Genomic DNA, 144,179 nt, shown 5'->3' with positions numbered 1-144,179 from the left:
AACACAGACAACTGGGCAGGGGGAGGCTGGGAGAAGGGGAGAGAAAAAAAAAGATATCTAACTTTAAAGATAAAGAATAAAAGACTGAAGGGAGCAGATGCGGCTCAGGTGGTTGAGCAACAGCTTCCCACATGGGAGGTCTCAGGTTCAATCCCAGTGCCTCCTAAAAACAAACAAACAAACAAAACAAATGAGAAAACCAACTCAAGGGAGCCAATGTGACTCAGTGGTTGAGCACCAGCTACCCATACACAACTTCCCAGTTTCAATCCCCAGCCCCTAGTATTTCAAAAAATTTTTTGAAAAAATGTTTGGGGATACAGTAGGACAATATCAAGAGGCCTAAAATATGTAATATGAATCCCAGAATAAGGAGAAAGAGAATTTGCAGGAAAAAAATTTTTTTTTGAAAAAGTAATAGCCAAAAATTTCCTGAACTTAGTGAGAAGCAGATATTTAAAGATTCAAAAAGGTCATCAAACTGCGAGATGATAAGTGCAAACTATACTGAGACATATTATAGTCAAAATGCTGAAAACCAAAAGAAAAAAAAGAAATTTGGAAAGCAGTCAAAGGAAAACCACACATTATATGCAGGATAAGAATGATTCAAGTGACAAATGCCTTCTGGTCAGAAACAATAGAGGCCAGGACACAGTGCAATATCTTTAAAATGCTAAAAGAAATTGATGGACAATATAAAAATCTATATCAAGCAATCACACCCTTAAGAATAAAGTCCAAATAAAAACATTTGCAGGTAATAGAAAACTAAAAAAATGTGTTGTAAGCATACTTGTGCTACAAAAAAATTACTGAAAATATTCTTCAAATTGAAGGCAAGACAATAGCAGAAACTCAGATATTCAGAGAAGAAGAAAGAACCCCTAAAATCATAAAAATATGTAGGTAAATACAAAAGACTAGTTTCTTCTTAATTTCTTTAAAATACAAGGGATTTTAAGACAAAAATTATAACATTATACTGAAGTATTTAAAATGATTGTGGATGAAATAGATATGTAGCTATATAATAAAGGATGGATCATGGAATTGAGTTCATACAGAAATAAGATTACTGCATATTCTGTGAAGTAATACAATGTTGCAATAATGGATACAGGACATTATACATTTTGTCAAAACCTATAAAATTGTGCAATGCAAAATGTAAACTATAATATAAACTATAGACCATGGTTAGTATCAGTGCTTCAATATGTGTTCATCAATTTTGGCAAATATATTACACTAACGAAAGATATTGATGGGGAAAAGTGTGAAAGGGGAAGGGATTGGGGCATATTGAAATTTCTCTATATTTTTTATGTAACATTTACACAATCTAAAGCTTCTTTAAAATAAAACAGTTACTTTTTTAAGTAAAGAATGTATTTTTTAATTACTAGAGCAAACAATAAGTCATGCAGAAAGGTGTGGTTGCTAAATTGCCAAGATAGAAATAAAAATTTAAATTTTAAAAATACTAAATTAATCAAAAAATGGAAGGAAAAGAACACGGGAACAAAATTCAGCAATAACAAAGAGAAAACAAATAAATTTATAGACTAAGCCTATTTACAGTGATAATTACATTAAGTGGACTATACATGCCAATTAACAGAATAAAATTGTCAGACTAGATAAAAACTCAGCTGTATACTGTCTCTTTTAGAGATGTTCGTCAAAAGCACATGAATGGGGAGCAGATGTAGCTCAGTTGTTTGAGCACCTGCTTCCCATGTAGTAGGACCTGGGTTTAATCCCTGGTACCTCCTAAAAAATAAAAAAATTAAAAGTACAGGGATGGAAAGTAAATAAATGAAAAAATATAATATCATGCTAACAATGAGCATAAAAAAGATGGAACTGTTATATTAATATCTGATAAAATGGCATCAAGACAAAGTACATTACCACAGATAAAGAGAAACATAACCAGAGTAAGAATGAAAATATAGCATATCAAAATACGTGGAATGAGTAAAGCAGATGAGGCTCAAGCAGTTGAGCTCCCTCCTCCCACAATGGGAGGTGCTGGGTTCAGTTTCCAATGCCTCCTGAAAAATCAAACAAACAAAAATAACAACAAGAAAGCAAACAAAAAAAAACTACTCAGGGAAGCCAATGTGGCTCAGTGGTTGAGCTTCACCTGCCCACATACCATGTCCTGAGTTCATTCCCTCGTACCTAAAAAAAAAAAGTAGAATGCAAGTGAAACTGCCTATAGGGAAATGTATAGTATTAAACACTTATATTAGAAAATTAAAAAGGCTTAAAACCAATAGCCTAAGCTTCTACCTGAAAAAGCTAGAAAAAGAAAATAAAGTAAACCCAGAATAAATAGCAGGAAAGATATAATTCAAGTAAGAGCAGAAATCAAAGAAATAGAAAATTGACAACTGAAAAAAATGTTAAGACCAACAGTTGGTTTTTTTAAAGATCAACAAAATGATAAACTCATTATCAATCAGATGTACTATACTATATCGGTTCTACTGACAGAGAAATTTTAAAAACATGGATTGCCAATATCAATAATGAAAGAAACTTTGTTACTAAAGATCTTACAAATATTAAAAGGACAATTAGATAATAAACAAATGAATAAGTTCAATAAACATATACCAACAAATTTGACAAGTTATATAAAACAGGCAAATTCCTTGAAAAGGGCAACTATCAAAACTATTGCAACATAAAAGGTAGATACCAAGAAAGAAGATGACTTGGGAAATATAAAAACCAGCAAGCTCTGCCAGGATCGTAATGAAAGGAAGTCCCACAATGACTTCCTGGGTCAGGAATCTAACCCAGATTAGAGCAGGAAGTCAATGGGCTCCAAAAAGAATGTCCTCATAAAGAATTCCAGGAGAAACAACAAAAAAATTTAAATTATATGAGAAACTAATGTATCAAATATGAAGCAAATTACAATGTGGCATGATTTTGAGCAATTAACGAAGAGTAAAAGATAATCAATTTGACTGTAATTCTGGTGATGTATTCCTTCTAATAATAGTGACCATATTTTAAGAGTTTACTGGCAAGTGATTTAAATTGAATGATTATATTTTAATAAAACTAATTTTAAATGTCTTTGTGTGAATAAAATGTGTATGTGGGGAACAGATGTGGCTTAAGTGGTTGAGTGCCTGCTTCTCACATGAGAGGTCCTGGGTTCGGTTCCCAGTGCCTCCTGAAAACAAAAAAGCAAACAGCAAGCAAACAAATGAAAAAGCCAACATAGGGGAGCAGATGTAGCTCAGTGGTTGAGCACCAGCTTCCTACATACAAGTTCCTGGGTTCAATCCTGGCCCTGGTACCTCAAAAAAAAAAAAAAAAGTGTGAAAGAAAAGGAGAAATGATCTAAAAAACTCAATGGATCTAATTTTATATAAAGACCAATATAGAGATTTATATGGGAAATGGAGGAGAGGAGTCTTGACAGGAACACCATCTTCTAAGAAATTTTTGTTTTAAGTGTTGTGAATACATTTAAAAAGTAGATTTATGGATAGATGTATAGGTGGAAAGATAACCAACTCATTAGTTAGATAAATGATAGATAGATACATAGATAGAGATAGATGATAAATTTCTCAGCAATAAATATGGACTATAAAGCATGATACAAAAATACAGTAAAAAAGAATTAATTGAACTCAAAATTCTATCTAACATGATATATTTTCTGTCATTTCATCAACAAATTATTTGCCCAAGTTGCAAGGCAAAATATAACATTCACCATCTGTAAGAAATCTCATGTCTTGTCACCTTCATATGTAAAAACAACTCTAGTTCTCTTATTCTCTAAATTGGCTTATTTTTTCAAAAGTTTCCCTCTGATATGGCCATTTGACACAGAGTGATTACTGCACGTAATATAATAGGACAAGATTGTTCATTACTTGTTCTCTAAAACACCCTTAAGTAACTGACTTAATACAATATTTATTTTTTTTTTTTTTTTTTTTTTTTTTTTTTAAAGATTTATTATTTTTGTTTATTTAATTCCCCCCCCCCTCCCCTGGTTGTCTGTTTTCTGTGTCTTTTTGCTGCATCTTGTTTCTCTGTCCGCTTCTGTTGTCGTCAGCGGCACGGGAAGTGTGGGCGGCGCCATTCCTCGGCAGGCTGCTCCCTCCTTCGCGGTGGGCGGCTCTCATGGGGGCACTCCTTGCACGTGGGGCTCCCCTACGCGGGGGACACCCCTGTGTGGCACGGCACTCCTTGCGCGCATCAGCACTGCGCATGGGCCAGCTCCACACGGGTCAAGGAGGCCCGGGGCTTGAACCGCGGGCCTCCCATGTGGTAGACGGACGACCTAACCACTGGGCCAAAGTCCGTTTCCCAACTTAATACAATATTTAGAATGGTGCAATCAGGTGGGGAATCTTGCTCCTAAGTACAGTGACTGCTGAGCACAAAAATTATGGCAGTTTCCCTCCAGACTTTTATCTGTAAGCTTTCAGTAGCAATTTGTTCCTCCTGGAATCAAGTGTTCCAAATCAAATAAAAGGTTTTTTTTTTTAATGTTTTCTTCTTTAGAGAATAGATTTTAAAATATAATAGAGGATTATTCTGCTTGCTTTACTCTTTTCTTTCTTGTATCTACTAAAATGTTCATCACACTCAGTCACAATTATCTGCTCAACTATAAAGTTAATTTGGAACTTTAAAAATAATGCAATTGACAAGAGTTCTTTCATTCAGGAGAGAGTTCTTCTAAATGTTACTCCTCCGAACCTTTATTATTCATTATCTAGTCAAAGCCCAACTCTGCAATACACTGTTAAACTGCATTTCTATGGTCACAACCTAAGAAAAAATGTCTTCTAACAATTGAACATAAATTTTTGCATCTATCTAGACATTTACAACAGAATTTACTGGGAAGCATGTTAACAATGAAGATTTCTGAGCAGTTCTCCAAATTTACTGAATCAGAATCCTGGAAGCATGGCAAATAAACTACAATTAAACATGCCTCACAAAAGCTCTTTGGGCATATTAAAATTTGAGGGTGTTTGAATTAGAGTTCATGATTCTTCAACTAGAATCCTAGAGGTATTTACTGACATTTTATGAAGGTAAGAACAAAGAAATTCTTACTACATGTATGTAACAAATATGTTGCCAAAATATTATATTCAAACTTTAAACTTAGACTGGTTAGCTATAGATAATATATTTTGATTTTTAAATAAAGAGATAAGGCATGCTAAGTTAAGATTTAAGGGAAATTGGATTCCTATTTTTAATGAACTATGTGTATGAAAATATCAAGTTCAGACCAAAAGCCGGATCAATAAAGTCATCATTTATTCATTGTTCAACAAAGCTTGTGCCAATTCTTCTACTAAGTGCTTGAGATACAGAGATGAGTTAGGCAAATTCATTCTAGTAGGCAAAAAACAGACTCCAAAACTGACCTCTATTAAATAATGGCTTAATATAGCAATAGAGATATGAAAGGGTATTTGGGGTACACCAAAGAGTACAACTAAACCTGTTTGGGTAGAAGATAAAGAGAGAATATCAAGAAAGACATCTTGGAGGCGACTCGGGTTCAAATAAACTATAAATATGAGTTAAACTGCATGAAGGAGGGAGGTAAGAATATTCTAGGCAGACACACCAGCAAGAACAAAAATGTAGAGATGAAAAACAGCACTGCACATGTAAACTGTGAGTCATTCAGTGAAACTAGAGAGAAAAGTGACTTAGATTTGAAACTTGAAAAGTAGGCAAAATTCATATCATTAAATGTATAATGAAGACTTCCAGGAAGATGGCATCTGAATAGGTAGTCAGGGTTCAATTTTCACAAAAACAACAAAGGAAGGACAGAAAGCTAACCAGGTTGCTGCTTTGGGGCTTTGCAGACCAGGAAAGTGTTGTGCATCATCCAGGAGGGAGAGGGACAGAAAGAAAAAGAGGGCTTAATGGAAACCATGAGTTAATTACTCCAGTGGCTGGGAATGGTACAGATACCTCACCCCCAAGGCAAATAGTCTTGGTAAAATCCTTGGCTCACTGCTGACAACTGAGTGGGGGAAGAAGGGTCAGGCAGGGAGTGGAGAGTGGTTTCTCTTCAGTGAATTTGACCAGATGAATTCCCTCTGAATCTCAAAAAAGACCCCAGCCAGCACTGAAGTGGCTCAAGGAGAGGGGAGGGGGATCTGATCAAGTTAGGGTGTCACACCCAAACACCCTGGAAGAGAGAGGAAGGAACTAGGTCAATGAAGGTTAGGCAGAGACAGGCATGTAACAAGCCCAGGAGAGAAGGAAGCCAGGAGAGATAGCGAGCAAACCGTTGAAGTCCAACTTGCCTGAGGGAAAACAGGGCAGGAAGAGCTGGTTAACGTTTCGGAAGCTACCTAACCTGTGGAGTGGGTATAGCTTAATGTAGAAATGCCTGCTTTATTCAGACTAGGTCCCTGGTTCAATTCCCAGTACCTCCTAAGAGAAGAGATCCAGAGAGAGATCCACCGAGTTGTCAGGCACCCAGCTGGCACCTTGTGACAGGGAACTTACAGACTGAAATTTTTTTTTTTAGATTTTTAGATCTATTAATTTATATTTTTTATTACTTTGTTAATTTACTTTTATATTCTTTATTTTATGCACTAAAACCAGGTGCCTTACCTGTGGAGGGCAGGCTCCAGTGTGATAGATTGATGAGCACCAGCAGTCTGAGATGGTTCCTAGGGGCTAAGAGAGAAGCCTGTTTTACTTGGGTTGTTTTGGGGGTTTTGTTTGTTGTTTTTTCTCTTTCTTTGTTTCCTTTTTTTTTTTCTTGTCCTTATTTTTTCTCCTTATTTATTTCTTTTCTTTCTCTCTTTTTCCCACCTTATGTTGCTTTACTTTCATTCTACCTTCTCTTTTTTGGTCTTCATTTTTCCTTCTTCTCGTGTTTCATTTTTTCAGTCCACCTTTTTTATTCTTATTCCTTTGGATTTTTTATGATTTTTAACTCATATTGCTATTTTTTCCTGACTCTTTTAAGGTTCCTTTTTATATTGTTTTTTATTATTACTATTATTCTTTTTCTCTTCTTCTTTCTTTCCTTTTCTACAGTCTTAATATTTTTTCAAGAGAACAGAGACAACTATAAGGATATAGAAAAAGTGGAACCAAGTGTCAAAGAGGAACCTTAAAACAAAGCAAAACAAAAAATCCTAGAATAGAAAGAGAAGCCAATAATCTGAATAAGCCCAGCAAGAAAAAAAGATGCGTAGACATCAACAAAAAATTACAAGCCACACCTAGAAACAGAAAGACTTGGCCCAGTCTAATGAACAAACTAAAAACAGGAGGAGATGAAGAACATGGAACAACTACTCAAGGATGTCCAACAGATATGATGACTCAACTTAGTGAAGTGAAGGAAGAGATCAAATACATTAAGAAGACACTGTGGGAGCATACTGAAGAAATCATAAACATGCATACAAAGATGACAGATCTGATGGTGATGAAGGGCACAATGCAAGAAATAAAAAATGCACTAAACAAAAATTATTTAAAAACAAGCAAAAAATAAGCTGGGAGTATATAACAGCACACTTGAACAGACAGAGAAAAGAATTAATGATGTTGAATGTAGTACATCTGAAATCAGACAGATAGTAGAACAGACAGAAAAAAAAGTTAGGAAAAATTCAGCAGCATTTCAGGGAATTGAATGACAACATGAAACACACAAACATACCCATTATAGGCATCCTAGAGGGAGAAGAGAAGGGAAAGAGAACAGAAGGAGTGTTGGAGGAAAATATGGCTAAAAATTTCCCGACTTTTTGAGGGACATGTTCCAGGAAGCACAGTCCAAATAGTATAAATCCTAACAGACCTACCTGAGAAATAACTCCAAATTGTCATATATGTCAAATGAGAGAATACTGAAAACAGCAAAAGAAAAGAAATCCATCACGTACAAGCGAAGCACAGAAAGATTAAGCACTGATTTCTCATCTGAAATCATGGAGGCAAGAAGGCAGTGGTACGATATAGTTAGGGTATGAAAAGAACTGTCAGCCTGAATTTCGTATCCAGCAAAGCAGACATTCAGAACTGAGGGAGAGTTCAAAATATTCACAGAGAAACATAACGTAAGAGAGTTTGTCAACAAAGACCTGCCCTTCAAGAAATACTAAAGGGTTGAAATATTCTGAGGTTGAAAGAAAAAAAAACAGAAAGGAGATGGATGGAGGAGAGTGTAGAAAGAAAATTATTAGTAAGAATAATGAAAAATATGAAAAAAATAAAATAAAATATGGCACATGTAAACTTAAAGAAAATATGGCTAATGTACATAATGCCTAGAATAATAACAGTAAATATTAATGCATTAAACTCTCCAATCAAGAGACACAGATTGGCAGAATGGATAAGGAAATATGACCTATCTGTATGTTGTCTACAAGAAACTCACCTTAGACTCAGGGATGCAAGGATGTTGCAAGTGAATGGTTGGAAAATGATTTTACATGCAAACAATAAGCAAAAAGGTCAGGAATAGGGATTCTAAAATTGGACTAAATAGATTTAAATGCAAAACTACTGTTAGAGACAAGGAAGGACATTATAATAATAATAAAAGGAGTAATATATCAAGAATAAAGAACTATCACAAATACTTATGCACCTAACCAGGGTGCCCCAAAATACATGAGACAAACACTGGAAAAACTAAGTGGAGAAATAGATGCCTCTACAATTACTATGTGGGACTTTAATACACCATTATCAGAATTAGATTGAACATCTCTAAGGAGGGTCAGTAAAGAAACAGAGACTTTGAATAATACATTAGTGGATCTAGACCTAATAGATATGTAGAACAATACACCCAAATACAGCAGGTTATACATTCTTCTCAAGTGCACATTGATCATTTTCCAGGATAGACCACATGCAAGGAAACGAAACAACTCTCAATGAATTCACCAAATTGAACTTATACAAAGTAATTTCTCTGACCACAGTGGAATGAAGCGGAAATTAATAAGGGGCAGAAAACCAGAATAGGCACAAAAATATGGAAGTTAAACAATACACTCTTAGAAAACCAGTGAGTCAAGGAGGAAATTACAAAAAAAATCAGTAACTACCTTGAAATGAATGAAAATGAGAACACACATATCAAAACCAATAGGATGCAGCAAAAGCAGAGCTGAGAGGAAATTTATAGCCATATGTGCTGACATCAAAAAAGAAGAAAGGAAGTGGATGTAGCTCAAGTGATAAGGCCTCTGCCTACCATATGGTAGAACCTGAGTTCAATCCCTGGGGCCTCCAGGTGAAAAAGAAGAGAAAGTGTGCCTGCATGGCAAGCCAGTGCCCATGTGGCGAGTTGAGTGCCTGCACAGTGAACCAAGTACCCACATGGGTGCCTGCACAGCAAGCCAAGTGCCCGCATTGTAAGCCGAATGCCCATATGACCACCCACATGGAGAGCCAAATGCCCATGTGGTGAGCTGAGTGCCCACGTGACTGCCCACATGGTGAGCCAGTGCCTGTGCAGTGAGCCTGTGCCCACATGGTGAGCTGAGTGCCCATGCGACTGCCTGCGTGGCAAGCTGAGTGCCCACGTGGTGAGTCAGTGCCCACGTGGTAAGCCTGTGCCCACATGACAAGCCAAGTGCCCATGTGGTGAGTCAGTGCCAGTCACACAACAAGATAATGACACAACAAGAAAGACAAAGGGGAGAGTCAAGGTGAAGCACAAGAGAGCCAGGAACTGAGATGGCACAATTGACAGGGAACCTCTCTCCACATCAGAGACCCACAGGATCAAATCCTGGTAAATCAGAGAGGAGAAAGACAAGAAGAGAAGACAAAAAAAAAAAGAGAGAGAGAGAGAGAGATTTAGATACAAAAGATCACACAGCTAATGGACACAGTCAGCAAAAACAGTGGGGTGTGGAAAACGGAGGGGAAGAAGAAAAAAAAAAGAGCTAAAATCAAAGACCTCACTGCATAGTTGGAGAAACTAGAAAAAGAGCAACAAGCTAATCCCAAAAAAAGCAGAAAGAAGAAAATAACAAAGATTAGCACAGAGCTAAATGAAACTGAGAATCAAAGAAACACTAGAAAAAACAAAACCAAAAGCTGGTTCTTTAATAAGATAATAATATTGACAAACCCATAACTAGACTAACAAAGGAAAAAGAGAAAAGATGCAAATACATAAAATACAAAACAGGGGAAGGGTTTTCACCCCTGAACCCACAGAAATAAAGAGTATCATCAGAGGCAAAACCATATGCCAACAAAGATGGATAACTTAAATGAAACGAACAAATTTCTAGAAATACACACGTAGCCTATGTTAACCAAAGAAGAAATTGATGGACTCAACAAACCAATCACAAGTAACAAGATGGAATTAGTTATTAAAACCTCCCAACAAACAAGAGCCCAGGACCAAATGGCTTCACAGGTGAATTCTACCAATGATTCTGGTAAGAACTAACACCAATCCTGCTTAAACTCTTCCAAAAAGTAGGAGTGGAGGGAACATTTCCTAACTCATTCTATGATGCTAATGTCACCCTAATACCCAAGCAAAATAAAGACCAAGAAAGGAAAACTACAGACCAATCTCTCTAATGAACCTGGATGCTAAAATCCTCAACAAAATAATCACTCATCATATTTAACATCATATTTAACATTAAACGAATTATACACCATGACATGTGGGTTTCATTCTGGTATGCAAGAATGGTTCAACATAAGAAGATCAATAAATGTAATACACCACATTAACAGATCCAAACAAAAAAAAAAATCACATGATGAATTCTATTAATGCAGAAAAACAATTTGACAAAATACAGCATCTTTCTTGATTAAAAAAATTCAAAATACAGGAATAGAAAGAAACTTCCTCAACATAATAAATGGTATAATGATAAACCCACAGTTAATATCTTATCCAATGGTGAAATGCTAAAGGCTTTCTCGCTAAGATCTGAAACAAGACAAGGATGCCCACTGTTACAGCTCTTATTTAATATTGTGTTAGAAGGGCTTTCTCAAGCACTTAAGCAAGAAAAAGACATAAAAGTCTTCCAAACTGGAAAAGAAGCAGTAAAAATTTCATTATTTGCAGAAGACATGATGCTATACATAGAGAGTCCTGAAAATCTACAACAAAGCTTCTAGAGCTAATAAATAACCTCAGTAAAGTGGCAGGTTGTAAGATCAACCAAAAAACAGTAGCATTTCTGTACACCAATAATGAGCAATCTGAGGAGGAAATGAAGAAAAAAAATTTCATTTACAATAGCAACTAAAAGAATCAAATACCTAGGAATAAACTTAACTAAAGATACAAAGGACTTGTACACAGAAAGCTAAACAAAAGTGCTAATGGAAATCAAAGAAGACCTAATAAATGGAAGAATAATCCATGTTCATGGATTAGAAGACTAAACATCATTAAGATATCTGTCCTACCCAAATCGATTTATAAATTTAAAGCAATCCCAATAAAAATTACAACAACATTTTTTACTGAATTGGAAAAGCTAATTATGAAATTTATTTGAAAGTGCAAGAATCCCTGTATATCCAAAAACATATTGAAAAAGAAAAATGAAATTGGAGGAATGACGCAACCTGATTTTAAAGCTTACTACAAAGCTACAGTGGTCAAACTGCATGGTATTGGCACAAGGATAGACATACTGACCAATGGAACATAATTGAGAGTTCTGATATAAATCCTTGCATATCCAGTCCACTGATATTCCACAAGGTCACCAAGCCCACTTCTTGGACAGAATGGCCTCTTCAACAAATGGTGCTTGGAGAACTGGATATCTATAACCAAAATAATAAGAAAGACTCACCATCTCATGGCCTATACAAAAGACGGATCAGAGACATAACTGTAAGAGCCAAGACCATAAAGCTTCTAGAAGATAGAAGCACAGAAGCATCTATGAGATCTTGTAGAAGGAAATGGTTTTATAAAGTTTACAGCCAAAGTGTGAGTAACAAAAGAAAAACTAGATAAATGGGACCTCCTCAAAATTAAAAACTTTTGCATTTCAAAGGTCTTTGTCAAGAAAGTAAAAAGGCAGCCTACTCAATGGGAGAAAATATTTGGCAACAATGTATCCGATAAGAGCCTAATTATCAAGCATACATAAAGAAATCCTACATCTCAAAAATAAAAAGACAAACAACCCATTTACAAAATGGTCAAGAGATTTGAATAGACACTTCTCCAAAGAAGAGATACAATTGGGAAAAAGCACATAAAAAAATGCTCAACATCACTAGCTATCAGGAAAATGCAAATCAAAACTACAATGAGATATCATGTTACACGTATTAGACTGGTGGCTCCTAAACAGAACTACAAGTGATGGAGAAGGTGGAGAGGAAAGGGATCACTCATCCACTATTGGTAGGAATGCAGAATGGTGTAGCCATTGTGGAGGACAGCAATACCTCAGGAAGCTAACTACAGAACTGCCATATGATCCAACAACTGACTTCTGGGTATATGCACAGAATAATTGAAAGCAGGGACACAAACAGATATATGCACACCAATATTCATAGCAGCATTATCCACTATTGCCAAAAGTTGGAAGTAACCCAAGTGTCCATCAACAGATGAATAGACAAGCAAATTGTGATAAATATTTAAAAGAGCATATTACTCAGGTGTATGAAGGAATGCAATATTACCACATGAGTCAACATGTATGAATCTTGAAGATCTTATGTTGAGTGAAGTAAGCAGTCACTGAAGGACAAATATTACATGACCTCACTGATAAGATTCAAGCAAATTGAGTAAATACACAGGTAGAGTCTGCAAGATAGTTTATTAGGAGACAGAAAAGGAGTAGAGTGTGGTCAGCCTGCTCAATATGGACAAGAAGACCTATGATAAGGTGGAAGGGTGTGGTTGGGCAGGGGGGTGAGGGTGGTACAGTGATGTGATTCCAGCCAATGGTGCTGGGCTGTGAAACAGAGTAGGGTGGGGGTTTGAGATGGACTATCCATGGAACTGGGGAGAGCTGGAGGAAAGAACACATGAACTCTGGGGTCTGTGGTAGGTCTGTGGTTAAATCTACAATAGTGGGAAAGTTCTTTTGGCAAATATGGCAGGGGAGGGTTCCTGGTGCAGGGCATTGGAGGTGGGGTATATATGGGATAGGGCATACCTGGGACATGCTTCTGTGGAATATGTAAGTGCTCATCTTGTCACAGTATTTTATATCAGTGGGTGGAGACACACACAATAAACAAGAAAATATTAAAGTTTCATCCTGGGGAGTCCTGCTGTATTCTCAATTAGAGGGGCATGACTCTCTTGAGAACATAGGCAGTGCCTAATAAAAGAAAACAGACAAATATGTCAAGCCCCCAATATTATTGCATGTAACTATGAACCTTATTCTTCAATAACTGAAACTTAGTAGTTACCATAAGTTCTGAGGGGAGAGGGAGGAAGATTAGAATAGATGGAATTGGGCATTTTTAGGGCATCATAATTATTCTGCATAATGTTGCAATGACGGATGCTGGCCAATATACATTTTGCCAAAACCTATAAAAGTGAATGGTGTGAAATGAAAACCATAATGTAAACCATCGACCATGGTTAGAAGCAATGCTTCAATATTTGTACATCAGGGAACCGGACTTGGCCCAGTGGTTAGGATGTCCGTCTACCACATGGGAGGTCTGAGGTTCAAACCCCGGGCCTCCTTGAGCCGTGTGGAGCTGGCCCATGCGCAGTGCTGATGCGCGCAAAGAGTGCCGTGCCATGCAGGGGTGTCCCCCGCGTAGGGGAGCCACACGCGCAAGGAGTGCGCCCCGTAAGGAGAGCCGCCCAGCGCAAAAGAAAGTTCAGCCTGCCCAGAAATGGCGCTGCACACACAGAGAGCGGACCCAGCAAGATGACGCAACAAAGGGAAACAGATTCCCGTGCCGCTGACAACAACACAAACGGACAAAGAAGAACACACAGCAAATGGACACAGAGAACAGACAACTGGGGTGGGGTGGGGTGGGGTGGGGTGGGGAGGAAGGGGAGAGAAACAAACAAACAAATAAATAAATAAACCTTTAAAAAATATATTTGTACATCAATTTTCTCAAATGTACCATACTCATGTAAGGCATTTTTAATAGGGGAGAGTGGGAGAGGTGTAGGGGGTTGGGTATATGGGATTCCCCTATATTTTCTATGTGACTATTTTGTAACCTGAAGCTTCTTTGAAAATAGAGCAATAAAATAATTAGACACCAGGAGAACATATGGAAGAATAGTCACTGTACATAAAGATAACAGATCTTACAGTGATGAAAGCACAATGAAATTTTTTTTTATTTTTAATTATTGTATTTTACTTGTCTTTATCATTATTATTATCATTTTACTTTCTTATTATTTTATCTATTGATTTTCTGACTTTCTTTTGGAGGAGGTTTTGGACTGCAGAAGGGTCACAACTGTAGCAGGTGAGGAACACTGGTAGAGGGGTTGGTGGTTGGGGTGTGTGGGGAGGGGTCCACCTGAGCCATGCCTAAAGGCAGATGAATATGTTCATGTGACCATGGCGTTTTGTCTTGGTAGGCGGAAACCCACACAATAACAGAAAGAATATTGAATTCCCATCCTGGGATGTCCTGCCATATCCTCTAATAAAGCAGCAAGAATCCCCCAGGTACATGGGCAGTGCCTAGTGAAAGAGGACAGACCAATATGCCAGGCCCTAGATATTGATGGTTGTACTTATGAACCTTGTTCTTGTGAATTTGAAACTTTGCCTAGCATTAGATATTGTCTAAGAGTTTCCTCCTGAAAGCCTCCTTGTTTCGCAAATGTGGTCTCTCTCTAAGCCAAATTCAGCATATAAATGCACTATATTCCCCCAAAGGTGGGACATGCCTCTCAGACATATTTAGTACTATACTCTTTAAATATATGCCCCACGGACTTAAACCTTCGGTCTGTTCATATGCAGATTGAGCCCTGAATTTCAGCAGAGTCGCAACACCTATTCTCCAGCTCATTGGACTCACCCAGGACAACTAACAAAAGATGATGATGGACAACACCCATTCCAAAAAGAGAGAGTATCTACAGCTGAAAGCAAGACAGTTCCATCCATCTGGCCCATGGGATCTAAGCCACCTCTCAATCAGAGACAAAGTGGGCATCACCATCCCAAAATCTTCAAGAATGTGGAATGGACAAATATAAGGGGAAATGCAACTATGGACTAAAGTGGACTTATTATTATTATAGTAATGGAAGAACTTGTAACATTGATATAAAGGCAGTGGCCACCAGAAGTTCTGAAGGTGGGAGAGGGAAAAATTGGTGCAACATGGGACATTTTTGGGACATTGGAATTGTCCTGCATGACATTGCAATGACAGATACAGGCCATTATACATTCTGTCAAAACCTATAAAATTGTATGGTGCAAAGTGTAAACTATAATGTAAACTATAGACCATGGCTAGTACCATGCATGTTCATCAGTTGTTTCAATATGTGTTCATCAGTTGTTACAAATGTACCACACTAATGAAAGGTGTTGTTAATGAGGAAAAGTAAGAGAGGGGAGGGGGCGGGTTGTATGGGAATCCCCCTATATTTTTGATGTAACATCTAAGTAATCTAAAGCTTCTTTCAAAATAAAATTTGAAAAAATAAAAAATGAAACTGCAAAAAAATAAAAATTTAAAAATGCGTAATGAAACATGTCCATTGTCTTGGACTTTAAATAAGTTTTATTCTGTTCTTCTCTTCTCTTGGGATGCCAATTACCCTTTTGTTAGAGTGTCTGGTATGGTCCAAAAGGCCTCTGATACTCTGCACATTTGTTTTTTTAGTCTTTTTTTCTCTATAGCCTTCAGTTTCAATACTCTCTACTTTATTTAAGTTCAATAATCTCTTCTTTAGTGTCTTACCTGCTCTTAAATTTATCAATTGAATTTAATTTCACATATTGTATTTTTAATCTCTAGAAGTTCTACTTCATTTTATGTATTCCATTTTTCTCATGCTTATGCTTTTTTTAGATCCTTAAACATATTTAGAACATTTATAGTAGAAATTTAATGTCTTGTTTGTTAATTGCATCATATCTCTCATTTCTGTGCCTGTTTTTGTTGATTGATTTTTCTCTTGTTAATGGGTCACAGCATCCTTCTTTGTAAGTCAGATAAGTTATGACTGGGTACCACACATTGCATATTTTATGCTATTGAAAGCTTTTGAGGTTTGTTTACAAGCTTTTAAGACTGGGTCTAAAATAACTTTTCTCAATGGGGCTTCCACAAAGAATTAAACCCTAATGCCTAAGGCAGAAAGCCAGTATGACCATAGGCTCATCTTGTTTATTTCCCTTCTTTCAGTATGGTACCATCTGTTTGACCAAGGTCCAGAAATGTTTGCCTCATATATTTTATCCAGTTTTCTAATTGTTTATGGCAGGATGGCAAGTCCAGTCCCAGAGTGAAAGTGCCATCTTAGACTTTAAATTATAAGTGATGTGGAGCCAATAAAGTTTTAATTAAAGGTGTGAGAGGGATTCAAGTTTGGGTGTCTGAGTGTTAAACCTATTTACATGGTGAAGGAGAGATAATTTATGGCAATTTTAGGCTAGTTCATATTGCCCTTGGGCTATCTTTTTAACATCCAGATAGAGATATCCATTAAACAGTAGTACACAAAAACTTGAAACTTTGTAGGAAATGATTGTGGCTAGAGATATAAATTCAAGAGTAACCAGCATATAAAGATTAGTTGGAAGTCTAAAGGAAATAATACTATTCAGGAAGAATATATATAGAGCCCCTTGTCATCACTCTCAGCAATCCACTTGGGAAATTCTTATTTCTGGGCTCTGGTTTAGAAGTTCCCATACCCAAAAGGAATTATTCTACCAGGGGACACAGCAAGAGCCCCACTGATTGTTAATCTAGACACTTTGGACTTAACATGCCAAGGAACGAGGAGGCAAGAAGAGAAGTCACCATGCTGACACAGGTCATTGAAATTGATCATTAGGTGGAAGTAAAGCAGTTTGTTATGCAATGTGGGCAGGCAGGAATATGTTTGACACACAGGTGAGCTGCTTGCGCATCTCTTATTGCTCCCTTGCCTGATTTTGATAGTAAGTGGACAAGTACAGCAGCCATGAACTGAGAAGTGCGGAGTGACCAGGGGCGTGAGTACATTCCCTAGAATAACAGAACAAGATAGAAAGGGGCAAAAAGAGGACAGGAAAATGCTAGGGGAGAAGTCTTATATATGTTAGAACAAGGTTTCTCTAAGTTCAGAAATATAGTTGGTTTTCTTAACACCTTCTCCATTTTTTTTAAACAATCATCACCTGCCCAAGCAACAAAAATTACACTTCTGAAATCTCTTGATGTCAATTCCGCATGAAGAGCAAACGAGGCACCCTACATGTGCCATTCATGACAGAAGCCCCTTTTACTACCACCTTCTCCTGATTGCCCAAGAATTACAGCCTCTAGTTAGTGAAAAAGGATTAGATTACAGAAAAAGGAAAATTAGTGTTTACTGAGAACCTGTTACGTGTCACACAGTTTTCTTACATTATTTCTCTTTAACTCTCACAAAATCCCAATAACATTCAGTCTTGAGTGAAAAACTAGAACCTATAGGCTTCAGGCAAATTCAATAGGATCCAAGAGATTAAAAATAGAAATCAGATGGCCAGATATAAGTCCTCTAAAGAGGACTGAGAAACTGAATTTTTAATTTTATTTAATTTTAACTAATTTAAATTTGAGTTTAGGTAGCCACTTGTATTGGACAGCACAGCTTTAAAGGGTATCTGGAATTTCTCCTGGTCCTCTAATAAAATATACCCAAGACTAAGATAGTGGTCACAAGAAAGCAATGCAACTTCAAATTTCCAGAATAAGATTTTTAGTTCCTTGATCATACTCTTATTCTTCCTCAAATTTCTTACAAAATTGGACTAAGTACATGGCAAAGGCATACCTCTTATATGGAGCAAATGTACCGTACACATTGATTAGACTTTTAACAGTCACTGCTCAGTACAGAGAGACCCTATTATATGAAAGCACTGAAAGATACATTTTAATTTATTTTTTTAAGATTTATTTTTTATCTATTTCTCTGGTGGGCCAGCTCACCACACAGATCAGGAGGACCTGGGTTTGAACCCTGGACCCTCCATGTGGTAGGCGGATGCTCTATCAGTTGAGCCAGATCCGCTTCCCAGAGATACATTTTATTTGTCACAACACCTTGGCTATGTAAAGCCTAACTATATCTCTTAAAAAAAAAAAAAAGTAGTGATATATTAAGTTAACCAGACATTTTCTAATTTTTGTTTTTGTGTTTGTTGGGAGGGATAGGTTTGTTTTGTTTTTCACTGTCAAATTCATTTTAAAAACTGTCTCCAGTTTACTGCCTCTGCAACCTCCTTCTCAAGAGATTTAGTCTGAGTAATTTTTTTCCTGATTAGGTTGCTTATCATAATTTTCTGAGTTTCCAATTAAGTATCATCTGGCAATCTGGCAGATTCATAAAACATTAAGGTGTGCTGTATTTCAATTTTTGCCTTTTATCTTTAACTTTCATTAAAGGAAATCTATTTTGAAGCCACTGGTGAATTGAGACCTCCAAATACTTCACATTTTGACACCTTGCCAAATCCACAAAAAACTAAATTCTGTTTAAAGGGATTTTTTTAAATCAAATTGTATGGCAAACCATTTACCAATTTGAGTATGCTTAACACATTTTCTGTTCTCATTCTGTATAATGATTCAAGATATACTTAGGAATCTTTTTTTTAAAATAATTTTCCTCTCTTTGTTATACTCTATTTTATGAAACATATACTTTCTTTAGTTCTTACGATTTATTTATTTCTCCCTGCTCCCTCATTGTTTTTGAACTTGCTGCCTACTTTCTGTGTCCATTCACTGTGTGTTCTTCTGTGTCTGCTTGTCTTCTCCTTAGGCAGCACTGGAAACCAATCCCAGGACCTTCCAGAGTGGGAGAGAGACACTCAATCTCTTATGCCACCTCAGCTCCCTGGTCTGCTGCGTATCTTATTGTCTCTCCTCTGTGTCTCTCGTTGCGTCATCTTGCTGCATCAGCTCTCCACAAGGGTCGGCACACTGCATGGGCGGCACTCTGCATGGGCCAGCTCTTGACTCAGGCCAGCTCGCTGCTCAGGCCAGCTTGCCTTCACCAGGAGACCCCAGAAATCAAAATTTGGACCTCCCATATGGTAGATGGGAACCCAATGCTTGAGTCACATTCACTTCCCATATTTAGGACTCTTGATGATTGCAATGTTTAGAGTTTTAGTTTCATAGCTCTTAAAACAAATACCATACAATGGGTTGGATTAACAACAAGAATTTATTGGCTCATGGTTTCAGTGGCTAGAAGGCTTGTTTCCTCCTGGGTTTAGTCTGACTGAGTGGTTGGCAATCTTTGTAGTACCTTGACTTTGCTATCACATGGAAATGCACATAGCAGTGTCTTCTCCTCTCTCTTTTATATTCTTTTGACTTCCAGCTTCTGGCTGCCCCCCGTGACTTCTCTTTCTGGGTCTAAATTCCTCCACTGAAAAGTCATATTGGATTCAGGCCCATCCTCATTCAGTTTAGGTACACCTTAACTAATAACATCCTCAAAGGTCCTATTTACAAATAGGTTCATACCTATAGAACCAGGGATTGGGACCTTAATGTGCCTTAATGGGAGGACAAGATTCAATCCCCAATAGTAAGTCTCATCTGTCTACTTGGTGAGGCTATAGACTCTGTTATTCACTCAAATACTTATATCAAGTTGGCAGGGGGAGCGTTTCTGCCTCCAAATATGACAAAGTAACTGGTAATAGTCTACCTCTCTCGTGGCAAATACCTATGTAATTGGACAGAATATAAAGCAGCATTTCCAGACATTGGTCAACAGGCAGCACTGTACTCTGATCCCTGAGAGAGAGGAAATACACAATGTAAGCCCCATAATTGCCCAGAATTTCTGCCTAAGAAAATGTTCCTAACCATAGTGGGAGTCAAGCAGAACACAAAAGCATCACTGAACTGGGAAGGCAGAGTTCAAAGTTTGGAGCTGCTGAGGAAGCTGAAGTTTGTGGGACTGGGTATGGTAACCAAGGAAGGTGCACAGACCAAGAGTCTGGCAAATCTAGATAGGGGTGATCTTAACACTTTGCCTAAATCCTAAATATGTGCATGCACATGGTGAGACCCAGGAAGGCCTGGAAGAGACCAGCTGCTAGTGATTTGTGAAACAAATTCTTTCTGGACAAAGTGGAGGGAACTAACTGATCACCTCCAGGTACTCAGCTGACACTTCTTTAAAAGGCCATGTCTTAGGAGTAAGTCTACTCTAGACCTGGAATAAGGTCTACTAAAAACACATCTTCAAAGTTGTCCTAAATGATATTGCAGGGACAGATGCTGGACATTATATATCCTGCCATAACCCACTGAAAGTACTGGGGTAGAGTGTAAACTACACTGTAAACTATAATCCATGCAGTGCAGCAATGCTCCAAAATATATTCACCAAATGCAATGAATGTACCACAGTGATGAAAGAAGTTGTTGATGTGGGAGGAGTAGGGAGGTAGGGGGTGGGGTATATGGGAACCTCTTATACTTTTTAATGTAACTTTTTCTTGATCTATGTATCTTCAAAAGTACAATTAAAAATTTTTTAAAAAACACACACCTCCAAAGAATCAAGAGGATATATCAGTAAATTAAGCACAAAACACAACACTCTCCAAAGAAGAAGAACAAAAAAAAGTCAAACTTTGAACAACATATCTCACAACATCTAAATATAAAATTCCTAGGTGAGAATAAACAAGACCAGAGAAGCAGAGACCATTTATCAAATCTAATGAGTTTGGCCTCTCTGAGATATACCAAGAACTTAATCCAAACTCCAATGCTAAATAAAAATAACAATATTCCTAGATGAAGTTAAATAAATATATAACAATAGACATAAAAAGAAAGGAAAGAGAAATAACAAGCAGAATACCAAAACTGCAAGAAAAGATAGATAACAACTAATAACAACAATAATCATAATAGCACCTATAATTCAACTACATTTTTTACTAAAAAGTTAAATAGGTGAATTGACATAAAAAATGGTAATAATCGAGAAACAAGTTAGTCTCTGTATTAGTCAGTCAAAGGGGAACTGATGCAAAATATCGGAAATCTGTTGGCTTTTTATAAAAGAGTATTTTATTTATTTATTTATTTATTTATTTATTATTTGGGATAGAAGCATACAGTTACCAGACCATAAACCCTAAGTTATTGCCCTCACCAAAGTCTGTTGCCACATGTTGGAGCAAGATGGCTGCCAACATCTGCAAGAATTCAGCCTCCCTCTTCCTCTTTAGGCTCCATGGTACCAGCTTCTTCCAATATCATCTATAGGCTGGGACAAGTCTCATCTCTTTCCCAGGACTCATTCCTTTCCAGGTATAGCTGCTCTGTTCTCTACACAAGATCAGTTGTAGACTGTTAGGCTCTCTCTCTTCCTGGTGCCTCTGCCATATCTATGGAACTGTCTCTATTCCTCTGTGTTCTTCTCCTGTGTGTTTACTTCACACAGCTCCAGCACACAAAAACTCCACTCTCTCCTCTGCCATGTGGTTATCTCTATGATCCCCACCCACCAAGGGGGTGGGGACTCAACATCCTACTGATGTGGCCCAATTAAAGCCTTAATCATAATTTAATAATGGCAAGGAGGCAAGATGGCATCAGTTTAAGTGGGCACTCACCACCTCTCTTGCAAAAGAGAAGGGAACCCACAGAGCAGGAGGCTGCAGGGCATTGATCTGGAGGGAACAGGACAAAGAGATAAAAAGCCCAAGGAAGCACTTAATAAGGGTCCCCTGGGAGGAGGGGGAATTCTGGAAGAGGGTTGAGAGTCTTTTCTTTGCAGTGAGTTCTGATACTAAGATCCCATTTGAATTTCAGAAGGGAAAATTCAACCTGACCAGGAGAGGTGAGGGGGGATCTGATTACACAAGCTGTCAACATCCTGTTGCCCTGGGAGAGAAAGCATAAGAATAAAAAGGGATTAGGGACAGACAGGCTCCTAATCAGCAGTAATCTCCCCAACTGCAAAGAGTCAAACCTGCTCTAGGAAAAGTGACTGGATAGCCCTCTAGCTAACAGACACAGAAGAACACACAGCGAATGGACAAGGAGAGCAGACACCTGGGGGGGAGGGGAAGAAGGGGAGAGAAATAGATAAATTTTTTTTTAATCTAAAAAAAAAATACACTGGTAACACATAACAGCAGATTTAACAGGCAGAGGTAAGAATTAGTGATGTGGAAGACAGTATATCTGAAATCAAACAGCTAGTAGAACAGAAAGAAAAAAGATACAAAGAAATTCAGCAGGGACTTAGGGATCTGGATGACAACACAAAATGCACAAACATGTGCATTATAGGCATCTCAGAGGGAGAGGAGAAGGGAAAGGGGACAGAAGGTGTGTTGGAGGAAATAATAGCTGAAAACTTCCCAACCCTATTGAGGGAGATGGATGTACATGCCCAGGAAGTGCAATGCACCCCAAACAGTATAAATTCCAACAGATCAAGACATATACTTGTCAAATTTTCCAATGCTCAAGATAAAGAAAGAATACTGAAAGCAGCAAGAAAAAAGAGAACTGTTACATACAAGGGAAGCTTAATAAAATTAACTGCTGATCTCTCATCTGAAACCATAGGGGCAAGAAGGCAGTGGTATGACACAGTTAAGGTACTAAAAGAAAAAAATTCCATCTGCATGCCCTGGGATCTGGCAACACAGACCCCCACCTCTGTGACTTCCTGGACCATTTCCTAGATGAGGAGGTGAAACTCATCCAAAATTTAGGCGACCACCTGACCAACCTCCGCAGGCTTGCTGGCCCACAGGCCGGGCTGGGCAAGTATCTCTTTGAAAGGCTTACCCTCAAGCAAGACTAGGAGCCTCTGGAGCCCAGAGGCTGTGGGGGAGGGCTCTATTCCCGCAGCATCCAGGCTTCTGCCTGAGCCCCTCCAGCCAGGAGGCATCTTTCTAACTGCCATCTTGTAACCTTCTAACAAGCCCTGAACCAAGTGTAAACAATAAAGCCTTTTGCAGCAAAAAATTAAAAAAAAGAAAGAAAGAAATTCCAGCAAAGAATTCTCTATCCAGCAAAGATAGCATTCAAAAATGATGGAGAATTCAAAATACTCACAGATAAACAGAAATTAAGAGAGTGTGTCAACAAGAAACCTACCCTTCAATTAATACTAAAGTGAGTTCTGCTGGTTGAAAGGAAAAAGCAGTAGAAAGAGGGTCGGGAGAGAGGGTAAAAACAATTAAAACATTAAAAAGAGAAATAAAAACAACTTATGACATACATGAACCCAAAGAAAATATGGCTAATGTAATTAATTCCTTGACAATAATAACACTGAATGTTAATCAATTAAACTCATAAGTGACAAGACACAGATTGGCAGAATGGATAAGGAAATATGACTATCTATAGTATGTCTACAAAAAATCCACCGTAGACCCAGGAACTCAAGAAGGCTGGAAGTGAATGACAGGAAAACAATCTTACAAACAAACTATAACCAAAAAGGGGCAGAAGTAACTATACTAATATCATAAAAAATAAACTATAAATGCAAAGCTATTGTAAGAGACAAAGACAGACAGTATATGTTAGTCAAAGGGGTAATCTTTCAAGAAGAAAGAACAATCATAAACATTTATGCACCTAATCAAGGTGCCTCAAAATACATGAGGCAAACACTGGAAAAAACTAAGTGAAAAATAGATGCCTCTATAATTATAGTGGGGACTTTAATACACCATTATCACCATTAGTTAGAACATCTCAAAGGAGAATCAATAAAGAAACAAAGACTTTAAATAATACATTAGAAGATCTGGACCTAATAGAGATATACAGAACACTACACCCAGATGCAGTGGGATATACTTAATTTTCTAGTGTACATGGATCATTCTCCAAGATAGACCACACACAAGGCCACAGAAAAATTCTCAGTGAACTCAGAAAGATTGAAATTATACAAAGTAATTACTCTGACCACAATGGAATGAAGCTAGAAATCAGTAAGGGCCAGAGAACCAGATTAGGCATAAACATATGGAAGTTAAACAACACACTCTTAGACAAAAAGTGGCCAAGGGGGAATTTACAAAAGAAATCAGTAACTACCTTGAAATGCATGAAAATGACAACACAACATATCAAAACCTATGGGATGCAGCAAAAGCTGTACTCAGAGGGAAATTCATAGCCATATAATGCATATATCAAAAAAGAAGAAAGAGTTAAAATTGAAGGCCTAATAACACACCTGGAGGAATTAGGAAAACTAGAAAAACAACAACAAACTAACCACAAAGGAAGTAGAAAGAAGGAAATAACAATTAGAGCAGAACTAAATGACATAGAAAATAGGAAAGCACTAGAAAAAAATAAACAAAACCTGGTTCTTTGAGAAGATAAATACAATAGACAAAGAAAAAAAAAAGAGAGAGAAGATGCAAATACACAAAATAAGAAATGAAGAAGAGGATATCACCACTGACCCAACAGAAATAAAGAATATCTTAGGATGAAAAATTATATGCCAACAAGAAGGATAATTTAGAGAAAATGGACAAACTCCTAGAAACACACTAGCAGGCTACATTGACAAAAGAAGAAATTTATGAACTCAACAGACCAATCACAAGTAAAGAGAAAGAATCAGTCATCAAAAATCTCCCAAGTAAAAAGAGCCCAGGGAGAAGCAAACATGGCTCAACTGATAAAGCATCCACCTACCATATAGGAGGTCCAGGGTTCAATACCCAGGGCCTCTTGATCTGTGTGGTAAGCTGCCCATGCACAGTGCTGCCGCACACAAGGAGAGCCCTGTCATGCCAGAGCACCCCTAGAGAGGGATGCCCCACATGCAAGGAGTGCACCCCGCAAGGAGAGCCTCCCCATGTGAAAAAAAAAAGTGCAGCCCACTCAGGAGTGGCGCCGCACACACGGAGAGCTGACGCAACAAGATGATGCAATAGAAAAGAGATGCAGTTTCCCTGTGCCACCTGACAATGCAAGCAGACACAGAAGAACACACAGTGAATGGACACAGAGAGCAGACAATGGGGGGGTGGAGGGGGATAGTGGGAGAAGGGGATAGAAATGAATAAAATAAATCTTAAAAAATAAAGAGCCCAGGACTAGACAGCTTCACAGGTGAATTCTAGTACACATTACAAAAAAAAACTAACACCAATCCTGCTTAAACTCTTCTGAAAAATAGAAGTAGAATGAACATTACCTAACTCATTCTATGATGCCAACATTACCCTAATACCAAAGCCAAACAAAGATGCCACAAGAAAGGAAAATTACAGACAAATCTCTCTAATGAACACAGATGCTAAAATTCTCAACAAAATACTTGCTAAATGTGTTAACAACACATCAAAGGAATTATACACTATGACCAAGTGGGTTTCATGCTGGGTATGCAAGGATGGTTCAACATAAGAAAATCAATCAATTTAATACACCACATAAACAGATTGAAAAAATAATAATATGATCATCTCTATAAATGCAGAAAAAAGCATTAGACAAAATACAGCAATCTTTTCTGGTAAAATCACTGCAAAAGATAGGAATAGAAGGAAACTTTCTGAACATGATAAAAACCCACAGCTAACATCAAATACATTGAAATTCTAACCTTTCCCTTGAAGATCTGGAACAAGACAAGGATGCCCACTATCGCTGCTCCTATTTAACATTGTGTTAGAAGTATTTGCTTGAGCACTAACACAAGGAAAAGATATAAAAGGCATCCAAATTGGAAAAGAAGTAAAAATTTTTCTATCTGCAAATGACATGATCCACTACATAGAAAGCCCTAAGAAATCTACAATAAAGCTTCTAAAACTTAAAAATGAGTTCACTAAAGTCACAGGTAATTTCATGAATGTGCAAAAATCAGTAGTATTTCTGTACACCAATAATTAGCAATCTGAGGGGGAAATCAAGAAAAAAATCACATTTACAATAGCAATTAAAAGTATCAAGTACCTAGGAATAAATTTAACTAAAGATGTAAATGACTTGTGTGCAGAAAACTACACAGCACTGTTAAAGGAAATCAAAGGCCTAAATAAATGGAAGAATATTCCCTGCTCATGGATTGGAAGACTAAACATCATTAAGATGTCTATCCTATCCAAACTGATTTACCAAGTTAATACCATTCCAATAAAAATTACCACAGCATTTTTTACTGGATTGAAAAGCTAGCTATAAAATTTACTTGGAAGGGCACAGGGCCCCAAATAGCCAAAGACATAGTGAAAAAGAAAAATGAAACTGGAGGAATCACACTACCTGACATGAAACATACAACAAGGCTAAAGTGGTAAAAACTGCATGGTATTGGCTCTAGGATAGACTACTGACAAATGGAAAAGAATTGCAAATTCTGATATAGACTCACACATATATAGTCAACTGATATTTGACAAGGCCACCAAGCCCATTCAGCTGGGAGAGAATGGCCTTTTCAACAAATCATGGTTGAAGAACTGGATATCCATATCCAAAAGACTGAGGGAGGAACACCATCTCACATGTTATGGAAAAATTAACTCAAGATAGACCAAAGATTTAAATGTAAGAGCCAAGACCATAAAGATCTTGAAGATAATGTAGGGAAGCATCTACAATATCTTATATTAGGAAATGGTTTCATGAACTTTACACCCAAAGCATGAGCAACAAAAGAAAAAATAGATAAATGGGACCTCCTCAAAATTAAAAACTTTTGCACCTCAAAGGAGTTTGTCAGGAAAGTGAAAAGACAGCCTAACCAATGGGAGAAAATATTTGGTAACCACAGATAACCACAGGCTCCTAAAATGAGCCTAATATCTAGCATATATAAAGAAATCCTATATCTCAAAAACAAAGAGAAAAACAACCCTTTTTAAAAATGGGCAAGTGATTTGGACACTTCTCCAAAGAATAAATACAAATGGCTAAAAAGCACATGAAAGATGCTCAACGTCACTAGCTATTAGGGAAATGCAAATCAAAACTACAATGCAATACCATCTTACACCCATTAGACTGGTGGCCACTGAAAAAAAAAGAGGACTACAGTTGTTGGAGAGGATGTGGAGGAATGTGATCTCTCATTCACTGCTGGTGGGAATGTAGAATGGTCCACCCATTGTTGAGGACAGTTTGGTGGTTCCTGAAAAAACTAACTATAGATCTGCCATATGGCCCAGCAATTCCACTGCTGAACACGAACAGATATGTGCACAACAATGTTCATAGAAGCATTACTCACTATTGCCAAAAGTTGGAATCAACCCAATAGCCCTTCAACAGATGAGTGGATAAGCAAAATGTGGTTTATACATAAAATGAAATATTACTCAGCTATAAGAAGTACTACATGGGATAACATGGATGAAGCAAGCCAGGTCTTGAAGGACAAATATTACATAACCTCTCTGATATGAATTAAGCAAATGGAGCAGACTCAGAGAGCTAGAGTCTAGAAGATAGGGTTACAGGAAATAAAAAGGGAAAAGAAGGTTGTGAGCCAATATCCATTTGAGCAAAATCTATGATAAGGGAGAAGTAAGTAGTTGTGCAGTGAAGAGATATGACAGGGTATAGGGATACTATTGGGTTGGGTGGTGCAAGCTTGACATGGAGCTAGGGTGGGGAGGATGGGGTGGAAGCTCCATGGAACTGGGGCATGGGTTGGGGCAGGGAGTTGGTGAACACTGTGGATTGGCAGGTACGTGATTGAAATTACAATGTTGAGAAAGCCCTTTTGGCAATATGACCAGAAGGGTTACTAGTTTAGAATGTTGCTGGGGGTGCATTTGGGATAGCGTGCACCTGGGGCAGCCTTCTAGAGAATGTGCAAGTGATCATTTTGTCATAGTGTGGGCAGAGACCCACATAATGAGTGGGAAGGAGTTGGACTCTCATCCTGGGGAAGCCCAATATATTCTTAAACAGAGGGCAGGGTATCTCTCAAGAGCATGGGTGGATCTTAACAAGGGAGGAAAGACTAGCGTTTCAAGCCTCCAGTGTTGTTGCAAGTGTCTATGAATCTGGTCCTTCAAGGTTGAAGTCTGGTGTTTGCCATGGACCCTGAGGGGAGCGTGATCAAGGAATAGAATAGATAGAAAAAAGTTTAGTTAGGGGGCAATGGAAGTGTTCTGCATGATTTTGCAATAATGGAGACAGGCCATGTTAAATTGCATCAAAATTTATAAAAGTGTATAGTCTAAAATGTAAACCCTAATGTAAATCCTTGGCCATGGTTAGTAGCTATGGTTCAATATTTGTACACCAGTTGAAAAAATGTACCATCCACATGTAAAAAGGATATTAATAGGAAGGGGGAAAATGGGGAGGATATTTCATATATGGGAAACCCTTATATTCTGTATGTGACTTTACTGTGAACTAAAACTTCTTTGAAGACAAAAATGGGCGGCGGACTTGGCCCAGTGGTTAAAGTGTCCGTCTACCACATGGGAGGTCCACGGTTCAAACCCCGGGCCTCCTTGACCCGTGTGGAGCTGGCCCATGCACAGTGCTAATGCGCGCAAGGAGTGCCCTGCCACACAGGGGTGTCCCCCGCGTAGGGGAGCCCCGGGCACAAGGACTGCGCCCCATAAGGAGAGCCGCCCAGCGCAAAAGAAAGTGCAGCCTGCCCAGGAATGGTGTCACACACACGGAGAGCTGACACAACGAGATGAAGCAATGAAAAGAAACACAGATTCCCGTGCCACTGACGACAACAGAAGCGGACAAAGAAGACACAGCAAATAGACACAGAGAACAGACAACTGGGGTGGGGGGGGGGGGGAGAGAAATAAATAAATAAATAAATCTTTTTTAAAAAATCTTAATTAGGGGGAAACAAACATGACTCAACTGATAGAACATCTGTCTACTATACGGATTGTCCAGGGTTTGATCCCCAGGGCCTCCTGACCTGCGTGGTAAGCTGGCCCATGTGCAGTGCTGCCGCGCAGAAAGAGTGCCATTCCACACAGGGGTGTCCCCGTGTAGGGGTTCCCCATGTACAAGGAGTGCACCCCACAAGGAGAGCGACCCTGTGTGAAAAAAGCACATCCCACCCAGGAGTGGCGCTGCACGCATGGAGAGCTGTCACAGCAAGATGACACAATGAAAAGAGACACAGTTTCCCAGTGCCACCGGATAATGCGAGCACACACAGAAGAACACACAGAAATGGACACAGAGAGCAGATAATGGGGGAAATGGAGAGAGAAATTTAAAAAATAAATATTTTTTAAAAAATCTTAATTAGGGAAACAGATGTGACTCAAGCAATTGGGCTCCCATCTACAATATGGGAGGTCCAGTGTTCGATTTCCATGGCCTCCTGGTGAAGGCAAGCTGGCCCATTCAGTGAGCTGGCCTGTGCAGACAGCTGGCCCACGAGGAGTGCTAGCCCATGTGGCGAGCTGGCCCACAAGAAGTGCTGACCCATGCCGGGAACTGGCCCAAGTGGAGTGCAGGCCCACCCAGGAGTGCTGGCCCGCACAGCAAGCTGGCCCAAGTGGAGAGCTGGTATAGCAAGATGATACAATACAAAGAGACACAGAGGAGAGACAATAAGAGACACAGCAGACCAGGGAGCTGAGGTGGTGCAAGAGATTGAGCACCTCTCTCCCACTCTGGAAGTTCTCAGGATCAGTTCCCAGTGTTACCTAAAGAAAAGATGAACAGACACAGAAGAATGCACAGAGAATGGACACAAAGAGCAGACAACAAGGCGAGGGGATAAGTAAAAAAATATTTTTTAAAAAATTTTTAAAAATGAAAATAAATTAATAGCAGCTAATATTTTGAGTGCTTATTATATGTCAAACACTGTACTAAGTGCTTTAATGCCTAAATTTATGCAACGTTCACCATTAATATTATTCTTTTATAGATGAGAAAACTGAGGCACAGAGAAGGTCAGGAAATTGTCCAGGTTACTGGACAAGTAACTACTGCCACTAAGTGGTACTTCTAATCATTGATGCACTCTGCCACATCAGCTAACACAATAAGCTAAGGAAAAGTGGGGAAAAGAGAGAGAGAGAAGGAGGGAAGGAAAGGAGAAAGGGAGGAAGGAGAGAGAATAACTGAACATGTGCTTAGAGAATGAAACTTGACTATGCTTGGGACTAACAAATGGGAATAGGAATGTGCTGTTAACAGTAATGTAATCATGGCAGATTATTTCAGAAGAGTATTTTAATCAGAATTTTTAAGCCAAGTGACCATAAATTCACAGAACCACAAAAGAAGGTAATATTTCCTTTTAAAGTTTACATTTTCAAGCTTGTAGCATTTCAAACTAGTTCATTATAGATTTAAGATGTTAAATACAAAGGCCATGGTAACAACAAAGAAAACATTTAAAATATATACAGAAACAAATGAAAATGCATTGAATTGGTTCACTGCAAAAAGATAAACTATATACAAAATAAGCCTGCAATGGAAGAAAAAGGGATAAAAATGAAATAAGATGTATAAGAAATAAAGGACAGGGAAGCGGACTTGGCCCAGTGGTTAGGGCGTCCGTCTACCACATGGGAGGTCCGCGGTTCAAACCCCAGGCCTCCTTGACCCAGGTGGAGCTGGCCCATGCACAGTGCTGATGCTGACAACAACAGAAGCGGACAAAGAAGAACACACAGCAAATAGACACAGAGAGCAGACAACTGGGCTTGATTACCAAAATAACCCTCCAAAAAATGTCTAGTTAGTTTTGTACATTCCAAAGGATCCTCATGCTTGCCCAGAAACCAGTAACTACACTACAACATCTGCTCCTCAGTTTCTGGTTCTCACTCTTACTTATCCAGTTCTCCTGCCTGTGAAGCCACTTGGAGAAGCATCTCCACACCAGCACCAGCACCTTCCTGTCAGGCCCTCAACCACTATCCTCTATCAGAACCACTAAGGTCCAGCTAACACTGCTGTCTAGAGAGGAAGTCAAGCCAGAGAATTTCAGGAAACAAGGCTAAAAACCTTTTCTCTGATTCTGTGCCAACTGAGCACAGTATTTCTTAAAGTTTTGTTTGGATATTATAAGTTTGAGAATTGAGATCTAATTTTTTTTTAGTTGAGAAGATTTCAGCTTATGTTTGGTAATTTCTTCTGCACACATGTTTTCTGCCCTTGGTAAAATAGGAATCAAAACAATCTAGGGGAGCGGATGTGGCTCCAGCAGTTGAGCGCCTACTTCACAAGGGAGGTCCTGGGTTTGGTACCCAGTGCCTCCTGAAAAACATGCAAACAGATGGAAAAAACAACTCAGGGGAGCCCCTGTGGCTTAGTGGTTGAGCACTAGCTTCCCAAATACAAGGTCCCAGGTTCAATCCCCAGCCCTGGAACCTAAAAAAAAAAAAAAAAATCTAATGCTCAAGGTTCAGGGAATGGATTTAAAAGTTTTGTGAATCAAAAATAACTTTGTGGGAAGTGAATTTGGTTCAACTGATAGAGCATCTGCCTACCACATAGGAGGCCCAGGGTTCAAACCCAGGGCCCCCTGACCAATGTGGTGAGCTGCCCCACATACAGTGCTGATGTGCACAAGGAGTGCCATTCCATGCAGGGATGTCCCCCGCGTCAGGGAGCCCCACGTGCAAGGAGTGCACCCTCAAGAAGAGCTGCCCCAAGCAAAAAAAGTGCAGCCTGCCCAGGAGTGGCGCCGCACACACAGAGAGCTGATGCAACAAGATGACGCAACAAAAAGAGACACAGATTCCCTGTGCCACTGACAAGAATGCAAGTGGACAAAGAAAAATACACAGCAAATGGACACAGAGAGCAGACAATGGCAGGGGGCAGGGGAAGGGGAGAGAAATAAATAAAAATAAAGCTTTAAAAATAATTATAATACTAACTTTGTACTGGTCAACATGACCAAGCCTGAAAAATATTCTTAATTGTTCAACTTTCCCACTTACATAAAAGAAAGGCCTTTCCTCTCTGTCTGGGCACAGGAAACAATATTTATAAGCTAATGAGACATAAGCTCGTTGTGACACCTGGGGAGACAGGAACAAGTGAAAACCTATTCTAAGCTCACAGACGAGCTCTTGGGGAGACAGTAAGAAAAAATGTACCAAAGGTCTGAGCCCTTCACCAACTGGGCTGCTGCAATTGGTAAGAGCCGTCCATCATAATGGATCCTTCTCCAACTCTCCCAGGACTGGGAAGATGAAGATTCAAGTTTCTCAGCCATGGTCCAGGGAAAGCCATCTACACTGGAGCCAATCTATCCTCAGGGAAAGAATACCCAGACACCTGAGAGTCCTCTGTACTGGGGCCAGCAGAAGAAGAAAAAGGCCTGGAAAACTGCTCTTTCTTGGCTTTTTCTCTTTTGGGCATGCACTCACTAAATGGGTTTCTTTTTTGTTTGTTTTAAGCATTCCACTTCAAAGGGGTATTGATTTACTTGAACTAGGCAAGTAGACTTGAGTGAAGTGAAATAAGTTGATAGTTAATCAATAAAATCAGCTCTCAGAAGCTAGTCTGCAACATTCGAAAGTAACTCTGCATGTTGTTCACAGAGCCTCACTTGAGGGTTTTCTCAGCTTCTAACAATCACCTCTTGCCTGGCATCTCCCCAGATCTCTCTTAGGGAAATAATTCTGTTGGTCTGTTAAATATGGCCATTCAAACTCTGTCCCTGGCCTGATAGGAAACAGATACCAAACCACTGGCTTTGTTCCTTCCTACCTGCTTCTCCTGCAAATACCACACACACACACACACACATACACACCCAAGTATATCAAGGGGTGCAAATAAATACTGGAAGGAGGCATTTTCTGCATTGTCATTTTTGGAATTCAACTTACTGAACCAAAAATATATTGCAGGACAGGAAAATCGGAAATTAAAAGACAGAGAAGTATCATACCAACACATAATAACAACCACTTATAGTGTTTACTAGGTGCCACACATGAAGCATTTTACCTATATTAGCTCATTTATTCCTCACAACTCTATGAGGTAATAATTTTCATATTCTCACTTAAGGCATGGAGAAACTAAGGGACAGAAAAGTTGAGGAATTTACCCTACAATGCCATACTGCCTCTCAAACTAGTCTATAAAGCTCTTAAAGTGAGAGACTGTGTTTGGTTTCTCTCTATAAATGCCTAGCACAATGCCATTAGAACATTGGCTCACAAACAGAACGGTCAAATTGATATTTGCTCAGGGGCTTAGATAATTCCTAAAACATCAAGCTACCTAGAAGGTTTTCAAGGATTAGTGATGCCTGGTGTGATGTCATTACCAAAGGCAAGACTTTTGTGACAGTTAACTGGTAATTTTGTTCCCTTTCTAGGAAAACACAAACTAATCTGAGGGTGAACAGGCTTCTGTCTAGTTTCCCACTGGGATAATCCAAATCTGCCTCAAGGGCATGGGGGTTTTGGTTGAGAAATACACTTATGGTTTGTTGGGTTAAAAAAGGCAAAACTTTTCTGGATTAGCTGTCTTCAGGAATATGATGACAGAAGGGCAAGGTGAATCTGAGATTACATGCTGAGAGGAGATGGTACGGTGTTTATGATTAAGGGTGACAGAAAACTGGGGAAGATAGGAAAACTTGTAAACAATGATGATTAAGTCTGCTTTTGCTGTATCGAGCATGTCAACAAAGACATATGCTAGCCTGGTAGCTCGATGTCCTGCCAGTCAAAACGTATTTATCGACTGCTCCTCGGGAAGATGCTCAGCGGCAAACATTCTGCAAAGACAAACATGTTATATAAATGCCACCAAACATGTTGGAGAGATTTCCAGTCACTGCCAGCCTTGTCTGAGTAAATCTGAAGTTGATTAACATCCAGAGAAACCTCCAAATCTGAAACTGCAGTCATTTAAAATCTTTCAAAAGTAAGATTCAATGGAAATAAACCAAAATACAGCTTGTTTTCTACTATTTTGATAAATCTGTACTGCTATATTTTTCATAAACATCTAATTCTAGCCAGATGTAATATAAGCAATTTGAGCAAACTTGGGAGTGATAGTCTTTCTTTTTTTATTAAATTAATTTTTCCCTTCCCCTTCCCCTCTCCCTCTGCGGCATTCACGTGGGTGCTGGCTTGCTGCACACGCACTGCCTTACCACACGGGCACTCACGTGGGCATTCAGCTCACCACACGGGCACCCACATGGGCACTCGGCTCACCGTATGGGCACTCAGTTCACTGCGTGAGCACTTGCATGACCATGCAGGCACTCGGCTCGCCATGCGGGCATTGGCTCACCACGCGGTACTTGGACTGGCTCACCATGCCAGTACAGGTTCACCACACGAGCACTCACATGGGCACTTGGCTCACCACATGGGCACTTGGCTCACTGCATGGGCACTCAGCTCACCACATGGGCACTCAGCTCACCGTGCAGGCACTCAACTCCCCACGCAGGCACTGGCCCACCACACAGGCACGCTTTCTCTTCTTTTTCACCAGGAAGCCCCAGGGATCAAACCCGGGTCCTCCCATATGGTAGGCTGAGGCCTTATCAGTTGAGCTACATCCACTTCCTGGTAAATTTCTTTTTAAGTCTCTAGTTCTTCATCCATAAAATATGGACTATGACAGCAAACTCCCTAGATTTTTTAAAAGATAAATGAACTAACTACATGTATAAAATACTTGGTAAAATTCTTGGATCCAAGTAAATTATAATTAAATTACTTTTCTTTCCCTTCAAAAAACTTTATTTAAATACATTAGCTTAGTAACAAATGTTTCACAACAACGCAGGGTGTTGGTGGTAGGGTGATGTATAGAAGCCCTGTAGGATGATATGCAAGTTTGTTTTGTAAGTTCACAACTTTTACTATACACTCAGTGTTTATGTATGAATGATATACTTCAATAAATTTTATTTTAAAAATAAATACATTAGCTTAAAGTATAAAACCTGTTTTAACCCTATATCTCCTTAGAATAAAGTCCAATTTGATTACTAAATTTTCCATGAATTCTATTTCTTCTGAAAATACGTTTGAAATTCAAAAAATTATATATTTAAGAAAATGTATTTTACTTTGTTGATTTTTTTAAATTTACACACATTGGTGGTCATTTCTTAAAACTTCCTTTGAATTGCTCTCTTTGCCTGTTTAATAATTATGCTCCTTGTTATGTTACTTGATTTATTTGGGTTTTACAAAATATATTTTGATAGTGCTATATCAAACTAATCCTTGGGCAAAGGTATAGTTTTCCCATATTTTAATTTTATTAGCAGATGTACTGAATTAATGAAATTTTTTTTTAAATTTGGAGTTATGTTTCTGTTAATATAAAATGTTCCCCAGAACAAGATAAAGGACAACATTAAAAATTCACAATGTGCTGTAACCCTTGATTGTGTTTCCAGAAGTTGCTTGGACTGAATAAAATTATTTGATTTGTAATGAGTTTTAGAAGAAATGAAGAGAATGGAAGTATTGGAAATTGAAGTATGCCTTTTAATTGAAAAGAGACTATGATTGTTTCTTTCCAATCTAAATCAAATTACTATGACAGTGGTTCCAGGCAATTGGAAAGAGGAATTATTCTCTGACATTAATGGCCTCATTATATAACTTGAAAAATATAAGTTTAAAAAAATCTTTAGTTGCTTTTCTGCTGAAATAAATTATATAGAAATGAAAAATATTCATATTGTTGTTATCTGCAGAATTCTTTTTCTTCCCTCAAAATAATATACAGGGATGAGAAGATAGGTACCTGGTTCTTTACTGGAATCATCATCTGGGCCACCACAAGCTACTTATGCAAAGGAAGTGAAATAATGTTTTTATGGTGTAAATAAAATGTTCATGATTTTAATTGATTTAGTTTCATAGACGTTTCAAGAAATTCCTTTGTGTTTTTACTATTTGTGATTAATATAAGTGAGTGTTCTTCAATATAATCTATATTTTTATGTACTACACATTAACACACACAAAATCCCATAATTGTCTTAGGTTGTACCAAATGGTGATGCTTATAAAGAAAACATGATGAATTCCCTTTCCTCACTTGTCATGTGGGATAAGGAATATTTTTTAATGTTTCTTGTTTTTGCCTAAAAGGAAAATGATCTCCCCAAAACCTACAGTAGTCACTAGATGTTTAATAATGTGAAAGAGTATCCAATTTTAGTCTTAAGAACAAATGCTAATTGTGCAAATCCAGATGTTAGAAATAATTGCTAAAGCTTTCAATCATTTTCCCTCTTCCATTTGCCAGTACATGGACCATGCAAATCATTATTCAGACATAGCTTTTAAAATCTTGGAGACTTGTCTTGATGGTGATTTTCACAAGTTGGAGACAGGGAAATTTAGCAAAACAAAGTAATGATATTTATTGTCTGTCTAGCTCTCTAGTTATCCTGTTTAAATATCTATCTATCCATTATATCAGTCTGTCTATCCATCACTTACCATTCTACCAATGGAACATATACTGTGCACGTTACTCTTCCTTCCACTGAACACATACTATCTTCTACTGTATATATATTGTGTCAGTCATTCCTCTTCCAAATTTTTGTATGATATTCAACATATTATACTTTTAGAATAGAAGTGTAATCAAATGCTCATATAATCACAGGATTAAAAGAGATTTAGCCTAGCTACCCTTGATATCCTTGTCAGGAATAGTCAGTGTGTTTTTAATCTCCCCAGTGATATGGCTCTGACTCTCCACTCAGTTCACGCTTAGAGAGTTGTAATTGTTTGAAAACTTTTTTCTTGTGCTAAACCAAAACTTCTACCCATTGGGACCAGTTCTACTAATAAGGAGCAGGACTAATCAATCCTTAAAAACTGATCTCATTTGCTAGCACTCCTGTTCTTTTCTCTTTTCATCTTCAACCACATCCCTTCCTAGAGGTTTTCACACTCCGCTTTGTGTCATTGTTTTAGGTTCATATTTCTAAGTATGAAATGCTTTTAGGTGTAAATACACACATGTGCTTCCTCACCTTGGTTACTTTTTCTGTATTCTGACTTCAATCTTATTCCCCACAAGTCTTGGTTGCAACATTTCCTAAAGATGTCACATATGTTCACCCTGATGTGCAGGGTAGGGGTAACAAATAAGATGAATTTGAAATTATAAATTAGTGTGGTTAGGGAAACGGACTTTGGCCCAGTGGTTAGGGCGTCCGTCTACCATATGGGAGGTCCGCGGTTCAAACCCCGGGCCTCCTTGACCCGTGTGGAGCTGGCCATGCGCAGTGCTGATGCGCACAGGGAGTGCCGTGCCACGCAAGGGTGTCCCCCGCGTGGGGGAGCCCCACACGCAAGGAGTGCGCCCTGTAAGGAGAGCCGCCCAGCGCAAAAGAAAGTGCAGCCTGCCGAGGAATGGCGCCGCCCACACTTCCCGTGCCGCTGACGACAACAGAAGCGGACAAAGAAACAAGACGCAGCAAATAGACACAGAGAACAGACAACCAGGGGAGGGGGGGATTAAATAAATAATAAATAAATCTTTAAAAATAAATAAATAAATAACCTCATAGGATTCATTCTGATTCTTTCTGTACATTACTTTCAAAGATAAATCTTCCTAAAATAAGCCTTGTTCAAATCAATTTCTCCAAACCTTTCACTAACTCCAACATGTTTAAAGAATGAAGTAAAAATGCTGTATCTAAGCACTATGGACTCTTTAACCCATCTTGCCCATTTTATTACTATTCTCTCATCAAAAACTTTAACAAAATAAATCTGCTCATTATACCCCAACAGGCAGTGTATTGTAGAGGGTCCAGGCTGCCTGTGTTCAAACCCTGGTCTGCCATGAACCAAGCAGCTTGGAAAAATTAGTTAAGTGCTCCGTGCCACACTAAAAAAGGACTAATAATAAAATCTACCTCATAGGGTCTTATGAAGAGTAAGCATGTTAATACATATCAAAGAACAGAGACTCGTGCACGACACATATTAAGAACTTAGTATATATCAGCCAAACAATGACAGCCATGCCTTACTGATTTTATTTTCACATGCCATTCATTTTTCCTACAAAAGCATTACATTTTTCTCTCTTTGTTTGAGCCCTCCCTTTCTTCAAGACATATTGTAGACCTAATTTCCTGCATCCTTCAGTGATATCTCCCCTTATAAATCTGTATGTCTCTTTCTTGTGTCATTGATATAGAAGCAGTGCTTAGTTAGGGTTGCTAATGTTGCTAATGTTAGCAACATGACTTATTGGTCACACTGGGGTTTTTTTGAGATTAAAAGTGAGAGTGAAAGTGATAATTACACTGGGACAACTGGCATAAATTGGGACCGATGTGGGCAAAGGGACTGATGGTTACCCTGTGAATAGTGGAGCCTCAAGTTTTTTCCAAATCTCTTATTATCAAAACAAAACAACATTCATTTTTATACCCTAGTTATTATGAGAAAATTCCCATCAACTCCATTGTCAGGAATTAATTCTCAACACAATGAACGTGAGCTCTTTCTGGCCATTCCCAGAGTACTGCTTCTCTCATCTGCTCAGGCAAAACCCTTCAGTTTATTAAGTTCAGTGTTTCTCATGTAATCTGAGGGCTGCTGCCTTCCTGGCCAGTGTTCCTCAAAGGCCAGCCACTCCACGTGGGGCTGCTGTATTACCCAACCCCACTGTCTCCTCCCCACTAATCCCAACACTCACATCCTTCTCTAGGCTCTGGAGAGGTGGAACTGTTGTCACTTGTATCTTCCTTTCCAAAATGCATGCACCAGGCCTCTCTCAATTTTCCACAGGGCAACAGATACCATGATGCCCCTTGCATGGGCTTTACTGAAACTTCATAAGTAAAAGGAGAAAAGTTTAATTAGAGAATTCCTAACAACTACTAACGACGCCATGCCCACACCTATGGTCACTTATAGGCTTATTCCTTGCCTTTCTTTCAGGTTGTCTTCTCTGACCAGGGATACCTTAAATGCCACCATTTTAATCACTCCAGAAATCTCAGATATTCTCCTGTAGCAAAAGCTCCTGGTCCAGAAAGAGACAAAGTTTCCTCTATATCCAATTCTCCTCTTCCCTCCCTACCTCGGATTAACCTCGTTAGGGTGACTGACAAAAGAAAAATCTTCTTTCTGATGAAACTCCACCCAATGCTCAAAGATGTGTTCTAATTCTACAGCCTTGATAAGAGAATCATAATAATCTGTCCTAAATTTGTTGACCTAAATTTTGGATATTTAGTTTTATTCATCATTACTTTGTTACACTAGTTCTTACTACTTTGTTATATTATTTTTCTGTTCATGAGTATGTTCCATCACCTCAACTAGATTATATGTTCCTTGGGAGCAGAAACATCCATTTACCTAGCAAAATTCTGGACACAGAGACAGTACTCAAGGAAAGTCTGCAGGTGGTAAGTGTGAGATGGTAATTTAATACAAAACACTTCTAGGGAAACACATGTAGCAATTTGGGACTTGCTTCCCATGTACAAGGTCCTGGGTTCAATCCCTGGTAACTCCAAAAAAAACCACACTTCTGGTTTATGAAATACCTATTCTTTGCTCAAATACTGTTTCCTCCTTTTTAGACAATAGTTCATGTGTAGAACAACTTTCCATGAATCTCTGGGTTCTCTTGCAGAACCTTGCAGTCTACCAATCTACTCAATGCATTTTCTTTCTGGTACATGCTGCTTCCTTCCTGGCACAAGTTGGTCCTATATTCTTGGCAGCAAGCACAGATCAGCTCAAACATTTGTGAGATAAGGGTTTCTTTGGGAAGTAAAATCCATAAGAGCTATTTGCCACAAAATCACCAACACTAATGCTGGCACATCACAGTGGTTTTCTGGGAAGTTTCGCCACCAGCATTATCTTTTTCTTAACATATCTGTCAGTAGCACTTTAGTGACCCACTCTGGCAACTCTTCAATTATTTAACATAGAAATATTTCTCTTAAGTATAAATTTTCCTCTTTTCAGCTCTAATAGTTTTCACATAATAATATATCTTAGTCAACCAAGACTTTCTGTGTTTTTGGATATCAAACATGACACAAAACAAGGAAGGTCTTACTCTTTTATCAGTGCAATGTTTCTTTCTATCATTCATGCTGACCTGATGTCAGCAGCTATTTCATGAGACACCATCAGCAGCACTTACAGTTAACCACAGGGATGTACTGGATCTTGACCTTTGTTCTACAGGCTGAATGAGGACAAAAAAAAAAGATGGTGTATCATAACATAAAAGTGATGAAAGCAACAGGAAAGGTAGTCCTAAGTGAGAAATTCTATCATTTATTATAATTTTGTAGTTTGAAAGCAATTTTTTAAAAGTACATGCCCATTTTAGCTAAACATATCAAAATCTTGCAAACATAGCAGAGCTATTATTTTATGAGTTAATTTACTGCTTTATAATTTTAATGATTTGCATTTTGGATGGGCATTATAGCTTCTTCCTATTTTATGAAACAAGTAATTAAATTGCAACTTAACATTCGGTAGTAGGTCAATGGTATTATTTATCTTATACTTTATGCAGTGCTCAATAAACTCAATGAAATTATATGGGTAAGATAGGAAATTTGGTTTGAGAAACTTTACTTTTTTAAGGATCTCTGAGAGGACCGAAAAAATACTACCTTTCTTTTTCAAGGAACAGAGCAGACAGATAGAAATTTGGACTTCCAAATAGTATATTTTTGATAAAGCTAATATTACAGAATGTGACCTATATCTGTAGGCAAATATGTTTCTTAGTACTGGAAAACGGAATTAGTGCAAATTTTCTTACCAAGTTATAGCTGTAGGAAACAAGACAGCCCTCCCCCACCCCCACTCTACCTCAAACATACACACATCACCTACTGGAGCAGGACGCTGGGCTAGAGCTGGGCTGAGTGCACACTCCCTGTACACAGAACCTTGCTAGGAGAATGGAGGGAACACAGGACTTTGCATTCCCAGGGTTCCCTTCCAAGCTCACCGCTTACCTGAAGTTAGTCAAACTGTGAGGCTGAAGAGGCAGTCTGCTCAAGACTTCTGACCCCCAACTGCAAAAAGTAGGGTCCAACTATAAATTAGAGGAAATAGTCCACACAAGATCACCATTGCTTCTGACACTAACTGCAAGCTCATTGGTTTCCCAAAACCATTCTTAGTTTTGATAATTCTCTAGAAAGGCCAAACTCACTGAAATGTACTAAAATCACAGTTACAGTTTATTGCACAGAAAAGATACAATTAGAACTACCCAGAGGAAGAGACTTTGACTCTCAGAGTCTGGGAGAGTTCCAAATATGAGGGTTCCCTTGTCCTCAGGACATGTTACACTTTTGGTGTTAATGTATGACAATACTACAGAGTATTGCCAATCAGGGAAGCTCGCCCAAGCTTTGGGTCCAGAATTCTATTACGGCTTTATTGTACAGGCATGACTGACTGATTGATATATCATGTGGTCTGAGGGACCCACTTTGAGTAACTTGGAAAATGCCAAGAGTTTAGAGCTTACCTCCTAGGAGCCAGGGACAAAGGCCAGGCCTATCTTTGGGCAAGGGCAAATTATTCACTACACACCAATCGAAATCATTTAAGGAATCAGTAATGAGAGAGCAGAGAGAGGCCAGCAGTGCTTTACTAACGGAAGTTCCTCTGAATCAGAGGAAGCATCAGAAGTGGGCAACAAACATAAGTCACCTCTAAAATTTCTTAGGTTTTTGCTCTTTTAATCCATTGGGTTTAGCTATATACCTTTGGTCAATCAAATATGTGGCTTTACTGGTAGGAAAGGGGAGCATCAATCTCTCATGATGATCCTGTCCCCACTTCTATGAGGCTGCTCTGCAAAGGGTTATCACTGCCCCCTTTGAGTTCCTACTGGGATCACTGTAGGCAGTGTAGATTTTGTCCTCAGAATGTTTTGAAATGGATCAAATCAGACCAATTAATTTAACTCTTTCAAGGACACCCTGTATCCAAGGTTTAAGTTCACTTATATGCTCCTTTACATCCCAAATTATGTCCAAGCACAAACCTAAAATGAACTATCAGAGGTTCTTCAAAGAAAGCAATGACAAATCATAAAACACAATCCTTTTCCCATTATCAAACTTCCAGGGAGAAATTACATATCTAAATTTAAATATCCTTCTAGTTGTATCCATGAGGGTCCTAGCAGTAAGAAGATGGTAGTTTCAAACTGGGCAATTGAGAAGAATTTAATGAAAGGACTGTTTTTACTGATGTGGACAACGTATAGGAAACAAAAATAAATGGCTTATTCTGGGGTTATCAACAGAAAGTAGCTGTCATCCCCCACAGATATGAAAATGCTCAGAGAGGAAGAGATTTTCAGAATCTGGAGGAAGTGGTTTTATGGAGAAGACAGCCTTAAATAGAGGGAAGAAGCAAACTCACAGTGACCTAACCAGGAAGGAACCAAAGGAAGCAATAACTTGCATTAATTTTCCTCCTATTTCACTCATATTTTCCACTGGCTGAATCCAGTGGGAAGCTGTAGGGAAAGGAGCCTGTGCAGCCTTGAGGGACCGAACAGGATAGAATGGATTTGGAGGAGCAAGCAGTAGATAACAAGACTACAAATTCAAGTTTAAGATAAAATGTGAAGGAAATAAAGTCCAAAATCAAATTCTCTTGCCCTGGCGTTGTAAAATGCCAAAGAAATTTAAGTCCAAACTCCATCATTTTAACTTGTTATTCTGCTCAGTCTCAGCTAGAAGAGTTCTAATACCCGGTAGAGAGGGTTCCTTTTAGATGCCGCAGCCTGGTCTGTCTCTTATAAAAAGTGTGTAATCCTTCAGGGCTTCAGAAGTTGTATTAGCTTAATGCCTGACCCAAACATTTAGTCTAATCAAATATTGTTGCTAAAAACTACAGTATAGGCCCAATGGTCTCTGAGCGAAGGAACTCAGACAGAGAAAATGTTCTTGGGTTTAGCCTTGCTAAAATGCTCAACAGTCTATTCCAATTGTACTGGATTCATAGATTCCATTGGGAAAACTCTTTCAGCAAGAGGTTAATTTTGCCATTATTCATATATGAGAGAAACATCCACTTCTGTGACCTATTTCCTCTCCCAGAAAGTGGTATTTGAGACACTGCTGTTGTTTTTCAAAATGAAGGTAGGAGATTATGGTCGGCCCAAAATAGTTATTTGTTGAGTTTTCCAAGATTTCATAGAAAAAGAATCTAGGAATAATCAATATTAAAATGTTTTTCTTTAACTTACATAGTTCTGTTCAATAAATAGTAAACAAATAATAAATATACATAATAAATAATATAAATTAAAATGTAAGAGTCTTGCTATTGCCTAAATTCAATATGAAATTTAGTAGATTTTGGTCTTTATCCTAAGGGCTATAAGATGCAGAGAGTTACTTACATTTTATTATTTAAGTAATTAGTCCCAAAGAAAAGTTTTAACTTATGGTATTGTGCAGTTATACATCCAAAATTAACTGAATATTTCCTATGGGTTATTCTGTGTTGTTCCTCTTGTTTGTTTTTATTGACAACTCTCATTATCACATGCAAAAATAACCAATATAAGCTAACAGAGCCTCAAGTAGTTGAACATACTTGTCAGCTTTGGACTAAATTACTAGGGAAAATACTCAAAATGTATATGTATCTGATAAACCATAGACATATATAAGCACCATTAATGAAATATTCATAATGAATGCAGATTTATTTTAACAACTTCTTAGTTGTTTTCTTACTTGAAAAGAGGAAAGGATAGATGACCTCTCTTGGCCTCAATTTCCTCAGTTGTAAAATAAAAGGATTGGGCTAGGTTCATTTATTCATTTATTCAACAAATGTTTTTGTGCCAGATGCTAGTGCTGGAATTACAAAGATGTTTGAGATAGATTAGAGCTCCTGTCTTTCAATGACTTAAATGGCATAGGTGAATTTTAAATTCTTTTCTAACTCTAAGGTTTCATAAACAGGAGGTGAAAGTATAAATTAAATAAGATTGCCAATGAAGTGAATTGAATTTATTTCAGTAACATTTTTGATGATTAAAAATTCTCATTGGAAAAATAATGGTTGAATTGAAATAAAAATAAAGTCAGTATTTTGAGTAATAACTGACTGTTAACTTTAATCAACAATAAATTTGTCAGTGTATTGACACATATAGACCAGGTTAGTCAGACATACACTTTAATTTCCAGAGTACCTTTTAGAGATTTCACTTTGCACACTGTGATGTTTGAGATGTTGGATGATGAGAAAGGAGGATAAAGAACTAAGCAAATATTTACTGCTTTAGTAAATCTGCTCCACAGAGGTTTGGGGGGTAAACTAGAATTATATTTAGACAATCAGAGAAAGATACAGTAATGATTTCCAATCCATATTTAAATGATTATCATCTTTATTGCTAAGTATTTGTTAATACTATGAGAGATGTTTTCAATATCAGACCCTGATTGTATCCAATACCAGTTTTTAGAATCAGAAAACATGTCAGTGTTATCTTTTTCATGTAACGTTATTATATTTAAATATGTTATATGTTGCATATTGAATATGTTAATTTATTGTTATGGTCATATAGATTGCAGTCATATATTTCTGCTAAGTGAAGAAATGCATGCTAAATTGAAGAAATTTCTGCTAAGTGAAGAAATGTATGAAAAATGAAGCAATGGTAAACCAGCTACCTTTTGGATCACTTTTATATTTAAGGACTGGAAAATTGTAATATTCCTAAGTGTAACAGGAATGATATTTTCATGATTTTAAACCAATATGTATTTTCCCTAGTAATTTCATAGCTTTCATACGAAGAGCCATGTCTGATAGCTCCGATTATACTACTTATTCTTTGTTATAGAGAGGATAACTTCTTCTATTACTGAGGCTGATCCATGAGGTTTAATGTCCCCTTGGAAGGAGGAAGATATAATGCAGAAGTCTTTGCTAGAGAGAAAGCAGAAGTGGGATATCCTTCTTTTCTGACTCAGTGGAATTTGGGAAGGAGAAGGAGAAAGAAAAATGGCAAAGGCCCTGGGTTTACTACATGCTCCCATTCCTCCTCTTGGGGTAGAACCCAGAGTTGAGGGAAAAGTATGTAGTAGAAACATCCAAATGTGTGAAAGAAGCTGGCCAAGACACAGAGTGTAATGGAAGGAAGCTCGGGGGGGGGGGGCTGCAAAACTCAGGGAGAATCATGTTTTTGACAGTATGCTATACAGCGAGGGTGATAGCACAAGTGTGGTGAAGGGTGTTGGCTGGATAGATGACCCCAAGCAGTATTCTTGACTCCACAGGGCTTCACACTATGTGAAGAGATTAAGAAAGTTTTATATCCTCTGGTGAGGGGATGTAGTGGAGCTGAGAGTGTCAATAGATCACCAAAGGCCTGAGGTTGGGACAAAGCTTCCATGTGGGGAACTTCATGACCAGAATCAAATATCTAGGATCACAAACCTTAGTGGTGGCTGCTATCATGATGTTTCAATAGATTGATCACATAATAGTAGGTGCCAGTTCAACAATTAGACCAGAATAAGCACATTAAAACAGAAACTGGTAAGGATCCAGAGGATACTGAAGAGATGCAAGATCACTGTGGTGGCTAAGTTCATGGGTCAGTTTGGCCAGGTGATGGTGTCGTGTTGTTGGTCAAGCAAGCACTGGCTTGATTGTTACTGGGGGGATATTTTGTGGATTTAAATAATCAGTAAGTTGATTTCATCTATGGCTGATTTAATCTACAACTTGTTGAGGAGATTTCCTTCAAAAATGAGAGATGTCTCATCCAATCAGTTGAAGGCTTTCAAAGGAAAAGTGATTATTTCAGCAGTCAGAAAGGAGAATTTCCACCTCCACTTCAGCCAGCCAGCTCCTCCTGGGGAATTCACTGAAAACTTTCATTAGAGTTCCTAGCTTGCAGTCTGCCCTCCAGTATTTGGTCTTGTTCATCCCAACAGATGAGTGAGCCAATTCCTATAAAATAAATCTCAACAGGATTCTGTTGATCCTGTTTCACTGGAGAACCTTGATTAATGTAATCACCTTCTACCATAACACCATGAACCCCTAGGATACCACAATTTTATCCAAGGGAGGAATGAAGAGAAAAGAAATCCTTTAAGTACTATTGCTAAATAACAAACTACCCACACAACCTAGTGGAGTGTAATAATCGTTTCATTATGCTCATGGATTCTGTAAATCAAGAATGTAGACAGAGCACAATGTGGTTGATTTGTCTCTTCTACACGATGTCAGAAGACTTAGCTAGAAACACTACATGCTGGGGACTGGAATCATCTATGGGTATCTTCACTTCACTGGAAGTTGGTGTTGGCTATTGTTCAGACATCGGCTGGGCTGCCAACCAGAGCACCTACATATGACTCTACTTGTGCCCTGGCTTTCTCAAAACATGGCAGCCTCAGAGTTGGACTTCCTACATAGTGGTTCAGGATTTCAGAAGCAAGTGTGCCAGTGGGTGAAATGCAAGCTATATCATCTTTTCTGAACTAGCTTCAGTAGCCACATAGCATTACTTTGGCAGTACTCTGTTGATTGGAGCAATCATGAGCCCACCTATACTTGAGGGGAACGGACGTAGACCCCACCTCTTGATGGAAGTGTGGTAAGGTCACAAGAGCATGTTAGATGAGAGATAGTATTCTGGCAATCTTTGGAAAGTACAGAGAGACTTACAGAACATATTTACCTGTTATATGAACAGGTTGAACACTATAAGGAGACTAGTTAATATGACTGTGATAACATTAATTGGAAGGTTTAAATTTCCCTATTGCTCAGTGGAGAAAAGTTCATGGAAGAGAACAGATCTATTTCTTTTCCCATATTTTTAATAGTGTATATTTATTTTGTGATTCCTATGTTAACTTATTTGATTTGGGCTTTGTTTTAAAATTACTGTATTCTTCATGTATCAGGTCCCCGTTTCGATCCTTGGCACCTCCTTAAAAATTTTTTTTAAAATTTTAAAAAGGAGCTCAGTGGTTCAGTGCCTGCTTCTCATGTATGAGGTTCCAGGTTCAATCCCCAGGACTTCCTTAAAATAAAATAATAAAATAAAATAAAAATTACTATATTCTCTGTCAATGACTTAATAATAGCTACCCATGTATCTCCTTAATTTCCTCAATTTCAACTACCAATGAACAAACATTCTACTCTTGATCCATAGTCAAATAGAGTTTTGAGTATCTCAAGATGATGATTGCTTATATCTTGTGGTGCTCAAATGTTCTCCATCTTAAACATCAGTCTCTGATTTTGAGAACGCATGTCTCTTCTAAGTTTGATTAGACACTCCTCAGATTAAATATCACTTTTGTTTGCCATTAAAGCTTATGTTTTTCCTTATTGGTCCTCAGGTGATTATCCCTAGTGTTCCCCTTGCTCCCAGTGCCAGGTAAGTTTTAGACGTGCTATCTTGTCTATATACTAAACTAAACCTTCTAAACCCCCTTCCCAAGTTTTTGGGGGAAAAAAATCTCTTCATCTACGGCACAGGTTCATAATCTTTTTTGTTCCATGGACCCCTTTGCCAGTCAGGTGAAAACCACGGACCCCTTACGAAGGCCACACTGTACTGTGTATTATTTAAAAAACACATCACATCTGCACCAACATATCACAACAAAATAATGTTTGCTTTTTTATTTCAATTCAAGCTCACGAACCCCTTCTTAAGAACCCCTGACCTATGGCAACAGAGAACCACACAAGCCCATAAACACATTCATTTAGATTGGGAAAATATGTGGCTGTTACAGAATGACAAAAACAGTGTATCATGCAAAGAAAATTTCCCTGTATTTTTAAGGTTTTGGGATGGAATGGGGAGTCAGGTGCTCAAATGAGAATGAAGTAATGATGCAAATGCATGTTCTCTGTAAGTGAGAAATGATTCCTACAACTGAGGTCCTAGGAAAATTGAGGGAGTCAAGAGGGTCTTGGGGAAGGTGTAGCTCCTCCTCAGGCCAGTGGGGAAGAGAAGCCTTTTTGCCTGAGCTGATAGATATTCCAAAGATGGGAAATTTAAAATGGCATAAGCAACTTCAGTTATTATATGTCACTTACTGACTTAATGCTTGCTACTTTAAATTTAATGTTTTAAACTTTTTCTGCTTTTTTTTTTTAGAAGGTACCGGTGATCAAACCCAGGACCACCTCGTACTTGGAGAGCAGGCACTCAACCACTTGTGCTACATCCAATCCCCTGTTGTTATTGTTTTTCAGAGATTTATTTATTTATTCCACACACACACACATTGTCTGGTCTCTGTGTCCATTCACTGTGCATTCTTCTCTGTCTGCTTGTTTTCTCTTTAGGTGGCAACTGTAACTGATCCTGGACCTTCCAGAGTGGGAGAGAGGTGCTCAATCTCTTGCACCACCTCAGCAACCTGGTCTGCTGTGCCTCTTATTATCTCTCCTTTATGTCTCTTTTTGTTGCATCATCTTGCTGAGCCAGCTTTTGTGTGCAGGCCAATTCTCCTTGTGGGCCAGCACTCCATGTGGGCCAATTCTCCACTTGGGTCAGCTCAATGCATGGGACAGCTTGCCTTGGCCAGGAGGCTCTGGGAATTGAAACCTGGACCTCCTATATGGCAGATGGGAACCCAATCACTTGAGCCACATCTGTTTCCCCAACCCCCTGTTAATAAACTTTTATTCTTATAGTCTTATGGTAAATATATTTGAATAGAAAATGTCTATGTGTGTTTTAGCTATTGGTACAATTTCTTGGGGAGGCAATGCCTTCATGATAGGATGTCTTGACATGCTGTTACAATTTCATCATGATATTTATTATATCACTTACCATATTCCAAGATAATGTAGTTAAAAGGGTTTTATACAGACTTTGTTTTAGTCACAATTTTGTCATTAAATAGGATGTTAGTTCTCCTTTCTGAGTCTTAAATTTCCTGATGTAAAAAAATAAAGATGTGTTAAATAAAATACTTTTCAAAGTTTCCACCCAGTGTTATGAATCCAATAGTTTATATTAATTTAAGGAGGTGGTAAGAAATAATAAATAGTCTATAATTTAATATTACACAAAATGATTCTTACGTACAACTTCTTTCTACCCTTTGTCCCACACTTATATTTATGAAGGAATTGTTTAGGAGATTGTGATTCTATTTCTTATTTATAGAATTTTGAAACACATTTTGAGAATCCTGATTAACTATTGAAATTTTTCATTATAAAGGTGAAATTTTTTTCTGTACAATAACATAGCTCTTCAAATAAATTTAGGAATACCACAAATGAATAAATATAAAATTATCTTTCAACTTTATGCATATGACACAATTTAATTTTGTGTGATACAAATGCATCATTTCTACTTACGTGAAAGAATGGAAAAATAATCTAATGGAGATAATAGAATACATTGGAGAGAAAAATAGTCAATTTAAGTGCAAATAACTAAAACAATACTGATAGACATGAAAAAAGGCAAAAGAGCATACCTCTCCTTTACAATTATTGTGAAAGGTAATTTTTTTTTAGGAAGAATGTCTAAATATTTAGCTTTTTTTCAGATCAAGAGTGTGTTATTTTAAATTGTGACAAATACTTTGTGACATCTGGTTATTGTTGAGATTTTACTGACTACTAAATTACATAAAGCATTTGCTGAGAATAATTGAAGCACTTTATTTTGCAAACCACTAAGCATAGCAATCTCTTTTCAAAGGTGAAGACTAGAAATGGGTTTGTAATATTTTCCTTTTACGGAACAGAATCCCTTTAGTGATAATTATATATCACTATATTTCTTTCTATACCATGATAGTAAGAAAATAGTTTTCCAAAGAACATTGTACATGAAACTGTACTTTATGAATAGGTTTTAAAAATTGATTGGAATTAGTGGACCCCAAGCCCAATGCTCTTGGCTGCTCAGCTCTCTTCCAAGGTTCGTGATACACTCCAGAACCCTGGGCATTGGAAGAACAGTTTGAAAGTCAATTCTACATTAATAGCTAAGTGGCAACATTAACTTACTACAACATGACCAGTATTTGAGAAGCATTTTATTTATTGAAATTCCTTCATTCACATAGATAAAGTACAAATGATTGTTTCCTTATTAATGGATGCTAACTCTTTAAGTTTCAAGGAGAGTGACATATGGAAGGAAGGCACTCTAGTTTAAAATTATGCCACAAACAACTAGAAATAATTAAATGAACTAGGGAGCTTATACGTAGAAAATCAACGGGTATCCTCAAACAAAGAAAATAAGATTATCACTCCCGAGAAGCAGATGTGGTTTAAATGATAAAGTCTCCACCCACCATATAGGAGGGCCCAGGTTCCATCGCTGGGGCCTCCTGGTGATAAAGAAGAGAAAGCATGCTGGTGTGGCGAGCCAAGGGCCCGCACAGTGACCCACGTGCCCGCGTGGTCAGCCAAGTGCCCACATGGTGAACCAAGTGCCTGTGTGATGAGCTGAGTGCCCACATGGTGAGCCAAGTGCCCATGTGAGTGCCCATGTGGCAGACAAGTGCCCTTATGGCAAGCCAGGTGCCCACTCAGTGAGCCGAGCTCCTGCACAAGTGCCCTCATGGGGAGCCAAGTCCCCACGCAGTGAGCCAAGTGCCCTCATGAGTGTCAGCGTGATGAGCCAGTGCCTATGTGGTGAACCACATTCTCATACTAGTGCCCGTGTGGTGAGCCAGTGCCCGTATGGCGAGCTGACTGCCCAAAAAGCAAGCCGAGTGCCTGGGCAGTGAGCCAGTGCTTACGAAAGTGAATCACACAGCAAGATGATGACACAACAAAAGAGAGATGAAGGGGTGAGTCAAAGTGAAGTGAAGAAGAGACCAGGAACTGAGATGGCACAATTGAGAGGGAAACTCTCTCCACATCAGAGGTCCCCAGGATCAAATCCTGGTGAATCCTAGAGGAGAAAGATGAGAAGACAAAAAGAGAAATAGATACAGAAGATCATGCAGTGAATGGACACAGACAGCAAAAAAACAGCAGGGAGAGGGAGATGGAGGGAGAGAGAAAAAAAAGGTAATTTACCTAAGAGCACACAGCTAGTTTTATGGCAGAGTAAGAATTTTAAACCAGATGTCTGATTTAAAAATCCTTTCTTCATTGACATGGGGATTCTTAAACCTACCATGCTACAAATTCCCCTGGCCAATCACACTGCAGACAGCATTAACAAGATGTGGGGAATATTGGTGGGAGTACATTCACACAGGCATTGTGGAGAGTAATTTGCAAGTATCTATCAAAATTTTAAATAAGCATAACTTTTACCCAGTTATTCCCTTCTAGGAATCCATCCTACAGAAATTCTTGCTATTAGCAAGTATGCTTATTGCAAGATTATTTATAACTGCAACAAAAAAATAGGGACAGCCTATGTCAATGAATGGGGGAATATCTCAATAAAATACAGTAGGACTAACCATTAAATTGTAGATAGCTATATAAAAGTACATGGTAAATCTATATATACTAACATAGAAAGATCTCTAACATATTTTTAAGAATAAAAGCAAAATAAATATTAAATATAGCAAATCACATTTGTGTAATATTAAAATTATAGTGATAGATAGATAGATATAGACAGACAGACTGATGGAGAGGGAAAAAAAGAGAGACCAAACTGTTAAGAGCAATTACCTCTGAAAAAGAAAATTTTATGGAAGAAATAGGTGAAGAGGTACTTTAACTTTCCTGTATTTTCTATATATTTAATTTTTTTTTTTTCAGGAGACACCAGGGATTGAACTGGGGACCTCATACATGGGAAGCAGGCACTCAACCAACTGAGCTACTCCCACTCCCCTATGTATTTATTAATAATTTTATACTGTAAAATAGATTATAAAAAAATTTTAAGAAAAAAAGTTATTAAATCCCATTTGCTAATCTTCTTGTGCCTTTTACTAAAAGCAAAAAAAAAAAAAGGAATAGCAAGAAGGAAATATTTAGAAATAGAATAAATAACTCTTCCTACCATCAAATTCTATACTAATTTTGATAAACCAAACTATTCCCCAGATCAAAGACAAAGAATGAAATGTCAATTCTTTCTCTGGAGGTCAATTGAAGCTCCACTACATAATAATTACAAAGCACATTTATCACATTTATATATATTTTAATTAGAAAAATTGTGGGTTTACAGAAAAATCATGCATAAAATATAGGGGTCCCGAATACCACCTTATTTTTGACACCTTGTATTGGTGTGGTACTTTCATAAAAATTGATGAAGGCATATTTTTATAGTTGTGCTATTAACAATAATCCATGGTTTAACTTAGGTTTCACTGTTTATATTGTACAGGTCCATAGTTGTTGTTTTTTTTCATTTATTCTATAACATAAACACAAGTTTTCTATATATAGGATCATGTCATCTGCAAATAGGAGAAGTTTTACTTCTTCCTTTTGAATTTAGATGCCTTTTACTTCTTTCCCTTACCTAATTGCTCCAGTTAGAACTTGCAGTACAATGTTAAATAACATAACTTTTCTTACTCCTAAATTTAGAAGGAAAGTTTTCAGTCTTTCACCATTAAGCATGACATTAGCTGTGTTTTTGTCATATATGCCCTTAATCATGTTAAGGAAGTTTCCTTCTAGTAGTCTAAGTGTTTTCATGAAGAAGCCGTGCTTGTTTTTGTCAAATGCCTTTTCATCATTTGAGATGATCACGTGGTTCTGTTCCTTCAATTTGTTAATGTGGTATATCACATTGATTGATTTTCTTATGTTGAACCAGCCTTGCATACCTGGGATAAAGTCCACCAGATCATTGTGGCAGTTTGAGATTATTTTGTGAATCCCAAAAAGAAAGGTTATGTTTAAAATTAAACTGTTCCTCTGTGTGAGATACCTTTGATTGCATTAAATTCAGTTGAAAGACATTTGATTAGATTACTTGATAAGATTGCTATAGGGCTTTTGATTTGACTCAGGTTGAGTCCCCGCCCCATTGCTGAGTCTGCATAAATGGACTCACACAGATAGACAAACACAAAGAGAGAGCTCTGCTATTTTTTATCCTGCCATGTGATAGAAAGGAAAGGCTCAAACAGCTGAGGGCCCCAGGGAGAGATGAGCCATTTGCGGGATAGCTTACAGATGAACTTGGGAAGAGAGCAGACAGACGAGACTGATATAGGAGACCAGGTAAAGAAAAAAGCTCTATGCAAAGAGAGAAAGGACTACAGGATCATTTAAATATGAAGCCCCAAGATGTTGGACCCATGGAGCAGCTCAGGAGTAAAGGGTGAGCCCAGAGCGGAAGGCTGAAACCTGGGCAGAAATTGGCAGCCATTTTGCTTCACCATGTGGCAACATGCCAGGATCAACAGTAGCTGAATTTAATGAGAAAACATCTCTGATGGTACCTCGGTTTGGTCTTTTCATGGCCTTGGAACTGTAAGTTTTACCCAAAATAAAACTCCTTTATAAAAGCAAAAGATTTCTGGTACTTTGCATCAGCTGCCCTTTGGTAAACTAAAATAATCATGGTGTATAATTGTTTTAATGTGCTATTGAATTCAGGCTACTAGTATTTTGTTGAGGATTTCTGCATCTATATTCATAAAAGATATTAGTCTGTAATTTTCTTTCCTTGTAGAATCTTTATCTGGTTTTGGAATAAGGGTAATATGTCCTTATAGAATTAATTAGGAGTGTTCCCTCATCTTAATATTTTGGAAGAGTTTGAGCAGGATTGGTAGTAAAATTTCCCTTGTGAAGCCATATGGTCCTGGGCTTTTCTTTGTTGGAAGTTTTTGATTGCTGATTCAATCTCTTCATTAGTTATTGGTTTGTGAGATCTTCTCTTCTTGAGTCAGTGAAGGAAGTTTGTGTGCTCCTAGGAATTAGTCCAATTCATCTAGGTTACCTAATTTGTTGATGTACAATTGTTCCTACTATCCAATTATAATCCTTTTTCTTTCAGTGAGATTGGTAATATGACTCAATTTTCATTTCTGATTTTCATTATTTGTATCCTCTCTCTTTTTCTCTTTGACACCTAGCTCAAGGTTGGTTAATTTAAGTGATCTTTACCAAGAACCACTTACGTGTTTTTTATTCTCTCTTAGCTGTTCATTCTCTATTTCATTTACCTCTGCTCTAATCTTTGTTATTTCCTTCCTTCTGCTCTCTTTGAGTTTAGTTTGCTTTTCTTTTTCTAGTTCTTCCAGTTTCAAGTCTCTGGTCTTGCAATTTTTCTTCTTTTTTAATGTAAGCATTTAGAGCTATAACTTTCCCCCTCAGCACTGCCTTTGCTGCATCCCTTAAATTTTGGTATGTTGTATTTTCACTTTCATTTACCTCTGTGAAGAAATATCATATGATTTCAATAATTTAATTTATTGAGACTTGTTCTGTGACCTAACACATGATCTATCCTAGATGATAATCCATGTGCAGGATGCAGATCTAACTCTGTGATTGAGGACCTGCCTCCCATGTATAAGGTTCTGGGTTCAATCCCTAGTACCTCCTAAAAATTTTTTTAAAAATAAAAAATAATCCATAAGGGGGGCTTCTGGGAAAATGGCACCAAAGTAGGTAGGCAGAGTCTGACTCTCTCACAAAAAAGCAGAGAGAAAGTAAGGACCTATCTAAAGGAGCTGCTTTGGATGTATAGAGAATGGGAATGTCCTCTGAGTCTTCTAAGAGGGTACTAGAAAGATAAAGAAGCCAAAGAAAAACTGGGAGTTGCTCACCCCTGTGGCTGGAAATAACATATATACCCCACTCTGGGCAAGTCCCCTCTGTGGAGCCCCTGGCTCACTGCCAACAGACCAGGAGGGGGTATTCCCTGGGAGGAAGAGGGGTCTTACAGAAGGTGGAGAGTGGTTTCTTTGCAGTGAGTTTCACAAGCTGAGCTCCCTTTGAATCTCAGAATGGGGAGAGGGAAGGGGAATCTCCCAGACAGGCTGCCACACCCAGCTCGCAAGGAGACAGAGGAACTAGGTTAGAGAGGAGGCAGGACAGGCACCTAATCAGCACGACTCTAGCAAGCTGTAGAAGTCTAAAACGTCAGGGGAAAGGGGGACAGATAGCTTTTTGAGGCCTAGTTAACTTAAGGAGATAATTTAGCTCAGTTGAGGAATTCCTGCCTTACATAATGAGGCCCCTGGTTCAATTCCTGGGTCTCCTTAAAGAAGTATCAAGAGAGTAATCCACCCAGCTATCAAACATCCAGCTGATGCCTTAGGACAGGGAGCATACAGACCTTTTTGTTTTAGGCTTTCTTGGTTCTTTTTTTTTTTCTTTTCCTTATTTTGCTTGCAAAAATCCAGTACATCACCTGTAGAGGGCGAGCTGTAGGGTGATTGATTGATGAACACCTGCAGCCTGAGATGCTCTCCTTAGGGGCCTAAGAAGGAAGGTTGTTTTTCCTTGTTATTGTTATTGTTTTTTTCAGTTACTGCTGTTTTATTTCTTGTTTGTTCTTTTTTCCCTTTCTCTGTCCTCCCCACCCCCCTTTTTTCCTTTTACCTATTTTTTCTACCTATGTTATTTCTTTTCTTTCCTTCATTTTTATATCTTCTGTTTTCTGTTGTTTTCTTTCATTCCACCTTTTTTTGTTTGATCTTCAATTTTTTTGTTGCTTTTTGATTTCTCTTACTTTGTGTCTCTGTTTTCTTTCTCTTTTTTACCTTTTTTTCCTTTTTTCTTGTCCTCTATTTTCATCATTCTGGCCTTTTAATTCATTTTATATATTTTTCTCTATGTATTTTCTAATTTCATTTTTTCTATTGTACTTTTTTATTCTTATTCCTCTGCACTCATGATTTTTTTTAAGATTTATTTTATTTTATTTCTCTCCCTTCCTCCCTCTCCCATTGTCTGCCCTTTGTGCCCATTGCTGTATGTTCTTCTGTGTCTGCTTGCATTACTGTCATGCAGGACTGGGAAACTGTCACTCTTTTGTTGTTCTTGTGTCATTTAGCTACATCAGCTCTCCATGTACGCAGCACCACTCCTGGGCAGGCTGCGCTTTTTTCACATGGGGCAGCTCTCCTTGTGCATGGGGTCCCCTACACGGGGGACAACCCTGTGTGCCACTGCACTCCTTGCATGCGGCAGCATGCATGTGGGCCAGCTCACCACATGGGTCAGGAGGTCCTGGGTATAGAACCCTGGACCCTCCATATGGTAGACAAATACTCTATCAGCTAAGCCACAACCACTTTGCGCTTATGATTTTTTACTGTGTTAATTATTTACTTTCCTAGGTCTTGCACAGCTCCTCTTCTACCTTTTTTATTATTATAACTATTATTCTTTTTTTTATCTCTTTTCTTTTCTCTGGTCCTTTCTTTTTTCAAGGGAACATAGACAACAGCAAGGAAATAAAATAAGGGGAATGAAGTGTCAAAGTAAAACCTTACCACACACACAAAGACAACAACAAAATAAAACCCTAAAGTAGAAAGAGAAGCTAACCAACTGAATAAGCCCATCAAGATAAACAGATGCCTAGACACTAGTGAAAAATTACAGGCCATACTAAGAAACAAGAAGACATGGCCCAGTCTAATGAACAAACTGAAAAACAGGAGGAGATGCAGAACATGGAACAAATAATCAGAGATGTCCAAACAAATATCATTCATCAACTTAATGAAGTGAAGGAAAAGATTAAGGCTATTAAGAAGACCTTGGGGGAAACGGACTTGGCCCAGTGGTTAGGGCGTCCGTCTACCATATGGGAGGTCCGCAGTTCAAACCCCGGGCCTCCTTGACCCGTGTGCAGCTGGCCAATGCTCAGTGCTGATGCGCACAAGGAGTGCCACGCCACGCAGGGGTGTCCCCCGCGTGGGGGAGCCCCACGCACAAGGAGTGCGCCCCGTAAGAAGAGCCGCCCAGCGCGAAAGAAAAGTGCAGCCTGCCCAGGAATGGCACCGCACACACTTCCCGTGCCACTGGCGACAACAGAAGCGGACAAAGAAACAAGAAGCAACAAATAGACACAGAGAACAGACAACCGGGGGAGGGGGGGAAATTAAATAAATAAATAAATCTTTAAAAAAAAAAAGAAGACCTTGGGAGAACATACTGAAGAAATTGTAAACATACCTTAAAAGATAAGAAATATGATGGTGATGAATGGCACAATGCAAGAAATCAAAAATACATTGGAAGAACAGAACCACAGATTTGAACAGCCAGAGGAAAGAATTAGTAATGCCAAAGATAGTACATCTAAAATCAGACACATAGTAGAACAGATAGATAGAAAGATAGAAAAAATCCAGAAGGGACTTAGGCACTTAAACGACAATGTGAAACATACAAACATATGCATTATAGGCATTCCAGAGGGAGAAGAGAAGAGAAAGGGGACAGAAGGAGTGTTGAAGGAAGTAATGGCTGAAAATTTCCCAACTCTATTGAGGGACATGGACGTACATGTCCAGGAAACACAGCATACCCCAAACAGTGTAAATATTAACAGGCCTACCCCAAGACATATACTTGTCAAATTGTCCAATGCTCAAGACAAACAGAATACTGAAAGAAGCAAGACAAAAGAGCTCCATCACATTCAAGGGAAGCTTGATAAGATTAAGTGCTGATTTCTCATCAGAAGCCATGGAGGCAAGAAGGCACTGGTATGACATAGTTAAGGAGCTAAATGAAAAAAATTTCCACCCAAGAATTCTCTAGCCAGCAAAGCTGGCATTCAAAAATGAGGGGGAGTTCAAAATATTCACAGATAAACAGAAATTAGGAGAGGCTGCCAATAAGAAACCTGCCCTTAAAGAAATACTGAAGGGAGTTCTGCAGGTTGAAAGGAAAAAAGATTAGAGAGTTGGAGAAGAGTGTAAGAATAACTAAAAAGATAAAAAGAAATAGAAACAACACATGGCATACATAAACTTAAAGGAATATGGTTAATATAAGTAATGCCTTGATAGTAATAACATTGAATGTTAATAGATTAAACTCTCAAATCAAGAAAACAGATTGGCAGAATGGATAAGAAAATATAACCCATCTATTTGCTGTCTACAAGAAACTCACCTTAGACCCAAGAACAAAAGGAGACTGAAAGTAAATGGTTGAAAAATAATTTTACATGAGACAATAACCAAAAAAAGGGCAGGGGTAGCTAGCTATACTAATATTGGAAAAACAGATTTTAAGTGCAGAACTATTGAAAGAGACAGAGAAGGGCACTATATACTAATAAAAGCAGTAATATATCAAGAAGAAAGATCATAAATATTTATCCACCTAACTTGGGTGCCTCAAAATACATGAGACAAACATTGAAAAAACTAAGTGGAGAAATAGGTCTCTCTATAATTATAGTGGGAGACTATAATACACCATTATCACCCAAATACAGCAGAATATGCATTCTTCTCAAGTGCACATGGACCATTTGGATAGCCCACATGCTAGGCCCAGAGAAAGTCTCAATGAATTCAGAAAGATTGAAATTATACCAAGTAATTTCTCTGACTACAATGGAATGAAGCTGGAAATCACTAGGTGGCAGAGAAGCAGATTAGGTACAAAAATATGGAAATTAAACAACAAACTTTTAGACAATCTAGTGGGTCAAGAAGGAAATTCCAGGTAGCGGACTTGGCCCAGTGGTTAGGGTGTTCGTTTACCACATGGGAGGTCCGCAGTTCAAACCCTGGGCCTCCTTGACCCGTGTGCAGCTGGCCCATGCACAGTGCTGATGCGCGCAAGGAGTGCCCTGCCACGCAGGGGTGTCCCCGTGTAGGGGAGCCCCACGCGCAAGGAGTGCGCCCTGTAAGGAGAGCCCCCCAGCGCGAAACAAAGTGCAGCCTGCCCAGAAATTGTGCTGCACACATGGAGAGCTGACACAGCAAGATGATGCAACGAAAGGAAACACAGATTCCCGTGCCGCTGATGACAACAGAAGCAGACAAAGAAGATGCAGCAAATAGACACAGAGAACAGACAACCGGGGTGGGGGGGAAGGGGGAAGGGGAGAGAAATAAATAAATAAATCTTTTTTAAAAATAAAAATAAAAAATAACTTTAAAAAAAAAGAAGAAAATTGCAAAAGAAATCAGTAACTACCATGAAACAAATGAAAATGAAAACACAACATATCAAAATCTATGGAAAGCAGCAAAAGGTGTACTGAAAGGGAAATTTATAGCCATAGTGCCTATATTTAAAAAGAAAAAAGAGCTAAAATCAAAGACCTAACTGCACACCTGGAGGAATTAGAAAAAGAACAACAAACAAATCCCAAAGCAAGTAGAAAGAAAGAAAGATTAGAGGAGAGCTAAATGAAATTGAAAGTAAGAAAGCACTAGAAAATTTTAAAAAACCAAAAGCTGGTTTTTTGTGAAGATTAATAAAGTTGACAAACCCTTGGCTAGACTAACAAAGAAAAGAAAAGAAAAGACACAAATGCATAAAATAAGAATTGAGGCAGGGGATATCACCACGGACCCCATAGAAATAAAGAGTATCATAAGAGGATCCTTCAATGGAGAATTTAGAGGAAATGAACAAATTCCTAGAAACACACAAGCAGCCTATATTGGAAAAAGAAGAAATTGATTAACTCAACAGAGCAATCACAAGTAACAAGACTGAATTAGTCATCAAAAACCCCTCAATAAAGAAGAGCCCAGGACCAGATGGCCTCACAGGTTAATTCTATCAAATATTCAGGGAAGAACTAACACCAATCCTGCTTAATCTCTTCAAAAAAAAATAGAAGTGGAGGGAACATTGCCTAACTCATTCTATGATGCCAATATCATCCTAATACCAAAGTCAAACAAAGATGCATTGAGAAAGAAAACTATAAACCAATCTCTCTACTGAACCTGGATGCTAAAATCCTCAACAAAATGCTTGCTCATCATATTCAACAGCACATCAAACAATTATATATCATGACCAAGTGGGTTTCATCCCTGGTTTGCAAGGATGGTTCAACATAAGAAAATTAATCGTGGTAATTCAACATAAATCAAAAGAAAAAAAATCACATGATAATCTTGATAGATGCAGAAAAAGCATTAGACAAAATACAGCACCATTTCCTGATTTAAAAACTTCAAAAGATGGGAATAGAAGGAAACTTCCCTCAATGTATTAAAGGGGATATATGAAAAACCAACAGTTAACATTTTATTCAATGGTGAGATCCTAAAAGCTTTCCCTCTAAGATCTGGAACAAGATAAGGATGCCCACTGTCACTGCTCTTTTTTTTTAAGATTTATTTTAATTTATTCATTTATTTCTCCACACCCCCTCATTGTTTGCACTTGCTGTATGCTGTTTCTTTAGGAGGCACTGGGAACTGAACCTGGGACCACTGATATAGGAGGAAGGTGCCTAATTGCTTGAGCCACCTCTATTCCCTTCTTCTTTTTGTCTCTCATTATGTTTTTCTTTTTGTGTCTCCTTGTTGTGTCATCTTGTTGTATCATCTTGCCACTCCTGCCCATCATGCCAGCTCATTGTCTTCTTTAGGAGGAACCAGGAACTGAACCACAGGTCTCCCATATGGTAGGTAGGAGCTCAGTCACCTGAGTCACATCCACTTCCCAGTGCTCTTATTTAACATTGTGTTACAAGTACTAGTGTGAGAACTTAGGCAAGAAAAAGATAAAGAAGACATCCAAATTGGAAAGGAAGAAGTAAATATTTCACTATTTGCAGATGACATGATCCTATGCTTCAAAAGCTCTAAGAAGACTACAACAAATCTTCTGGAGCTTATAAATGAGTTCAGTAAAGTGACTGTTTATATAAGATTAATGTGCAAAAATCAGTAGCATTTCTGTACACCAATAATGAACAATCTGAGAAGGAAATCAAGAAAAAAATCCCATTTACAATAGCAACTAAAAGAATCAAGTAACTAGGAATAAACTTAACTAAAGATATAAATAACTTGTATGGAGAAAACTATACACACCATTAAGGGAAATTGAAGAAGACCTAAGTAAATGTAAGAATATTCCCTGTTAATGGATTGGAAGACTAGATATCATTAAGATGTCTATCCTACCCAAACTGATTTACCTATTCAACACAATTCCAATAAAAATTACCACAGCATTTTTTACTGAATTGGAAAAGCTGACTATGAAATTTACTTGGAAGGACAAGGGGGTCCTGACTAGCCAAAGACATAGTGAAAAAGAAAAATGAAATTGGAGGAATCACACTATTTGCCTTTAAAACATATGACAAGGCTAAGATGGTAAAAACTGTATGGTATTTGCACAAGGGTAGACATACTGAACAATGGAACAGGATTGTGCATTCTGATATAGATTCTCACATATACAGTCAGCTGATTTTTGACAAGGCCACCAAGCCCATTCAGCTGGGAGAGAATGACCTCTTCAACAAATCATGCTTGGAGAACTGGATACCCATATCCAAAAGATTGATGGAGGAACACCATCTCACATGTTATGTAAAACTTAACTCAAGATGGACCAAAGAGGGAAACGGACTTGGCCCAGTGGTTAGGGCATCCGTCTACCACATGGGAGGTCCACGGTTCAAACCCCGGGCCACCTTGACCTGTGTGGAGCTGGCCCATGCACAGTGCTAATGCGTGCAAGGAGTGCCCTGCCATGCAGGGGAGTCCCCTGCATAGGGGAGCCCCATGCGCAAGGAGTGCGCCCCATAAGGAGAGCCGCCCAGCGCAAAAGAAAGTGCAGCCTGCCCAGGAATGGCACCGCACACACTTCCCGTGCCACTGATGACAACAGAAGCGGACAAAGAAACAAGACGCAGCAAATAGACACAGAGAACAGACAACTGGGGGAAGGGGGGGGGGATTTAAATAAATAAATAAATCTTTAAAAAAAAAAAAAAGATGGACCAAAGATCTAAACATAAGAACCAAGACCATAAAGATCTTGAAGATAATGTAGGGAAGCATCTACAATATCTTATATTAGGAAGTGGTTTCATGAACTTTGCACCCAAAGCATGAGCAGCAAAAGAAAAAATAGATAAATGGGACCAACTTTTGCACCTCAAAGGAGTTTGTCAAGAAAGTGAAAAAGCAGCCTACTCAATGGAAGAAAATATTTGGTAACCAAATATCTGACAGGGACCTAATGTCCAGGATATATAAAGAAATTCTACACCTCGAAAATAAAAAGACAAACAACCCATTTTTAAAATGGGCAAGTGATTTGAACAAACGCTTCTCCAAAGACGAAATACAAATGACTACAAAGCACATGAAAAGGTGCTCAACATCACTAGCCAATAGGGAAAGACAACTCAAAACTCCAATAAGATATCATCTTACACTCATTAGACTGGAGGCTATTAAAAAAAAAAAAACAGAGGGCTACAAGTATTGGAGAGGATCTGGCTGAAAGAGAACACTTATTCATTGCTAGTGAGAATGGTGCCACATTGTGGAAGACAGTCTGGTGGTTCCTCAGGAAGCTAACTGCAGAACTGCCATGTGATCCAGCAATCCCACTACTGGATATATACCCTGAAGAATGAAAAGCAGGGACACAAACAGATATGTGCACACCAGGGCTCATATTGACATTATTCACTACTGCCAAAAGTTAGAAACAGCCCAAATGTCCATCAACAGATGAATGGTAAGCAAACTCTGGTATAGACATGCAATGGAATATTACTCAGTTGTAAGAAGGAATACAGTATTAACACAGGGGATAATATAGATGAACCTTGAACACCTTATGTTGAGTAAAGCAAGCCAGGCACTCAAGGACAAATATTATATGACCTCACTGATATGTATTAAGCAAATTGAGCAGACTCACAGAGCTAAAGTCTGGAAGATAGATTTACAGGAGACAGAAAGGGAGTAGAGGGTTGTGAGCCAATGCCCATATGGGCAAAATCTATGCTAAAGTGAAAATGTGTAGATGTGCAGTAGATGGGCATGACAGTGGTAAAGTGATGCTGTTGCATTGAGCAGTTCTGGCCTCTGAGGGAGGAAGGTTAGGGGTGTTGCACTGTCCATGGAACTGGGGGATGGTCAGGGGAGGGAGCAGATGAACTCCGGGGATTTGCAGGTATGTGGTTGAAACTACAACATGGGGATTTTTTTTTTTTGGCAAATATGGTTACTGGTTTATGGTGTTGGATGTGGTTTTTTTTTTTGGCAAATATGGTTACTGGTTTATGGTGTTGGATGTGGGGGGCATGAAGGACAGGTGCACCTGGGGTAGGCTTCCAGGGAGTATGTGAGTGTTCATCCCATCATAGTGTATTGTACCACTGTGTGGAGACTCATACAATGAATGGGAAGGTGTTGGACTCCCATCCTGGGGAGTTCTGCTATATTCTCAAATAAAGGAGCAGGTGACTTTCAAGAGCAAAGCCAGTGCTTAATAGGGAAGGACAGACCAATATGTCAAGCCCTCAATGTTGTTGCTAATAACTATGAATCTTGTTCTTCAGAAGTGAAGTTTGGTGGTTGCCATGTGTCCTAAGAAGAGGGGGAGGGAGGCATAGAATAGACAGAACATGGGGCATTTTGGGGGTGTTGGAATTGTTCTACATGATCTTGCAATGATGGATACAGACCATGTTAAATTTCATCAAATTTTATAAAAGAGTATAGTCCAAAATGTAAACCATAATGTAAATCACTGACCATGGTTTATAGTATTGCTTCAATATTTGTACATCAATGGTAACAAATGTACCACCCACATGTCAAATGTTATTAATAGGGGATAGAGGTAAAGGGGAGGATGTTGGGTATATGGGAAACCCCTATATTCTGTACGTGACTTTTCTGTAACCTAAAGCTTCTTTGAAGATAAAATGAAAAAAAGTAAGACACTGGGGGAATAAATGGGGAAAAAAAGTCACTGTATATACAAGACAACAAATCTTACAATGATGAAAAACATAATGTCAACTTTTTAATTATTATTTAAAACTTTTAATTTTTTCTATTTTATTTGTCATTTTTAAAACTATAATTATTTCACTTTCCTGTTCATTTTATTCAGTTATTTTGTTGGCCTCATTTTTTAGGAAGTTTTGGATCACAGATGGGTTACAACTGTGGCGGGGGGGATCATTTGTGTGAGGTTTCAGTGATGCGGGATGCATGGGAGGAGGTTCACCTGGGGCATACCTATAAGGCATATAAAGGAGTTCAAGTGTTCATGGGGCATTGTCACAGTGGGTAGAGACCCACACAATAACCTAAAGAATATCCAATTCCCAAAATGGGGAGTTCTGCCACATTCTCTACTGGGACAGCAAGAATCCCCCTAGTACAGGGGCAGTGACTAGTGAAGGAGGATGGACCATTGATGACAGACCCTGTATATTGGTGATGGTACTTATGAATCTTTTCTTCTGAAATTGAAACTTAGCCTAGTATTATAGTTTGCCTAAGAGTTACCTCCTGAGAGACTCCTTATTGCTCAAATGTGGCCTTTCTCTAAGCCAAACTCAGCATATAAACACATTACCTTCCCCCTGGCATGGGACATGACTCCCAGGGATGAGCCTCCCTGGCACTGAGGGATTACTACCAAGCAAGCACTAGCAATTAAACTGGAAAAAGACCTTGACCAGAAGGGGGAAAGGATAAAGACAAATGAGTTTATATGGCTAAGAGACTTCAAAGTGAGTCAGGAGGTCATTCCAGAGGTTATGCTTATGCACATCTCAGCAGGAGTTCTTTGACTGCCACAGTAAATATTGCCTCAAATAGCATGGCTCCTGAATGATCTGGAGACATTCAGACACTATAGGCAGGGCTGACAACTAAGGAGTTTGGTGCCCTGCCAGTGGGCCCTACTTTGGAATTTACGCTCCCCCATATGACAGAGTTGGACTCAGTTGTGATTTCCCTACACATGGATATTCTGCCCCTTCCATTTGAACCTATAGTTAGTACTAAAGTTGTAAGGTTTATTTCCAAAAGACTTAAATCTGGGGTTTCCATGTGCCAGTTGGGCCCTGAATCTCAACAGAGTTGTAACACCTACTCTCCAGTTCATTGGACTCACCCAGGACAACTAACAAGGAAATGATCATGGACAATGATCATCCTGAGGAACAGAGAGTGTCTGCAACTGCAAGCAAGATAGTCCCATCCATCTGCCCCATGGGATCTAAGCAGAATGGGCATCACCATCCCAGCATACTCAGGATTGGGGAATGAACAATGGACTACAATAAACTTACTGTTATTCTACTATAGATTTATTGTTATTCTTCCAATGGAAGAACTTTTATCATTGATGAGTAGGTAGTGGCCACAGGAGGTTCTGAGAGGAGGGAGAGGGAAAAATAGGTGTAATATGGGGCATTTTCAGGACATTGAAATTGTCTTGAATGATGCTGCAATGGCAGATACAGGCCATTATATATTTTGTCATAACTTAAAAAATTGTGCAAAAGAGAGTTTAAACTATAATGTAAACTATAATCCACACTTAGTGGCAATGCTCCAATATGTATTCATCAATTGTAACAAATGTAACACACTAATGTTGGATGTTGTTAATGGGGGAAAGGGTGAGAGGGGTAGGGAGTGGGGCATATGGGCATCCCCTACATTTTTTATGTATCATTTGTGTAATCTAAGTATCTTTAAAAATAAAAATTTTTAAATCCATTTGTAGTCAAGAAGAATGTGTGTTCTGTTACTAGAAATGTTCTATACATGTCTGTTAGCTTTAGTTGATTAGAGTATCTTTCAAGACTTTTATTTCCTTATTAATCTTCTCTCTAGATGGGCTATCCACTATTGAAAATGGTACCTTCCAAAAGCCTTCTGATAAACTTTAACTCTGAAGATAAAAATTAACAGAGATTAAAGGAATGGATGGAACTGCCCAGAGCAAACGAAGTGGACAAGAACTCCTTTGTAATGAACCTGCTTTCTAATTTTTTTTTCTTTTTCACTTACAGCAGTGTGTACATGGGTATTCACATACATCTACACCTGTAATTCACCATTTTAAGTGACATATGATGATCAGAAATCATGCTGGTAAGTATTTGGAGGTATCAGCTTGAGCCTTTCATTCTTTTGTTCATTCATTCATTCATTCAGTTGACAGAACTTTATTTAGCACCCTGTAGGTACCAGGTGCTGTGTAGGTGCTAGGAATTAAAAAACGTTCTCCATGGTCTCTACCATTAAATATTTAAAGGCTAAAGGTGGAGGATATATGTAAGTCCTTTTCTTTAATGAGGAGTTCTTTCTTCCCTCCTCACCTCCACCAAATAAAAGTTTAAATATTTTGCTTCCATAGAAAATTGTTTTAAAGTAGCCAAAATTTAAATCAAAGAAGTAGTGAATTAGTGCATCTCCAATTTATCTTGCTATCCCCCTCTAGTTATTTTCATTATCTTCTCTTTTCATCATTTTCTTCATTGACACACACATCAAGCCACAGAGTATTTTAAGTGTATCTGCTTAGACTTATCTCAGTCAATGAGCAAAGTTAAATAATCATGGTATTACCATCTGGGTACTGATATAGTGCACAGATTGCTGTGCACATGAACTTAATAAATACTTGCTAAACAAGGCAATGAAAGTGTGACACTGTTAAAAACAGATTTAGTGGAAATAAAAACAATCAGGAAGCTTTTTATAAGTTCCACCACTGCTGCCTGAGGAAGCCAAGCTGCTCCTCAGGGCCAAATCCCCTGAATGGTCTTGAATGAAAAACATCCCTATCAAATGTCATAGCTCATGCTACCAGAGGAAGCAGCTGCACTGATATCCCCTAAATGCTAAGTAAAATATTCAGTATTCATAGTCCAAGAACCACTGGACTCACCCAGCACAACTAACAAGGAGGTGATGTTGGATAACCAACATACCAAAGAACCAAGAGTGTCTATAACAGAAAAGAAGAGAATCCTACCCATCAGCTTTATGGGATCAAAGTTCCCCCCCCCCCCCTCAATTAAAGGTGGAGGGGGCATCACCATCCCAGAATCCTCAGGATTGGGGAGCAAACTATGGACTAAAATAGACTTACTAATATTCTGCTAAAGACTTATTGTGATTCTAGCAATGGAAGAAATATCACTGATGTGGAAGCAGTGGCCACTGGAGGTTCTGAGGGTAGAGAGAGGGAAAAACAGGTGTAATACGGGGGGGATTTTCAGGACTTGGGAATTGTCCTGAATGGCATTACAACGACAGATACAGGCTATTATATATCTTACCATAACCTACAGAATTGAGTAGGAGAGAATGTAAACTACAATGTAAACTATAACCCTTGCTTAGTGGCAATGCTCAAAAATGTGTTTATCAATTATAGTGAATGTACCACACTAATGAAAGATGTTGCTAATGTGAGAAAATGTGGGAGGTATGGGGAGTAGGGTATATGGAAATCCCCTATATACTCCCTGTAACATTAATGTAATCTAAGTATCTTTTTAAAAAGAAAAAAATGAGAAAATATTTTTAAAATTCAAGCATGATTTTTTATAGATGTATACACAATATTATTCTAAAATTTATATGAAAAGGCAAAGGAACTAAAATACCTAACACAATTTTTTAAAAGAATAAATTTGGAGAGATTGGTCTACTCAATTTCAATCTTTATTATTTAGCTACAGTAATCAAGACTGTGTGATATTAGTGCAGAGAGAGACACATAAGATGAATGGAACAGAGTAGAGAAACCAGAAAAAGATCCACACAAATACACCCAACTGATTTTTGACAAAGGTACAAAAGCAGTTCATAGAAGAAAAATAACCTTTTCAATACACGGTGCAGGGAAGCAGACTTGGCCCAATGGATAGGGCGTCCACCTACCACATGGGAGGTCCAAGGTTCAGACCCAGGGCCTCCTGACCCGTGTGATGAGCTGGCCCACGTGCAGTGCAGTGCTGATGTGCGTAAGAAGTGCTGTGCCATGCAGGGGTGTCCTCCGTGTAGGGGAGCTGCACACTCAAGGAGTGCACCCTGGTAGGGAGAGCCGCCCAGCGCAAAAAAAAAGTGCAACCTGTCCAGGAATGGCACCACCCACACTGAAAGCTGACGCAGCAAGATGACACAACAAAAAGAGACACAGATTCCCAGTGCTACTGACAAGAATACAAGTGGACACAGAAGAACACACAGCGAATGGACACAGAGAGCAGACAACTGGGGGTGGGGATTGCGGGAGGGTGGGGAAGAGGAGAGAAATAAAAAATAAATCTTTTAAAAAAACGAAAAACACAGGAGTAGGAGCTGCTAGGCAGAGGTGAATTGTTTCCCCCTTGCTGGTGTCAGATATTAAATTCTAGAGTCAAAGCAAGTTCTGCTCTGTTTCCCTCTAAGGCCCAATCCCATAGGTGTACTTCTCTGGCAGATTACTCCCTTTCTTTAAAGAGCAGTTCTAGATTTTAGCACATAGATAAAAACTGCTGTTCTAGCCAGGTATTTTTTTTTAATATGAGACAGAGGAAGTGGGGGAGCCACTCTGTTAGCAGTATATCTTTATATAAATTACCATGTGAATTGTGCACAATTGACAATTATATTTTCTGTTAACACCAAGTTTGAAATCATTTGTCAAATGAATGCTGGAGAGTAGAAGCTGTGATGCCTCCAGTGGCTATTCTGAAGCTGGGGGAAATGGTTTACAGAAAGCCAGGAATAGCGAATAGCATTCTGAGAGATGAGAACTTGATAAGGAATCTCTACAGCAGCAATATTCAAAATGTGGTCCACAGACCCACAGAGATCTTTAAGACCCTTTCAGGAGGTCCTGAGGACAAAGTAATTTTCATAATAATACTAAGATATTTTTTGCCTCATTAGTAGATGTAATAGCTTTTGCATGTGTTGCTATAGGTTTTTTGAACTCTCAATAAACATATTCGAATAATATTTGCTAAGGTTAAAGTTGACCCTATATATCCCAGAAACCATATTATGGGATTTATTTTGTACATATCAATGCATTTTATTTTGCTATCAAAAGATTTCTTTGAGAGCTGCTTATAATTTTTTCTTTAAAAGCATATAAATGCGAAATGCTAAATTTTGCCACAAGGTGGCTCTTCCTAGACTCTGATTTAACTATATCATGTAAGCAGCGCTACAAAAACAATCTTCATAGACAATATATTCTCTCTTAAATGACCTATTAAAGTGAATACTATTTAGATAAAGACAGTTTGGGGAAATGAGAGAAAAAAAAACTAAATATACTTGTAAAACTAGATGTTATTTCAGTGATTTTTCAGTGTGCATGTATGTGTGTGTGTACACACACTTGTGCATGGACAGAGTGGGAGGGAGAGTCTGTTATCATAACACATCAGTGTAGAAGAGAGCAGGCTCCTGACTAACTGTGAAATAATGTGGTACCAGGGCAACTCTGAAATGGAAGGCACCCTAATAGGTTCTTTCATCACTTTCATGGAAATACATAATTGCTTCTTTTTCATGTGTCTAGGAGTACATCTCCCATTCAATGTCCAATGCAGGGTGGCATATAAATCATTTACTTAAGGAATGGTTTTACTAGCATTTTAGGGAAGCCCAAATACAAAGCATTTCTTCAACAAATATGCTATTGACCCAGCCTATATTCTAGACACTGCCGTAGACAAGACAGCAGAGTAGTTAAAAATATCGGCCCTGGAGATAGATCACCTGGCTCCAGCAGTGCTCTCATCCCTTACTAAATGTATGATCTTGTGTAAAATACTTAATTTATTGTGCCTATATTTCCTTATATGTGAAACAGGCATAACAATATAAGTTGCCATGAGGATTAAATAAATCAATATAAGTAAGCTCATAGGAGTAAATAACTCAATATGAGTAATGGTTGTAGAAGAGAGTTGATAAGGCACTTTTGTGGATTTAAAACATGTCCTCAAACTCCTTGACAATTCTCCCATCAAAAAGTGGAATATAATTCCCTTTTTTAAAAATACGGGCTGGGCTTAGTGAGTCACTCCTAACAAATGGCATACAGTGACTTCCAACGCTAGTTAGAAAAAGTGGTACAGCCTCAGTGTGGTTGTCTTTTTCTCTTGGGTTGCTCAGCCTTGGAACCCAGCCACCATATTGTGAGAAAGCCCAGGACACAGGGAAAGGCCATGTGGAGGTGCTCCGGCCAACAGCCCCAGCTAAGCCTCCACCGAGGGTTAGCATCTGCTGCCATGCATGTGTGTGCCCACAGATGATTCCAGTTCCTAGCCTTCAAACTGTCACAGCTGTCACTGAGTAAAGCAGAGATGAGCTGTTTCTGCCAAGTCCTGGCCCCGTCTGCATTGTAGATTCAAGACCAAAATAAATATCACTATTGTTTTAAGTCACTAAGCTTTAGCATGGTTAGTCACACGTTAATAGATAACCGGAACAGACACTGCAAACAGATAAATGAAAAGGTATAATTTCTTTCTTCTAGAAGTAGTAACCCTAGTAGAGAGGGACAGTTTGGTCTACTAAGAGAAAATATGGACTTTGTATCCAAACAGTGTAGAGTTTCAATCCTTCCTGTTTATTGGCAGACACCTAAATCCTGCTTCTGCAGGTGTAAAATTAAGCTGATAATTTCAGTGTTCCAAGGATTGCTACATACCCTCCCAAAACATCTCCTTGCTGCCAGTCTTCATCCCTCTTATTTATTCTAGTCACCAGAGACAGAGTACTCTTTCTTTAATACATATCTGACCCTTGGTTCCTTTCCCTGAGTGCCCATTCCCAGCAGTTAATGTCTAAGTTCCTCCACCTTGCTTTCCAGGCCCCTTTATGATCTGGTCCTCATCCATCCTGAGTCTTCCCCACTCAGCCCTGTGTTACACCCTCTTTGAAGTTTCTCTGTTTCTCTTCTTATCATTCTTTCTGAAACCCAAATAATTCCCAGGGCCTCACAGAGTCCAGTCTCCTCATGCATGGTGTTCAGCCAAAGACACCTGAGCCTTGTTTCTGAAAGCTTGAAGGATAGGAGTTTTCAAAGGGGTAGCATGGGGGTTTTACAAGAATTTCACAGAAATCAACCTAAGCATCGCATTTCACAGATCTCCTTCCCGCGAAGCCTTCCCGCTCTGAGCAGCTGGTAAAAACCTTGCCTGTCTTGCTGTGACTGTCTTACATTCAGGTGGCTCCTCCCACCATTGTTCCCCAATCCTCTATGCACCATCCCTGGGTTGAAAGTGTCCCCAAGTTTCCACTCAGCCCAACAGCCAAGTTAACCCACTCTAGGATGGTCTAGGACAGCCAGAGAACCCAGAGGATTCAGGCCCCTAGATTCCCTCATTCCCTCAGAAGAAAGGCAAACCTAGAACTTCCTAGAAAAGTTAGCTTCAGTTCATTCTCTATTGCTTTCCTTATTTTTAAAAAACCAGCCCATTACTAGAGTATGCAAAAAACCCAGTAAGTATGATTAACCCCTCCACCTTAAAAGTCAAGGGTGTATGAAAAATATAAATATTCATTATTCACATTTTGCCTCCTCATGTACTTGATTCTACCTGTCAAGTATATTAGTGTATAAGCTCAAACCTTAGGAAATATTGTCCTTCTTTCTGGAACACTAAATCCCTTCTCTGTCCCTTTCCCCAGCCTAACTCAGACTCATCCTTCAACTCTGAACTCAGATGTTATTTCTTCCAGAAAGCCTTCACTGACTACTCCAGCTTGGGTTGGCATTCCTCCTTTGTTTGTGGGAGTACCCTCTACTTTACCCAATTATGGTACGAAATGCACTGAATAATAATAGCCTAGTTTGGTTTGTCTCCTCCCAATTATACAGTGAGCTTTATGAATATGAAAACAAATTTTGTTTGTCTATCACCATATCTACTGATACAAAGTTTTGCACACCATAGATGCTCAATAAATACCTCTTGTGATAAAAAGAAGAAATGAGATAATGTATGTAAAATGACTAACACAGAACCTAACATCTAACCCCCATCTCCAAGTAAAAATATCCTTCTTTTCTTTCTGCTGGTCAGGTCCATCTAGCATCTAAAACACTGTTGTATTTACTGATTTAAATGCTTATCTCTACTTAACTGCAGACTAAAGTCAGTAAGTATATTTATTTTTATATGCTCAGTGCCTGGAATTGTGCCTCATACACACAGGCACTCAAGAAATGTGGGCTGGCTGAATGAATGGGAGACAAATATGGAAACAATTTCAAAACAGTGTGAAAAAAATCCATAATAAAATTTGTACAAAGGACAAAAAGGAGCATAGAGGAAGACATGCTATGTAAGCTTGGGAAAGTTTCAAAAACCAATGGAGGGTTTAAATTTTGAGCTGTGGTTTGACTGGTACATGGAATTTTTCAAAGAAGGAACAGCGTGAACCATGGAGCTGGGGTATTTTGCATTTATGACAGTTGATCCATCCAGTACATCTGGAAAAAGGAGAGAGAAAAAAAAATTAGGAATGATAAAGCTAGAGCGGTAAGCAGGGGCCCAATCATAAAGGTCCTTTGGTGCTGGATTCCAGCTGAAGTTTCGCATTTTGTCTCCTAAGTGGTCATCATTAATAAAGGATTTTGAGCATGTAAATTATAATCCATGTAGACTTGTGCTGCAGAATGCTCACTACAGTAACAAAGTGGAGAATGGATATTTGGGAGAAAAGTCTGGTGTCAGGGGTCCAAGCTGGAGGCCAGTGTAATAGTCCATAGCAACGTATTAGCACTGAGGATGGAAGAGAAAACAGTTCTGAAAGATATTAGAAAAACAATTTACAGGGATTGCTTTTAGCAAGGTGTAGGGAATGAAAGAGTGGAAATCTGCCGCGATTTCCAAGGTTTTTACTTTGGGTAATCAAATAGATAAACTAAAACAGAGAGGAGAAGAAACACCTGGGGAGAGGGACATGACTTTAAAGTGTTAGAGGGACATTCAGGTAGAAATGGTGAACGAGCTTTGGGAAATAAACCTAAGTGGTCCCCTTCCTTTTCTGTTCCAAAGCAGCATCTCTTCACTTAGAGGGCAGTTCTGCAGCTGAAGTGTTAAGCTGTTCTTTATTGAAAAAGAATTTGTCTAAGCTATCCCTACCTTTCTCTACAAGCTATACAACTTTACCTTATTGGTCCGAAACCTTCCAAGTTCTGCCTCTTATCTAGGATTCTCATATATCCCCATTATTGATTCACTTCTCACTGTGTCACTAACTCTAGAGAGAACATTATTGTTTGCTTTTCATCATCCGTGCTCCATTCTCTCTTCCTAATAGCAAACAGATTCTTATTCAGCTACCTACCCTCTCCCCATGCAATCCATCTACTTTGGGTAAGGCTTACTCTAAGTCTCCAATGGTCAGCCTTTGTTAACTTAAGCCAGTAAACGTGTTCTATTCCCCTAGTCAGAGCTGGTGGTGTATTGTTGGGCATTTGACTTAAACAACCCAGTCAGAATGAATCTCAGGACTCTCTGTTTGTAATATTCAGGCAGAAGTTCTTTTCCCACTAGGAAAAAACAACAAGGAAATGCACACACTTGATTACTACTGGCAGCTGTCCTATATCTCTGTGGCTAATTAGTCTAACACCATAGAAAGTGGGACAGAATCATTAAGCCAGATCACCCAACTCTGAAATCTGCCCTACTTCTGGATTTTTCAGGTAATTGAGCTAATAAATATTTTTACCAATGTTTCTGCAAGTTTAAGTCATATTTTCTATTATGACTCAAAAGCATCCTACTAATTCAGAACCTGCTATTAAAATACAAAAGAGGCTGAGTGAGGAAGGTAGCGGAAAGGTAATACCCCAGGCAGAAGAGTTGACAATTCTGGTTATGAGGTTGCAAAATTGTTAGTTAAACTGTCACCTGTTGTAATGGAGAATAGCCTTACACACACACACTGCATTTTCCAAAAGAGCACACCATTCTCTCTCCTGTAATATTACCCAGATGATGCTGATGATTAGGTGAGGTCTCTGAAAGGGCAATCCTCATTAGGAATTTTGGAGACAATTGCTGTTCCAAACCACTAAGTATTAAGCACTTAGAATACAAGGCACTTAGCAACTTGTGTCCTCAGCATTGGACTTTAACTGCCATTTTACAATAAAAGAAAAGTCTCATTTATTGTCTAGTTGCATATCTCTATTCTAAGTTTATGTCTATATTTTTATCCATAGCCATATCCATATCTATATCTCTCTATATCCATTTCCATATTCATACACGTATCTATATCCATGCCTATGTCTGTATCCATATCTATATGCATATACATATCTATTTCTATGCCTATGTCTATGTGTACAAACATATGTCCAGCTGCATACACAGTCCTACGTTGCTGTGGCATTAGGGATTTTGTAATGACTAAATGAGTTAATTTATGTAGTGCCCAATAAATATTTGTTGAATGAATGAAAGTACCTGCAACACTGTAAGTCCCACTAAATGCTAAGCACTATTATTTTTATTTAGTTATATTTTTATTAAGGTAGTGACAAAAGCAAAAAAGACTTAAGCTTGCTTACCAATAAGGAAATTTATTATCTTTTGAAATGTCAAGTCCAGAAGTAGAGTGGACTCTAGGCACAGTAAAATCAGAGGCTCAGTGATATCACCAGAAAAAATATGTCCCTCTTCACTCTGCCACCCTCATTATTGGCTTTATCCCAGAGTGATACCCTTGCAGTTGCAAGACAGCCACTGGTGGCAGTCAGGACTCCAAGCTCTCTTGTTTGCACCCAATTGAAGAGAAAAGGTCACTTTCCCCCAAGTACAGGATACATAAATCCTTACATTCTTTTGACCTTTCTCTTCCCATGCCTATGTGGCAAGCAGTCAGATATTAAAAAGACAGTGATTAGCTCACAGAATCTGTGGGAAGCATGGGAATAATGCAGCCAGGAGCAATGCTTGACCACAAAGTGAGGGTGCAGCTGCCCCTGGGTATTGGGCCCTGCACCCTGGACTATTAACATGAAGGCCTGGGAAAAGGGCTCATCTGGTTAGCGAAATCCATGTATCTATACCCTAGCTTCAAGGGAGACTGCAAAAGCAGGTATATGGTAATTTAGGATTTTATGGTGGGAAGTGGACAAAACTCATAGGACAGGAACTTCTTAGACACAGAAAGAAGTTCAGATAGTTGGCAGCAAACAAAGTCTACTACAGAACTATTGCAGGAGTTTTGCCAACTCAGTCACCCAATGAATAAGGTGCTCCCTGGAGAAAAGACGACAGACAGTGTGAACAAAATAGAAAGGGCAGGGTCACGGAACTCTGTAACACTTCAGTATTCAAGCAAGAGGGATAGAACTTTCTCCACTTCAACTGGCAGACTGCTGCACTGTGAGTCTCTGGATGAGCAGACAAGAGTAGCACTACTGGAAGATCTCCAGCTTGTATCAGTGGTATCAGAGTTTGACTCTGGACATCTAATCTATGTTAGAGCAAAGGCTAGTTTAGAGCTGCCAAGGCTATCAGTGATTCAGCCAGAGGCAAAGACAGCGACAGCAGCTCATCCAAAACAGTGACAGGAAGCAAAATCCAGAAAGGATTCCCTGGAGCACTGAAAATACCCTCCTGGAGACTCTAAGGATACTTAGGAAAGGGAAATTTACAAGAGAATAGAATCCTTTAACAAGGAAGTGGATGCTTGAAACTAGCAAGATTTGGGTATTAATGTTAAAATCCAATGTCTCAGGGACATATGGATCACATATGTGATTAGAGAAACATCTGGCTTCTTATTTCCTAGAATTGCAGCTATTAGGGGAAAGAAAAGGAACACTTACTGCTAATTAGCTTTTGTTCCCTCCTATGGAACATGTTAGGCAGTTTTCCTGGAATGCTCTGCCACCAGATTTTTGCAAATTTGTTTTCTTCAAAGACATTCAAATCTCAGCATCAGGACACATTTGCAGAGAGGGCCTATTCGATGCTTCATTACAGAATTGTTCCACTCTCCCTTCACCAAGCCACTCTTATCATATTACGTGATTATTGTCTTCAAGGAATATAAAACTAGCTAAATTTTTTAAACTTACTTCTTCCCATGTTTATTGTCTGGGTACACACAAACATTCACCAGATTGTGAATGCCATAAGAACAGTGACCTTGTATATATTGTTACTGATAATTTCCTACTGACTTAGAATAACGACTGACACAAAGGCAAACACTCATTAAATACTTGTTCTATGAATGTTAAAAGCTGGCTTCTCATGAAGTTGAGGCCATTTGATAAAACCATATAAAAATGCAAGTTTAATTCTGTAAGTATTTCAATTCACTTTTGTCTCTCATTATTAAACAATTTCTATATAATTTTCAGGACTCTTTCTGCTGGGATACCTCTCTTCCCATCTACCCTGCTCCCCTCCCCTTCAGACACAAACAAGCTTCCCTTGGCCAAGTCCTTCCCAGTCCTTCCAGTTCTTCCAGTCTTTCAACAAGGAAGGTGGAAGAAGTGAGACAACAGAATCAATATCAGAGAGCAAAGCACTGTAACAATGGAAAGCTGGGGACAGGACACGGCACAGAATAACATCAGTTTTTTTAAGAAAGATACCTTTTGGGAGTCAAAGATAGGATGTATGAAATTATGCTACAGTTCGGTAATAGCCACAGGAAAAAAAGAAACAAAATCATTTGGGCTAGATACCTTGCTGTTAAATGAGGTGAAGAACCCAGGAGTTCCTTGCTTTCTACCAAGGTCTTGCCAAGTGTACCTTTTCAAAGGTCCAGGATCCACTCCCTACAGTGATAGGGAATATAGGATGGACTAGGGGTCCGAGCATGGACTTTGGAGACAGAAAGAATTGGGGTTGAGTCCCAACTTTGCCAAGGGAGGTAACCATTCAAAGGATAAACTTCCTAGTTAAGAAAAGAGACAAGCTAGTCAACCTCTCAGAGACTCAATCTATAAAATATCAAGTATAATAGTAGTACCTGCCTCATGGAACTGTTGTGAGGGTAAATAAATTAATGCACATGAAGTCTGTGGTTCCCTACCCATAGTAATTGCTATTCATTCATTCATTCAATAAATACTTATATAAGTCATTATTAATATTGTCTACATCTTCTTAAAGTAGCTGAACTGCCCAGTTGACTCAGGACAGAATAATAATAGCTAATTTTCATTTTGCCAGGCACTATACTAAACACTTAAAAGTATGATTGTTTTTACTTTTCACCAAAACCTTGTAAGGGGCTATGATTGTCCCCTATTAGAGATGAAAAAACTAAGACTTAAGGAAGCTGTGTGACCAGCTAGTACATTAGTAGCAAATTGTGATTCAGGATTTGAATTAGGTACTTGACAGTATCTATACCTTTGCTAATATTAAATCTCTTCAAGTATAAATCAGAAAACTATCAAAACTTTGAAAGTAAATCTAATAGTTTACTCTAAAAAGGTAGTTTTTAACCTTGGCTGGATCATGAAGACTTCCCCCTCCCCCCCAGAAAAGTGAATATGTTTATGAGATACAAAATATTAAAGAGCTCATAGACTCCTTGAAACACATAAGAAAGTAGAGAAAATATTTTTTAAAAGATTCTGAAAATGAATACACTATAGAAAGGTTTCAGCAGGAACAGTGGAGTAAAGCACTCAGAGAATCCACTTTTCCTTAAATAAAATGAGAATATAGGCAAAAGTTGTCAAAATCAACATTTTCAGAACTCTACAAATTAGCAAATAGCTTGCGAAATGCTTTGAGCATGGGAAGCAGATGTGGCTCAAGCAATCAGGCTCCCATCTACACATAGTAGATCCAGGGTTCAATACCCAGGGTCTCCTAATGAAGGCAAGCTGGCCCATGTGGTGAGCTGGCCCACAAGGAGTGCTGCCCCATGCAGGAGTGCTGGCCCACGTGGAGAGCTGACACAGCAAGATGACACAACAAAAAGAGACACAGAGGAGAGACAATAAGAGACGCAGCAGATCAGGGAGCTGAGGTGGCGCAAGAGAATGATCACCTCTCTCCCACTCCAGAAGGCTCCAGGATTGGCTCCCAGAGCTGCCTAATGAAGAATACAAGCAGACACAGAAGAACACAAAATGAATGGACACAGAGAGCAGACAATGGAGGAAGGAGGGAGAAATAAATAAATAAATCTTTTTTTTTAAATGCTGTGAGCATATACTCAAGATAAATAGCTGAATCTCAGTAGTAACAGTAAGATTTGTAGTGGGTTTTAGCTTGTTTTTGTTTTTTTTTTTAAGATTTATTTTTATTTATTTCTCTCCCCTTCTCCCCTGTTGTCTGCTTTGTGTCCATTTGCTGTATGTTCTTCTGTGCCTGCTTGCATTCTTTTCAGCAGCACTGGGAAATTGTGTCTCTTTTTTGTTGCGTCATCTTGCTGTGTCAGCTCTCCATGTATGTGGATGCCATTCCTGGGTGGATGACACTTTTTTTTGCACGGGGTGGCTCTCCTTGAGGGGCACACTCCTTGCATGTGGGGCACCCCTACACAGGTTTTAGCTTGTTGAATTCTTATCACCCTTTCCCCAGTTCCATGATAGCCTTCAAAACTAATAGCCTAGCAATCACAGTGAAAACGAGTGGCCTAGCATCTCCTGGAGGGGGCAAAATGAGGGTTGTAGTTGCCTAAAAGCCCCTTTTCCAGTGAATTGTCATTATTTGATCTGTCTGGCAATTTCCTGGAAACCCCACTAGAGGTCTAATCTAAGTTGGCTCAGAGTTTGCTTGCAGCAATCTCTTCCCAGGAGTATTTATTGAAAATAATAAGCAGCAACAGTTAAACAACCCAGCTGACTGAGATGGTGATACAATTACTGTAAGTAAGTAGCTGACTAAAAACCTTAAAAGTAAAGTGGAGGAGTGAGATGTCCAGACATAAACCCTTATATTTATAGTCAATTGATTTTTCATTGGGGAAAGAATAGGCTTTTCAACAAATGGTGCACAGACAACTGGATATCATATACAAAAGAATGAAGTTGGACTCCTGCATCATAGTATGTACAAAAGTTAACTCAAGATAGATCTCTGCCTAAAAGTAAGAACTAGGACAATAAAAGTTTTAGAAGAAAACATAACCATAAAACTTCATGACCTTATAGTAGGCAATGATTAGTATAATAGGCAATCATTATTTAGAAATTATGCATGAAACACAAGAGAGAAAACAGATAAACTGATAAATTCAACTACCTTAAAATTTAAAACTTTTGTGCTGAACATGATACCATCAATAAGTGAAAAGGCAATCACAGAAGATGAGGAATTAAGTGCAAACCATTTATCTGATAGATTTGTCTCTGGAATATATAAAGAACTCTCACAACTCAAAAATTAAAAGACAAATAATCCAATTTAAAAATGGACAAGGGATTTAAATAGGCATTTCTCCAAAGAAATATACAAATGGCCAAGATGCACATGAAAAGATATTCAACATCAATAGTCATTGGGGAAATGCAAATCAAAATCACAGTGAAATACCATATAATTAAAAAGACAGATAATAACCACTCCTAACATTGGTGAGGATGGAAAGAAATCAAAACCCTCATGAATTGCTGGTGAGAATGTAATATGGTACAGCTGCTTTGTAAAAAGTTTTGAAGTTCCTCAAAATGTTCATCATAGAGTTACTGAATGACCCAGTAATTCCACTTCTAAGTATATACCCAAAGGAACTGAAAAGATATGTTCCCAAAAAAACTTGTACAAGAACGTTCATAGTAGCATTATCATAAGGAGTGGAAACAGTGCAAAGGAGTGGAAAGGAGTGGAAACAGTGCAAATGCTCATTAATGGATGAATGGTCAAACAAAAATGGTTGTACCCCCACAATGCCATATTATTGACCATGAAAGAATGAAGTACTGATACATGCTTCAACATCATGAACACTGAAAATATGTTAACGATGTCAGACACAAAATGCCACTATCATATGATTACATTTATATGAAATATATGGAAGAGAAAAACCCATAGGGACAGAAAGCAGATTAGTGGTTGACAGAGCCTGGAAGGCAAATGGGAGATATGCAGTGGGTTGGAGAAATGGATTGGGAATGCCTGCTAATGGATACAAATGTGTCTTTGTGGAGTAATGAAAATAAACAATGGAAATGGGTGAACAACTTTATGAATAAACTGAGAACCACTGATTTGTACATTTTAAATTGCATATTTCATGGCATGCTAGTTATATCTCAATTAAATCAATAAATACACTATATAAAACAGTCACATGATTCAAAATAATGACTTGACTAAAGAAGCAAACATACCTTTGTGTCTTTGATTACAGACTGCTACGACAAATACCATAGAGTGGATTGGTTTAAATAATACGAATCTATTTGCTCATGGTTTTGAAGCTAGAGAAAACTAAAGCTGATGTGTCAGCAAGGTGGTATATTCTCCCCAAAGTCTGTAACATTTTGGTGCTCAGTGCTGGCAATCCTTGGGGTTCCTTGGCTTGTGTCCCAACTTCCCATCATGCTGAGATACCCTCTCCTTCTCTTCCTGGTTCTGTTTACTTCTGACTTCTGGCTCCTCCCAATGGTATAGCAGTTTGATTGTTTATTAATTCTGAAAATAGATACTGGATTATGTTTATAAACTGGTCTGATCCTCTGGGCAGATTAGATTGTATTAACTTCAGAGGTTTCACTTTTGCTTGATTAAATTATGATTAGGGCTTTGATTGGGCCACATCAGTAGGAGTTGAGTCACTGCCCAAGAGGACAAGGACTCACAGAGAAAATGACAAGGCAGATTTGATGCTGGAGTCCCAGGAAGTAAACACACAGAAAAGCAGATATGTGAGGAAAGAAAGAAGGCTTTCATTAGACATGGCAGAGGCCCCAGGAAGAGAGATGAGCGATTCACCTGATAATTTACAGGAGCCTTGTGGAGAAAGCAGAGCAGATGATCCCTGAGAGGAACGAGCCTGGGGAGAGAGAGACAAGCCTTATGCTACCTACAGCTAAAAAAGGATGGAGCTGGGACCACGAAGCCTTAGGAGGAAGAGGAAGGCTAACCCTCTCAGAGACCAGCAGCCATCTTGCTCCAACACATGGCAACAGACTTTGGTGAGGAAAGTAACTTACACATTATAGTCTTGTGACTGTAAGCTCCTACCCCAAATAAATATCCTTTTATAAAATCCAATGGATTTTAAGTATTTTGCATCAGCACCCCTTTGGCTGACTAATACACATGGCTTTTTTTTTTTTCTGTCTGAATTTCTTCCACTTTTAAGGACTCCTGTAAACCTGATTAACGTCAATCTCATTTGCTTGGGCCACACCTTAATTAAAAGTAACACCTTTGAAAGGTCCTATTTACAATGGGTTCAAACCTAAAGGAATGCTGAATAAAATTAAGAACATGTTTATTTCTGGGATAACTCAATAGACCATACTTTGCAATATAATCACTGGTGTTTAAAGTAGAAAGGATCCCATGAGAAATATTTATGGAATCAGGACATTTGATTTCCTGGGCTGAATGTTTTAGATATTAAATATATTAGTAGAAACTGAAGTTTCTAGAAAAATAGAATCTATATTGTAAATGAAGATTTATAATTGTCCTGAAATGGAAAATGAACAGAAATTACATCTGAATTACTTTTAAGGATACAAATATCAAGCTAATCATTACTGTAAAGACTGCAGATAAACTGTAACTCGTAAAAAGAAATTGCAAGATACTAAGGTCCTTAGGGACATAGATAAATCTTAAGGAAAAATTACAGGTTGAAAGATGACTCTCAATGACATAGCAGTCAACCAAAAAGTCAGAAGGAACCCAAACCAAAAAGCCAGAGATAACCCAGGCAATTCAAGCTCCCCCCAGAAGATAACAGAAAAACAAGGCTCTGTTTTCCCCTGGGAACATTTTTCTTTTTTGGACGGGTCTCTTACAAACTGAGATGTTGACACCAGGCAATAAATGGAACCTCAGAGAATGGATTTCCTTCTTCACACAAACACTTGGAGTTGAATTTATCTCAGAATTGATTAACACAAGGATTGGGGAGCAGATGTAGTTCAGTAGTTGAGTTCCTGCTTCCCATGTACAATACAAGGTCCTGCGTTCAATTCCTACTACTTCAAAAAAAAAAAAACGAGGACTATATACAATGATGACTGATTCACTGGCCTGCTTAATTTCAGGTTTCACTTTGTTTTTACTTTATTTTGGTTTTCTCTGCCTAATGACTTTTGTGGATCTTAGTGCTGCTAATCAGGTATGATATTTGTTTGGTTATCTACTTAAGATTTTGGGTACTTGACACAGAAAATGTTCCATCTGAGGTAAACCTTAGAATTCATCTAGCTAATCTAATGTTTTACAAACTCATCTGAGCAATTGAAGGAATCTCTTCTTTTGCCCAAAACTGTGTCACTTTCTTTTGTTTTATAGAATGAGCTTTCATTTATTGTTTCTTTAAAACAAAATTCCTCTGAGAATATGTGTATTTATTTATATTAAACCACCAAGCTAATCCAATAAGAAAATTTTATTCATTCATTTATTCATTCACTTTAGCCCTACTATGTGCCACATGTCTTGCCAGCCAGAGGAGAAGGAAAAGGCACTGTCTATGCACCCAGGAGCACATGTTCTAGTCAGGGAGGTAGACGTACAGAGATAACCACCATCAATGCAGGGGCTGCTGTGAGAGCACAGTGGAGGGGGAGTCAGACAAGTTTTAAGGAAGAGGTGACCTAGAGGTGAGGCTCCAGAATGGGATGAAGAGAATGGGAGAGTTTCAGGCAAAAGCAACAACAAATGCTACCAAAAGAAAAAATGGAGAGCTTAGTATTGGAAATAATTAATATGGCTAGACTTTGAGGTTCATTGCATTTGATAGGTACTTAATAAACAATTGATAAGTTGATTAACTGACCAATTGATCTAGAGTAAATAAGACTTTAAAAGTAAATGAGGGGGCTGGGGAGTGGAATATATGGGAACCTCTTATATTTTTTAATGTAAAATTGTATGTGATCTATGTATCTTTTTTTGAAAAATAATTTTTTTTTAAAGTAGATGAAAGTTAGTTTCTACCTACCCAAAGTTTTGGATTTTGTTCTCTAAACCAGAGGTTGTAAATGCAGATGTCTACAAGGATCTGGTGAGAAATGTAAACAAGTGGGCCAAGAACCAAAAATAGCAATTATGAGGACTATACCTGAAATATCTCTTATTTAGGCACCATACAAGGAATTGTCTGTCCCTAGATCTAATAGTTAATCATGACCCTTACTCTGCACACATAAATAAGAATTCAAAATATAATATGGTATTTGCTGTATTACTGATCAGATTATATTTGAGACGGACTTGAGATATAAGTAGGAGCACAGCTCTCTTTTTCCAACTATACCCCAGCATGCGTCATTCATGTCAATCAGATTGGTCTCCTCACTGTCTTGTAACACACCACACCCTGATATGTCTCCCCTCAAGTCTTGGGCTTTTTTGGCTGATGTGCTCCGCTGCTGTCCTTTACATCTCCAATATCTCCAAGTCCTTAAATGCCTAGTGCAAGACCATCTTCTTGCATAAAATCCCCAGAGACTTCCCAGATATCAAATGTTTATTGACAATATACCCGAGGTAAAACATTATTGGAAGGCTGAAAGGCAGTTAGGATAGACGTGTTCCGGAAGGGCTTCCTTTTGGACGAGTCTCTTATTTTGTGTGGTGAAAAGTTTACTCATTTGGGAGTCAGGGATTAATTAGCTCTGTCACTTCAGGCAGCTATTTTAGTTTCTGTTTTCCTCAGTATCCTATTTATAAAATGGGGACCTTTTCTTCATGGTTACTATGGTCTAAGATTATGCCCTGTGATTTTGAGAGGAATTTGAGCTCTTCATTATAAATCTAGTAAGATTTCCATACTTAGTGTTAAAGGAACCCTTTAAAAACTTTTCTTATGTAATATGATGAGTGGAAAATCACTAATCAGTGGTAGCACTATTAAAGAGTGCCTTTTCTGTGCCATTATAAATGTCATATAATTCTTACCCTTGGTATAGGAAATTGCATAGGTCACAGGTCCATGGCAATAAAGTCTGCTGTCCTGTTGCTCTGCTTCTATTTTGGTTGCCTACCATTGCTCTAAGAATAGATTACTTGTAGTTCTTTCTCTGCTCTTGTAATTTCATGGCAGAGAGAAAAGAGAAGGCTGATGGAATACAGATCCTAAATATTAAGATTAAGGAAATACTTCTTATGGAGAACAATGTACACAAATTGGAGAATTGACGGAATTATACCAAAAGAATCATTGAAAAAGAGATATTTATTTCATTTTTCTAAATTATTGAGTAGTAAATTCTTTATTTATAAACAGACAACACATTATGAAATACCATACTTTAAAAGCTTTAGGGTATGGATTGTTACAGCTATTCACAACTGGAAAAACACTTAATTAGCTTCTGCTATTAATTATCAGTATGCTTCACTCTAACCTGCTCTATCCATTTTTTCATTTGGTTATAAGCAAAAAAGCCACATCTGCCTAGACTGACATAAAAAGCTAATTTATTGAAAGGGCACTAGGTTAACTCATAGAGTCCAAGGAAGAGTCCAGAATGGGAGGGATCAGATCAATTCCAGGAACTTCAAGGACCCTCTCACCACAGAACTTCCATTTAGTCTGGCTTTAGCTTCTATGACTTCCAACCAGCATCTCTTTTTTCCAAACTTTAAATCCCTGACAGGGAGCTTCTAATGGACACAGTTTGGGTCAAACATTCTCCTTGGGCACAATCAACTCTGAAAAGAAACAATCTCATATTACAACGTGGTTATCAGGGACCCTAGCCTTGTTTTACAAGAGGGACTAATTCCAGAGAAGGTGGAAATGGTGGGGTCTAGAAAACCACATCAAGTGATGCCTGCCTGCCCCACATGCTTTTTTACTGCTGTGTATTTTCCCCCAGTTATAAATATCCATATATCATTGCATAATATTGCGTTATGGGTGGGTTCAAAATGCCCTTCTGGGGCTACATACATTGTATAAAATTAAGATAATGAAAGTGCAGAAAAAGTGGTTTTCTCTTGCTCTATAAGTTAAAATGTATACCCTTCAATTTGATTGTAGGCACTGTACAGAGGTATCCAAAAGCTTAACTAAAATATTCCATAAATAAGGACTAGCCATCAAAACTCATCGGTGATACTGTAACTTTACTCTGACCAGCCACAGGATATTCTTTTTTGATTCCCCAAAATTTTTAGTTCAATTCCTGAAAGTAAAATCTAGCCATTTATTTATCAATACCAGATATTTTGAAAGTTTAAAGAAACATGTAATATGTATATTAGCTATGTTCCTTTCAATACTTGGAGAAATAAGTTCTTAGACAATTCGAATGATTTTTCTAGATCTTTATTCTCCTCTTAACTGTCCTATCTGTTCACTCTTCTTGAAAGCCTAATTTCTCTTGGCTCCCTAGATATTAGTCCATCAAGGTTTTCTCATCACATGTCTCTTGCTATCATCTGCATCCCTGTCTCGAAGTTAGAGAAATATTCCAAGACTGATTTTTTGTCTGCTTTTCTCTTAATATCCTTATTCCCTTACAGAATTCATGAGTTGAATTGCCATCATAAGGCCAATGGATGCAAATCTACCCTGGTAATTACCTAAATTTTAGTCTACTGTTTCTACAGAATTCTATTTTTATGTCTCATTCTCACTGGAAGGGCAATATTTCTCAAGTAAAACCATAGAACCATCATTATGCCATGAACCATATTATATTCCTATGTTCTTTTTTTAAATTTATTTTTATTGAAGTATATCATTCATACATAACATGCATAAACAATGTGCACAGTAAAGATTGTGAACTTACAAAATAAACATACACAACATCACAAAGGGGTCTCATACATCACTTTCCACCAACATTTTGCAATGTTGTGAAACATTTGTTACAAACTGTGCAAGAGCATTGTCAAAATATTACTACTAACTATAGTCCCTATTTTACATTTGGTGTTTTTTCCCCCAACCCACCTTATTTCCTATGTTCATTTAAAAAATTACTACTATAATTTTTCTCAGCCTTAGAGACTATTCCAAAAGCCCGAAAAATCATGGAATGATGTTTAAATCAAATTCTTCATTTCTAGTGATAAACAGGCCTGTAGATTAGTGGAATCTTGGTATTTTATTATCCAAAAAAAAAAGGCGCGGGGGCGGTGGAAGGGGGGGGAAGGTAGGGGAGTTTCCTTCTCAGAGACGCAATGTAAAAAGCCTAGCAATGCATCATTTGGGGTAAAATTGCTTTCCAAATAGTCAGAAAAACACTAAAGAGTTCAGGGTTTCTCTATCAAGCACACTTCTGAGTAATGTTGGACGGATCAGCTATAGTGTAGTGTTCTATCTTCCCGGTCGTTTAATCGACTGTCATCCTTTAAAGTGATGGTAATTCTGGAAAGCGATCTATAATTTACTAGAAACAGCCCAAGCCGGTGATGACTACAAGCCCCATAATGCAATGCAGGAGCCCAGACAATTGCTTGCCCCAGAGCCTCATGGGAACTGTAGTCTTCTGATCACCTGTTAGGCAAGCTAAATAATTTAGCCAGTGTTTCTCAAACTTTCATGTCGAAAAACAAAGCGGGTGGAAAAGGTTGACTAGTTGACACAAAATTAGGCCTAACCACGTTGCCAGAGAGCCCTGGTCCGACAAGTCACCGGGCGGACGCCTTGGCGTGATGTCACTACCGGGAGAGGTGTCCCAGGCTCTGCTCCTCCCTCCCCCTCGCTGGGGTCTCGGGCTCCGCGGTCCCTGCGGAGCTGCTGTTTTCTGTGCGCAGGGTTACGTGAGCCCTTTCGTTGCTGTAGGAGGAGACCAACTACCGTGGTTAAGAAAGGTCTCGTTTAAACCGTCACCGGCGAGCGCGCAGGGACAGGATTGCGAAGTGGGCTGAGGTAGGGACGGGGCGGCGGGCGCTGCGGACACCTGCGCCCCGGGCAGCTGGCGGGCGGCAGGGACTCCGAGGGAGGAGGCGCAGCGCCTTGGGAGCCCGCAGGCCACCTCCAGCCCCCGCCGACTCCGCGGAGCTTCGGGAGGCGCTGGTAGCTTACCGGGCCGCGGAGGCGGGAGTCTCGGGGGCCCCTGGGAGCGGCGGGTCCCGCCGACCACCGAGTCCGAGACCCGTTTCCCGCACAGACCCCGGCCGGTGGCGCCTAGCGTAGAGCTCGACCAGGTTTCCTCCATCTTCTAGCTGCCCACTTCTCCTCCTCACCCGGTTGCTTCAGGTTGTACCACCTCACCTGACCAAGGTTTTTCAGAGTGGGTGGCACTAAGATGATGGTCCTCAGAGCATCTCCAAGCAGGGCGAAAATGAAGGCATACCTAATAGGCACGATACTTTTCATTAACGCTTAGGTAGAGTTCAGGTCTCTGGACGTGAGTTATTTGCACTGATGCGCCCCCCCTACCCCCAACCCGAAGGCGTCAGGTGTTTGAATGACAAAAAGGTAGGGCAATCCCCCAGGCCTTGAGAAGCTTGAGATTTCAGATTTATATTTACGTTTTTTTGGAGAGGCCATCAGGCGGAACTGAGCGGCAGTGAATCAGCAGCTCGAGTTTCTTAAATCTTTGATGACGGGCCCAGAGCCACGTGCTGGGTTAAAAATCTTATTTCAGCATCTTTCCAAATCCAGGCGGCTGATTAGTTTCCCTCTTTTGCCTCAAGGAGAGTTGTATAAATAGAATTGAGTAGGCAGACCTGTTTGTTATGTGTAGTGCTGTCATTTGATTGGCCTGCAGTTATTACAATTTCTTAATTTATTATTTAACAACTTGATGGTAAAACTTTTCTTTGTATTATGAAGTTCTTCTGATACAAGATATACTAGTTCCTTTGACAAGAAGGGTTATTGAATATGAGTTTGAAGATATAAATACCTTCAGTTTATGGCAAAGCAGCATTAGTGATCTTGAAGTTATGAAGAACACAAACTTCGAATGATTTAATCTTATTGGATATATAGGTTAATGTCCATCAGGTTTTATTTGATTAGATTAAATTCCATTAAGTTGTTTACTTTTCAATATATTTGATCCTGGGTTCTATAAAATGTTACTTAAAGAACAGTTGCTATTTACCATTAGTATTTAAACTGCTGATTGAGTAATATTCTGTATAATTCTTAAAGTTTCTCTAATTAAATCAAAAGGTAAGATGAATAAATTTCCTCCCTCCCTTCCTTTCATTCCTCTCCTTTTCTGTGCTGTATAGAACTGTATAGCCCATAAGCAGGAAATAAAGCTTCAGGAAGTTTTTTACCACTTTCCCTCCTTCCGACACTTTTATATAGATAACTTCAGGTTAAAATGAACATTGCAGAAATCCTTCACAAAGAAATGAAGTGGATAGAAATGATAAAATGTAACTTGAGAGTCAAGAAAAAGATTTGTAATAGTTCTATTGCTCTCTTTACTTTGGAGATCGGAGTCCTTAGAAATGTTATTTTGGAATTCAGAGGGAGGGACCTGGGGTGTGTCTCCATTCCAAAGAAATAATAGAGTGTCACAAAATTAAAAAGAAATGGATTTGAACATTTTGTTTTCTTTTGGCTCATGCTTCAGATTAAAGACTATAATCTTTAAATATGTTCCTTCTCTCTTTTAGATATTGAATTCCTAAAAAGAAAATATGGATTGACTATTAGTTGTTCTCTAAGTGGTTGGACTCAGCAGTAGGTCTGTTGGAAAGGCCAAAAGAAGATGGCAACTCCTTATGTCCCAGTTCCTATGCCCATAGGAAACTCTGCTTCCAATTTTACAACCAACAGAAACCAAAGAAGTTCTTCTTTTGGGAGTCTTTCAACTAGCTCAAACTCTTCCAAAGGCCAGTTGGAAGACTCAAATATGGATAATTATAAGCAGACAAGTGTGCCTGATCAAATGGACAGTACTTCATGTATTTGTAGTAGTCCTCTCATTAGGACTAAAATTACAGGTGCAGATACTTCCATTGAGTATTCATCTAGACCAAGAGAAAGTGAAGAACAAAATCCAGAAACAGTGAATTGGGAAGATAGACCATCTACACCTACTATACTGGGTTATGAAGTAATGGAAGAAAGAGCCAAATTTACTGTAAGTATTGACTTCACAGTAAAAAGTGAAGTATTGGCTAACCTATGTTTTAAACCTGTGTTAAATGGGATAATGTTAGACTGCACTTAAATTTCTTGAACATTAGATTTGGGTGGTTTTTATATTACTAAATTCTGTCCTGCTATCACAAACTTTTATCTTAATGATTTTCATCAACAGAACACAGCTATGTAACTAGCACCAAAGCTCAGGAAGCATCCTGACAGCCCTTCATGGTCTCTGCCAGTCAATACCCACTCACCTTCCCCCAAGGTTAAACACTTTCCTGAAAGCATAGATTAGTTTTGCCTATTTTTGTACTTTATACAAGTGAATTATTGAGTATATACTCTTTGGGGTCTGAACTTTTTGTTCACCATTATGTTTGTAAGATTCTTGCTTGATGTTGCATGTAATTATAGATAGTTTATTTTCATTGCTGATAGTATTCCTTTATGTGAGTGTACCACAGTTTATTAATCCATTCAACTATTGAAGGACATGTGAATAATTTCCATTCTGGGGCTCTTACAAATATTACTGCTGTGAGAATTTTAGAACTTGTTATTTGCTGAATACGTGTACGGATTTCTGTTTGATATTCAACTAGGAGAATTGCTGGATGAGAGGGAATTCAGCCACTTTAGAAAATACTACTGAACAATTTTCCAGAGTGGTTGTATTAATTTATACTCCTGTAAGCAATGTATGAGAGTTCTGGCTGTGCCACACCTTCCCCAATACTTAATATTTTCCATCTTTGTCATTTTTAGCTATTCTAGTGGGTATAGAGTGATATCACATTGGACATTAATTTACATTTCCCTAATTAGTAAATCAAATGACTGGGGTTTCTTGCTGGTTAGTTGGTTGATTGGCCATTTGGACATTTTCTTTTGTGAAATGCCCATTTAAGATTTTTGTTCAGTTTTATTTTGGGCTGCCTTTTCCATTTTGATTTGCAGTTTCTTTGCATTCTTGGTGCAAGTCCTTTTTCAGCTATGTATGTTGTAAATATCTTCTCTGGCTCTATGGTTTGTCTTTTCACTTTCTTAATGCATTTGATAAGTAAAAGTTCTTAATTTTAATATAATCTGACTTATTATTTCCTTTATGGCTAGCACTTTTTGAAATCTTTGCCTACTGCAAAGTCAAAAACATCTTGTTGTCTGATGTTTTATTCTAAAAGCTTTATTGTTTGACCTTCCTCAGTTATATCTATAAGCCATTCAGAAATTTTTTTTGCATCAGTTTTGTTGTTGTTGCTGCTGCTGCTTCTATTAGTTCGCCAAAGGGGTGCTGATGCAAAATACCAGAAATTGGTTGGTTTTTATAAAGGTTATTTATTTGGTGGAGGAGCTTACAGATACCAGGCCATAAAGCATAAGTTACTTCCCTCACCAAAGTCTGTTTTCACGTGTTGGAGCAAGATGGCTGCTGATGGCGACAAGGGTTCAGGCTTCCTGGGTTCCTCTCTTCCAGGGTCTTGCTTCTCTCTGGGTTCAAGGTTCCTCTTTTCCCAGGGCTTGCTTCTTCCTGGGCTCAGCATTCCTCTCTTCCTGGGGATTGCTTCTCTTTCCTCTATGAACTTACTTCCTTGGGCTCCAGCTTAAGGCTTCAGCCTTAACAGCCAAACTCAACGTCAAAAACCCTCTAACTCTTTGCCATGCCTTTTACCTGTGAATCCACACCCCTAATGACGTGGCCCAGTCAAAGCCCTGATCATAACTGAATCATGCTCCAGTTCAGATCAGTTTACAAACATAATCCAATATTTATTTTTGGAACTCATAACTATGTCAAACTGCTTTACTTTCAAGAATAATGATTTGGTTTTAAGCACCTTTTCCTCAGATATAGTGCAGTCTAGTTATGGTTTCCTTTTGGGTTTAGAAATACTGTACTTCAGAAACAGATTCCTGTCTGAGTAAGGATGGTGGTAATGTAGCTGGGTGAAAGTAGATGGATGAATGCACCTTTTCTTTTCTGTTTCTAAACCAAAGTAGGGTCTTCTGCTTCTCTCTTGGTATATGGACAGCTTAGGGACCTGTCTTCTCAAAGTGAGCATTCCAGGATACAAACAAAAGAAACCTAGTAAGCGAGAAGAATATCCTGCAGTGAGTTATCCCTCTTTAATTTCTACTAATTGTCCCACTTGCTCTAAGAGCATGCGCTATACTGTTTTCACAAAACTCAAAACCAACATAATTGCTTGGAAGGGACATGGATGGCTTATCTCACTCCTTATGAATTCCTGTCTCTCAGGAATGTTAAAGTAACCCAGTGCTGATGATAAATTCCATCTAAGTCTGTCTAGAAAAGATAGAAATGGTCTCATGAGCAGTTTTGCAGAAAGGAAAAGTACAGGTTTGTACAAATTGCTGGCTTAAACCTTGTGTGATATGATTACAAAATGAGAGCTTTGATTTTATTCTTATATATTTTACACCAAGTGAAATAAGGGAGTGAAAGTCATTTTGTGGAATCTGCACCAGGGAGCAGGAGTCTTGCCCCTGAGTCCCCTATTTCCAGGATGAGAGTAGGAAAATCCACCCATGCTTAATTTTAACATTAGTGTCGAGGCTCACTATTTCTCCCAGCTCAGATTTCATCTGTTTTTGTTGTTGTTGTTGTCTGACCATTATTCACTGTAACCCTCATGCTTTGAGCTCTTTTAAATAAAGACATTTAGTGTTCTATTTCTTGGAATGATCAGAAAAATTCTTTGTCTCAACTTTCAGCTGTTCTGTGGCAAAACTTTATTTATTTGCCCCTTTATTCCTGTTGGATTCTTTCTTTGTACAGGTAGCTCTAAATCCTATGCTGAACCCTTTTTGATTATTTCTCCTCTTGAAGAAATGATAGATTGTCCCAGATTAGGAAATTGTAGGTGTGTGTGTACATGTATATGTGTGTGCCTATGTGTGTTCGTTTTGTGCGCTAAGGGAGTTTCTCTGTTCCTGTATCTTGCCTGCACTGGAGTTAAGTATTTTTTCCCACACTTCAGCTGACCAAGATGGGCAGTGTGTGGTGCACACATACTCTCCCTCACCTGCAGCTTGGTTGGTTTTAAAGACAGAGGGACTGTGAAACATCTCATCAAGGCCTTTTTCTCATCCAGGTCCTATCCATAGTCCATCCATTGTCTAATGTAAATTGTACCGTTATTAAAAATTATCACGTTTTTGTATTATTAAGAATGATTTTTAAAATGTACTGATTATGAAATTTCCTTAGAACTGCACAAGATTAGAATGTTGAGGCTGTCTTATTTTGTGCAGGATTCTATGACAAAAATTAGGTTCCAAAATATTCTGTAGTATTCAAAGAGAATGTATTTACCTGAATAAAAATATCCGAATACAATAGAAGTCTGTTCTTTCAGAAATTAAAAGGGTCAGCAGCTTTTTTTCCTCTTTTCTTTTTTTAAAAAGTTTATTGAAGTATTTCACTCGTACATAAACATACATAAACAATAAGTGTACGGTAATAATTGTGAACTTACAAAACAAACATGTATGACATCATACAGGACTCTTGAATCTCACCCTACTACCAATACCTTGCATTGTTGTTGAACATGTTTAAGTAATGATTAAAGAGCATTATAAAAATATTACTACTAACCAAAGTATTTTCCCCATCCCACTCTATTATTATTATTATCATTACATCATTTGTATATGAACATACATAAACAATAAATGTACAGTAAAAATTGTACAAACCAAACATGCATAGCACGGTACAAGGGTTCCAACACCTTTACCACAATAGATGATTTAAAGTCTGGAGATGAGAGTTTGCTTTTCCTTTGTAAGATGTTTCTGGCTATTCAGGACCCCTTAGCCTTCCAAATAAATTTGATAATCTTGTTTTCAATTTATTTTTAAAATGCTGGTGGAATTTTTATTGGGATTGCATTAAATCTGTGTATCAATTTCAATAAAATTGACATCTTAATGATATTTAGTCTTCCAATCCATATGAGTGTGGAATGTTCTTCCAGTTATTTAGGCCTTTTTGATTTCTTTTAACACAGAGTTGCAGTTTTCTGAATACAAGTGCTTTACACCATTAAGTTAAGTTTATTCCTGACTATTTTAGTTTTATCTGTTATATTTTATTTTTACCACTCTTTTGATACTTTTAGTTACTTTAATTGATATAATCTTCATTTCTAGACTCTCTTCCAGGCCTCTCCTTCCTGTCTTTTCTTTTTAGGCTCTAGCACACCCTTTAGTATTTCCTGAAAATCTGGTCTCTTACTTTGAAATTCTCTCAGTTTCTGTTTATCTTGAATATCTAAACTCACCCTCATTTCTGAAAGATAGTCTTGCTGGATATAAGATTCTTGGCTGAAAGTTTTTCTCTTGTAGTATCTTAAATATATCATACCACTGTCCTCTTGCCTTCATGGTTTCTGGTGAGAAATCAGCACTTAATCTTATTGGGTATCCCTTATATGTTATGCATTGCTTTTCTCTTGCTGTTCTCAGAATTCTCTTTGTCTTTGGCATTTGACATTCTGATTAGTATGTGCCTCGGAGCTCGTCTATTCGGATTTTTTCGGATGGGAGTATGTTACATTTCTTGACATGGATATCTATGTCCTTCAATAGGGTTGGGAAATTTTCTACCATTATTTCTTCAACTATTCCTTCTTCCCCTTTTCCCTTCTCTTCTCCTTCTGGGACACCCATGATATGTATGTTTGCACGTCTCTTGCTGTTACTTAGTTCTCTGAGACCTCGTTCAATTTTTCCACTCTTCATCTGTTCTTTTGTATGTTCACTTTCAGAGGCCATTTCTTCAAGCTCACCAATCCTTTCTTCTGCCTCCTCAAATCTGCTATTATATGATTCCAGTGTATTTTTAATTTCATTTATTGTGCCTTTCATTGCCATAAGATATGCTATTTTTCCATGTATGCTTTCATATTCTTCTTTGTGCTCATTCAGTGTCTTCTTAATATCCTTAATCTCTTTTGCCATCTCATTGAATTTATCAAGGAGATTTGTTTGAACATCTGTGATTAGTTGTCTCAGCCTCTTTATATGTCATCTGGAGGCTTATCTTGTTCCTTTGACTGGGCCATATCTTCCTGTTTCTTAGTGTGTGGATTGTAATTTTTTGTTGGTGTGTTGGCATCTGGCTTACTGGAGTATTTATTCTGGATGTAGTTTTTCTCCTTAGTTAGGGCTTCCTGCCCTTTCTACCTTGCTGGTAGTGTAGTAGGAGCCAAGGATATAGTTGGTGCTATAAGCTGTGGGAGTTCAGGCTGCCCTCATTGCCCCAGGGACCGATGAAGCTTCTCCCAACTTTCTTCTTTGCCAGGGGTAGGGACAGAGTCACAGCTATGTGGAATAATCCAAGTCGTGCAGGCCTAGATTGCAGTTGCCCTGAAAGACTGATTAAGCTTCACACCCCTTTCTCCCCTGCCCGGGGCAGGGATGCAGCTGCAGGTGTAGGCAGCAGTCTTATCTAGTACGGGTCCAAGATGACTGTAGTTGCCCCAGTAGACTTCTGATTATTTAGTCTTTGCCAGCCAAATGTACCTGCAGTTACCTGGATAGGCTGGTGCAGGGCCCGCTAGCTTTCACCCTGCTAGATCAGCTGCAGGCCTGTCTGGGTGAAAGAAACTGGTCCCTCCCATCACTGATTTTCTGTCAGCCGGGCTTCCCCTCATGCTGAGTGCAGAGTCAAAGTGGGAGCTATCAGCATCTTTTTGACTTGGACAGGTTTCAAACTTTAGCTGTTCTTAGGGTTTTACTTTAGCCAGCCACATTTACTAATCAGTAGCCAAAATCATGGCCAACCTTCTCTTCCTCCCCTGTTTTTGGGAAACGGAGCTTCAAATTCCAGCCACAGAATAGCTCCTGGGACAGTTTGTGCTGTCAAAATAGAATGATCACCAGCCTCCACGGCATGACCTGTAATTTCCCAGAGAGGCTGGTGTAGATCCCCTCACCTTCCTCCCTGCCAGTGGTGAGTCTGATCTGGATGGAAAGAAGCCAGTCCCCAACAGCACTGGGATTCTTAGTCCACCCTGCTTTCTCTCATGCCAGTTGTAAAGTTAAAGATAGTGGCTACCAGCCTCTTTCTTACTTGGACAGTGTCAAATTTCTGCTGTTCTTAGGAGTGTTCTTTAGCCCACCAAACTTACAAATCAGTAGCTGAAGTTGTTCCTCAACCATCTCTTTCTCTCCCATTTTTGGTAAATGGACCTTCCAATTCCAGCTGCAGAATAGCTCCCAAGGCAGCTTGTACCTCCAGTGGAGGATGGGCACTGGCCTCTGTGACTTGGAGTGCTCTACTTATAAATCTTCTCTGCAAATGTGCAGTCTCCTCTTTCCATTCCTTCAGGGATGTTGCAGGATGCTCTTCTGGTCTCCTGGAACCCCCAAATAGGTGCTTCAGATAGCTCTGGGTGTTTGCTAACTGCCCTGTAGCAGGAGCTGACTCTAGGAGCCCCTTACTCCGCCTCCATCTTGCTGGTTGTCTAACTGCCCATCTATTTTAATTCTAGGTACCCCATGCTCTACTAGCCGAGTACTAGAGTAGACTAGTACATCTCTGCGAGTCACACTATTTTGATTGCTGCTTTGAGTTTCTGTCTATTAGGTAGCCAGGTCCACCTTGTCTTCGGCAATTAAGTGCTGCCACTTGGCTTCTGCCAGCATTGGATCTGATCATCTCCATTGTGTTTAATTATCCAGATTCAGTGACAGCAGTTCCCACAGTAATTTCTCACCTGCACAGACACGTGACCACAGAGCTCTTCAGGGGTGACAGAATTAGTCTCACAAATTTATTCCTCATAGTTCTGGTGAAAATTGTGTCCTATGGACATTCCTGGGTCAGGTGAGCAGGTCTTATATGATAAATCCAATCACTCTGAACATTTGGATCCCCTCATTTACATTATACCAGGGCAGTTCTTGGATTTCTAGTTCAGATAATGTAGACCACGTTTTGGCCCATGTTTTAGCCAACCACTTGAACAAACTGTTAGAACTGTTTCTACCCCTCTAGTTACAGCATTGAATGCAGAATATCTGCTTAGTGGGCCCATATCAATATATTCAACCCAATCCAACTTTATATTCCTTCCACCATTATCCCCAAAACCTTAACATCTGTTCCCACACATATTTCCCTTACTTCTGTCTATATAAATTGGAAAAATAATACAGTTATTTTGTAATGTAGCATACTTCCTCTGATCACACTTTGTACCTCATCTTTGGGGGCCTGTTAGGACTTTACTCTAACTATAGGTCTGGAAGAAAAGATGGGTGGGGGGTGGTTCGTGAGTAGAATTAGAAGTGTCTTGCAGTCATTACCTCATGGCATTCCATTGCAGTTTCATCTGGTGAAGCAAGATTAATCTCTTCAGATAGAGAAATGAAGGCTATTTGCTCAGGGGAGGTGGTTACAAGTTATTAGGCACAGCAGGGTAAATCTCTTCAGGTGGAGATTGGTTGGTAGAATCCTCAGGGCAGACCATAACAGGTTTAACTGCAAAAACTTGACAGAACCTAGGGTTTTGCTTTACCCACTGCCATCATATCAACCCTTATGTCCCATTCCAGTTTTCATGATCCCATTCCTTTCCACTTAAATACCCTCACTGTAACAGCAGACAGCCTGCAATGTTGGGAATTTAGTTTACATTGTAATTCAGCCACTTGCACTATGAGATGCTGGGTCTGGTTTTCAGCTCCATAAAATAAGATTTTCTTTAGGACACACATAGAAACTTTCATGTCCTTCTTATGGCTCTTAAGTTGCAAATATGAAGTCTTGAGCCCATTTATAACTATCCAGCACATTTCAGAACAACCATGCAATTTAATTATACTATTTATCTCCATAAAACTCTGTTAAGGTGTCAAAAACACTTTCACCCAGAGTGTTGCCTTTTATAAGTATTTCAGTAGCTACTATATTGTTCAGCACAGCTTTAGAACTACAAATGAAAGTAATTGAACAGCAGAATTTAAGAGGAAAAGTTACTCTTTTGAACAGTTTCATTTATTCATCAGAGATTTATTAAGTACCTCATATGTGCCATATATTTAGCTTAAACCAAAGCATTGCACCAAAAACTAATAGGAGATAGTTCTCTGGGAGTCTGTCATAAATAGAACTTCCTATATAAATTCTAAAAATTATTTTAAAAAGTACTTAGTCTGTCATATTATATGCTGTTTAAAATACTGACTTACTTCAACCCGGTTTTCTGTTCAGTAGCCTAGATAATTTTACATCATTACAGAAATGTAAAATCTTACCTAATATGGATATTTAGTTTATATTTCAGTCTTGAAATAATAACATTAAACTTATTTGAAAAGCTTGCTTGGTATTTATTGGATTTAAACATTATATTGTTCATATAGGACAAGAGTGGGCTATTTTTCAGTTTTGCAAGTATGAGTGATTCTATTATCAATTTTAGAATATGTTGATATAAAACATTTTGAAAGCTAATGAGTTCATTATTTGTGTGCATAAAAAAGCATTTTGTCTCATTTGTCATATTAATGTTTCTTAAAAAGTTCTTGCTTTTGGTACCTACTGTACATATAATTTCTGATATTTTTATATCATAATTTTTATAATACCGCTTGGTGATCATGTCTTAAAGACTAAATAATATTCATAGATGTTGACGTCAAACTTTAGAATTTGACTATTGAATGCATCCTTAATAGTGAAAGAATTCCTTAAAATCATCCTAACTTTAACCCTTACATAATAAGTTTAAAAGAAAAGATCGAAAAAAATATGCAATTGGGTTTTAAAATATCCTTATGTGTCTATATGTATACACACACACATATTTTTTTTAATTTTATTATGTTTTCCTCTCTTCTCTCTCTGCACAGGTATATAAAATACTAGTAAAGAAAACCCTGGAAGAAAGCTGGGTAGTTTTCAGAAGATATACTGACTTCTCTAGGCTTAATGACAAAGTAAGTAATAAATCCAACACTTTTCAATTTTTCTGTTCCTTACACTTTCTCTGTTAAACTTGTGGGGTTTTTTGCTTTTTAATATATGAGTCAAATCAAATTTGCTAGCTCATAAGAAAATTAAATGTTTTTATTTCACGTTAATAACTTATAGTCCCATTTCTATATATAGCTTCATTTTTCTGAAAAATATTATTAGTGTAAAAATGTGAACCTTAAAAGTGCTAAAAGAAAATATAAGTGATTATGTACATAATCATGTGGATTTGGAAAAGATGTAGTCAAATTGATTATAAGAAAATGACCACAAAATATTTTTAAATATTGTTCGTTTTATAGTGCTTCATAACAGATTAGTAGAAACTTAGTGGCATAAAGCCACACCCATTCATTGTCTCATGGGTAAGGTGGGCTCAGCTGGTTTTGCAGCTTAGGGTTTCATAAGGTCAAAATCAAACTATCATCCAGGCTGGGCACTTTTCCAGAGGCTCTGAGGAAGAATTCTTCCAAGTTCATTCAGGCTGTTTACAGAATTTAGTTCCTTACAGTTGTGTGGACCTTGGACCAAGGTCTCCAGTCCTTGCACCTAGCCCCTTCATCTTCAAAGCCAGCCATAACACATCAAATTACTCATGTACTTTGAATCTGACTTCCACTTCTGCCACCAGCCAGGGGAAACTATGTTTTTAAAGAGTTCCTGTGATAAGATTTGGCTCAACTGAATAATCTCCCTATTTTAAGGTCAAGGGATTATCAACTTTAATTATATCTGCAAAATCCCATCTGCTGTGAAACCTAGCAAAATCACAAAAGCAACATTGGGGCAAAAGTCATAGCCATCTATAATTTTGCCTGTTGTATGTATAAAGTAAACAGAAGCATTAATAATAAATCTCAATATATAAAGAGCTCTTAAAAATAAATAACATGGGAAGCAGATGTGGCTCAAGCAATTGGGCTCCTATCTACTATATAGGAGGTCCAGGGTTTGATATCCAGGGCCTCCTGGTGAAGGCGAGCTGGCCCATGCAGAGTACTGCCCTACACAGCGGTGCTGGCCCACAAGGACAGATGATGCAGCTAAAAGAGACACACAGGAGAGACAATAAGAGACGCAGCAGACTAGGGAGCTCAGGTGGCACATGAGAATGATAGCCTCTCTCCCACTCCAGAAGATCCCAGGATTGGTTCCCGGAGCCCCTAATGAGAATACAAGCAGACACAGAAGAACACACAGCGAATAGACACAGAGAGCAGACAATGGAGGGAGGGGGGAGAAATAAATAAATAAATGACAAAAAGAGTGAACACAAAAGTAGAAAATACAACAAATTATATAAACAGGGTAATTCATGTAAAAATATAAATTACTGAAAATTTTGAAAAATTTTAAGTGTCATAAGTACTCCCAGAAAAGAAAATTAAGAAACAACTTTACCTAACAAGTTGACAAGCATTTATGTTAGAATTTTGAAGCTCCCAAGAGGACACCCTAAAGTTTTGCATCATTTTGACTCACTAGTGTTTCTGGGATCTATCCTGTATAAGCAGCTGTAAATATGGGAAACTTTTAGTTCTAAGGATACTTATCATGGTTTTTATTTTATTGTTATACTGTTTGTTTGTATTTTACTTTTTTTTTTAACTTGTTTTGTTTTTTGGGGCTTTGTTTGTTTGTTTGTTTGAGGTACTGGGGGCTGGGGATTGAAGCCAGGACCCTGTATGTGGGAAGCCGGCACTCAACCACTGAGCCACATCAGCTCCCCTTTTTTTTACTTGTTTTTAGTTAAAAATTGGAACCAATGTATATTTCCAGTAATAACGGATTGAGTAAATGAATTGCATTTAGAGTATAGTGGAGAAAGAGCTATCCAGAGAGCAAAGGAAAATCAAATGGGGCAGAAGGAGGGTGGTTAGTATTTGAAAGCCAGAGAAAAACCATTTTTCCAAAAGAAGCCAGTGTTTAGTGTTGCTCCTGAGAAGCCAAATAAGATGACCTTACAACATCCAGAAATGACTCCCTAATTTTGACAGGTGTTTTAGTAGAGAAAACTTTACTGGACCTTTTCTCCCTTCTGTCATCTTCCTTCTCCTTTTTCCTTGAACCATCTAAAACTTCTAAAGTTAGCCTATTCTTAGCTAAACTATGTCCAAATATCAGGCATTTTCCCCCATTTCACAATAAAAAGATATAAGTAAAACATTGAGAGTCCCCTTGAATATATAAACTCTTTTTTAAATTTTTATTAATTTTTTTTTTAAGATTTTATTTATTCCTCCCCCCTGCCACCCCTACCCCCCATTCTTTGTTTGAATTCACGATTCGCTCTCAGTGTCCATTTGCTGCATGCTCTCCGTGTCTGCTCGTCTTCTCCAGGAGGCACCCAGAACCAAACCTGGGATCTCCCATGTGGTAGATAGGAGCTCAGTCACTTGAGCCACATCTGCTTCCAGAAACTCTTGATGATACAGTGATGCACAGCTTGCAGGAGTACAGCCATGAATAGTAGGTTATTCTGCATATTCTTCTTCAAAGCTCACAAGCTTCTGCTTGTGTAGATCACAGAAGTAGATCAAAGCAGAACATTTCTGTGAGGTGAAATATTGTTCTCAGCTAGTTTCAGGCAGCAGAGCATAGAGAGAGTGTGGGAATATTATCAGTTCATTGTCCTGACAAGCCTCTGAAAATCTGGGCCAGTTTCAACCAGGCATTCGTTCCTGACATTAAAAAGAATTTTCAGTGTAAGACCTCAAATGTCTGTCTCTTGAATCATACTTCTCTGTCCAGAACAGCCTTTAATAGGTAGTTCATAGCTGGCTTTTATCATAGATTGGCAGCATAAATTGCCTTTCCTCTTTCCAGGGATTTTTTTTTTTTTTTCATTTTACTCCTTCATTGGACCTTGTTTCCTATATCCCATGTTCCTTTTTCTTGACTTTGTCTTTATTTTTAGTATAACAAATTCTCCAGTACTTCTTGAGGAAGATTACATGTCAGATAGTGTTTTTCAGACTGTTGGTATCTAAAAATATCTTCATCTATACTCATACTTGAGTATGAGTATAGCCTAGGTATAGAAATTTAAGTTGGAAATAGTTTTTCTTCGGAATTTTGAAGGTATTAATCCATTGTATCTTGCTTTTAGTATTGCTATTGAGAAGTCCAAAGCCATTCTGATTCCTGAGCATTTGTATTTTTTTTTCCTTTGGAAGACTATAGAATCTTCTCTGTATGCCTGCTGTTCTGAAATTTACAATGCCTTATTGTAAGTTTGTTTTCTTCTTTTACTGTGTTCATTTAATCTGACAACTTGTGTCCTTCAGTTCAGACAACATCTTTAAATTACTTTATTAATGATATCTTCCCTCCTGTGTTCTCTATCCTGTCTTTCTGTAGCTTTTCATTCTTATAAATTAAACCTTTGTGACTGGTCTAATTTTCTTTCTCCCCTTTTATATTCTCTTTATCCTTTTTGTTATTTTGGTGGAGATTTTCATCTCTGTCTAAGAGAATCTTTTTTATTCTCTGAGTTTTCCTTTTTTTGTCATCCTATTCCTATTTCTGGAATATAATATCTTCGCTTTTTCAAGAGTTTTTATTTCTTTTGGGTTTTTTATGTTTTCCTTTTCTTGTGTAGTCTGTTTTTTCTGTATAATATTTTTTCTATTTGTCTTTATCTTCCATATTTGAGAACTACCTGTGTGTAGTAATTCTTGGTTGTCTGATTCTGATTAAAATTTGGGTACTGAAAGCCTGTTAGAATCTCATACTGCATGGGTGAGGCTTTTGTTGACTTTAAGCTTTACTGTGGGGAGGGGGGTTAAGTTATTTCAGTGTTTTTGGAGATCTTCCAAATTTTTGGATCTTCCTCTTGGATTGACCAAAATCTGTCCAGAGAAGTGCCTTCTAATCTGGCTGGTGCTGCCAGTTCCTAAGTAATTTGAGGACTTTGTAGTTTAGACTTAGTTGACAGAGATTTTCCTACATTTCCGCTTTTCTTTTTTTTTTTTTCTTTTAAAGATTTATTTATTTCTCCCCTGCACCCTTTTTGTTTATGCTAACTGTCTGCTTTCTGTGTCTCTTTGTTGTGCTCATATTTTTAGGAGGCACCGGGAACCGAACCCAGAACCTCCCATGTGGGAAGGAGGCACGCAATCACTTGAGCCACTTCTACTCCCTGCTTGTTGTGTCTCTCATTGTGTTTCATCATTGTGTCTCTTCATTATATCATCTTGTTTCATCATTTTGTTGCATCAACTTGTCACACCAGCCAGTTGTGCTCCTTGCTGTCTTGCTTGTCTTCTTTAGGAGGCACCGGAAACCAAACGCATGACCTCCTGTACAATAGGCAGGTGCCCAACTGCATGAGCCACATTGCTTCCCTATTTCAGCTTTTCTTGATTCTACTAAGTCAAGTCAGTTCTCACTTTTCTGTCTACATTTTCATTTCCAAAATATCTTTTATGTTTTTTTGTTCTCCACTCTAGTTTTAGTGAGGCTTCAAAAAGAAACAGAATTAGTAAGTGTACTCAGTTCTTCATCTTACCCTTAAAAACATGGGCAATACTCTTTTGAAGCCTTGTGTATTCCCCAAAATGTAATTTGTTATTCAAAATAAAGTAATTGAGTAAGCATACTGTAATATAAAGATTCTGTGAACACTCAGTTATAGGACATCTCCCTCTTTTCCAAACAAAAGACTTTATTTTTTCTTCATGACTTTTTTTTTCATTGAGGACACTTCAAGTAACAAAATCCAAGGCTAAAAATATCTAGTTTAATTTGGAAATCAAATTAGTTGTTCTAGTTACTGTCTACTCTTGCTTATTTTTTCTTCACATACTTACAGAAATAAGTGGAACTTTATATGTCACAATTTCACTTCACAATTTACCCTTTGCTAATCTTTGTCCTACCTTATAACATTTGGTTTTACATTTAAACGTAGAAATGTGAATGTACATGATTTCCTCTCATAAATTCAGTCATTGAATATATATTGTTGACTACTTGTCATAGAGTAGGCAATATGCTAGACTTTGGGGATGCAACTATGAACAAGGCACCATCATTCCAGTCTAGTAAAATGGTTTTTGATCTTAGTGTACAATGGCCTCCGGAAAGCTTTAAAAAATCCTAATGCCCAGGCCACACCCTTACTAATTAATTCCAAATTTGTCAAAAGTGGGACACAAGCATTAATATTTATTAAAATTCCCTAAGTGATTGCAATGTATGGCCAAGGTTTAGAATCACTGGCCTGATAGGAGAATCCAAAATTAAACATTATTTACATTTTGATAAATATCATTAAGTTAATGAATGGTTTGGGAATGTGAGTCAGATGGTCTTTTCCAAAAAAAAACCACAGCAGTATTTCAGTCCACATGCTGTTCCAGACTCTTGCCATTCCCCTTCAAGAGGTGAAGGCTGTTTCCCTTCCCCTTGAACCTGGGTGGCCTTGTGACTATGTAGACCAATAGAGGACATGTGATTTTCAAAGCTAGATCATGAAAAGTGTACAGTCCTCATAGCTTTCTCTCTCAGGGTACTCCCCTTTGAGCCCAGTCCGCATGCTGTGAGGAAGCCCAGGACATACAGACAGGCCATGTGAAGGCTTGTGGCTGATAGTGCCAGGTAAGGTCTCAGTCAGCAGCAACATCAACATGTGAGTGATTGAAACTTCAGGTGATTCTAGCTTCCAGCATTTGAGTCTTCCAGCTGAGGCCTTAAATTAATGTGGAGAAGAGTCATCCTCACTGAGACTTGTGTGAATTCTTAGCCCACACAATGCATGAAATTAATAAATGGTTGTTTTGCACCACTGAGTTTTACATGAATTTGTTATACCAGCCATAGTAACTTGAACAGAATTTTATTAGTTAGTTCTCTAGGGAAACAGAATATTATGTATATATGCAAATATTATGAAACTTTTCTATAGGAATAGGCTCATGCAACTATGGGGATGGGCAAGTCCAAATTCTATGGGCCAGCCCACAAGATGGGAACTCTGATGAAGGTTTTCAATGAATTCTCCAAGAGAAGCAGGCTGGTTGAAGTGGACTTGTAAATTCTCCCTTCTGACTCCTGAAATCTTTACTTTTCATTTTAAAGCCTTCACCTGATTGGATGAGACTTCTCACATTGTTGAAGACAGTTTTCTCAGTTGATTATAGATATAATCAGCCATGGAAGCAAACAATTTACTGATGACTTAAATCTGGAAATACTCTCCCAATAACAAACAAGCCAGTACTTGCTTGACCAAATAACTGGATACCATAACCTGGCCAAATAGACAAATGAACTTAACCATTGCAGTCTATTCGTTGTCAACTTGGCATACATACAACCTTAAACCATACCTAATCTCTAACTAAAAGTATTAACTCATATTTTCGCCTAACATTACTCAACTATCCTGCATACAACTGGAAATGCACTAACTTTCTCCAGAATAGGGTGCAAGTCCTTGGGTAATATTCACTCTTAAACTTGTTATCTTATAATGTAAATACTGTGACTTAAAGTTAATACAAATTATGTCATGATAGGGAGATAAGATGGAAGGAAAAATTATCTGCTTTATATATATATACAAACATAACAAAACAAGGAAGAAATATTCATAATGGTTACAGTCCTTGTTTCTGTAACTGATCATATGATTGTATCTCATTTTTATAGTTAACCGTCTTTCAGATGGCCATGGTTCTTTGCCTGGTGGGGTGACCCAAACCTTCATTCCTCAGGTTTCTGGGCCATTGGTAGCCCTGCCTGGATTGGGTTATTTCATTTTTCCACTAACTTTAATCAAAGCATGGTACTAAGAGGTGCCCTAGGACAGGTGTTCTAAACAAGGAGTCCTGAGCTTGAATTGAAATTCAAAAAACTTCATTCTTGTGGGGATGCGTTGGTGTGGGTGTGATATATTTATTAAATAATACATAGTATGCTGTGGACTTAGTAAGGAGTACATGGTTTTCACCTGACTGGCAAAGGAGTCTGTGTAACAAAAAAGGTTAAGAACCTCTGCCTAAGGGGATCTTCTGTATTCCAGGCAAACTCCCAAATATAGCTGCAGTCCTATTTACCCTGATAGTCAAGGTCAATCACCCCAGCCAGTAGAGTAATTCCCTTATTTGCCTGTTGATTCAGAGGCACAAGGAGCCCAAAGTGGTCAGGTGGCAGTCCCAACATTCATTTCAATGTAATTGTTGTGTCTTCTGCTGAAAGCACTCCTCCTTTTGGAACTAAGACCTTTGGAGCAGCAGAGCTTAAGTTTGCAAGGACAGGAAGCAGAAATTTTTCTAGTGAATCACTAGGGGTAATTTCTACTCCTCGATTCCTGAACCCATGAACACTGGATAAGGGAGAAACAGGACCACAGAGCAGATGCTGATTTAGAGCATATATAGCTTTCTAGAGAACAGTGCCTCAGCCCAGCAACGTATTGTCACCTTGTTGGCACTGTAATTGAGTCATCAAAAGAAATTCCACCACTCTATCAATCCAGTTGCTTCAGCATAATGGGGAATATGGTAAGATCAGTGATTTCTATGAGCATATGCCCATACCTGCATTTCATTTGTAGTGAAGTGGGATCCTTGTTCAGAAACAATGCTTGCAGAATACCATGACAGTAGATAAGGCATTCTGTAAGTCCACAGATGGTAGTTTTGGCAGAAGCATTGCATACAGGGAAAGCAAACCCCCACCTGGAATTTGTGTCTATTTCAATTAGAACAAAACACTACCCCAGCCACGATGGTAGTAGGCTGATCACCTTGGGGAGTAGTGCCATATCGGGGAATGAGTGTTGGTCTCTGCTGCTGGCAGATTATACTGAGCAGTGACTATAGAAGTGTCAGTCTTATTGGGTAGAATTCCATGTTGCTGAGCTCATAGATAACCTCCAGCCCTACCACCATTGCCATTTTCTTAATGAGCCCGTTGGGCAATGACAGGAGTGACTGGAAAAGGAGGCCAACTGGTATCCACAGAATGGGTCATCTTATCCAATTGATTATTAAAATCATACTTTGCCAAAGTCATCCTCTGGTGGGCATTCACATGGAACATGAGTATATTTTTTGCCCACTTAGAAAGCTCTTTCCACATACCTCTCCATAGACTCTTTTGTCATCACCAATTTTCTAATCATATCCCTTCCATGTCCCTGGCCATTCAGCCAACCATTGGCAGGTGTCTGAATCAATATACAAATGCATCTCCAGCCATTTGTGCTTCCAAGCAAAATGAACAGCCAAATGCATTTGCTCAAAGTTCCACCAACTGCAAGAATTTCCCTTCATCCCTGGTTTTCAAGGATGTCCCAAAAGAAGCTGTATGCTGCAGCAGTCCACTTGCAGTTGGTACCATGCACACCATCTGTAAACCAGAGTTTTTTCTTCCTCAGTCAATTGATACTAAAGAACTCCCCAAGAAGCCATAGCTCTGGACTGGGAAAGAGAAGATAATGTGGCAGGAATAGAAGCCATGGGCATTTGGGCCACTTCCTCATGTAACTTACTTGTGCCCTCAGGACTCACTGGAGCCTTAGCTTGTGTATACCATTTCCATTTCATGTTGGAGTGTTGCTGTGCATGCCCAACTTAATGGTTTGGTGAGTCATACAAATCCAGGTCATGATAGGCACTCAGGTCTCATGGTAACTTGGTGCCCCATGGTTAAATGTTGGGTCCCTCCTTAGGCCCATTAGCAGGTTGAAAGCTGTTTCCCAGAAGGAAAGTAGTTATCAGTAGAGGATGGAAAGTGTTTCCTCCAAAATCCTGAGGATCTGCATTGTGATTTTCCTATAGGGCGCTGCCAAAGCCTTCAGATAGCATCAGTTTGCCACTGACACTTCCAGCTTCATTGCATCTGCTGGATCACTGGGCTCAAGTTGCAGAGACCCTTATACAGCAACCTGAACCTGTTGCAGAGCCTCCTCTTATTCTGGTTCCCACTCAAAACTAGCATCTTTTAAGGTCAACTGGTAAATGAACCATGTAGAACAGCCAAAGAGAAAAATGCTGTCTCCAAAATTCAAAGAGGCCAACTTGGCATTGTGTATCTTTTTTGATTGAAGGTGGGGCCAGATACAGCAGTTTGTCTTTCAGCTTAAAACTGTTATCTCAGTATTCCCCGCATCACTGAACACCTAGAAATTTCACTGAAGTGGACAGACCCTATATTTTTGTTGGAATGATCTCCCATCCTCTGCCATGTATATGCCTTAGCAATAAGTTTACAGTAGTTACTACTTTTTGCTCACTATGTCTAATCAACATGATACCATCAAATCATTGGACCAGTGTGATGTCTTGTGGGAGGGAGAGACAATCAAGGTCACTGCAGACTAGTTATGACACAGGTCTGGAGTGTTGATATGCCCCTGAAGTAGTGAAGGTGTATTGCTAGTCTTGCCACCTGAAAGCAAACTGGTTTTGGTGATCTTTACTAAGAGCAATTGAGAAAAAAAAGCATTTGCCAGATCAATAACTGCATACCAGCTGTGTTGATTTGCTCAAGGAATGATACCACATCTGCAACAGCAGCTGCAATTAGAATCACCACCAGGTTAAGTTTTCGATAATCCGCTGTCATCCTCCAAGATCCACCTGTTTTCTGCATAGGCCAAATAGAGGAGAGTTAAATGGTGATGTGGAGGGAATCACCACCCTTGCCTCCACTCCTGGTACCAAAATCTATTTAGGATTCTCTGGAGAAACAGAACTGATAGGATGTGTGTGTGTGTGTGTGTGTGTATGAATGTATTTTGTGTGTGTATATATGTATATTATGTAAATATTAAGAGTTTTTTAATAAGAATTGGCTTACAAAATTGTAGAAAGGGACAAGTCCAAATTTCCGTAGTTCAGGCTGCAAGCTGGGAACTCTGATGAACACTTTTGATGAATTCCCAGGGAGAAGTTGACTGGCTGAAGTAGAGATGGAAATTCTCTCTTCTGACTTCTGAAATCATCACTTCTCCTTTAAAGACGTTCATCTGATTGGGTGAGATATCCTTCATTGTTGAAGGCCATCTCATCTCCTCAGTTTATTGTAGATGTAATCAGCCATGGGTGCAATCAATTGACTGATGATTTAAATCCAGGAAATATCCTTTCAGTAAAAATCAGGTAAGTGCTTGTTTGACCAAACAACTGGACTCCATAACCTGGTCAAGTAGACACAAGAATATAAAGTGAGACTTAACCAAGGCTAGAAGGTTGGAAAAGGCTTCCCAAGGAAAGTAAAATTAAAGCTGAAATGCAAAATGAATCATAAACCAAAATATGCTGAAACTGTTAAACTTGTCAAAGAAAACAAACATAGAAATCCTTGCAACATTGGGTCAAGCAAAGATTCATAGTATCTAAAAAAGTACAAGCCATAGCAGAAAAAAAATGATAATAACATTAAAAATAAATAGGACCTGCGCAGAGAACTGACACAACAAGATAATGCATCAAAAAAATAGACACAGAGGAGAGACAATGAGAGACACAACAAACCAGGGAGCTGAGGAGGCTCAACGATTGAGTGCCTCTCCCATGTCAGAAGTTCCTGGGATTGGTTCCCGATGCCTCCTAAAGAAGGATGAGAAGAGAAGATAAGCAGTCGTAGAAGAAGGCACATCAAGTGGACACAGAGAGTAGACAGTGCGTGTAAGTGGCAGGGGGGGTGTAAATAAATAAATATTTTAAAAATAAAAAAATAGCAGTTGTAGCTCAAGCAGTCAGGTGCCTGCCCCCCACATGGGAGGTCCTGGGTTCAGTGTCTGGTGTCTCATAAAGAAAATGAACAGATGCAACAATTTGACGCAATGAGCAGATGAAACAAGCAGGGAATGGATGTGGCTCAAGCAGTTGGGCAACTGCCTCCCACATGGGAGGTCCTGGGTTCCGTTTCCAGTGCTTCCTAAAGAAGACAAGCAGAGGGAAGCAGACTTGGCCCAGTGGATAGGGTGTCTGTCTACCACATGGGAGGCCCACGGTTCAAATCCCAGGCCTCCTTGACCCATGTGGAGCTGGCCTATACGCAGTGCTGATGCGCGCAAGGAGTGCCATGCCACGCAGGGGTGCCCCCTGCGTAGGGGAGTCCCACATGCAAGGAGTGCGCCCCATAGGGAGAGCCACCCAGCATGAAAGAAAGTGCAGCCTGCCCAGGAGTGGCGCTGCACACACACACAGCTGATGCAGCAAGATGACGCAACAAAAAGAAACACAGATTCCCATGCCGCTGACGACAACAGAAAGCGGACAAAAAAAGAACATGCAGCAAATAGACACAGAGAACAGACAACTGGGGAGGTGGAAGGGGAGAGAAATTAAAAAAAAAAAAAAAAGGCAAGCAGACAACGAGCACAAACAATGAGCAGACAGACAAGGGACCCATCTCAGGGGTGGGGGGAGGCAATAAATACATCTGCTCTCTTAAGACTTTGTTTATAAAATGAAAGTCAGAAAGCAAAGTCAGGCCACGGTCTGGGAGAAAATATTTACAATACATATATCTGATAAAGGACTTAGAATATATAAAGAACTCCTACAAGTCATAATATGAAGACAAGCCAATTTTAAGAAGGGTTGGAAAGGGAGATCATAAAATTCAAATAGATGATTCACCAAAGAAGATGTACAAATGCAAATAAGCACATGAGAAGATGTTCAATATCATTTGTCAACAGAAAAATGTAAATTAAACCCACAGTGAAATACTACTCTACACCCACTAGAATGGCTAACATTAAAAAGACTGAAAACATCAAATGTTGACAAGGATGTGGAACAACTGCAACTCCATCTATACATAAGTGGTAGAAATCAAGAAATAAAACAATATGTAAAAGGCTTAGCTGAATTCTTTGTTTTAAGCTGATTTCAACATAATAGGCTAGATTTTTGTAGAATTGATATAATTGAGTTGAACATGATATTTTCTTTTTTCTTCTTTTTCAGTTAAAGGAGATGTTCCCAGGGTTTCGATTAGCACTTCCACCAAAACGCTGGTTTAAAGATAATTACAATGCTGACTTCTTAGAAGAAAGACAGTTAGGATTACAGGCGTTTCTTCAAAATTTAGTAGCCCACAAGGACATTGCTAACTGGTATGTAACATATTGAAATAAGAAATTTAAAAAACATTCAAACAACAGGTTTAAACTAAAGAATAAATCTGAGAATATAGTTACTCAAGTATAGAATATGGCGTAGGAATATATTTATTTGTCCTCTCTGGTAAGGTGTTACATGGGATTTTCTTGCTTTTTTTCTGTAAGGACTTTACTTGGTGGTTGCTTTTTATAAAAAGTTTTTTAAAAGTCAGCAAAGTTAAAATTCAGTATACCATTTACTCAAACCACCCAACAGTAACCTTGGTTTTAGTATTTAGTATTTAAACAATTATTTAAACAAAATGAGCTCACATATTAATAACTTTTGGTTAATATGACACTATATAATTTTGACAATAATCATTCTATTTCTCTAACATTACAAAATATGCAACTTATGAAGTTGGCTTAATTTATATAGAAGGCTAAAAACCATTTTTAAAAGGTAGAGAAGAGTTCTATATGGGTTTCTTTGCTTCTGAACATATTTATAGGAAAATTGCTTTATGATTTAAACTCAGTCGGGCATCTAATGTAGCAGTAGCATGTTGAATAGATACCTCCATCTGTAACTATCCCTAGTTTTTCATCTAAGGATGGGAAACAATTGATAACCCCTGCTGTCTCACTTTTCTTACCCTCTTTTTGTCCATCTTTCATGTGCATCACCTTGTGTTATACATAACACACATGTAAGTGTGCATACATACCTTGCTTCTTAATGTGTGCTACCTAGGTTTAATGGGTTCTTGATATCCTTGCCCATATCTCTTTAGTATACTAAAAATTCCTCTCCTAAAAGAACTAGGTACAAAGCAGCAAATTGTGTATCTTGTTTTACTTACCATTCAATGTCCAGTGCCTAATAAAGAGTAGATGCTCAAGAAGTGTTTATTAAATGACTGAACCATTGACCCACTGTTACGCTGTTTATTTAGAAAAAAAGAATGAAGCAAATATGTCAAAACTTAGCATTCTAGGTGATGGGAACATGGATGCTCCCTACTTTTCAGTATTTTTAATGAGCTCTAAATAAAAGAAGAAAAAAGACTTATGTTAATTCAGGTACAGAGAGCAGGAATAAAACCCAACAAACACTAAAATAATAGAAAAAGCCTTTGAAGAAAATATATTTTATACCATACCATGAAAATACAACTGTTATAACTAAGAAGTCAACACATCCTATCCCCTTACTTTTGTCCTTATTCAGTAGACCTATATATCTCTATGTTGAAAACGTAGTGAATTAAAATCAAATTTATTCTACAAGTGATTATATACTATTTTTTATTATATGCTGTTTTAATCTGAGATAATATGAACCAAGTTAATAAGCTCATTTTGTGATTTCATGACTTTTTAAATAGTGAAAGTTTATCTTAATTGAAATATTCTAGTGCAGCTTTTCTTTAAATTTTGGTAATTAGCTAGGCATTTGCTAGGAACATTCAAGATCCTGTCGTTTCTACAACTGTATGCCTCAGAACAGTGGCATTGGTGGTGTACGATTCATAAATAACATGTTTCAGGGCAAGAAAGATCCCATGGTCAGGTAAGTTGGGGGAACACTTCACGTGACATTCCTAGAAAGTGTTGTATGAAAGCATCTAGTGTGCCTCAGATATATTTGCCTTCCTACTTTCACTGTTAGATATTTATGGAATGCAGTTAAATTAAATCCAATTCAAAATAAGGTGCTTAAGCCTTGTTCATTATGCCTTTTTTATGCTTGATAGGTAGCATTTTTTTATTACATAGTTCAATATGTTTCTTAATAAATTATTGTTTAAAAATTGAGGGACAGGTGGGGAGGAAAAGTTATTCATTTGTATCTTAAGCATTTGCCCTATACCATGCTAAGAGGTGTATAAAAGAAACTTAAGAGTATACTCATTAGTCTTAGAATTCATTTGGAGAAATTAAGATTCCATTTAAACAATACAATGGGGTTTATAAAATGCAGCATGATATGATACAGATTATAAAAGTAGGAGGAACTGAGAAGAGGAAGGTTATTGCTATTTGCAATGATTAGGCAACACTGAAAGGAGGACATCAGATTCATGAGCCTTGAGGACCAGATTAAGATTCTGGGTAGGAAGATGGATATGAGTCAGAAACAAATAATTAGAAGATATGTAGAAGTTTGAGGTTGCCAAACAACTATTTGTTAATTGAAGGTTATTTCTTTAAGACAGAAATAGTAATTCCCTGCATTTTGGAGGGGATTGATTATACCCCAGAAATATCACCCAACACCTCAGTACTGTTCCTTCTATAAAATAAACGCCTATTTTATTTCTAGAGCTGAATTACCTCAATGATTTACTATTAATGTTGCTACTACTATTGTATGTACTACACAGCAAGGATGTTAAAAGCTTCACAGTCTAAATTAAAACAGTCGTTGGTTCATAATGCACTTAACCAGACAAAAGCTTACTTGTATCTAAAACTGTAGGAGAAAATTGAAAAAAAGCTTCCTTTATTTTTTTTACAGTTGAAAAGAAAAGGAAAAATCCTTAAGAGGAAAAAGAAAAAATTCCTTCACACCTCTTTGTGAAAACATAGAACTACATTTAAGAATCACTTCTTAAAATATCAGTTGGTTGTACGTTACCTACCAGTATACATGTTAGTATCCTGTTAGAGTTAGAATAGCAGCATGAAAATGGTTACTATCTTTATATGGCAAAATATTTATTTGATATTAATTCTTTATACAGTTCTTTCACTTTCCTTTTTGATATCCTTAGCACCTTACAGCACAATTATTTCTTCAACATCACGTTGACTAAAAGCTTGCCACACAACTGGCAGTTCTTAATATTATAGCTTCTATAACTGGAACAAGGCTGAAACAGAAGAAAAATAAGATCTAAGTTGATATTAAGGACTATTGATTTGAATATTTTAAGAGAATAATTTTCAGATGCATTTGAAAATGTAAAGTAGGAAAGCAGATAAAAAGGTTAATATTTCCTTGATAAAAGGATTTATTAAAGGTAATATTTGTTCAGTAAATATGTATTTAGGACTACTATATATTAGGTGTTATGACTATACAAAGATGAATTAGATGCTGATCCTATTGTCATGTCCAAAATAACTATAACGATAGAGAGTTAGATCTCTCTTAGAGAAGGAAGAGAGCGAGAAGTTTTGCCTGGGAGAGTTGAAAGAGGCTTCCTAGAGACTGACATTTAAACTGGATTTTAAAGAATTAGTAAGATTTGGACTGGCAGAAAGATGGTGAAGTACTTTCCAGATGAGAAGATATATCAATCAAAATGCAGAAACAAGAAAATACAGGTCCTATAACATGCAACTTGGTTTGTCAAGGTGAATGATATGTAAAGATGCATAAAGAAAATAGTCTTTATTGTACAATATTTTATAGTTAAAATATAGCTTTTTATTTTGCTGCCTTGTGCTACTTTGAAATTGTTACATTATTAATTAGTAGAGCAAATATTTTACTGTTCTCTTTTCAGAGGTATTGTACGTATCTCATCATACTAAATTTTTCTTCCTTTTTTTGGCAAATTTGTTTATTCTTTTTCTTAAAGATATATAAATCACACAAAATGTTACATTAAAAAATATAACTGGTTCCCATATACCCCAGTTCCCCCCCCCCAACTTCTCCCACATCAATAACTTCTTTCATCAGTGTAGCACATTCACTGCATATGGTGAATACATTTTAGAGCACTGCTACACCACATGGATTATAGTTTATATTGTAGTTTTCCTCCTTTTTAATTCTTTAAAATTCAGTGCTTAAAATTACATGTTTTTCCCATATTTCAATTATCTGTAAAGGTTTCAGTGTCTTAAATTCTACATCTGTAAAAAAAAAATGTTCAAGATGAATCTGAATTAACAGCAATTCATAGTAAAAAAAAAAAAAAAAAAAGGGTCCAAACATATGAGGGGACAACTGAATGAACTGAGAATATTTACCCGTTAAAAGTAAAAGAACTTGAAGGATATGATAGCCATCTTCACCTAAGTTTATAATGAGAAGAAGGATTAAAATAATTATATTTATTTTCAGTGCCATGCTTCTAAATCTCTAGTGCTCATTTGAATTACCTGGAATCTTGTTAAAATGTACATCCTGATTTAGTAGGCCTGGGGTAAAGATTCTGCATTTCTAACAGGTTTCTAGGTAATGCTGACTACTGCTGACCTCATTTTGAAAACAAGGTTAAAATGTAGAACGAGGTACAATAGTGAAAAGTTAGAGGAAGGCACTATTTCTCAGATAAGAAGTAATTATGCCATTTAAAGCTGTGACTTCTTAGGTCTCTTCCACTTGAAAAATTCAATAATCTGTAATTCTTGAACAAAAATACTTAGCAATAATTATTTTTTATGCTTTTCAACTTGATCTTCCTCTCACAGAAACCTTTGTTATTTATAAGGATATTATCAAGAGAATTTGGATAAGTATTAGTATTTTATAAAATGAAGGAGAATTCAGTTATAAATGGAGTAGCTCATATAGTGAATAGCATCTCATAAGAAGCAACACATTATTACTAAGGTTGGTTGGATGATTTTGGTTACAAAATGTTAGTTTGAGGAAGCAGATGTGGCTCAAGCAATTGGGCTCCCATCTACCATATAGGAGATCCAGAGTTCAATACCCAGGGCCTCCTGGTGAAGGCAACCTGGCCCATGTAGCAAGCTGGCCCATGCGTGTGCTGCCCCACTCAGGAGTGCTGGCCTACACGGAGAGCTGATGTAGCAAGATGACTCAACCAAAAGAGACACAGAGGAGAGACAATAAGAGACACAGCAGACCAAGGAGCTGAGGTGGCACAAGAGAATGATCACCTCTCTTCCATTCCGGAAGATCCCAAGATTGGTTCCCAGAACTGCCTAATGAGAATACAAGCAGACACAAGAACACACAGCGAATGGACACAGAGAGCAGACAATGGAGGGAGGGGGGAGAAATAAATAAATCTTTTTTTTTTTTTAAGTTAGTTTGGTAGAAATTCAATTACAAAAATCACAAAACATGTTGTAAAGTCAACACTTACCTAATTAAATTGGGTCTCCAAGACCATGCACATAACTCAATTCTGTGAGCTTAGTAGTGAAATAATTTTAGACAAATTGCTTAACTGATTTTATACTTGTTTTCATTTGGAAAAGAAAGTGATTGGGTTAGGTATTCTCTAAAAATTCCCTTTCTCTACGTTTTTCCTATTCTGTTCTTTTTGTTGTGCTTCTTTATCAATCTGAAAGTCACAGCATAAGAAATAGGCAGAGTCTAACCTTTTTTTAACCCTTAAGACTTTTGGTCTTTCTTATTCCTGTTGTGAGCCATTTGAGACTACAAGACAATGCACTGTTAGTTCCTGATTTCCATGTAATACATGAAAGCTATTGCCAGTTTGTACTCTTGTCACATTTCATTGTAATTCTGCAAGAGTACAGACATGGAATATTCTCAGCCAAAATCAAGAAAAGAAAACCACAAGCAAAGAGGCAGTAAGTCTTTTTGCCTTACCTCGTGAAAGTGGCAGTATCTATTGAAAACTAAAATCCATCTCAAATTTGAGAATTATATGATAGTATTTACATTGTATATATGCAGTGAATAGAAATGTGCTCTCATGCTCTTAGCTTCATTAATTTTACTTTTTTTCTTTTTAAAGATTTAGTTTTTATTTATTTCTCTCCCCTTCCACACACTCCCCCCCCCCCCCCCAGTTGTCTGCTCTCTGTGTCCATTCATTGTGTGTTCTTCTGTTACCACTTCTATCCTTAGCAGCGGCATTGGGAACCTGTGTTTCTTTTTGTTGTGTCATCTTGTTGTATCAGCTCTCCATGTTTGCAGAACCATTCTTCGGCAGACTGCACTTTCTTTCGTGCTGTGTGGCTCTCCTTATGGGGCACACTTCTTGCACGTGGGGCTCCTCTACACGGGGGACACCCCTGCGTGGCATGGCACTCCTTGCACGCATCAGCATTGCCAGCTCCACATGGGTCAAGGAGGCCCGGGATTTGAACCGCAGACCTCCTGTATGGTAGGTGGACACCCTATCCATTGGGCCAAGTCTGCTTCCCTAATTTTACTTTCTAACTGCAAAATTTATAAGAAGTAATCCATTATTTACTGAATTTTTATACTATTATTCTGTGTTATTTGATTTGGATATGGTCTGCACAGTCCAGGAATTTGTCATCTACCTTTATGTGGAACAGACTGCTTAGAAGGCAGACAATACTAATAATATAGTATAGTAAGTCCCATGAAAGGGATGACTACAAGTTAGGATGGTACTACTAGACAACATCTAGTGATGGACAGGGAAAGAGGGTTTAGTCAGAGGTATCTTCTAGGAAGAAATAATAGCTCAGTCCTAAAGACTGAGTAAGAAGTAGCCAGGTAGAGGTGGGAAGGATGTGCATGGACAATAGCAGCAAGCATGAGCAAAGGCATGGAGGCAGGAAATGCCATTGCAGGCATGAGGAGACTATTGCTGGAGTGTGAAATAAGAGGAAGTTGAAACTTAAATGAAGACAGGTTCTTTATGCCAAAATCAAGAATTTGGCTTTGTTCCCTCTTGCTAGAGGAACTACAGATGGATTTTTATTAAGCTGGGTTTGACATAAAAAGAAACACTTGTTTTGTAAATATTCTGGATTGAAAGGAACAAAATTGAAAGCAGGGACACCAGTGGGCTGTTAAATAAAAGCATCTAGGTCAGGGGTTCGTAACCTTTTTTGTTCCATGGACCTTTTGCCAGTCAGGTGAAATGTATAGTATTGTAATTTATTTATTGCATACATTCATAAGTGAAGGAAATCCTAGATTTCAGTTAGAGGGCAGAGAAAACAAAGAAAATAAGTTGATTTTTTTTTTTCAATTCAAGTTCCCGGACCCCCTAAAATCTTGGTTAAGAACCCTTGATTTAGGTGAAAAAGTCTAAACTAGAACTCCACTGTCAGGCCATCACATCCACAGGATGCTAAGGATTAGAGTCCTTCAGCTTCACACACACCTACCCCAGTCTCTGTACCGCGCACTTCACTCATGTGCTTTGATCCCTAGGTCCTTAGCCTTATGGTTGTACTTAATAGTCCATTTTTTGTTATTTACTTTTGACCAGTAGAGAATACTGAAGAGAAATATTAACTGATCTATTATTTTTATCTTCAATCCCTTGGTGTTTTTATGCAGTGATTTTTTTATGTGTGTGCTTAATTTGATTTTGACAGAATTGGTGTCTAGTGTTTTTGGTACATTTTTTAACTTAGTTCTTGATTGGCCTTTTAATTAATTGTAGACATTACTTAATGGGTTTTTTCCCTTTAAAATAAGGATTTTGACAGCATGTTTTATTATTAAATCACTGGCCTTTAAAAAAATTATAAAATGTAAATGTATCTATGAAGGAGAAAAAGAAGGAAAAAGTAGTAATAGAAGGCAAAGGATTACTGGATGAAATAGTTCATGGAGATTTTGAAGTTAGAAATAGTGAGGTTATTATATAACTTGATATATTGTATAGTAAGTGGGAGAGTATAATTTAAAAATGCATTAAAACTCTTAAAGAAACCTTTTTCAGGAGAATCAAGGAAGTTGAAATTCATAGAACAAAGTTGCTCTGATAAAAAAACAATGCTAAAGCAAACCATCAGTGGTCTCCTTATCTTCAGGCAAATTAAGTCAACTGATTACAATTTTAAAAGTTTTTCCAAACACACTAAGAGATACTCTAGGGTATATGGGCACCTTATATTTTTTTAATGTAACATTAAAAAAATTAATAAAGACAACAACAAAAAAGAGATACTCTAGATAAATATAAAGAATAGACAGATATAGAATCTTTTACCCTTTAATTCCAGATTGTTAGATTTTCTTAGATAGCTTTCTCTCCTATCCTGATGTGCTTCTTACATATTCATTGTCATAGTCAAATGCAAGCAAAAGTTTTAAAGGTTGACAGATGAAGGGCTTATGTTGAACCTAACAGTGAGCAAGTTAAAAAAAGAGAATACAACTTTTTTTGATTAACATATTTAATCCTCATACCATTTAATAAAAATGGTAATAAAAAACAATAGTCTATAGACTTTGGCTTTTAATTCACTTGATTTGTTTATAAATCATACACTGATAATATATAGAAAATCACTGAGTAGAACCAGGGCATACATTCAATAGATATTTATTGAACCAAAACAAATTTTTGGGGAAACGGACTTTGGCCCAGTGGTTAGGGCATCCGTCTACCATATGGGAGGTCCGCGGTTCAAACCCCGGGCCTCCTTTTTTTTTTTTTTTTTTTTAAAGATTTATTTTTATTTATTTAATTCCCCTCCCCTCCCCCGGTTGTCTGTTTTCTGTGTCTTTTTGCTGCGTCTTGTTTCTTTGTCCGCTTCTGTTGTCGTCAGCGGCACGGGAAGTGTGGGCGGCGCCATTCCTCGGCAGGCTGCTCCCTCCTTCGCGCTGGGCGGCTCTCCTTATGGGTGCACTCCTTGTGCGTGGGGCTCCCCTACGCGGGGGACACCCCTGTGTAGCACGGCACTCCTTGCGCGCATCAGCACTGCGCATGGGCCAGCTCCACATGGGTCAAGGAGGCCCCGGGGCTTGAACCGCGGACCTCCCATATGGTAGACGGACGCCCTAACCACTGGGCCAAAGTCCGTTTCCCAACCCCGGGCCTCCTTGACCCGTGTGGAGCTGGCCATGCGCAGCGCTGATGCGCGCAAGGAGTGCCCTGCCACAAAGGGGTGTCCCCCGCGTGGGGGAGCCCCACGCGCAAGGAGTGCGCCCGTGAGGAAAGCCACCCAGCGTGAAAAGAAAGAGCAGCCTGCCGAGGAATGGTGCCGCCCACACTTCCCGTGCCGCTGACGACAACAGAAGCGGACAAAGAAATAAGACGCAGCAAATAGACACCAAGAACAGACAACCAGGGGAGGAGGGGAATTAAATAAATAAATCTTTAAAATATATATATATATATATATATATATATATGTATAGGGGAAACGGACTTTGGCCCAGTGGTTAGGGCGTCCGTCTACCATATGGGAGGTCCGCGGTTCAAACCCCGGGCCTCCTTGACCCATGTGGAGCTGGCCATGCGCAGTGCTGATGCGCGCAAGGAGTGCCGTGCCACGCAAGGGTGTCCCCCGCGTGGGGGAGCCCCACGCGCAAGGAGTGCGCCCGTGAGGAGAGCCGCCCAGCTTGAAAAGAAAGAGCAGCCTGCCCAGGAATGGCGCCGCCCACACTTCCCGTGCCGCTGACGACAACAGAAGCGGACAAAGAAACAAGACGCAGCAAATAGACACCAAGAACAGACAACCAGGGGAGGGGGGAAAATTAAATAAATCTTTAAAAAAAATATATATATATATATATAGGAGGGAAACAGATGTGGCACAACCAATAGGGCTCCCATCTGCCATATAGGAGGTCCAGGGTCCAATGCCCAGGGCCTCCTGGTGAGGGCGAGCTGGCCCACGCGGAGTGCTGCCCTGCATGGGAATGCCACCCAGCACAGAAAAACCACCCTGCGCAGGAGTGCCGGCCAACGTGGAGAGCTGGTGCAACAAGATAATGCAACAAGAGACACAAAGGAGAGAAGATAAGAAGACATAGCAGGGAAGCGGACTTGGCCCAGTGGTTAGGGTGTCCTTCTACCACACGGGAGGTCCACAGTTCAAACCCCAGGCCTCCTCGACCCGTGTGGAGCTGGTTCACACGCAGTGCTGATGCATGCAAGGAGTGCCATGCTACGCAGGAGTGTCCCCACATAGGGGAGCTACACACGCAAGGAATGTGCCCCGTAAGAAGAGCCGCCCAGCGCGAAAGAAAATGCAGCCTGTCCAGGAATGGCGCTGCACACACGGAGAGCTGAAAACCAGATGATGCAACAAAAAGAAACACAGATTCCTGTGCTGCTGACAACAACAGAAGCAGACAAAGAAGAACACTAAGCAAATGGACACAGAGAACTGGGGGGCAGAAGAGGGGAGAGAGAGAGAGAGAGATAGATAAAGGTGCAATATTCTATTTAAAAAAAAAGAAGACATAGCAGAACCAGGGAGTTGAGGTGGCGCAAGAGATTAATTGCCTCTCTCCCATTCCGGAAGGCTCCCAGGTTGCCAGAGCCGCCTAATGAGAATACAAGCAGACAGAGAAGAACACACAGCAAATGGACACAGAGCAGACAACGGGGGGAATGGGGTGGGGGGAGAAATAAATAAATCTTTTAAATATATATATGTATAGGAGATCCCCGTATGCCCCATTCCCCATATCCCCCCCACTTTTCCCACAACAGCTTCTTCCATTAGTGTAGTACCACACAAATTGACTATTATCTTAACACCACTTTTCTGTATCAGTTCCCTACTGGCTTTTCTTTAGGAAACTTTCCACTAAAAATCATATTTATCTCTCCGTGACCATCCCCTTTCATCATCAATCTCTCTGACTGTTTGAACCCAAAAACCCTATACCCTTTTCAGCATAGGTTGACCTCACCTTTATGTTAGACATCAAGAAATTATTTTCTTACTCTTTTACAATTAAAAAAGAAATTAAGACTCAACATTTATATTTTAAAGTGAATATAGAGTTGTTTCTTAATCCAAAATTGCTTTTTAGAAAGAGGGATACTACAGGACGGTTACAAGGAGGTTTGGTTATCTATCTTCTTAATTTCTGACTATTGTGAAGTGTATATATAGTACCATATTAATTCATTCTATTATTTTGAAAATGTATGGCAGTTCATAAATGGGATGATCAGGTTTTTTTCTCTTAAACTATCTGGAGAAAATATTTAAATAAACTAATATAAATAAGATTGCAATGAAAATCTTTAACTTTGCTTACAAGTAAATGCTTTTCAGGTACTTTAGAAGCATCCACCAAAAGAAACAGTTGAAGTACAAGTTAGAAATTGTATTTATTCATAGCAGGATAGTGACTTTGTTAGTTTAGTTCAGACTAATAATTCTTTGAGTCATTTTCTTAAAAATAAGAGACTGTTTGACATTTTAACTGATCTCTTGTACCATTATCGGAATTATATCTTATGTCATATTTTTGTGTAACAAATTCCCAAATTCTATTTATATTCATAAGATCTTAGAAAACAACTTATAACCTTTGTATTTTCTATAGATTTGATATTTATGTTTGGTTACTTATATAAAAACACAAAGTTGCCTATTTTGGTATATCAGCAGAACAAACTGGCTTTAAAACACTATGTAGCTTCAATGTGACTTCTACTTTTTTGCTATCTTTTATAAACTTAATTTTACTCTAGCTTTTTTCTTTCTTTCTTTCTTTCTTTCTTTGAAAAGCCTTGCAGTGAGAGAATTTCTTTGTCTGGATGATCCCCCAGGTCCATTTGATAGTCTAGAAGAAAGCAGGGTAAGTGCTGTATTATATATCACATGAAAAGAAGAACAAATAATGCAGTACAATAACTACATTGTTTCTTAAATGGAATTGCACACAGCAAAATATTATAACTTCAGACTATGGCAGTTTTACACAGAAAGCTTTTTTAATGGTTAAGTCAAAGGTTTCTTTCATTGAAATACTAGTTAAGTTACAAAAAGGAAAATTAATACAGTTCATACAGTTGATGAATCCCTGAACATAAATCCTGCATTTTTCTCTATTTATACTATTACATAAACAAAAAGAAAATGACTTTACTGCATATAAAATACATTTTGTATTCCAACTAAGTGTCAAAGTAGAGAACTCACAGAATTACATTTAGATCTTATCTTCAGAGATAATTCAGCTCATGCTCAATGCTACTCAAATTACATTAATTGACGTATTAAAGTGGCCTATTTCTTGAAGCAATAGGCTAGAGTCACAAAATAGATTTGGTAATAATAGATTATACTAGTTTTTTTCTCAAATGTTAATGGTGTTTAAATGGAACGTTTAATTCATAGGTTTGTAATGTTTTTCAATTAAAGTGAGTCAGTTCTTTGTATTAGAGTGAATGTCCTAGCTCTTTTTAAACATCTTTATTGAGGTAAAATTTTCATCCATAAAATTCACTCATTATAAATATATAGTTTAATAATTTTGAATAAATTTATATGGTTATGCTGTCATCATTACAAAGTTTAGAATATTTTCATCACCTCAGAAAAATTTCTGTAAGCTTATTTGTAATCAGTCTGTACACCCAACCTCCAACAGCAACTGTCTACTTTCAGTCTCTACAACTTTACCTTTTCAGGATAATTCATGTAAATAGAATGATACCAAAAAAAATAATATATGTTTATGTGCGTAATCTTTGACACCTGGCTTCTTTGACTTAGTTAATATTTTTGAGGTTCATCCATGCATGTTATAGTATCTATCAGTATTTCATTCCCTTGTATTACTGAATGGTTTTACATTTTATAGATATACCACATTTTGTTAATCCAGTCACCAGTTGATGGACATTTGGATTGTTTCTAGTTTTCTGCTATTATGAATCATGCTGCTGTGAACAATCTTGTGGAAGGCATGTGTGGTCATCACGTATTTTCATTTCTCTTGGGTCAATCTCTAGGAGTGAAATGTTTTGTCATGTGAAACATTTATGTTTAACTTATTTAAGAAATTGACAGTCTGTTTTAGAGTGGCTAAAACATTCACATCAGCAGTATTTTGAGAGTTTCCTTTTCTCCACATCCTCGTCAGCATTTGGTATTTGTCTTTTCAATTATAGCCATTGTCCTGGCTGTGCAATGGTATTTCATTGTAGTTTAATTTGCATTTCCCTAATGACTATTGCTTTTAATCACTTTTTATATGCTTATTAGCCATTTGTATATCTTCTCTGATGAAATGTCTCTTCTTTTGTCCAATTTTTAATTAAGTTTATCTTATTGAGTTGTGCAAGTTCTTTATTCTGGTTATAAGTCCTTTATGAAATACATACTTTGCAAATATTTTCTCCCAGTCTTTTTATACCTTTTCATTTTCTTAATGATGTCTTTTGAAATGCAAAAGTTTTAAATTTTAATGGTCTGTCTTATTCTTTTTTTAAATGGATCATTCTTTTTCTGTTGTATCATATTAACTCTTAGCCTAACTCATGGTCACAAAGATTTTCTCCTACCTTTCTTCTATAAATTTTGTAGTTTTAGCTCTTATTTTTAGGTCTATGATCCATTTTGAATTTTTTTTTATAAGGTGCAAGGTAAGGGTCTGAAAGTTTCTATAGATACCCAATTGTTTTAGTATCATTTGTTGAATTATGTTGACATGTTTGTCAAAAATCAAATGACCATAAATGTAAGGGTTTATTTCTGGACTCTTAATTCTGTTTCATTGATCTATTTTGCCTATTCTTTTGCCAATACTAGTGTTTATAGCAGCTTTCTGAGTTGAAACTGGATGATACAGGAACTCCAACTTTGACCTTCTTTAAAAAATGTTTTTTTTTTTAAGATTTTTTTTTCTTTCCCCTTCCCCACCGCCCCCAGTTGTCTACTTTCTGTGTCCATTTGTTGTGTATTCTTCTGTGTCTGCTTGCAGTCTTGTCAGCAGCACAGGGAATCTGTGTATCTCTTGTTGCATCATCTTGCTGCGCAGCTCTTTGTGTGTGTGGCGCCACTCCTGGGCAGTCCGCACTTTTTTCGCGCTGGGCCGCTCTCCTTACAGGGCGCACTCATTGCGCGTGGGGCTCCCCTATGCAGGGGACACCGCTGCATGGCCTGGCACTCCTTTGCGCACATCAGCACTGTGCATGGGCCAGCTCATCACATGGGTCAGGAGGCCCTGGGTTTGAACCCTGGACCTCCCATGTAGTAGGCGGATGCTCTATCCGTTGAGCCAAATCCACTTCCTTAAAAATTGTTATTGCTATTCCAGATTCTTTGGATGTGTATAAAAATTTTAGCTTTACTTTATTATTTATTTCTACAGCAAAGCCTGCTGAAATTTTTATAACTAATCTATACAGATTGGGAGACTTGCCATCTCAACAGTACTAAGTCTTGCAGTACATGAAAATGAAATGTCTTTAGATCTTCTTTAATTTTCCTCAGTAGTGTTTGAATCTTTAAATATATAACTCTTGCTCTACTTTTACTAAATATATTCCTTAAGTATTTTGTCAGCAATTGCATTGTGAATGAAATTGGGTTTTGATTTCATTTTCAAATTTTTCATTGTTTGTATATAGTAATACCTTCATTTTTTAAAATATTGATATTGTATACTGTGACCCCACCATACTAAATTTATTAATTCTAGTAGAATTTTTTGTGAATTCTTAGGATTTCCTATATATAGCATAATGCTATCTGCAGATAAAAACAGTTTAACTTCTTCCTTTTCAATCTGGGTGTCATTCATTTCTTTTTTAATTACCTTATTGGACTATCTAGAACTTCCAGTACAGGGTTGAATAAAAGTGAGAGGAGTAAACATCCTTGCTTTTTTCCCAGTCTTAGGGGAAAGTATTTAGATTTTCATCATTAAATATGTTAGCTGTCGGTTTATCTTAGATACCCTTTATCAAGCTAAGGACGTTCCCATCTAATCCTAGTTTATAGTGTTTTTATCATGAATGAGTGATGGGATTTTATCAAATGCTTATTCTTCATCTGCTGAGAAGATCATATGGTTTTAATCCTTTATTCTAATATTCTAATAATTTGGTATATTTGTATTATACTTTTTTTTTTAATATTTATTTATTTTTCTCCCCCACCCCCATTGTCTGCCCTCTGTGTCCATTCACTGTGTATTCTTCTGTGTCCGCTTATATTCTCATCAGGCGGCACTGCAGATCTGTGTCTCTTTTTGTTGCATCATCTTGCATTGTCAGCTCTGTGTGTGTGTGGCACCGCTCCTGAGCGGGCTGTGGTTTCATGCAGGGCAGCTCTCCTTGCACAGGGGCCACTCCTTGTGTGGGGGGCACCCTTACGCAAGGGTATCCCTGCGTGGGTCAGCACTCCTTGTGCACAGCAGCACTGCACTTGGGTCAGCTCACCACACGAGCCAGGAGGCCCTGGATATCGAACCCTTGGACCTCCTATATGGAAGGCGGGTGCTCTATCTGTTGAGCCACATCCGCTTCTCAATATTATACTTTTGATCTTAAACCAACCTTGTATTCCTGGGCAACTCCCACTTGGTCATAGTATATAACCCTTTTTGTATGTTGCTGAATTTGGTTTGCTCTTTTCATGAGGGTTTTTGTGTGTATTTTCACGAAGGATATTGTTCTGTAGCTTTCTTTCTTGTAATATCTTTGTCTAGCTTTGATATCAAGATAACGTTGTCCTCATGGAATGAATTGAGAACTGTTCCCTTCTCTATTTTCTGAACTAGTTTGTGAAGTAATGGTACTATTTCATCTTTAAATATTTGATAGAATTCACCAGTGAAGACTTCTTGCATGGGTTTTTCTTTGTCAAAGTCTTTCAAATTTTTTACTTATTAAAGATCAGTTGAAATTTTCTCTTTTTTCTTAAATAAATTTTGGTCATTTGTATCTCTAGGAATTTGTACATTTTATCTGTTGTCTAATTGTTTGGCAGAAAGTTTCATTACATTCCATTGAAATTCTATTCCTCTGATTGGTAGTGATGTATGTTCCCTTTGTCATTCTGATTTTGACAAATTTTTTCTTGCTTATTTTCATAGCTATGGATTTGTCATATTTATTTTGTTCAAGAACCAACTTTTGGTTTTATTGATTTTCTCTTTTGCATTCTATTTTTTCTATTTTACTGATTTCTACTCTTATCTTCATTATTTTCTTCCTCCTTTTTGGGGTTTAATTTGCTCCTTTTTTTTCTGGTTTCTTAATACTGAACTTTAGATTCTCAATTTGAGACTTTTCTTCTTTTCCAGTATAAGTGTTTAAAACTGTAAGTTTTTCTCTAACCACTGCTTTAGTTATATTCAATAAATTTGGATGTGTGGTTTCATTGTCACTCAATTTAACATAGGTATTTTTTCTGTTTTTCTTGTGATTTCTTCTTTGGCCTATGGGATATTTAATACTGTATTATTTTAATTCAGAATTCTTGAGAGATTTCTTTCTTTATGGGTCTTGTAGCAGTTTGATATGGTTATGAATTCTAAAAATAGATACCAGATTATGCTTTTAATCTAAGCTGTACCTGGGCATGACTGAGTTATGATTAGGGCATAGATAAAAGGCATTATAAAGAACAGTGTTGAGGGTTTCTGATGTTGGAGTTTGATGCTAAAGCCTTAAGCTGGAGCCCTGGGAAGTAAGCTCCCAGAGAAAACAGAAGCCAGCCCCAGGAAGAAAGGAAACTTGAACCCAGAGAAAAGCAAGCCCCAGGAATGTAGGAACCCAGGAAGCCTGAACCCTTGCAGACATCGGCAGCCATCCTGCTCCAAATAGACTTTGGTGAGGGAAGAAACTTATGTGTTATGACCTGGTATCTGTAAGCTCCTACCCCAAATAAATACCCTTTATAAAAACCAACCAGTTTCTGGTATTTTGCATCAGCACCCCGTTGGCTGACTAATACAGGTCTCTAGTTTAATTCCATTATGTTTGGAAAATATATTTTGTATGATTTCAGTATTTGTTTTGTAGCATAGCAGATGGTCTGTCCTGGAAAATGGTACATGTATACTTGAAAAGAATGTGCATTCTGCAGTCATTAGATGGTTTTATAAATGTCAATTAGGTCAAGTTGGTCAATAGTATCCCTACTGTTATAGAAGTATCATTCTTTATCCTTGCTGATTTTCTATCTACATGTTCAATTATTTTGAGATGTGTGTTAAACTGTCTGGCATAATTGTTGAATTGTCTCTTCCGTTATAATTTAGGGCAATTCATAAGTGATATATTTTTGAAGATACAATGTATTGAAACTTTACCATTATGAAATGCCTTTCTTTGTCTCTAGTAATTGTACCCTTGTCTTAAGGTCTATTTTGTATGATATTAATATAGCCCCTTGAGCTTTCCTGTGATTACTGTTTGCATGGTATATCTTTTGTCATCCTTTTACTTTCATCCTGTTTGTATCTTTCAATCTAAGGTGAATCTCTCTAGTAGTGGAGTCCTGGTCTTTTATATAGTCTGGCAGCTCTGCCGTTTACATCTGCTGTTTTGTATTTTGGTTTTTAACATCATTTTTGGTCCTCTGTTTCTCCTTTACTTTTGAGGTTAGTAAATATTTTTTAGCATGCATTTTGATTCCTCTGTAGAATTTTTTACTTCTGTTTTAAATTATTTTCGTTGTGACTGTTTACATATTATAGTATGCACCTGGTAAGTCCTTATACTTATCACAATCTACTTCTAAATAATATTTAATTCCAGTAACATATAAACTTGGCTCCAGTATACCACCTTTTCTTTCTTCTTCTTTGTGTTGTTACTATCATATATTTTACATCTGTTTATATTGTTAACCCAACAATATATTGCAATAATTATTTTTATACAATATTTTTCTTTGGGGGAAAAAAAAGATTGAGAAAAATTATTTCATAGGCCCTTTTATATTTATCTACATATTTATTGTCTCCAGCCCTCTTCTGTGCTTCCTATTGGTGCTGTTATCATCAGATATAAGTTTCCTTTAGCCTGAAATATTTCTTTTAGTATTTTTTATAAGACAGGTCTTTGTTTATCTGATAGTGTCTTTATTTTGCCTTCATTTTTGAAAGATTGTTTTGCTGGATATGCAGTTTTTGGTTGATAGGGTTTTTTTGTTTGTTTTTCTGACACTTTCTATGTGTCATTCTACTTCCAACCTCTGTTGTTTCTAATGGAAAGTCAGCCTTAAATCATATTGTTTTGCCTTTGCTGCTTTCAAGATTTTATATGTCTTTGACTCTCAACATTGTCATTATGATATATTGAGGTTTGGGTTTCTTTTTGTTTTTCATATTTGTGCTTCCTTGAGCTTTCAGACTGATAAAGGTCTGCATCAGATTTGGAAAGTTGTCAGCCATTATTCCTTCAAATATTTTCTGTCTTTTTCTCTCTTCTTTCTCCTTTTAAGATTTCCATTACATATATGTTTGTATGCTTGATGTTGTCCTACATGTGTCTCTACTGTTCATTTTTCTTCAATTGTTTTTTCCTCTATTTTTCAGATTGGATCATTTCTATTGATCTACCTTCAAGTACACAAGTACACTGATTGATTTTTCTGTCATCACCATTCTGCTTTGAGCCTTTTAGTAAAATTTTCATTTCAGTTATTTTCAAATATAAAATTTTCATTTGCTTCTTTTTGTAATTTCTATAGCTTTATTTTGAAATTCCTTATTTGTGAAGGCATCGTTATCACACCTTTTTTTGTTAAATATGTTTTTAGTTCATTTAGCATAAAATAATAGCTGTTTTGAAATCATTGTCTGCTAAAGACAATATCTAGTTATACTGAGATGGTTCTTATCGATTGCTTTTTTTTTTACTGTATATGCTTACACAAAACTTGTTTCTTTTCATGTGTTATAATTTGTTGTTGAATACTATACATTTTAGATAATATATTATAACAACTCTAGATTCTGATTTCTCCCTTCTGAGTGACTTGTTTTTGTTATTTTGTATATTTGTCTAGTAACTTGTCTGGAGTAAATCTGTGCTGTCTGTCTTCCTACAATGTGAAGTCACTGATATCTCTGTTTAGTTATTTTTATCTTGATCTTTTCAAAACTGACTTTCTTGAGATTATCCCTGATAATTGTTCAGCCAGCAATTGGTCAGGGATTATGCTTAAATGCCTCTACTAGTAAGGTTTCACTCTGCTAGGATCTTCATGGATCTGTGTATGGGCTGGGGAATACATATCAAGGTAAAGCCATTTTTAAGTCTGCCTTAACTTTTGTGTGTGTGTGGTTTTTGGTTTTCTTTGTGTGTGTGTTTTTTTTTCAATGTTACCTTCAAAAAATATGAGGTCCCCATATACCCCCCACCCCCTCACCCCACTCCTCCCATTCTGCTGGGTCCTCTCACATCTCCTCTACACATGAACGTAGTCTCTGTCAACTTGGATGACTTGGCCCCACTCTTGTCTTTACCACAGCCTTCAGTAAACCCAGAGCTTTACTGAAGAGTTTGACAACCCTGGCTATTTACTGATAAGCTTTACTGGAGAGCTATCAACCCTGGCTATTTCACTTCCGGGAACTCCATGTTAATTACCAGGAAGTCCCTTGTTTGCTCCAAACAGGACCAAGGTCCCCAAACTAGTATAATCACTCTCCTTCTCTCTTTGCTTGCTACTAAGATTAACACTTTAACTGACAACACTCCAGATCTTGAAACTCTTCAACAGTAGCAGCAAAGTTGCTGGTTTTCTTGGCCTGCTCTGAACTGATTGAACTATGGTCAGATAGGAAACATGTCCTAGATGTGGGTCTGCCCGTCTCTCTCAACTACTTAGACTAAATAGAGCTGTCTCCATATAAAGGCAAATGTTTAAGATTGTCACTGATTTGTTTCACATAAACATGTTCTCTTAAGTGAATCTGGTAAATGTTCTCCTGTTCTATTATCTTGGTAGCGACCTTTCAAAGTTCAGCATAAGTCAGAGATAGATGTTTTTTCTAACTTGAACATAGATATTTTGGAATCTCTATTAAATGTAATAGACCCAAAAAATGTTTATCATTAGGATGAAATAGAACAAGGATCAAAAACTAAAATTCATTTGGGGATAAAGAAGATAACTTTTTAAGTGCAGTAGCATAATAGATAGATAATACATGTCCTATCTAAAGGTGTAAAAGTCTATTGAAAATTTTAAAAAACTAGCCAAACAAAATATATCTTTGGTCTCCATTCATCCTCCTGGCTGCCATTTTGTCACCTTGTTCTAGAATTTCTTTGGAAAGTTGAAGTTCTATTTTAAGTGAATATTGGGTTGAAGAAGATAATTGCTCTTCATACTTTTTCCAGTTGAAGGATTCCATGATTATTTTTTTGTTTTTTATTTTTTCTTTTTCCATGATTATTTTTATTCCTTTAAAATATAGTATTCATTTTGTCAAAAAGACAGTTTTAGTTCATTGAAATTTTATTTGCCCTTTTACAAAAAAAAATGATCTTTTCAATGTTTTTTCGTTCAAACTATACTACTGTACTTTAGTATGTGTCCAGTTATATAAATGGATAGGGGGAAAGTGGAAGTAGATTTGAGCCAGGGTTTTCCAGCTTTCCCACTATTGGCATTTTGAAAAGGACAATTCTTTGTTTTAGGACAAGGGGCTGTTGTGTGCATTCAAGATGTTTAAGAGCATCTACCTACAAGATAGCAGTAGCTCCCCACAGTCATAGCAATGAAAAATATCTTCAGACATTGCCAAGTGACCTCTGAGGGGCAAAATTACCCCTGGTAGACAATCACTGATTTAAGTAAATCACCAGAGCAGTTTCTACACTCAATACTCAACAAAGTAATGTGGAATGCATCTCTTAGAACCTTTCTCTAAAACAAATATATTTCCCTAGAACTATACTTGAAATTAAATACATATTTGGACAATAAATTTGTGAAGAAATTTCATGCTAACCTTACAAGAAAGATACCTTTTTAATCTTTAATTCCTTAAGTAGCCTCTCATTTTAAGAAAAATCCAAAATGATATCTTATTCCATCTCTTGGAATATAAAATTAAATTTTTTAAGGAATAATGAAAGTTTTGATTCAGTAAATCCTGACTCTCACCTACTTTTCCCAGTCCCCTTTTGAAGACAGTCATTTCTATTTCATCATGTACATATACTAAAAGGAAGGATTAAGACTAGGGACATAAATCTAATCTACCTTCTTTAGGGGAAATTCAAATCTATGAGGCATATGGAGTTAACTAATTGGAAGAAATGAGATTTTACTCTATACTAGCATTAATGAATGCCTTGTAATTAAAAATGATTTTGAATCCAAATAATTAAAGCTGAAGTCTTTAAACCATTTATTATCCACTTAAATTTTAATCTTCATTAATTCAGCAAATTAAGATTTTTCTCATCTCTGAAGTTTATTGGCCAAATTTAATTTTCTCACTGCTAGGCTTGGAAAACCCAGAAAAGCAGCTGAAAAAATGCAGTCTGAATTGTGGTAAGTAATGGAATAGTTTTTAGGATCATTTGGTGGCTGACTTTCTAATACTGATGGAGCAGTATGATCCTATTACAGAAGAAAACTATATGTCACAGAGTTCTCCTTTAATTAACCTTATGATTAACTTTATAATACAGGTGTTTTGGGGGAGGAGAGGGATGATAGGAATCAGACCATTTTTACAGTCTCATTAGTAGAACTAAATAAATAATTCTGCCAAGATAATTCTTCCATTAACTGTTCTAAAGACAGGTCTCCTACTCCTATATATATATACCTTTCCTAAGGTCACATCCCATTATGGATAGTTTTTAATCTTTACAGAAACCTAAAGATTTATATATGGTATATTCCTAGGGATGGAATTGTTTGGTTGTAGGGTGTTCTCTTCAACTTTGTCACATACTTTCAAATTACTCCCCAAAAATCTTATGTTCACACTCTGATGAACAGTGTATTTTCCTTCAATCGCTAACATTTAGTAGTGCCAACCTCTTAATTTTGTCAGATTGAAGAGTATAAAATAGTATCTTATTGTTTTGGCATAATTTGCTAGCAGGTTTTGGCATTCTACATATTTTTAATAGCTGTTTGGGACTTTTCTTCTAAGAAATTCCTGCTCATATCCTTGTATGCTAAAGATACTGTCCTGAATTTCCTTTGAAAGTTTTAAGCTTTTACTTTTCCTATTCAGGTTCTTTAACTGGCCTAGTTCTTTCTGTATGGATGACAGATACCCCAACATCTTTATTGAAAAGTTTATATTTCAATATTCAATGATTTGGAATTCTTCCTCTGTCATATATTGTGTTTGTTATAAATGGGTTTGTTTGTGGTTATTCAGTAGTCTCTTTTTAAAATCTCTCTGCCCATATCAATACAGTGCTTATTACTGTGTGTTATAAATAATCAGTATCTGACAGGGCAAGGCCCATTGCTTTGCTTGTTCTTCAAAATTTCATTGGCCAGTCACTCTTCCATATGAATTTTAGAACCAATTTGTCAATTCCATGAAAAATCTGGTTAGCATTTTATTTAGAATTATAATACCTTTATTTATTTTTAAGGAGTTTGTCTTTACAGTATTAAATATTCCTATCAATAGCTATGTTTTTACTTAAGTCTTTTCAAAGGTCCTTCAATAAAGATTTAAAATTTTTCCCTTTAACTTTAAGGAAAACTGTGTTGATTTATTTTTATAGTTTTATTGTGTTGATTTATTTTTATAGTTTTATTGATACCTTATTTAGTGTTTCATTATATTCTAATTATTGCTGTTGTATCCTTGACTTTTGTATATTTATTTTGTATGTCACTTTCTTGCTGAAATCTCTCATTATTTTATAGATCCTTTTGAATTTTCTATATAGGTCAATCCTATTCCCAGCAATACTGACAGTTCCGTTTCTTCCTTTCTAATTCCTCAGTATCTTTCATTTCATTTTCTGTATTATTGTGCCGGCCTACATCTCCAGCATGAAATTAAGAAGCATTTACAGCAGGCAATGATTCTATAGTTCACCATTGGTTATGGCATTTTCTGTAGGCTGCTGGAAGTTGTAATTTATTTCTGTTTGTTATCTGTTTTTCTTTTTAGGATAAATAGAAGGTAACTTCTATTTCTAGTTTGCTAAGTGGTTGTGGTATGTGTATGTATATGTCAGAGAGAGAGAGAATGAATTCGTAATCCTTATGCTTATGTCTATAAGGTGATCATAAGGCTTTTCTTTTTTGATCTGTTAGTGTGATAAATTATAGTCATAGATTCTTAAATGATAAAACATTTATTTAATAAATTCAGCACAGTCCTCCTTTTAAATGTTGGATTTGGAGTGTAATGATTTTATTTAGAATTTTTACACCTATAATTTTCCTTCCTATTGGATTTTGTGTCAAGATTATACAGCTCCTAAGATAAAGTCAGGAATATTCCTTCTTCTTCTGTTTTCCACTACTATTTGAATAAGATATATTGTTTATTTTTTTGAATGTTTGGTAGCACTCACCTCAATTAATCTGAGTCTGATATTTGATTCAGTTAATTCGTTTTGGACTCGATTTTTAATATTATTTTCAAATTTTTCAATGTTTACAAATATGCTACTACTAAGCAACCAATCTCTCTCTCCCATCCCCTATCCCCTAGTAACCTCTAATCTACTTTCTGTCTATGTATTTGCTCTTTGTAGATATTTTACTTAAGTGAAGTCATACAATATTTGTCCTTATATACCTTGCTTCTTTAACTCAGCACAATATTTTCAAGTTTCATCTATATGGCAGCATGTCTCAGAACTGAATTCCTTTTAACAGCTGAATAATATTCCATTGTGTGTATGTATCACATTTTGTTCATCTGTTGGTGGACACTTGGGTTGTTTCTACCTTTGGCTATTGTGAATAATGCTCTTATGAACATAAATTTACAAATATCTGTTTGAATCCCTGTTTTCACTTTGTTTGTATATATACCTACAAGTGGAGTTGCCTGTTCATATGAAAATTCTACATTTGACTTTTTGAGGAACCACCATACTGCTTTCCACAGTGGCTGCACCATCTTACATTCTGAAATGGCTATTTACAAAGGTTTCAATTTCTCTGCATTCTTTTGCTATTTTCTGCTATTTTTAGTAGTGGCCATTTGTGTGGGTGTGATTTAACATCTCTTTATGGTTTTTATTTGCTTATCCCTAATGGCTAATGATTTTGAGAATCTTTTCATGTGCTTATCAACCATTGAATTTTTTTTTTTTTTTTTTTTTGAGGTCCTGGGGCCAGGGATCGGTCCCAGGACCTTATATGTGGGAAGCTGGCACTCAACCACTGAGATACACCAGCTCCCCAACCACTGATTTTTAACAATTTATTCCATTTCTTGAATGGTTATACTTTACTCAGATTCTCTGTCCCTTTAGTGATCTATTTTGTTAATTTTCATTTTTCCAGAATATTCACCATTTGGTATAGGTTTAAAATATTTTGACCTAATTTTTAAATCTCTTAATGTGCCTTTAATTATAAATCCACTTTCAATCTCATTATTGTTTGTAACTACTTGTTTTTCTTGGATTAGGCCAATTTAATAGACTTTGCAAAGAACCATGATTTTTGCTTTCTTGATTTTCTTGATTCACTAAGTTCCTCTAGCTTTATTAATTTCTTCTTTCTACTTGGGTTTACTCTGTTATTTTAATAAGTAGTATATTATCATTCATATTTTGTAATGTTCTAGCATGTTTTTAATTTTTTTCCTTTGTATTTGACTTCCATCTGTTTGCATTTTGTCAGAATATGTTCTCTGTGACACTGATACTTTGTTATTCTGACAGAGCTTTGTGATGTTACAATCTGCAGATACATGATAAAGTTTCTAAATTTTGAAAAGAATGTTTTTTTATGCTCAGGGTTCACTATATATCTGTCAGATTAATCTTATTGGCTTGTTAAAATCTTTTAAATCTTCACTGATTTTTTCTCTCCTCACTTCGTTCATTACCAGTAGAAGTATATTGAATTCACTCATTATGGGTGTGAAGATGTTAAATTCCTCTTGTAATTATGTAGTTCGAATATTCTTGGTGAATTATCACCTGTATTAGTAGATAGTGCTTCTTTTTGTGCCTAATAATGTTTTTTACCTTGAGATCCATTCAGTCTTTTTTGTTTTTTAAGATTTATTTTTATTTCTCTCCACTTCCCCACCCCTCCTCTTCCCTCCCAGTTGTTTGTGCCTTGTGTCCATCTGCCGTGTGTTCCTCTGTGTCCGCCTGCATTCCCATCAGCAGCACCAGGAATCTGTCTCTTTCTGTTGCATCATCTTGCCGGGTCAGCTCTCTGCGTGTGTGGTGCCATCCCTGGGCAGGCTGCACCCTCCTGGCGCTGGGTGACTCTCCCTACCGGACGCACCCCTGCGCGCAGGGCTCCCCTCTGCGGGGGACACCCCTGCATGGCACGGCACATGCTGCGCACATCAGCACTGCGTGTGGGCCAGCCCACCACATGGATCAGGAGGCGGTGGGTTTGAACCCCGGACCTCCCATGTGGCAGGCGGATGCTCTATCCATTGAGACAAATGCACTTCCCTCCATTCAGTCTTATCTTAATAAAACTACACATTTTTTGTGGAAGAGGGTAAAAACAGATTTGCCTATTGGCTTATAAGTATTTTTCTACCTTTTTATTTTAAGAGTGTGTTTCTTGAAGATATCATAGAGGTAGATTTTGGGTTTTTCAATCCAACCTGAAAATCTTTGTCTTTTAACTGAAGAATTTATTCTGATGTTTATACTAATACTGATATATTTTTTCTACCATTTTATATTTCATTTTTACACACCCTCCTGTTTTAACTCTTTTTTTTTCTCCTTTCCTTTCATAGATTTAATTACGTTTTCTTTTTCACTGTCCTAGTATCTAAGTTATATATTCAGTGTCTTTTTTAATGGTCATATGTTATGCAGTTTAATACTTCATAACCAATATTTCAACTATTTCAGCCCTTCCCAAAGTTAGCCATTTTTGTGTTTTATACAGTTTTATGCTTATTTTGATTTACCTACACATTTGACTCTTTCTTTCCTCACCATTCTTTCTTTCACCTTACTCTTTCCTTTGGTTTTCTCTTAACTTCTTTTTCAAGTACATAATCTAACCATTTTCTCAGTAACAGTCCTTTGGTGCTGTTTAGGCTTTTAATATCTGAAATTTTTTTCTTCTTGCCCTCATTCCTGAAATATTATTTAGCTCAGTATAGAGTTCTATCTTGATAGTTATTTTTCTCAAGGTGGGTGGGACTGAAGAAAGAGAACCAAAATAGCAGAGACCTTAAAAAAAGATGAGGATAGACAGCAAATTTTTTAAGTTGTAGACATATTGTTTTGATTATCCATTTTCCTTGACTCTTCAGTATTGCTCTAGAGAAAGAGGCTGCATAATTAATCTTAGCCTTTTACTTCATGTATTTGAGTTTTGGATTTTGTTTTGTTTTGTTTTAGGCTTTCTGTGAAACTTTAGAAGAAACAAACTACCGTTTACAGAAAGAGTTACTTGAAAAACAAAAAGAAGTGGAATCACTGAAGAAACTGCTCAGTGAGAAACAACTTCATATAGACACTATAGAAAACACAATCAGGTGTGTTGTGATACTTGCATTTTTAATCTGAATAGTTCAACTTTTAATATATGAGTTAATGTCCTTTGTATTTTAATACAATTTAGGAAATTTCTGATTACAAAAGTTGTAGGCCCTGCCTTTTGGATTAAGGAAACTGTCTTTTGATTATTTATTTAGGAGACTGACCATTTGAAGGATAGGAAACCTCAGGAAAATAACCTCTAGCTACTCAACAAGATAAACATTATTCATTTTCACCTATTTAAATGTTATCAGGGAGTGGATATAGCTCGAGTGGTTGAGCACCTGTTTCCCACATACAAGGCCCTGAGTTCAATCCCCTGTACCTCCTAAAAACAAACAAACCAAAAAAAACCAACTGTCATTGGGGAGTGGATATAGCCCAGTAGCTGAGCACCTCTTTCCCATGCACAAGGTCTTAAGTTAATCCCTGTTACCTCCTTAAAAAAATCAAGCAAAAACTTAAATGTTATCTTTGTTTCTGGGCATTTATGCCAACTTTTCACATGTAGAAGCTTTTGGTTGTCTTTTGTCTTTTCATCAGCATATATTGAATTCATGATAGAATCATTTTGAATTAATCATAATTGCTAATTTCTCTGCTGACTTCTAATTCAGCAATTTATTAACCAAGTGATTATATTAGACAATTAGACATAGCAGCTGAAGACTACTAAAGCCACACTACTTAAAATAGTAAACATATGCATGTTTTATTGATGGAAAATAACCTATTACTGAATTTACTTTTAGAACATTGTCTTTACAATCAGAAGAATCACCGCACGCATCAGGAACAGAAGGTGGACAGATCCTAAAGGTGGAGACCTCTACACCTAAGGCTGAACAAGTTATCTTGGATGACAAATCTGGGTATATAACAGTTTATTATAGCCTAATCATTTGAATAATTGGAGTGAAATGGTTCTAAGTTATAGAATATTTTTTATGAACTCAGTTTTATTTTATCACAAATCTACTGAGCAAAGAAAGAACTGTAGATATTCTAAGTTCTCCCTAGAGAGCATCCAGATTGTAAGCCATCACTTTCTTATTATTTATTTTGAAGCTATGTCTGAATTGACTATGCTCTGACTCTTTCATGAATTCTGTAAATCTTGGCAAATTACTTGAATCTCCCCTAGGATCCCCTTTTGGCCATTTGAAAAGGGTATGCTATAATAGCAACCACTCTGCCTACTAATAGAAATACTGAAAAAACAGTATATTTGAAAGCACATAGAATTTTTATTGCATATAAATCCAGAGTAATTATTAATACTTTCGTGGTAGTGATTAAGAGAACAAATTTTAGAATAAAGGTAATTACAAACTCGATTTCTATAGGTAAATGGTAGTTTCGAGAGCTGAAAAAATTAAATTATATATATGAAGGTGTTATCTGGCAATGAAAAGTTAAAGATATTAAATTTTTGATTGAATATTTAAATATTTAGGTTAAAGGTAAAAGATTTTTTGATGGTAATAGTGAAGTGAAATAGCATGTCTCCAATCCCTTCATTAGATGTGTTTCTCTCTCTTTTTTTGGCAGAGTTGATAATATGCTATGCATAAATTTTAGTGAACCTGAAAATTCTGTATCGGATATAGAAGTAGCAGAAGTGGCATATAATGCTGAAGAAGACTAATACAGTGCAAGCATTTTCTTCTGTTTTGGCATTTCAGCAAACTTAGAGTGGCAAATCATACTTAAAAAAATAAAGACTGAAGCATTTACAGAAAAAGTAATGCACATGTGTAAAGTTTACATTTAAAAAAATTTTAATTTATTGGAATAGGAAATTTATTCACAGCAGCTTTTGTCTTTTTTTCCAGCCTTTGTATTTAATGCACTAAAAAAAATCTAGTTATAATTCTATCACCAAGACCTACATTCTTCAGTACTGTACATAAATTATTATCGTGTTTGCCAATATATTGCTCCAAACTAATGTGTGTGTGTGTGTATGTATGTGTATATATAAATATGAATTTTTAAATAATATTAGTCAAATGGAAATTAATTGCATGTTGCTATCTGGATGATATATGCTTGTATTTCTCACATAATATATTTTCATTATTGGTTTCAATTAGTTGCCAACCATAGTAAAGATAAAGATGAGATTAATTTTAAATGTTGACATTTTTACCATCTCTAAATAAAAATTGCTCCTTTGGAATGTTAATGCTATTTAAAAGAGAATGACTTTCTAATACCAAAGTAAAACTATTCAAAAGAGCTGTAATCAGTGGTAATGTGATAAAATAGCCTTGATTTTAAAAACTAATTCATTAATATCAAGGTATTATAATAAGTGTCATAGCTTATTATAATGTTTTACTTGTTTATTTTCCATATAATATTTATCTTCAATCTTTACCTATTGAATCCGTGAATTTGCCTTTCTCAGAATACTACCTCTTTTTGCTAATCAAGGCATACTCTTTTGAAATTGTAAAAAGTTTCTGAGCAGATTAAGGAGTTATACAAAAATGAAAACAAAATAAAAAGCCATATATACTGCATAGTTCCTAATTAGGTTGACTCCTGGCATTACATTTTTATTTCTATATATGTGACGGTGTTGCTATAATGTATTGTGGCTGATTTTCTTTTTAATATATTTAGCCAAGTGATGCACTTTATTGTAATTAAACCTTTTGTGCCAAGTTTCATTGGTGAATTTTTTTTAGTAAGTGGAGTGAGAAGAAAGAATTATGTAGTGCCTTTAATATTTTACTTTTCACAGAAGTCTCTTAGGGTCTGGGAGCTTTATGAAAAAATATTTGTGTTTATTTCAACTTTGTGTTTAGATACTGTAAGTGCCTTGTTTATTTTCCATAGTTTGAGGTTACTCATTTATTTTCTGTTTCTACTGTTTTACATATGCATTATAATCATGCTAGCATTTTGAAATTTCAGTTGGTATATTGAACTGCTTATACTTTCTAGAAACTGAAGGAAACTTACTGGGGAAATAGAGTAACAATCTCCAATTTTTTTTTCTTACTATCTAAAAGTTTATCAGTATCCTAGTTTACCTAATATGTGGTTGTTATAAATTTGGACTGACGTGAATTAACACGCCCAATTGCTGTTGTTAAACTTGGATCTAAAAAGGAGACTTTTTTTTACCAAAGTACCAAAAAATTTTTAGTTTTTGTCAAAATACACAGGTATGCCCTGACTCAGAACATTTTCCACAAAGTATGTTAGAAATGTGTTTACTGTACTTGGAGATAGAAATAAATAGAATAAACTGGCCTGCTTGTTCACATATAAAATAATATTCCAGATCTTTGGAGAATTTAAAAAGAACAATCACTTAAATTGATTAATGCCATTTACAGTCTAGTAAAACAAGATGTTTGCCAAATTCCAAGTATTTTAGTGCTACATGTCTGCTTTAGAGTGAACCACACTCTGACCTTTCAGAAGACTATATTTGAAGTTGGGGTGGGGATGCTAATTAGGTAAAGCACTATTATTTATATTTAGAATTTACTTATTTTACTTTCATAATGCATTTTATTCCCAGTATTATATTCATATAATAAATTATTCTTTTCAGTACAACAGAAGCTATGTCGTTGTTCATTGTTGAATACCACTTCCTCCTGCTTCAATTTCAGTGTTCTTTTCCCTATCTTCCATTATTGTAAATTGAATTATTTAAGGGCTGCAATTTATAGATGTGGAATGAGTCTGTGATTCTTTTTAAGATTATACTTTATTTTACTGATCATTTTAAGTCTCTGTGAATAGGTACAATGCACTTCAAATGTAACCAATATTAATTAAAAAGTGAACATAACTGAAAAAGAAAAACTGTTGTGATGATATTTAACTTAACCATTCAAAATTTAAGTTCATATGTAGGTAGTATAACCATGATACTTGGCATTTTAAAATGTCTTTTATTATTTATTTCAAATATATATCTTTATGTATTTAAAATGTATTTTATCTGTCTTACACTGAGATGAGCCTTTTTAAAGCACATTTAGAAAACTGTATTCCTCAAATAAATAATCTACGTAGTCTAGTTAAACTGTTGGTGATATTAAAAGGGAACAGTGGCCTAAATCTAAAAACAATTTATGTTTGTGGTTTTGAAATGGATTTTATAATTTATGGTGTTAGAGGACTTTTAAGATTATTAAAAACCAGTTTGCATTACCAACTAGTAGAAAAAGGAATCTAAATTTTATCCTCTGGGAGATCATCAGAGAGCTATGTATTGAATCCACATTTCGGCTCTTCATAGAATTGCCTTTGCTGTATTGCACTTTGCTGTTTTGCATCTATGCTATTGGCTTCTTTTAGCCAAAAAAAAAAAAAATCATCAAAACGTGTGTTTTCAATACCTGAGTTTTTAAGGCTATTGGCTATTATATCACATAGTAGACCCTTTATAAGGACCCATGAGAGAAAATTTTCTTAGCTCTCAGTACTGGTAAATTCTGTACTTTTCCTAAACAGTTGATTTTGTTTTTATCCTAAACACTCAATTACTCTGTAAGATCTTATCTTTGTTTTTTCTTTTGTGCAGCTCTAACCTAATTAGAGTTCACCTCCAGCTATTGTACTGAACCCATGGACTATGCTTTTGTGTAGTAATCATGACTTTATTTTTTTTTTCTACCTTTTTCTCTCTTAATGCTAGTTTTCTTCTCTTTTTATTTGTTCTGATAGTCTCAGACTCAAATCTGAGATTACATTTAAGTAAGAATTGTAATAGCCTTCTACTTGCTCTAACACAATTATGGCCACCATTAAATGAGGCCAGTAATTAAAAAAGTTAAATTACTATTCCCTTTAAAAAAAAATGTCTTAAGCAAGATCAGTAAATATGAAATGCAAACTTAGAAATGCTAGTTATTGGTAAACTCTGAGGAGTGTTTTTGGCCAGAGTGAGGACTTGAGACGTGTAAAGGAATCTGTGATATAAAACTCATAGTTTTACTGTTGTTAAAAATCTTGTAATGCTGTCTTGCCTATATTATTACCAAGTCTTTCCAAATCATTTGACCTAGGTTTCTTAGAAATGGTATTTTGCACTTATTTCATGTTTCATGTAATATTAATAAACATGTTTAAATTTTGGAATTTGGAAACAAACAAAACTGACTCTTGATAATCATACAACCCACTTGGGGAAACAAGAGTATGTAGGTATTCTAAAAAGGAGGCAACTAGTCACAGCCTTCAGAGTGTCGTGGGGGTCAGTGGGTGTATTTGACATAGAAAGTGGAGAACTTTAGCAGGTCATTTAAATGTGTATTCTGGGGTTAGGTGGAACCTTGAATCTATGCAATTCTTTTCATTTCCACTGCCACCACTCTGGTCCAAATCACCAAAATGTCTTAAAATGAACTGCTGCAAGTCATTTAAACGGATCTCCCTGACTCCATGTTTGCTCCCACCATAGTTCATTTTCATACAGTAGCCATAATGCTCTTTTTGAAAAACCTAAATCACATTTGTTATTTCTCTATTTAAAACTTTTCAAAAGTTTGATATTGCATTTAAAATTTAAAAATTCGGACTTCTTTCGACAGCCTGTGAAAATCATCTCACTGATGCCAACTGCTCTCTTCTTCTGTCCCGTGAATATGTCAAGCTCCCTCCTGCCTCCTAATCCTGCCATGTCCCCTATCTAGAATGTTCTTCCCAAACTTCTTCTCTTCATCTTAGGTTAAATGTTCCCTCTTTGGGCTACATAAAATAGTCCTCAGAGCCATCACCTCAATCTCAAATTCCTTATTTATTTTCTAACTGTCAGTTTCACCTGCCCTCCTCCCCAAACCTTTCCCCAAAAGGCAGGACTTTGTCTATTTACTTCTAATCCCTGCCTCCTCCCAGTTTAGCAGAGGAGCTGGCACATAGTAAATGCTCAAAAAATGTTTATTGAATGAATAAGATTATTCAAAGCCAGAATTAGTAAGTACTAATGAAAATAGAGGTCAATAGTAAGAGTATTTGGAAGGAAAATATAAGTCTTGGGAATCAATACTCTGGGTGGAGACTAGAGAGAGAGGAGTGGATTTAGGGAGGTAGAGACTAGAATCAGACATGCTAGGACATGCTGCGTTTGAATACTGTGGACAATCCAGGTGGAGATCTCCAGTGGACAGTTGGATACAACAATCAAAAATTCAGGGAAGAGGCCTGCCTTACAGAACTGACACCATAGTATTTAAGAGGTATTACCCCTCTTGCTCTTCATATCCCTTGCTCATAGTAATGTGGCCTACAATACCTTAGAGACTCATATTGTAGCAGCACTAAACTGAAGACCCAGATATTCATGAATTAATTTAATTCATTAAATAATTAATGTTGACAAGCATCATGGAAATATTTCTGATGGGTCCAGGTGTCTCATCCAGTTAATTTGTTTTTCATTCCATAAGTAATTTGTTATCATCGAAGACCATGTTTGTTTTTTCCCTTCAGAAGGTATGTAATAATAACACATCAGATATTGCTAATGTGGGAAAATGTGGGGGGTGTGGGGAGCAGGGCATATGGGAATCCTCTATATATTCTCTATGTAATCTAAGTATCTTAAAAAATTAAAAAATGAAAAGACAAAAAAATGAACTAATTTGATACCATTTTCCATACTTTCCATAATTTTCAAAATATTAACCACTGTTAGTCAATTATGGATATTAATTACAATAAATAAAGCAACTATATTTCTATAAAAAAATAACATCACGCAATTTTGTCTTTATTCTTTGCTTATTTTAATATTTAGTTTAGGAAAATGAAAGTCAAATAGACAAAACGAAAAAACACTTTATCTCACTAGAATCAAAGAAATTCAATTGCAACTGTAAGAAAGCAATATATTGGTAGAGAATTTTTTAATGGTACTTTTGCTAGAGCATAGGGGAAACTTTTTGCATGTTGCTGATGGAAGTGTGATTCAGTTTAAGAAGAATAACAGCTCTGGAGTTGATCAGGCAACATATAGCAGAACCATTTAAAATGTTCTTAAGCCTTTTTGGCCCAGCAAATATGCCTCTAAAGAACTTAAAGTATGGAAATATATGTGAATGTGTATAAAGATTTAGCTCAAAGAATGTGCATTACATTTACAACAAATACTTCAATGAGATTTCAGTGCTAGGAAATTCTTTAAATAATGCCATCTGGGGAGCAGATGTAGCTCAAGAGGTTGAGTTCCTGCCTCCCACATGGGAGGTTCCTGGTTCAGTCCCCAATACCTCCTAAAAAAAAACAACAAACAAGAAAGCCAGCTCAGGGAAGCCAATGTGGCTCAGTGGTTGAGTGCTGGCTTCCCATATACAGGGTCCAGGGTTCAATCCCCAGCCCCAGTACCTAAAAAAAAAAAATTATGCCATCAAAAAGGAATTCCATTGCATCCAATAAAATAACATTATGAAAGAATATTCAAACGTGTCCATGATATATTACTAAGTGAATGAAGCAGCTTACAAAACACTACAATCTAATTTTATAAGTAAAAAGGTACACATTTATGCATTTGTATAC

The 144,179-nt window shown here is 37.5% G+C and overlaps 1 protein-coding gene and 1 pseudogene across 1 annotated transcript; one reads left to right on the top strand and one right to left on the bottom strand.

Annotated features, from left to right (window-relative positions):
* Nucleotides 1-17,262: 17,262 nt before the first annotated feature.
* Nucleotides 17,263-17,496, bottom strand: LOC111760738 (U11 spliceosomal RNA; annotated as a pseudogene).
* Nucleotides 17,497-86,880: 69,384 nt separating this feature from the next.
* On the top strand, nucleotides 86,881-141,778 carry SNX16 (sorting nexin 16). Its single transcript, XM_004479117.5, has 8 exons — nucleotides 86,881-87,124; nucleotides 88,834-89,303; nucleotides 98,198-98,284; nucleotides 110,255-110,403; nucleotides 121,765-121,834; nucleotides 136,509-136,645; nucleotides 137,402-137,521; nucleotides 138,201-141,778. Exons 2-8 carry the CDS (start codon nucleotides 88,929-88,931, stop codon nucleotides 138,295-138,297), a joined length of 1,035 nt encoding a protein of 344 aa, XP_004479174.2. The 5' UTR covers nucleotides 86,881-87,124; nucleotides 88,834-88,928; the 3' UTR covers nucleotides 138,298-141,778.
* Nucleotides 141,779-144,179: the final 2,401 nt, after the last annotated feature.

The sequence above is a fragment of the Dasypus novemcinctus genome, chromosome 14 (genome assembly GCF_030445035.2).
Source record: "Dasypus novemcinctus isolate mDasNov1 chromosome 14, mDasNov1.1.hap2, whole genome shotgun sequence".
In the NCBI taxonomy this organism is placed as follows: domain Eukaryota; kingdom Metazoa; phylum Chordata; class Mammalia; order Cingulata; family Dasypodidae; genus Dasypus; species Dasypus novemcinctus.
The sequence above is the reverse complement of the archived record's forward strand: the minus strand, read 5'-3'. Positions and strand labels throughout refer to the sequence as shown.

Bases quoted from the DNA above. Each gene is read 5' to 3' on its own strand.
- SNX16 (XM_004479117.5), top strand. From the start codon at position 88,929: ATGGCAACTCCTTATGTCCCAGTTCCTATGCCCATAGGAAACTCTGCT. The intron at 121,835-136,508 runs GTAAGTGCTGTA...GTTTTGTTTTAG, and splicing joins ATAGTCTAGAAGAAAGCAGG to GCTTTCTGTGAAACTTTAGA. The intron at 136,646-137,401 runs GTGTGTTGTGAT...ATTTACTTTTAG, and splicing joins ACTATAGAAAACACAATCAG to AACATTGTCTTTACAATCAG.